The sequence below is a fragment of the Lynx rufus genome, unplaced genomic scaffold (genome assembly GCF_022079265.1).
Source record: "Lynx rufus isolate CCGP_SWC_20201006 ecotype Redwood Valley unplaced genomic scaffold, mLynRuf1.p SCAF_7, whole genome shotgun sequence".
Taxonomy (NCBI): Eukaryota; Metazoa; Chordata; class Mammalia; order Carnivora; family Felidae; genus Lynx; species Lynx rufus.
Genome location: NW_025814889.1, coordinates 138,197,086 through 138,336,508, shown reverse-complemented (window position 1 = coordinate 138,336,508; position 139,423 = coordinate 138,197,086). Strand labels below are relative to the sequence as shown.

General features: G+C 59.9%; 1 protein-coding gene and 1 long non-coding RNA gene across 2 annotated transcripts; one reads left to right on the top strand and one right to left on the bottom strand.

Annotated features, from left to right (window-relative positions):
* Window positions 1-27,131: 27,131 nt before the first annotated feature.
* On the bottom strand, window positions 27,132-33,145 carry LOC124502311 (uncharacterized). The gene is made up of 2 exons (XR_006959897.1): window positions 32,925-33,145; window positions 27,132-31,125 (listed from the first exon to the last, which is right to left on the bottom strand). It is a non-coding gene; the product is annotated as an uncharacterized LOC124502311 (long non-coding RNA).
* Window positions 33,146-91,071: 57,926 nt separating this feature from the next.
* Window positions 91,072-139,145, top strand: WNT7B (Wnt family member 7B). The gene is made up of 4 exons (XM_047064967.1): window positions 91,072-91,142; window positions 115,088-115,314; window positions 132,607-132,878; window positions 138,666-139,145. Exons 1-4 carry the CDS (start codon window positions 91,072-91,074, stop codon window positions 139,143-139,145), a joined length of 1,050 nt encoding a protein of 349 aa, XP_046920923.1.
* Window positions 139,146-139,423: the final 278 nt, after the last annotated feature.

Here is a 139,423-nt window from a genome sequence, read left to right as displayed (position 1 = left end):
CCGTCGGTCCCTCGGTCCCGGCCGGCGCGGCCTGGGCCTCGGCCACCCCGGCACCCGGAGGCAGGGCCGCCAGGAGCCAAGTGGTGCTGGGGGAGGCTCTGCCGCCAGCCCAGGAGGACGAGGAAAATGCTACTTTTGTCTCCTGCTCTCATCTGGCACCGGCTGCCCGGGGAGGGGGGGCCAGAGGCGGCCGCTGCGGCTCGGCCCCGCCCACCGGGAATTTTTGAAAGATGCTCCTGGGTGCCGGGAGGATGGCAGACGTGGCAGAGGCGGGTGGGCCGGACCCCCGAACCCACCACCAGGCGGGCGGGGGGGGGGGGCGGCCGAGAGGGAGAGGGAGGAGGCGGCAGGCGCGGCTGGCCACTCAGCGGCCGGCCGAGGAGGACGGGGGAGCCGGCCCGGCCCGGGCCCGGCCCCGGCGCCAGCCCTCCCCGTGGCCAGGCGGCGCGGCCCTGGGCGCCATGTTGCTCCGGAGGCCGGGCGGCCCGGGCCCGCCGCGGGCACAGAGGCCGCATTGTTCCCGCGCCGGGCCCGAGGGGGAGCAGGCGGCGGCCGGCACCCGGCGTGCTCCCCGGGGGGCCGGGCTCGGGGAGGGGGCCCCCCCCCACCCGGCCAGCTCCCCGGGCCCAGCCACCGAGTGAGCCCGTCCCAGTGACGCCCCGGGAGGCCGTGCCACCTCGGCCCGGAGCCCGGGCCCTGAATCGGCCTTGTGTCCGAGCGGCCACCTGACCCCGGGGCCGTGCCACCTCTCCCGGCCTCGGTTTCCCCAGCCACAGGAGGCACAGGGAGGACGGCTCCTACCACTCAGGGCTGCCGGGCGACGGAATGAAAAACGCACACGTAGGGCCGAGCACCGGGCCGGGCAGCCGGCCGCCTTGCCCAGAGGGGCCGCGAGGCCGCCATGAGGTCGGGTCCAGGCACGTCACCACACCCTCTGAGAACATCGCAGACCCCTCGGCCCCACGAAAGCCAATCCTGGCCACCACACGGGGCAAAGGTGAAGCGTGCCCGTGCTCCAGCCCTCAGACCCGGCCAGCGGGCCTGAGGGTTTTTAACGCGGTGCTCTTATTCGGAGATTTATCAGACTCCGCTGGCCTCCGCCGAAGGCGGCCGGGCCACGTCCGCGCGGCCACTCTGTCTGCCCAAGTCTCTCCCTCGGCCCTTTACGTGGCCAGGCACCTGCCGCCCCTGTGCCTGGGGAGCCCCAGGGCTGTCAGGGTGAGATGGGGGCTCCCCAGGCAGGGGGGTACAGCGTGGACTGACCGTGGCCGGGCCTGCCGCCTCGGCTCATGGGCCTGTCGGCAGCGCCTGGGAGTAAGGGGCTGCCTGGACACCTGAGCAACCGGGGACGGGAGCTCAAGCTCGGATCGGGTCGTGCCCAAGAAGGAGGTGGAGGGGCGAGGCGACTGAGCAGGAAGGAAGCAGCCCAGGAGGAGCCCTCTGGTCCTCGGGCTCTGGTCTCACGCACACCGCCACGTGACCAGCTCGACAGCTGATGCCAGAGACAAAGCAGGTAGGATTCTGATGCCACGCGCCTGACCAGGAACGCCGGGGATTCCATTCCAGGAACAGCTTGGCACAGTATCGCCACGGCCAGAAGTGGCCTCTGCTGCGCCAGCTGGATGCCCGGGAGAGAACGGCCTCCACCCCAAGGCCTGCAGCCAGCGTGGGTCTCAGGACACAACACACCAGTCAGGGTGGCCGGGCAGGTCTGGGTAACGTGACGAACAACCTGCCTGAGATTCGCCGCAGTCTCTTGCGGTTCCAAGATAAGGAACACTCGAGCCCCGCACCACGGTTTTATTATAATTTAAAATGTAATTATAACAGGCTGATTTGAATGTAAATATCGCCGTGAAACACATGAAAGGCGAATCAAGATTTAAGAGCCCCAAACCAGCAGGTAAATAGTTCAGCTAAACGCTCTTCCTGCCACTGGAGATCCCAGAATGAAGGAAGGGCGTTTCACCGAAAAACCCAGCCCTGGCCTTAGAAGCCAAAGGCATCAGGGACAACAATCCTGTTTCAATTCGGAAGGAAAATTCTATCCCTCCCTTAAAAAAAAAAAAAAAAAAAGAAGAAAAGAAAAGAAAAAAAGGCCGTTTCACTTCGTACATCCCGGGCACACGTTTCCAACCACAACCGCCAATCACTTGACAAATAATAATCCTTGCCTCTCCGGCTCACAGGTCTACTCAGAGAACCCACCTCTCAGCCATGGACGGGGCAGCAGGCCCGGCCGCGTGTTCAAGGGCCCCACTACGGCGGCCACACGGCTTTCTGACCCATCCGGAATCCGATGCAAACAAGCCTGCCATCTGGAATCTCACAGCAAGGACTGTCTCCCAGTCCAGCGTTGACTCCTGAAGCCGCCCCCACCGAGTGAAAGCTTGTATTGGGAGGGTTTTCTGCCTCATGCCATGCCATTCCAGTGTTTCCCACTTAGATTTTACCAATCCCACCCACACGGCCTCAGAAGTTGTTTTGGTCACCCCCCCCTCAAAGAGAGATCTCTTCAGAGCATTTTGGGGGGTCAGGGTAAACAGACCACAGCTGAGCGGTCCCAGGATTTAAAAAATTAAAAAAAAAAGGGGGGGATGCAAAAGCAGTTTTAAAAAACGAAACTTCATTTTTTGAAAGCCAAATATTATCATCTGCCAACAAAGACTCACGGGGGAAGGGGAAGCTTGGCAGGGAGCGGACTCTCATCCCTCACCCGGACTGGGGCCACTCCCTCCCCTGTCCTCACCCGCTTCGAAGGGGCGTCCAGGCCGAGGACCCCCTCAGCTGGCAGGGAGCCCAGGCCGATTATCCCCCGCGGCCTTTCCAATGTCCCCCCAACGCCAGGAAGACGTTCTCATTCCCGGCCCCAGGTGGATCCGTTCCTCCGAGCCCCTCGCTCGAGCCTGGGAGCCGGGCCTGGCTTCTCAGGGCGCCTTCCTGGCTGCGTTGGGGCTGGCGATTTAGCAGGAACGGGGCTGGACCCTATCCACAGAGCAGGAAGAGGGAGATGGCTACTGGATAAGCGTCAGAGGGAAGTTCTGTTCATTTTAGTAATTCAGAAAACGTCCGTCCAGTGCTGACTCCGGGCCGGTTTGTCAGGAGTGACAAACACACCCTCTCCGGCCAGCGAGGGTACGTGAGGGTTAGCGTGCGGCTTACCCGTGGCAGGCCGGACTCCCTGACAGCCTGCGGACTCCTCCCGAGTTCATCGGAGAATGGATTCTGGGAGGAGTAAAGGGCCCCAGAAAGTCACAAATATTACCCAAAATCGCCCTCGATGGCTTCCTCCTCCGGGAACGGACCCTTCCTCGAACAGTCCCGATTTTCCTCACTTGCCCTGGACTACCCATCACCTCCAGCAGACAAAGGCCCAACGGGATCTAGCCCAAGGGAGGGTCCCTCCAGCCCCCACCATCCAACACCCGGAAACCTGGCCACCTTTCCGGTGCTTGCGAATGTGCCCTCGCACCCTTGAGAAAGAGATCACAGAAGGGAAAAATTAAACTTGAGAAAGTTAGCCTCCACTCAACAAAGAAAGCCAGACGTTCCCGCTGAATTTTCCAAGAACCATGGGTCAGGGGGGCTTTCTCTTTTCCCTTTCTATAAATCTCGGTCCCTGACTGGGTTCTGAGGGCCTGTGATACCCAGATACTCGAGCTCTGCCGGCCCAAGCCAACGGGACACTGGTCAGCCCTGGAAATAAGCATTTCGTATGAAAGATCCATTGTCTCTGCCTGAGAACAGTTATTGCCTTTTCTCGGTCCTCAGCCACATAACATCAGGACGCCCAGGCTCCTTTCTTGTCCGGACAACATGTTTTCAGCAAGGCCAATCTCGCTGGGTCTTCCTGAACCATCAGCGAAGAGACAAGATTCTCCTCAGCGAAGTGTTCTGGTGAACGTATGCTTGTATTCGGCCAAAAAGCAATTAGCTCATCAGTGGTGAAACCCTCCCACCAAATCGCCAGCCGCATTGCCAGCAAGATGCTGGCAGCTGCTGTGGCCACTCTGGACCCCCGAGTCGCGACATCCTGCCCTCATTCTTCCCCCAGACCCTGAATAGGTGAGGGGCACACGTCAGACCCTGGGGTCGGCGCCCAAGTGACCTCCTCAAATGCCATTCCCGGGGCGGGGAGGAGGTTCCACTCCTTCCTCTGGGAGCACGTCCCGGGACCTCCAGAGGCCTTGCCCCCCCTCTAGTGCCCCCAGTGCATCCTATAGCCAGGTCCCCGTGGGAAGGAAAGCCCTATTTGCAAGCTCCTCGCAGTCTACCAGATAGGAAATATCAAAGTTCATTTGTACCACCACCTGCGGGGCGGGGGAGTGAACTTGTAGGTGCCCTTTCTAGTGAAACCAAAACCGGACTCCCTGTTCCTTAGAAACTCAAAAATATAATCGTCACTAGCAATAAAAATGGCGATTACCATTTACAACAATAACAATGACAACAGCAGCAGCCATTTATGGCTCCCTGCCACGTGCCAGGAACCGTGCTCCGTGGAATTCACGGTGCCTGGACGCTCCAAACGACCCTCCGAGGTGGGATTTATTACTCTTGCTCTAGGACTTGGGGTACAGGACTCGGGGTACAAGGATATGCCCTGTCCGGGGTCACACAGTGAGCCAGGGGCAAGGACGGGACTGGAGCTGCCCGATGTGAGCCGGGACACCCCCTTTTAATGGGGTGCCTGCAAGAGTATCCTCCCTTCTCCCCAGACGTGCAAGCACACCGTGTAAGCCCAACGAATACCAAGCATGATGGTTTTAAGCTGTTTTCCTGGCTGGCCCGCAAGGGCCTCCCTCCCTTCCCAAACACTGGTTTCCCTGGACAGCAGGGAGTGCTTGTTCAGAGAGAGTGCCCGGCAGGGTAGGCAAAGCCCTCCGGACCCTCTCTCAGCCCCAGGGACTGCCTTCCACTCAGGCCTCATCCACACCAGGGCAGAACAGGCCCTGGCCCGACACCCTTCCGAGGACGAGAGCAAGCAAGACTGGGTCACAGACGGCCCCATCAGGTGCAAACCACACAGAGCCAAAAGTCATCCTGCTGTAAACCTCCCGGCTGTTCCCACTGAGCAAAGCAAACTGCCGTCTGCACCTGTTCAGGTGGTGCGTGGAACCTGGTCACAGCAGAGACCTCCTCGCCACACACTGCCCGTGCCGAGCAGCTGGCCCCCACCAGCACCCCGGAGACCCATCGCCCAGGATCTGGGGCCTCCAGCGGCCAAAGGCTGGGCGTGACACAGCCCCAAGTACAGGCGACAAAACACTACAGGGCTGGCCCCGGCTTAAAACAAAAATGGAAATACCAGGGCCATCCTCCCACTCGCCCACCACAGTCCACGAGTCCCTATGCCCCTGCTTAGCACATTCTTCCTATTAAATCCAGAAGTGACAAAAACCAGACGGGTGCCAGTTCGTTTTTGGAACCTTGACTTTGGTGTGCATGTCCTCAAAAATAAAACGTGCCTGGATGGGCTATCCCAACATGGTAGGAAGCCCCTGGTGGGGGCCCAAGCCTCCACTGAAACTGGGCTGGCTCTGAGAATCAAGGACAAAGGCAAGACAGGACAGCGTTGGTGCTGAGATAGTGCCTCTTCCCGGGGGCGGGGGGGGGGGGGGGGAATGTTTACTAGAGACACTCTCAAGCCCATCACATTCCATGCGCCAGGGGCACACGTTGGCGGGGGAGATGGGCCTTGGCAGCTTTGACAAATAGCAAGCCCCCACGAAGTGGCCCTGGGGGTGCCTCCTTGGATGCTCAGGCTTTCCCTGCTCCCATAGGCCCACGGAGAGGGAGCAGCGGACACCCCTTCTTCGGGGGTCTGGTTTAATCCTGGGGTATTCCCTAGGAGCCTCAGCAGGAGGCCACACCTTCCTGCCCATCGTGAGACGCGTTACAGGTCCTCCGTGGACCTGGGGAAAACATCTCCTGCGTTCTGCAGGCGAGGATCCGATGGAACTCGAGCTCTTTCTAATTACTAACCCGGTCACCGCCGACGCCAAGCAGCAGCTCCATTTCTGCGCCCCCATCCCCGAGATCGCTCCCGAAGGGCCCACCCGGGTTTCACGGCTCCTAACTGCCTCTCGTAAAGTCATAAATAAAAATCCAAAACGGAGGAGGTGGGGAGGTGGCTCGGGAGAGGAAGATGAGGGCCTAGCAGAAAAGACGGCCGCCGGGTCCGTTCTACGGCACTGAAGCAAACTTCCAGCCTCTGTGCCGGGGTTGGCCAGATCTTACTGAGGTGGTCTCCTCTTTCCTCTGGGCTCTAGGGAACCAGGCAGCCCGGGGAGAGGTTGTCGTGAGGCAGGCCTGGGCTACTCAGGCCTCCATCCACGTTCCCGGAAACACGGCATTCAGGAGCCAGCTTGCAACTCTGGGGTGTTATGGAAACAGGCCCCCACTGCCCATTATTTTGTGGTCAAAGGACCCGGCGAGGTTCTCCAAACCACATCAATAAGATGGGGAGAGCAGAGGGGAAATCACACCTGTGATACGATGGTATTAAAAAGCTGAATCAATCCGCCCCCCCCCATGGGTTTCACTTTAACGGGATAGGTATATGAGAGCGCAAGTATGCATTTGAAAATCCCAAATGGCCAGAACCAACGAACGAAAATGCAACGAGGACAGTGCTGGCCTGTGGAGACCGCCTTGGCTTCTGAAAGCCAACTTTGAAGAAATTAATTTCAGCGTTACCTTAAAACCCTGTAATTACGGCAAACGCGCATTCCTTCACCCATGTCTCGCTCCCCACAAACTCCCCAGGGCCGCCGGCTGGGCCTGTGTGTGAGCCACCTATAAAGGGGGATTTATTACGAAAAGTTATGAGTTGTTTTTCGTTTTATGCCACCATAAACAAGAGCCTCCACACAAGGGCCTTTCACTTGCTGGGCCCAGCGGCTGCCAACGCTTGACTGAGGGCCCCCTAAATCGGCTCTCCATAAATGCTTGACCAGCAGAAAGAAAGAATAAATAAATGAATAAATAAATAAATAAGAAGCAACAATTTCCCTGATGTAGGAGGGAATGAAAGATGTCAGTTTTTCCAAACAAGAAAAAAGAAAAAAAAAAAGCGATCCCAGCGTCCAAATAACCCTTCCAATCGCATCAAACCTAAAAACAGATGCTTTCTCTTTTCCTTCTATTCTGTTTAAGACGCCTGCCAGCACTATTTACTTTATGCGTTCAACAAAATTCTCTCTGGCAAACGGTCCGCACACCTGAGATCAGGAGCTGTATTTCACGAATTCCAAGTTCCTGCATTTTAATGACGGCCCCGCGGAGTTCTTGCCAAGCTGGCCAGGCTTCAGGTTCAAGAGCAACCTCCTCCGTCTGTGGAAGGCCTGCCCTACAGGCTCTTCTTAGAAATCCCTTCATTAATATTTAAATACTCACTAAGTAGCGAAAGTGAGAAATGCACTTACCATCCTCAGGAGTCGCCCGGAACCCGATGGTGACCCCGGGACTCGCAGGTCGACCGCCCTTGCCGGAGGAACGCGCCCGGACGCAGCCAGCGCTGCGCTGTGGTGCCCACACCGCACAGGCCCCGGGCGAGCGACGGGTATGCGTCCTGGGTCCCAAACGCTTCCCTCCTTCACGCGTGCGAACCGCAGAGAGCAGCGCGGTGCCATCTCCCGCAACTCTTCGCAGGGCGGGACGGCTCCGGGACGGAGACGGCCGGGCGAAGCGCACGGCCAGGCCCCACTCTCCCGGTCCCGCACCGCGCCGCTCCTCCTCTGTGACTCCGGCTTGCCCGTACGGAACCACCGGACCTCTCGGGAGGAGCGGCCGGCAGAACCCGGTCTCCGCATCCGAGACTAGCGCCTCGAGGGACCTTTGTCCGGGACGAAAACGAAAGCGCGCCGCGCCGGGGGCGCCCACGCCCTGCCGCGGAGGTCCGGGCCGGCGCGCCCCGCGACTTTCTCCAAGTTCACGTGCTTCCCCGGCGGGCGGGCGGCGCGGGCCCGAACTTGCAGGGCCGGGTCGTCGGGCGCGCTGCGGGTCGCGGGCGGGCTCCGGGCGGCCCGGCGGCGCGGGCCGGGCACAATGGGCGCCGCCGGGCGGGCGGGCGGGCGCGGGGACAGCGTGGGCCCGGCTGCCGCGCGGCCGCTCGTCTGGCTCGGCCCGGGCGCCGAATGCGGCGGCGGCGGCTTGGCACAGACGCGCCGCGCGCCCGGTGCATGCTAATGGCCGGCGGCCGCGCCATGAATTATTCAGCAGCGGCGCGGAAAGGGCGAGCGCGGCGCGGAGGGCGGCCCGGCCCGCGCGTCCCCCGCCGCTGCGAAGCCGCCGCGGCGACTTCCCAAACTTTCCCCGGTCGGCACCGAGGATGCGGCCCCCGCGGCGCCTCCGTCCCCGCCCGAGCGCGCCGGCCGCGCTTCCCACGTTGCCGCCTATTTTATGTCTTTTGTCTCGGAGTTGGCACCTGTCCCAGAGAGCGCGTTTCCCTGCCCACCCCTTCGCCGCCGGATCGGGGCGGGGGAGGGGGTACAGGGGACCCGGAGAGGAGAAGACGGGGAGGTGGGGGGAAGCAAGGCGCCTACGGGCCCCGCAGCCAGGAAAGACCTCCCGGGGACAGCGGCCGTGCCCGCGCGCCCGGGCGCCTCTGTTCCGCGGGGAGGTCAAGTCTTCGGCTGTGCCCAGAATACCAACGAGGCCTCCGCCCCCCCCCCCCCCCGCCGCGGCCGTGCCCGCTGCGGGCGAGGACGGACCGCGGCCCCTCCCCGACTCCCCCCTCCGCCGCGCACCCTCCTCCCGGGGCCCGCGCGCGCGGGCGGGGCGGGAGGCGCGAGCAGCGGATTCGCCGCCCGAGCCCCGCGCCTCGCCCCGCAGCCCCGCGTGCGCGCCCCCGCGGGCACGCCGCCCCGGGCGCTCCCCGCCGCGCGCCCCCGGCCCGCGGCCCCGCCCGCCTGCCGGCGCGGCCAGGGGGGCACCGCCGCGAGGACCCATCCGTCTCCGGCTTCGCGCCCCGGGGCCGCGCGGCTGCTGGGGCGGGCAGGCGCGAGCCCTGGCCCCAGCTCGCCCCGCCGCCCTGGCACCGAGGCGGCTGCCGGAACGCGCTCGGCGGCCGCGTTCCGAGGCTCCGGCTGCCATGATTGCGGGCAGCGGGGCGCGCGCGCAGGCTCGGGCCCGACTCGGGGACCCCGGGCGGACCGACGGTCTCTGGCCTGCGCGCAGACCCGTGCGCGCCGCGGAGAGCGGCTAGGGTCGCCGGGCTCGGCACTGCAGGGGCCAGCGTGTGCCACGGAGCTCTAGACGAGGTCCCGGGACAGGGCTCGGGGTACACGGCGGCGGGCTTCCCCCGGTGCAGGGCGCGCGCCAGGGCGACCCCGCGGCGGCTTTCCGGACGGCGCGGGTCCGGCGGAGGGAGGGGCGCGGTGCCAGGTGGGGGGGGGGCGCTGCACGGGATCTGGTGAAATGGAGAGGGGTAACGCACTGAGCCCAGAGATGGAGGGGGTGTGCAAGGTGCCTGGCGGAAGGGGGTGCCCTCACGGTGCCGGGAAGGCGTGGGATGGCGGGGCACCGTGCCCAGAGCCGCTGCCCAGCTCCGAGCTCGCTGTCTTCCTTCCCCGCAGAAACAACTTCCTGCTCCCCTGGCCCGGAGCGTAGGAGCTGCGGAGAGAAGTTCTAGGCCGCAGCTTTGCTCTCTCCGAGACCGACGACTACACTGCAACACCCCGGGGCCGCGCGGTTCCCTCCCGCGCCCCCTTCCGGGGGTCGCGACAGGCAGGGCTCCAGGGCCCGGACACTGGTTATAATGCCAAGGAGGCCTCAGCAGCTTGAACCGCCGGCTCCGCGGGGGCGCCTGAGTGGTTTCCCCGCAGAGAGGCCGACCTGGGCCTCCGTCGCTCGGGGACGACACCGGGTCACTATGCTCGGACCCCCTCTCCCTGTCCAGGCATGCCCTCTCTCAGAGCCAGATGGACCTGGCTGTCCCAGGACGCCCGCGACGGGGGCCCGAGGGGAACAAGGTCTCCTGGGCCCCATCCCAATGTCTCTCTGTGCCTGTCTCCCCCCAGCGCCCCCCCCCCAGCCGGCCTTGGCATTCTAACCAGTGTCCCTTGACGTCACATCTCGCCATTTCTGTCAACCAATTGAAACTTGCTCGTTGTCATAAAAATATATATACTTTTTATGCCATTGGTACATTCAAAAGTTCCTCGTGTGCCCTTGCTTCCCAGGAAACTCCATTCCATATTGGATTGGACTGCCCAGAAAGAGGAAACTGGCCGCTCGAGGCAGGGCTGGGCTGGGGCCTGGGTTGCCCACCCACCCACCCACCTTGGAAGCTCTCTAGGCCCCTATGACCTTGGCCTTGAACTGTGGCTGGACACCCACCTGTGAGATACATGGTTTCACGGGGAGGGGAAAAGGTCAGGATATACTAAGGAATCTTCCCAAATTGCTTTCCTGGGTGTTAGACTCTTAACCGTGGCCTCTTTTTAGAGGCAGTTTTTCTTATTTCTCTGAGAAAATCGAGTTTTAGAAAATGGAGTAGAAATGTTTTCCGGTGAGTCTTTTCATTGAAATGCTGACCAACTTTCACTTTTCACAGCAGAGCAGAGACAGCCCAAGCCGGGTGACTTCACGATGGGGTGGGTTTCACTCTTTCCCCGAGGAAGGTCCGGGGTGGCCCTCCCAGCCTCAAGGACCGTGGCGTCCCAAGCTGGGTGCCCAGGAATTCTGTGCTCCTCCTTCCTCAGTAAAGGACACCCTCGTAGCAGCTCCAGGCTTAGGAATGCCGTGTCTGTATTCTAGCAATACGGCAGAACTACGCCTCTTGTCTAGCACCCGTCCTTTATAATCTTCTTCCCTGTTACAGCTCCCAGCCCTGACTAGGCCTGTGGGGTAAGAGAGCACGTCCTACAAACTGAGTATGTGCAAGGCAGTCCCAAAGAGCCACCCAGAACCCTCTATCACCTCCCCCCGCTGCTGCGGCCACACCGAGGAAGAACCCAAGCACCACTTGCCATTATACACGCCCCCCCAGCCCCCCATCTCTACTGCATGGTTCAACGGCTTTAAAAAAAAAAAAAAACCCATCAGACATTCTGTGGCTTAGCAACTTTGGGGACTCCAGAACAACAATACTTTTCGAGACTGGCTGAATGCAGAGATCTAAACACACTAAGTCTCGGGCCCTTTTCATACCAAACCTTGTTTTTCCAAAATAATGAGCAAGCTCGGTAACTACTGAACGGGGATTTTGAAAATAAATATATGGTTACTATTTTCACATAAAACCGTTCCCCAAGTGCTAACTCTAGAGATATGTATACCTCTGTGATAACGTTCTCTCACACACACACACACAAACACACACTGCACTCCAACAACTGCACTCTAATCTATTGATAATCACTTTCCTAAACACTATAAATATTATAACTAATGTGATACATGTTTTGTGATTCCGTTGGTGGATTAAAACATTGAATTTAAAAAGCCACAGAGAAAAAGAGATTATCTTACATTATGCTACTTACAACTTTTGTTCCTTTGGCACAAATACAAATTTGACAACGGTATCATTACGGAAGGCAGTGACTGAATGCCAGCATATTAACTTTGTAATTTTCACCTGAAATCATTGTATAATCACACCCGAGTTGCTAACCTTTTTATTAGCTGATTTTTTTTTCTTGCTCTCACACACATTAATAAGTTAATTTGATGCTGTTTTCCGCCCCCTCCTAATTTTTATTTGGTAAAACAAGAAATCGGGTGAGTCAGAACCATATTTGAGAACACGCACTTTTTTTTTTTAATCCTCTCTATACTTGGCAAGGATTTACATATAATTTGGTTACAAATTCAGAAATCAAATTCTGCTTTATTCAAGGAAAATAATAGCTTTCAGGTAATTCCACTGGCTACTATTCAGGTTGGTTTTTTAAAGTCTTTTCCCAACTTGCTATCATATTACGTTATTCAGAGCAAATAATATTAACAAGTGTGCTCAAATTCTCAAAACAGAAACCTGGAACATTTACTTTGTTGGTGAGTGTTATTATGATGGATAGGCTTCCTGGAGAAAGAACTTGGTCTGGGTCTGTGAGCCACACCGTGCCTAAGGTCAGATGTTGAAAAAAATAAGTCATAGGAAGGCTCTCGATACACCAGGATGTTTATAGTATCGGCCTTATACAGTTATTTTTTCCTGATTTCTCCCAAGATCTGCCTAATGGGAATGCAGCTGGCGACTTCCTGCTCTGCCTCCGAGCCCGTGTCCCCGGCCCAGCGTCCGGCCTCAGAACAGCCCAGAAGGCCGCGGGCACTCCAGTTTACTGTCCCTTTTCCCTACGCGGCGACTTCTAATAGTTCAAAAAAAAAAAATTCGGTGTACAAGACATTCCAAGGACTTAGTAAACAGATGCGTTTAATCTCATTAAAAGCAAGCAGGATGCGTGTGAGTGAAAACTTACATTTTCACTTGGGTTTTGAACAGTCAACTTCGCACACTCGAGAAGAACCATGCTTTCAAAGCTGCCCAATCAGCTTGAGATTGTGAGAGCGCGGCGGCTCCTGGGTTAGATACCCCTTCTTTAGTCATCCCAGACAATGTGCCCTTTTGAGGAGCTGCTAAGAAGCTTTGGGTGCTGTGTATAAAGGCAAAGCAGGCTTATGATTTTTTTCTTTTCTTTTTTCTTTTCTGTTCTGTTCTGTTCTCTTTTTTTTTTCTTTTTTTCTTTTTTTGGTTTTTTGTTTCGTTTCGTTTCGTTTCGTTCGTTTGCTTTTGTCTCAAAGTAGTTTGCCGGTTTGGGATTCCGTTGGGCTCTGCCTGTTTTGTGGTTGCGTGTACCCCTACTTGTGCACACTAACCCGCCGGCATCAATTTGCCTTGGGAAAGCCCTTGGTTTTTTTCCTACAGAGACAGCCGAGGAAGAGGAGAGGGGAGAAAGAAGCCTGCTCGTGTAGGTGCAGGTAAAACGAGTAAAAGATAATTGAGTTAGGCTCTCGGGCCGGGGAAGGAATGTGAGCAAGCATCCACACAGAAAGGATTCCTTCCTTCCAAGCATCATGAACCATTTTCAAAATCTTTTGCTTTAGTTCCCCCCATTTCATGTTAAACTTGGCATTCGTTCACTAGCAACCGAAATAAAACTCTGGCCACAGGACAAGCATGTTTGAGAAACAAAGCAGGGGGCAAAACTCCACATTAGCAGCCCTCTCCCCCACCAAACACCGAGCATGCTGGTAGACCATTCCAGAAGGCTGCAATAAATATGTGCTCGATTGCGCACACACACCTAGTGAATATACCGTATATAATACACACAGGCTGGTAACCACAATTCCCCCTTACAGAGAGGGCACCTGGGTGGCTCAGTCGGTTAAGCGTCTGTCTGACTCTTGATTTCGGCTCAGGTCATGATCTCCAACGGTTCGTAAGATCAAGACCTGTATCGGCCTTCAGCGCAGAGCCTGCTTGGGCTTCTCTCTCGTTCCCTCTCTCTCTCTGCCCCTCCACTGCTCTCTCTCTCTCCCTCAAAATACATAAATAAACATTAAAAAAAATTTCTCCTGGCAGATGAAAAATTACAATTCATCTTTTTCACTCTGAAGTAGTCAGAGTGACTACTTTGAATAAGTCAGGAAAAATGAATTCAGGATGACAGGCCAGTACTCCTGGTTACACACATATACACCAAATGGTAAAGCTAGGTTCTCAGCATTATATAAGGAATTAGAAAAAGCACAGAACAGACTAAAGTCTTTAAAAATCAAAATTAACTCTCAATGAGACGTGGGTTCTGAATTTAGTCGCTCAATTCTGCAATTCCTAAAATGGAATCATCATCAATTGGGAAATTAACATTTTCCTGAAGAATTTAGGATGCCACGTGTAGCAAATTTGTGTTAGCAATTAAAGATGGATTGGAATTTGTAATTTAACAGTTGCCAGTAGACAAAGTTACCTACTCGCACAAAAATGAAAAGACATCAGAAAATCTGAAAAGAACTTCTCTCCCCAAATAGCCAAAGAATGCCTTCGTTTCTCAGTTGAAAGCCTTGATTTATTTGAAATGTTTTTGCACCTTATCGACCCTTTATCCGGAGCCTGAAACAGTCACTGACTATTTCAATGACTATATATTCTTTTTGAACCACATCTAAGCAGACCTGAGCTATTAAAAATTTAAAGCAATGTTAAACTAAAAACTGTCAAATGTTTTTGTTTTTTTTTTTAATTTTCTAAAATAATGCTGAAAGTCAGTTGAATTTTTTTCTCCCCCACCCCAGCTGAAACGAAAACTTTAGGACCATTTCTTAGCCATACAGTTCCTCAGTGAGCTAGGTAAATTATAAGCCCTTAGAATAAAGAAAAAGGAAATAAAGGAAATAAATCCTGAGTTAGAACTCAAAAGGTTCATTGTTAAATTGCAAAGGACAGCAGGCATGTTTTTTAAAACGAAGATTTCACAGGTCCGTTCTTTAAAATATTGTTGCAACAGAACCCAAGCAAGCTACCTACAAAGTGATCACGTACAGAATGAGGGGTTTTTGAGGTGACAATTTCAAGTTGTTGGAAATTTGACCACAGTGGTCTTGTCAAAATACTCCCATTTTATTTTCTTAAAATCTGATTTCACACAACACGGGCGAGTAATTTGCTTTATATAGAAGGACAGCCTCTTTTTTTTTTTTTTCTTTTTCTGTGTCTAAATATCGTAGCTTTTAGATGTGGTTAACACAAAGACAAAGTTAAGGCTGGATTTTTCACAGATGCCCTTTCTACGAAAAGTAACGTTTTAGCTAAATTTATCACTGCAGGACAAGATCATATTTAATGGCTGCAAAGAAAAAATACTGAAGAAGGAAAAAAAAAAAAAAAAAGAAGGCCGACGCTTTTGTCCTGTTTTGTTTCTGGCTATTTCTAGAGCAACTTTTGGTGTCACTCCTAATATTAAAAGGACATGAACTTCATTTTTCTTAAAGAAAAGAAAGTAGTAACGTAGGCAATCAGGCAAGGGTGGCATTAATCTTGAAAATAAGAGTCCATGTAATTTTCACATGAGGAACATATATTGTAAGAATTTCTTTCAAAATAAGGAGAGGTGCACACAGGCTTGGTTCCCCACGATGCTCCCAGGCAGTGTTTTTTTTTTAACCACCATCAAAGGCTCGCACCTTTGCTAATTTCTTTCCATTGACCAGTTTTTCGACTCTGCCTTCTAAACATGCTGCGGGATCCTGCTTCCAAAGTGGCCCCTTCTGCGTCTTCTTGTCTAGGAGGAGTGACTGCCGCCTCCTGCCCGCACGCTGACAGCCCCGAAACTGGCATTCTACTCTCACACGTAGAATGCCGGAAACTTCTAGGAGGGCTCCAAAGCTCACCGGGAAACTTCTCTCGCCGGGGGAAAAAAAAAAAAAACTTCGCAACGCACACCTGGATCTACAGATTCGGAAAAACTAACCAGCTGTGGCCGAAAACCAAAACACTCAACCACCCGAACACGGTCTGCAAGAAACACAGAGCCCTTTGACACCATGCAAAGGCTTGTAAATAAAATCGCTCCAAGGCAGACAGGCTGAATGAGACTCTTAAGACAGTCAGTTGGTGCCTCGAAATTTAAAATTAGAACATTAAATGTTAACAACACGAGGATATCCTGGGATACATGTGTGTGCGCATGTGCACGCACTTGCCTCTGTGTGTGTGTGTGTGTGTGTGTGTGTGTGTGTGTGTACATGTGTGTGTATGTATATAGGAAGAAGAGTTTTGCCGCCCTACGGCTTGGAGCTGATCTGAGGTCCAGCAGGGGCGCCCCTAACCAGGCAAAGGGCAGGCCCTACCCGAATTCTCTTGGGGGTCACTTCCCTTTTTATGACACATGTGCAAACACCCAAAGCCAGTGAAAACACAACCTGCTGTAGACGACAAGGACCGATCTCACATACAGACAGTCTCTCCTTGGAATAAAAAAATCGTGATTTGTGGATAGCAAACCAAGCTGACCTCATTCTTTGTCACCAGGACAAACGCGGCAAGGCCAGTGTTGGGGGCCAGCGTCGACGTGTGCTCTCTGCACCTGCAGCTCCGGGAGCCACGTGAGCTGGGTTCTTCAGGGAGAAGCGGGCTGGGCCAGGGGTTTGGGCCCCGCAGACCCTTACCCTAACCAGGCCAGGAGTGGCCGCAGACAAGAGTCTGGGCTCGGACTCTGGGATAAACATTCAAGGTTCTCAGGCGTATGTGCCAGAAGGAAGAGGGTCTCTGGAACCGTCACATCCAATCCCCCAAATTGGGGGCCATCTTGGCGTCAGGTCCAGAGGCCTTGAGGGGACAAGGATGTTCTTTATCTTGCCCAATTTCTCCCCAGGCTTGGCCCGCATCCTTCTTACAGCTAAGGCAGCGGGTTTCGATACAGCTCAAGTCACCAAAAACACCCAGAGCATTCGGCCTGTGCCAGGTACCGCAGGGTCCCCGGGAGTTTCGATCATACAACAGCAGCCTATAGTACAGGGGTTTTCCTAAGGCAATAAGGACAGCATCTCAAGTACCTACAGCAAGTACTTCATAATTTACAGCGTTCTCACCCACCTGAGGCTCATGGGATCCTCACGACCCAAGAGGAAGACAGAATAACAATGATCACGCCTCCCTAAAGGCCAGGGAAACTGAGGCCCAAGTGGACGGAACAGTGACTTGGCCTAATACCGCACAGACCCGGGACCAACACACGCCACTTTGTTATTTTGGCTTTCTTTCTCTCTCTCTCTCTCTCTTTTTTTAAAAACATCACCACCCACCGCTTCCTACTCATACACACATAGGCTTATTTTATAGGTAAGAACCGTTCCCAGGAAAAACAGAGCCCCATTGAAATCTGGGTCCCAGACCTGCCTTAAGCGGGCCAGCTTTGGCGATCCCCCACCCCTGCGGCCAGATTCGGTCATCTAAGGCGTCCACCCTTCCCAGCCAGGTGCATCCTGATCTCGCCCTCAAATCTGGGCTGGGATGCGTCTACCTCCGGTGTAAAATCACAGCCACAAGCTCGCGGCTGGGCCGGCCAGAGTCCTCGTGACAAAGCAGCCTCGCCAGAGCCGGGGGGTTGCAATGCCCTCTGTCCACCACCCCTTCTGCCGGGGCGTGCGCAGCACCCCGAGAGCAGGGTCTCCCCAGTCAAGCAGCCAGGGTGGCTCTGAGCCCCACCTGAGCCTTCTCCCGCCTTCAGCCCTCTGTGAACCTGGCAGCCCACTGAAAGTCGTTTCAATATAAATGGCCAAGCAGGTGACCAGGACGGCCGGGGGGGGGGGGGGGGAAGCTCCAAGTCTCACACTGGCAAGGACCACTGACGACTGGCTGCCTGCAGAGAGCCTCTCTGGGGCAGTTCTCTCCTGGAGCGGTGGCCAGGGGCCTGGGCCCACACATCAGCATTCTGCAGGGGCACATGTAGGCTGACCTGATGGTGTTACGGCGCCTCGGAAAAGAGAAAGGACAGGTGGTTGCTGCGGCAATGGGGGACCGACAAAGAGGAAGGGATGTAGAAAGACAGACCTGGGCTCTTCAGGAAACAGTCCTGGGGAAGGTGAGGGCAGCACGGCATGCTTCCAAAGGGTTTCCCTTTGCAGCTGAGATCTGAGCCACACACAGAAATGTACTGAAGCACCCGCCTCCCCACCAGCTCGCTCACATGCGGGACCCCCCACCTGGGCTCCAGCCTCACGACAGCAAGCCACAACTCCGAATCTTCCCGAAGCCAAACTCCAAGCTCGAATATTCCACCCCCAAACCAGCTCAGAAACAAACCTAACATTTAAAAGGGCCTCCAGAACAAAGCCAGGTGAATGCAGCTATGAAATAAATGAGGAGGGCGGTGTGAGGGCCTGGCCTGACCTGACCGAGAACTAGAAGACACCCTGATGTTCCTCTCCAAACGCAAAGCCTTCTAAGACTCCTTTCTCCTGTTTCCTTTCTGCACCTTAATTACAAGAGAAAGTGCTTTAAAAAAAAAAAAAAAGATTAAGAAAAATCTTAAAAAAAAAAAAAAAAGTTGCAAGGAGCTAGGTCTCCAAAGCTTTGGGGGATAAAAATTATAACCTTGTCCTGAATGTGAGGGAAAAACAAAGCACACAGAGGCCATGGAATGATCGAGGCCTGACCTTAGCATCAACTGCCTTCCTGATACCTCTGTGACCCCAGTCTTACCTAGAACTACCACCAGACTCCGGCAAGGTGGTGAAGCCTGGTGGGCAAAGGGTCTAAAGGTTCCAGCTTTCCCTCAGTGGGACTCAGAATTCTGCTTCACGGATCTCCTTTGCTTTCCCATCTGCCTGATTCCCAGCAGAAATAAAGAGCAGAGAAAGAAAAGACAAGTCACAGTAAGCCTCTCCTCTCCGCACCTCCGCCGTACCTAAAGGGCGCTGCATAGAGGTGGCTTCTGTTGGGGTCCCGGGGCCCTTTTCCCAGGGGGACAGGCACCCACGTCGCTGCGGTGGCGGTCTAGGGTCCGCCCGCGGACCCGGCGCATCGGCCGCCCGCGGCTAGTCTCCTGCAGCGGGTCGGGGCTGGGTAGGGGGACACGACTGCGTCCGCACCTGCTCCGGCGGCGAGGAGGCCTGCGAGCGCCTCCTCCTGGCAGCCCCCGGGCTCGCGACACAGGGAGGCGGGCGGGGTCGGCGCGGGGCCGGGTCGGCAGCGGGTCTGGGGCCTGCGGTCTACACCCCTCGGAGAGCGGAGGCTGAGGTCCCAGCCTGCGGCCGGGTCGACCTGGGCCGGGGATCGGGCCCTCAGCGGGGCAGGGCGCGCGGGCCGGGGTCCGAACCGAGGTCTGGAGTCTGCGTGGGGCAGAGATCGGGATCCGAGCAGGGGTCCCGGGTCCGAGTCCGAGTCCGAGTCCTGCCGGGGTCCGGGGGCGGGGGTCTCAGTCCGCGTCCGGTGCGGGTCCGAGTTCCAAGGCGAGCCGGGGCCCCGGGTCCGGGTCCGCGCGGGGGGTGCGAGGTCTGGGGTCGGGGTCCGGGTCGGGGTCCGGGTCCAGGCCCTAGCAGGCGCCGGGGTCTGGGGTCCGCGGCGGCAGCCTTGGCGGCGGCACGCGCCCCAATTAGCCGCGGCGGGCGGTGGGTTGGCCCCATTGAGGGCGAACAAAGGGCGCGACCCCGGGGTCAGGGAGTCGCGGGCCGGGCGGCCGCCGCTTTGTTCGCCCGCCCTGTTTACTTTGCCGAAGGAAAAGCGCACAATATATTGACTAAAGCGGATTAGAGGGTCGCGCCCCGGAGGCCGGCGGGACCTCCCAGCCGGGCCTACCGCGTGCAGACCCCCTTCCCGCCGGCGCCCCGGGTCGCCGCCGGCCTGGCCTCCGCCCCAGCCCGCCGAGACAGCCGGGGAAACTGAGGCCGCGCCAGCCAGGCCCTGACGGGGGGGCCGGGGGGAGCAGGAGCGCGGGCGGAGGGCCGGCCGGGGGGCCTGGAGGGGGACTCTGCGGACGGCCCGCGGGTCCCCGGTGGGTCCCCGCGGGTCTCGGCTCACCTGCGCCCCGTGGCGGGCCGCGCAGGGTCACTCGGGCCTTTTGAGCCGGTGGGGGGTGGGGGGGTGGGAGGCACTGCGTTCCTTCCCCGACCCCTGCGTCTCAAAGATTCTCGCCTGCCCAACGCGGCTGCTCCTGGGAATTCATTTTACAGGGAAGAAAAATGACACTTGCTCGACGGCTAAGGTATTTTAGATGGAAACGTGGACGGACTTTTCCCCGCATCACAAAATCCTGCAGCATTACGGTTAAAAAAGAAAATTCCCGCCTCGTGTCTTGACGCAAGAGATGCTCCCGTGCATCTCCAGCTGTGAGTCAGCAGGTGACTTATAAGGCCACAGGAGAATATTTTGGGATATGGAAGTCCTGCAAAGTGCAGCTGGGGGGGTGGGGGGGGGGTAGGGGGGTGGAAGAACGTTGTTTTGTTTCTTTTTTCAAAGAAGGCGAGCAAACATAAATAAACCACTAAGATTTCCACCCAAAGTCCACAGTTTATGATCTGACGTTATGAATCCAAGATCTCTGTGTTCCTCCGGATAAGAACTTGAAGAATCTTTTAAATGGCCCTTAAACACCCAGCAGCAGAAGCAGAATGCAGAAGTCCCAGATGGAGCGCAGGGTCTAACTATGGGTGGCCGCTCATCCAAAAAAGTATCCAAGAAGAACAAGAATGCCTTTTTTCCCTTCTTAATGCTATGACTAAGGGCACAAAAATATTTCTCCTCAAGTTCACGCAAAATCTTAACTGAGATGTTTATGCCCTGGTTGTGCGAGTTTGGTTACCGGGCCCATGGAGTGTTTGATTAATAAGCTATCAAGGTGTAGGTCTTTTATAAGAAACGAATAATACTTACTTACATACATATTTGTTGGTCTAACGAATATTTCTGCTACGTGCCATCTATCCACAACCACTGGAGGAAAATTTGCCGTTTGTCTCTGTTTCGACTCACACGCCTTTAAAAATTATTTTTTTCTGCTCATAAAAATACCATGTGTTTCGAGAAGGGACAGCAAAGTCCGAAGTCTGAGTAATTTAAAGATACCAATTTAAGAGAGACATCATGTAAGTAGTAAGCATAAAATATCAATAATTCAAGTATAAAGCACATGGAGAAAGGAGGATTCACCTCTGTGCTACTATCCAGAAATAATAGTCTATTATATTCCCTTCCCAACAGTAAACATGTGCGTACAATTACATAATTTACATATATATTTACTGCTTGTGAAATGTTGTATCCATTGTCGTCCCCAAGTCCTCCCCATGCGGCTGCAAACTCTTTGTCAACAGCATTTTAACAGGGACACACTATTGCATTATTGTGTTACGTGATAATTCACCCCACGGGTCCCTGTTATTCCAAATTTTAGTTCTTGCTAATATTTCTCTGCTGTAACTCACACTACCCCCGATGGCCTTGCCTGTGCAGGCTGTCTGCAATGTGGGTTACTAATAAATCTCTAATGGTCTGATCTTAGGGGGCTGGAAAACTACATTATTCTAAGGGGGGGTTAGACTCCATCTATCCTATCAGAAATGAACTTGGAGGGGCGCCTGGGTGGCTCAGTCGGTTGAGTGTCCGACTTCGGCTCAGGTCATGATCTCACAGCTCGTGAGTTCGAGCCCCGCGTCGGGCTCTGTGCCGACAGCTCGGAGCCTGGAGCCTGCTTCGGATTCTGTGTCTCCCTCTCTCTCTGCCCCTAACCCCCTCGCATTCTGTGTCTGTCTCTCTCAAAAATAAAAATAAACATTAAAAAAAAATTTTTTTAAAAAGAAACGAAGTTGGAAATTCTAGAATGCCCTCCAGATCACAGTTGCTCCAGAAAGCAATTTGGTAGGGAATCAGTCTGTCCCCCTCCAGAGGCCTGACGGATCTGCGAGACCAGCCGAGGCACGCACCTGATTCCAACACGGTGTTTGCGAATTGTGCCCTCGCGCTGCAGGCTGGCCTATTTCTGCCCTACCAAGCCACTCGGCATGAACCCCCAGCCTCGAGGTGGGTTTAAGTCAGGACCGTAAAGCTGAACACCTTGGAAACATTATCTCAACAGTTCTGACGAAACTTTGCGTGTCTAAGAAGTAATTTGGCTCACGCAGCTCTCTTTGCCAAGAATCCGGACCTCAGGCCCGCTTTTCACCCCCTCCACCAAAGCTGCCAGGTGCCTGCTGCCCTGCCGCCCCCTTGCCCTGTCCTGCCCAGAGGAGAAGGCTCGGGCCTCGCAAGGGGCTGTGTTTCGTGCCACTCTACCCTTTCCTCCAACGCCCTGAGTCAGCCGGGGCTCTGCCATGGGGCCACAGTGGCGGTTTGTCTGGCCTGCCCTGACATGGTTCGCGGAGCACGGGGGAAAGAAGGCTGGGTGCCGTGGAGCCCGAGGTCCTCTCCAGAACACCAGGGCCTGGCGGGGCCTGCCTGAAGGAGGCGGCTTGTGGGCGAGGAAGGAGCTGGCCCTGAAGAACGAGAATACAGAGGGCAGGAGGGCCCAGCACCGAAGTCATGGGGTTAATCCAAGCCTGGAAGGAAATCCTGGAAGCATGCGCAGGGCTTTGGTGGAGTCCGGGATGAACAAGTTTTCCCTTACACGCGTTTTTCTGTACTATCCAAATTTTCTACGATGAGCGTCAATTGCTTTCATCCGCAGAAAAGGATCATGTTACTGATCAGATGACACTCATTGTAAGTCAGGTAGACAGACCTCATTGGAAGAATGGAGTGAATGACTGCTAAGTATTTACGAGTGTAACGTAAACAGTAAGAGTCGGATGTTGCCGGACAAGTTACTACGATGATAATGGCCATTCACGTGTTTCTAGCACTTCGCCCTTTGGAAAAACACTCGCAAATAGAAAATGAAACCGGGCAGCAGCTTGGCCGTGCAGATACTGGCTCTGCCGTGGGAGTATTTCTGCAACAGCCCTTGACACGGGGCGCGGGTGGACACTGCGCTTCCCGTTTTAAATCTGGGGAGCAGGCTCAGAGAAGTGAAGAGCCCCAGGACTGGAGCTGAGGCTTTGAGTCTCCCAAGGTGTCCATAGCGGCTTCCACACCTGGTCTGGGCACCTTCCCGCAGGCGAGCCGTTTTCCCCGGGGATCGACTGTATTTCCCGTTAGTCCTTTTTTTTTTTCCCCTCCATTTCTGGAGGTGGTCCAGGGCAGAACTGCAATTAGGGAAGATTTTGTCGGGTTGGTTTTAAAAGAATGGTATTTGCAGAGGGTCTGTTTATCACTTGAGAGATGCGGGGAGCGCCGAGAAGTGGCCGGCCCAGGTGTGCGGTGCTCATCCAGGCGAGGACTGTCTTTTGCGCAAGGACGAGTGGGAGCCCAGGGCCACACGCCCCCGGGGAAGGATCTCGGCTCCCAGACGCGTCTGTGACTCCTCTGGGGCTGGAGTCCACCCCACAAGCACTCATGAGGCTGGGTGGGAGCACGCCTTTTTCCTTATGTTATTTTGTAAAAGTGGGCCACTTTCAGCCCCTTGACAACAATGGGTGGGAACGAATGAACAAATCAAACGGATTTGATCTGAAGTATCTCTCTTTCGCGGTGAGTTAAAAGACGAACCAGCATGCCGTTTTCTACTCTAAAAGGCAAGTGCTAAATTTGGATTTTTGAGAAAATTAAAAAAAAAAAAAATCGTACTCCAGCTTGAAAATCCAATGGCTCTCCGAATGCAAGGAAGATATACCACTCTTTGTGCTAAAATCATCTGAAGGGGTTTAAAATAAATCAGAACAAAATGATGTGAGCCGAACATATGTCTTGCATCACTTCGAAAGGCAGTCGTGGGACGGGCTACGGCACATGGACCCTGTGCCGTCCGGACAGCGGACTGGGCCCGGGATTGGCACGCGGTGATTGTTAACACCGAGATGTCAACCTCTTGTGGGCCAGGCACACCTAGGCCGTTCACATTCCACAGACGCCTTCGGTTTCGGACAGGGATTAAATTCTTGTGAAAAGTAATTATGCCATGTAATCAACAGGTAAGATAAATGCATCGGAGACACTTCTTTCCTCCAAGGAAACCGTCTGGCGCTTGGAATTTTTAAGCGGGGAGTAGATGGGCACATTTTCAAAAGACCCTTTCTTTTCCTTCTCCTCACCCAGGGCACAGCAAACCATCCCTGCCTTCTAAAATGAAAACACATGCCACTTTACTTTAGCAAAGAAAACCCAGGGTGCAGAATTTCTGCACAGATAATTTTTAATTAAAAAGAGACAGAGAGAGAGAGAGAGACTGCTAACTGCATTTTATACCTTTTGCAGGGCAGTTACCTTCCCCACATGTTAATAATTTAACTGTCAAATCACAACAAACAGCTAATTCCATCCCAGGGTCGCCAGGATCGCAAGCTAGCAGGGAGATTTTAGTTGTCAGTGCTAAGGACCAAATGCTAGCCGAAGTCCCGCTTTCCAAGTGTCCCCAGACAGGGCTGGGACATGACTAATTTATTTTATCTTATCCATCATCTCTGCACAGGATTAAAATATTTATATCAGTCTGTTCGCCTTGAAATGTGCTGTGCGGGCACACGCTTCGGGGCCACTCCTTAATTCTTCACAGTTTTGGCTTTTCATTGTTTCCGGCAATGCACAGCCCCTCGCACAAGGCACCCTCTCAAACGCTGACGGGATCTTGAAGTAGGGAGCCAGCACGCACGGCTCTCTAACTCACGCAAAAACTGCTCTAACTCACGCAAAAACCACACAAACACGGCAGAACCACAGCGTCGGAGCTCTTCCGATGCCCCTCTCCCAAGAGATGCCAATGAAACCGTGCAGGGCCTGAGCTCTCCTTCCAGAAGGAGCCTGCCCCTGGCCAGGGTGGCTGATGGAAACCGGAGCTTAGTAAGGATGCCCCAGCCAAGCAGCCAGGTAGGCAACGGGGAGCAGGGGGTTAATCGGGGAGTAGGGAGGGGTGCAAACAAAAGGCAGAGAGGGGAAACCGGGCTGCAGGGCCCAGCCCGGCCAGGCACAGACACAGGGAGCTCTGTGTGCCTGCCCGCTGCCCGGCACTGTGACTAACCGCCCCACTATTGTACCCTGAAGCCAGCCCTTTGTACCGTCCCCCTGGCGTCTGGGAGCATGGCCGAAGAAACCCTTCCCAGCAGTCCTCCCCTCATCCTGGAAGCTTGCAGCTCTCGGGGATGCTGGGGACCTGACTAGACACCACGAGCGTCTTTGACCCTGGCCAAGAAGGGCCACCAGCAAAAAAAAAAAAAAAAAAAAAAAAAAAAAATAGAAGCAGAAAAACCAGTCTCCCCCACTCTGGGGTGCGGAGGTGGATGGTGGTGGGCCTGGGGACCTGCGACACCCGCACTGCCCGATACGGTAGTCCCTCACCACGTGCCACATGTGACCACTAAGCCCCTGAAAGTCAGGGAGTCCGTCTGAATGGAGATGTATGTGAATCATACACTCTGGATTTCAAAGACTTCATAGAAGAAAAAAAGCAAAAACTCATTAATAATTTCGTATTAATTACACACTGAAATATACTCCTTCGAATATATACTAGATAAAGTAAGTTGTATCATTAAAGGGAATGTCATCTGTTTGCTTTTACTTTTTAAAAAAGGTGGGTGTTCAGCCACGTGAAATTACGCATGTGGCCCGGTCTGCAGCTCGTGTTCTGTGTCTACTGCACAGAGCTGGGCTGGGCTGGGAGTGGGCTTCCAAATCCCCTCTCTCCCAGGGAGACAATGGCCGGGGGTGGGGGGGGGGGGATGCCACCATAGCTCCTGGCCGAGTCACAACCCCTCACCCCACGGCCAGGAACACCAGGCTCTCACGGCCACGTCTGACCTCAGCCTTGGGTTCACCTGTCTCCAGAACCGGGTCTTTCACACTGACGTGCGTGGGAATCCTTTGTAAAACACATACGTGTGCATAGGAACACACACACACACACACACACACACACACACACACACGAGGGCCCTGGCTCCTCTGCACAGCTGGCTGTGCCAACCTGTCCCGGCTGGCTTTCGGAGAAGCCAGATTCACAGGGCACCCAGATGGCCCCCAAAGGCCTCCCAGGAGCCAGACCCCTGACCCTTTGTCCTGGGACAGGCTGACCAGCCTAGGGCCCCATCGTGACTTTCAGGGACCCAAATGCTTCTGCCTCAAGGCCCCTTGCTCCATACATATTAAAATTATATGTCATGACTGCACTGGTATACAAAGATGACTGAATTCATCATTATATTACTCATTATGATCGCAGTCATTTTTTTCTCCGGATTTTAAGGGACATTAAAGTTAAAACATATTCATGGGCCCTAGGCCCTGTGCCTCCCTGGACCATCCCACCAAGCTCCCGGGACCGCTCCCCACACAGCCCCGCGAGGGGCACAGGCCTCTCCTTCCGCACCCGGGGCTTGCCCTGCTGTCCCTCCGGTGACCAGATCACCTTCCGCAATGTAGAATTCATTCCTTACGTCCGGCCCTGAATGTACGGTGTGTGGAGCCCCCGCCAGACGCCGGAAAACTTACCAAATTATTTTTTAAGCACAGAAATCGGTCACGAGAAAGGCCGGGGGATCCCAGAACGGCCGAAGGCCCCAAGTCAGGGAGAACCAAGACACGACCCCCCCCCCCAGCGCTGTGCCGAGGCATGCCATGCGACACCCAGAGAAAAGCCCACCAAGCCACCGAGGGCAGGGGACGGTGGCACCAGAGGCGGCTGTTCCCGCCGGGGGCCCACCACCTGCCCCATGACCTCCAGTCCTCACACCCCCTGCCCTGGGCCCAGCTCCTGGACGGGGATGCGGGCTGGAGAGGATGCGGGCTTTCCAGCGTCTGGCAGAGAAGGGCACCTGGCGCCCTCACCACCCGCCCTCGGTCCACGCCGCGGTGCCCGGCCTGGGCCTGGACACCCTGCTGAGGAAGGACCGGGTGCAGGAGATGGTTAAAATTCTGCATCCTTTTTCATCCGCCTCCAGAGGAAGCACTGCTTTTTTTTTTTTTTCCTCCCCTCCCAAGCAGGAGGAAAAAAAAAAAAAAAAAAAAAAAAAGCTGAGGGCAGCAAATTGCAGGCCTTGGGATGTTTTTCTCCTTGACAGCCCCGGGCCCCGCCTCGCCCCGCCGGCCTTCCTCCGGCCACCACCACGGCCCGCCTGGCCCCCCGTGCACGCGCGGCCTCCCCGCGGAGCCCCGGCCCGGAGGGAGGGCGGGCGGCCGCCTGGCACTGCCCGGCTCTGTGCCCTCCCCTCCCCCACCGCCCGCTCTCCAGCTCCGGGCCCGATCGGCGCCCCCCCCACCCCCACCGCCGCCCCGTGCCCACCCTGCGCCCGCCCGGTGGGGTGGGAGTGTGTGTGTCGGGGGCGGAGGGGGGGTGCCCTCACCTTCCGGGCCTCGGTCCGGCTCGCGCCCGGGGCGCCCGGCCACGTCCTCGGCGCCGCCTCCGCTCGCCCCACCCCGCTGCCCGCGCTCGGCGGCGAGCCTGGCACCGTGCCAGCCTCCTGGGAGCCCGGCCCGGGCAGGGGAACTTTCCGGCGAGGGTGTGTGCGGGGAGGGGTGCGGGCCGCGGCGGTGCCCGGGGAGGGAGAGGCCCAGATGCCCGGCGGCCGCCCCCCGCCCCCGGCCCCTCTCCGGAGCCCCATAAAGGCACAGACAACACGGGCGCTTTAGTCAAAACAGTCATGTGCAGGAGCCGGGAAACAAACAAAAGCCCTTATTTATTTAGTTAGTTCACACACTCAGATAAGGAGACGCCTTTTGTGCACATAATTTCACACACACCAGAAAGGAGGCGATGCCACGATGCTCCCCGCAGCCCAGGGCCGGACAGCCCGCCTGGCCTGGGGAATAATTGCATCGCCAGGCCTGGGCATTTCCATATTTAAATTGGGCAGCAGCGTATGATTAATTAAGAAGGAAAAAGGCAAAAAAAAAAGGGAAGAAAAGCAGTGGGGGTGGGGAGCCGGACATTCTGGGCAGCTCCGTGTGCCAAGGTGCCCGCGGCAGCCGCTTAACTCCTCCCGTGCCAGGCTCAGGCCCCCGGGGGTGGGGGGATCGGCTGCAGGGGGTGGCTTGGAGGGAAGGCGGGCCGTGCCCTCTGCACAGTCCCAGCCGTGGGGTGCACGCCCTTGCCTGCCTTTGTGTATGGAGGGCCAGCCCAGCTTCAGATGCTGAGCCAGGAACGTTCTCTTCCTCACTTCCTTATTCAGAGCAACTCTGCATTGGTCAGGTCAACGTGCTGTGCTGGTTCTGTGTTAAGAGACGTCCCAAAGGCCCTCAGCGGGGAGCAGGACCTGGCAGGGCGGCTGCCCTCCAGGCCGGGACAAGCGTGTCTTCTGCTATCCACACCTTCGCCTACCAACACGCAAGCCGCGGTGAGGCCCCGCCGCCTGGTGAGGCTCCCACATCCCTTCGCGCTCACACGAGCCCCCTGCCAAGGGCCGCCCTGTGGCCTTTCTGTCCCTGAGAACAGCCGGCCTGTTCTGGAAAAGGGCCTGTTCTGGAAGGCCTGCCGCCCTTCTGGAAAGAATCAAGGGCTGTGGTTAAGGGAGAGCCAGGGAAGGCTGTATTCCTAGGGGCAGGTGGCAGGCCCCGTGGGGCCCTGGGTTTAGGGTCCGCCATTACTGAGGGTCAGCTCTGTCCCCCGCCAGCTGTGTGGCCTTAAGCACATCATCCAGCCTCGCCGGGTCTCAGTTTGCCCACCTGTGAAATGGGGATAATAGCGCCCACGATGCCTGCCCTGTGGGGTTTAGGCGAGGCAAAGCAGCTCCTGGCTGAGCAGAGAACCTGCCTGAGCTCCCAGAACCTCTGTCCTGGAGGTAGGCCAAGGGGGGAGCCAATAACAGGGCCTCTGGCAGGAGCTTACTCAGCCCAGGAGCAAACCCAGAAGAGTCCAAATCCACTGGGCGGGTGGACGAGTTAAGGGCCTGGATCCTGGATTATCCGGTTGGGTCCGATGTCATGACACAAACGCTTGAACATGGAGCCCCTGGCCCGACGGTGATCAGAGAAGGAGGGGTGCAGTCTCTCCCTGGAGATGGAGGAAGGGCCAGAAGCCAAGGAGTGTGGGCACCTCTAGAGGCTAGAAAAGGCCGAGGCAAGGTTTCTCCCCGGGGGGGGAGGGGGGGGTGGTGCTCCAGAAGGAACCGAGCCTGCCAGCACCTTGGTTTTAGCCCCGTGAGTCATTGCGGACTCCCAGCCTCCACAGCTGCACAATAATGAGCTTGCCTTCGTGGAGGCCACTAAATCGGTGACCTTTGTTACGGCAGCAATAGGAAACTCATACACCACCTCCCTTCCTCCCCCACATGTCCAGACGCCTCTGAGCGAGGCTGGGGGTGCAGCCCGCCTCCGTATCCACTCCACACAACGTCCGCTGCGCATCGGTGGCGGGCCGTGCTGGGCTGCGGTTGGCAGACCTCATCTTGCCCTCTGGAGTCTTCGGCCAAGTGACCAGCTGCCCCGCACAGCCCTCCTCTCCTAAGGGGGCTCTCACCTCACCTCCCGGCTTCTGCTTTTCCTCCCCACGCCCCTCCTCCTCCCCTTCTTCCTGCTTTTCCACGCCACCATGTCCGAGTGTTGCCCAAGAGAGGGCACCCCGCTAAGCCTTATTTTATTGCATCCCCAGCCTGGCGGGCTTAGTGACCGAGGCAGCCCAGACCCCGAAACCCGGTCCACAGTTCGGTGGGATAAGGGGCCATCTTCCGCCTCATTATCATTAATCTGTCCTCACGATAGGCCAGGCAGGAAGTTCTGGGGCCGGGGCCTCTGCTCCCTGGGCCCAGGGTCCTCATCCGGAGACCGTGGCCAAGGAGGCACTTCAGAGACCCCCCCCCCCAAGAGACTTCTGGGACCTAAGAGCCTTTGCTCTCCTAGGAAATCGGCAGAAATGTGCACACAGGCATTCCTCAAAGTGCTGTGTATACCAGAGAGAACGGGAAATAGCCGGCATCCAATAACAAGGGTTGTCAAAAAAGATGTATCCAACGGAATATTAGTCATTAACAATCAACCGGTGCAAGAATGAGATCTTCTGACTTGGGAATGGGGCGGTGATAAAATATTTAGTGAAACAAGCAGGAGATAAAATGATACATATTACCAGAAGAAGCTAAAATGCTAATTTTGTTTCAAATTGTGGAAGTTGGAAGCTGCCGAAGGCGCTCCCACTGGCTATTTCCGAGAGCGGGGTTTTCCAGGTGATTGAAAATATTTTTCTTCTTTGGTGAGGATTCAAAATGCTCTAAAATTAGCATGTAACATCAGTGATGGAAGGAAGAGGCAATGCAGGAGAGGAGTCACGCTCCTTGGAGGGACCGCCTGGGGGTCCTCTCCGGCCTCCGCTCGCGGCGGGAGCGCGTTCAAGGAGCGCTGGCGGCCTCACGAGTTGGTGACCTGTCACAAAGGGAAGGCCCTGTGCTCAGAAGGGCCCGCCCTTCGTTTAATGCCCTGCTGTCACCATCTTGAAATTCTTGATCATTCTGAACAAGGGCCGCACGCGTTCCCTTCACACTGAGCTCTGCAGGTTGTACAGCCGGAGTCCCGGCGGGCGACCCGAGGCCTCCGGACACCTCCGCTTGGCTCCCCGGCTTCCTTAGTGCAGCGACCAGCTTTTTGTACTATGTTTGGTTAATGTCCCGCTCAGAGAGCCCTGTCGTCTTCTTCTCCTTGCTACGGAGGCTACCGGCAAAAGCGGGAAACGGGGCTCTGTTTTGTAACAACACGCATCCGTCCCTTCTAAGACGAGCACCTCACCCACTTTTTAGGACCCTCTTACCAGGTGTGTGTATCCCCCTCCCCCCCTGTAAAACCAGGCGCCTCAGACCCAGAGCCACTGCTGTAGTCCTGTCTACACCCGGTCCGAACAGTCAAGTTTCGGGGATACCAACGAGGCTGCCGCAGACACACCACCGGGGAAGTGGTGAGCTGCTCGTCTCTGGAGGCATTCAACAAAGACTGCAGGGCTGCCAGCAGGAGCACTGTGCAGGAAACACCCTGTCTGGATGGGAAATTAGCCCAGAGAACCTCACCCCGGTGTCATAGCTGCACAGAGCCTCCAGCAGCTTCTCAAGGTACTGTGTGTATCAGACTCACCTCTCGATCCCCAGTGCTCAGCACAGGGCTGTCGACACAGGGGAGAGGCTCAGCGATGCTTTCTTTGAGGATAAGAAAAGAAACAAAGGAAGCGGGGAGAGGCAAGCAATTGAGGGTTGACATGAAATGGCGAGACAGAGTCCTGAGCGGCCCCAGAAGCAGGTGGTTTGTGAGGGGAGCCAGCGGCAGGGTCTACCCGGACTGCGGTCCGATAGAGCAGTGAACGCATACTGAGTGCCTACTGTGGGCTGGTACCATGCTAAGTGTGCACGCGGGTATCGCCATCCTCCCCACGATCCCACTGAGTCACAGCCAGTACTGAGCCCATTTTATGAGTGAGGAAGTTGAGGATGCCGGGAGACGAGGTCAGTCTCCCAGGGCCCCCGGGCTGGAGGCACAGCCCCGCCTCTCTGCGGCCCGCCCGCTGTGCAGCAACAGGCCCAGGTTTTCGTACCTGGAGGTTGACTGTACTGCTTGGGACAGCAAGAAAGTTCAAGTTCAGATTTGCTTTCTGCGTCCTACACAGCGAGCTCTGTGGGCACAGGCTGAGAGGGCACGGAGGCTCCACCGAGGACGTGGGGGCGGGGCAGTCCTGTTACCTGATTCAAAGCGAGATTTTTAACTTCAAATCAGTTCAGTTAAGCAAACGTGGGCCCAAGGGGGCAACGTCAGCCTCAGTTGTCTGGAGCACTCAGTATGCGGAGGCCACGACTTCCCTGAGACGTGGGGCAAGTGGGGTGCAGATCACCTCCCCTCCCTGCTCCCCAGATCTATGGGGCTTCCTGGCCAGAGCTTGAGCTGGGACTAGGGTCACTAGGCAATCTGCCTCCTTTTACCACTAACCAGCTCATGTGTCCAAGGGGTTGCACAGTGGGGGTCCACAGGCTGGGTTCAACCCAAGGATATATTTCTTCTGTCCTGTGATATTTTCAAAGTTTGGGCATTCCATGCACAAGTATGGATTTTCTTCTCCTAACGAGTCTGCAGCTCTGGAACCCTAGGCCTTTACCCTCTTGGCAGCCACTGGCAGGCCTGGGATCTGTTCTCTGTTCCTTGGTCCCTGAAAAATCTCCACTGGGCCCCACCTGGCCTGCCTGAACCCTGCAGGCTGCCCTTTGGAGGCCCCCGCTGGAATGTCCGGGGCACTGAGGGTGGTGACCTGCCCAATCCCCAGCTGGCCCAGGCCTCGCTCCTGCAAGGGTGCTCTAGCCACTGCCCTGCGGGCCTCTCACTGAGGACTGTGGGCTCCGGGAGCCCTGGGAATGGAGATCTCCAGAAGGTCAGGAGCCTGGCCACTGTCTAGAGCAAGGCCACGCAGGCAGTCCCCGCTCCGGTCGGGGGGCATTCAGTGCATCTTAGAGATCCAGGCCCAGACCCAAGGCAGAACTCTGGAGCTTTCGAGGTTCTGCCAGCAACCCGGTGGGGGGGGGGGGCTTCCCTATCCCGTAGGTGCCCCCCCCTCCAGGGACCAGGACACTCACAGGCCTGTCTCAGGCAAAGGGGGAAAGGTGTGGAGAAATGGGCTGGAGTGGCTGCTGGGCCTGGGTCTGTGGGCAAAGGAAAGCGGGTGAAGGAGGCACCCGTGTCCCCGCCCTTGCTCCCCGCGGACAAGGTCCCACAGGCCCGGGGCTCCCTCTCCTCCACAGGCCCCGACCACGGCTGCCATGTTGTGTCATGGTGGCTTGGCATTCCGGATGCCCTGGCACAGTCACCCCAGGCAGAGCAGACAGGGACCTTGTGGCCGGGTGCGTCCTGCTCAGGAGGGCCCCCCCGGCATGGCCGCAGGGAAGCTGCCGGGGGAAGTGGGGTGGGTGGGGAGCAGTGTCCCCCCAGAGCCCCCAGGACCGCTCCTGCTGCGGCCCGGATGGGGCAGGTTTTCCCTGAACTGTTGGGGGGTCCCTCTTCTTGGCCCTAATCCGAGCGTGGAGCCCCCCGGGCAGGCCCCCGCCCGAGAGAGTGACCACCTTAGAGGTGCAGTGGCACCCCCCCGCCCCCCCCCTGCTTCCCTCAGCCAAAGTGGGGGGGGGTGTGCAAGAAACAGAGGAGAGAGCCCGAGTGGTCTTGTTTCCCCTTTAAGAGCCTGGATGGCCGCCGCCCAGACGCAGCAGCCCCCGGGAGGGAACGTGTCGGGAAGATTCCCTCCCGAACTTCCGAGGCTTTGTTCGGGAGGAGGCCGGGGAGGGCAGACTTCGCGGGGCGCTGGAGGGCCGGGGCTCGGCGGTGCGCTCTCATGGCGGCCGCGGCGCCCCCTCCCGGCCCGAGACCCGGCCCCTGCACCCCGGGCCGCCCACCCCGAAGCCCCGAAGCCCCGAAGCCCCGAAGCCCGGGCCGCGCGCTCGGACCCCGGCCGGCCGCGGCGCACGGGGTGGGGCGAGGGCGGGGGAGCGGGCGCGCTTACCGGGTCGTCCCGGGGAGCCCCGCGCGGTCAAGTTCACGTCCGGCCCCTGGACTGTCCGAGGTCCCGGCGCGGCCGGGCGGAGCGAGGCCGCGACGGGCGGCGCCCCGGGTCCCCGCCGCGCCCGGCCCTTGGGGCGCCGCTGTCACCCTGGCCTTGCGACCCCAACTTTCCGCCCGGTCGCGGAGCTGGAAGTTTCCGGGCTTCGCGGGCGCTGGGCTGGGTTTCAGCAGCGACGTCTGAGCTTGGCAACAAAGAGGGAAAGCAGGCCGGGAGAGGGGAGGAAAGAAAGAAATACGCTGGAGGGGGGCGGGGGGGTGCTGGCTACTTAGAAATCCGACAATTTGAAATTCCGCCCAGAGCTTTTTGGGGTTGTTTCTTTCTTAATTGGTAAACAACCACCCCTCCCCCTCTGGAGGGTCTCCTTCAGCCTTGCTGGGCACCCTCCTGGGGCACCTGTGTGTTTTATAACCCACTCCCAAGTGTCTTGGGCAAATTGGGGGGCGGAGGGGGTGGCGAAGAGAGCAGAACATATGCTTCCTGAAAGGTAGTGACACTAACACCGAGTCCCCGGGGCAGCAGCAGCCCCTGGGTCTCTGTCTGTCTTGTCCCCCCAGCCAAGGGCTCGAGTCAGCCACTGCGGCCAGCTACCCTATGTTTCTGTCCTCAGTGGAAGGACGGCTGGTGAGCCCCGGTGTCCGGGAGGGGACCGCGGAGAGGCCCAGCCGGCATCTGCAGTGAACGCAGGACCCCGTTCCTGCCCTTCGGGCACATGTTTCGTGTGCCAGGCCTTGAGCACACCTGGCAGCCCTGGGCTGCTATTTTCTGCCCTCTTGGCTCTGCCTGGCTTGGAACCTTCCTGGGGCAGCGTCCTGGGGACACATCCGGGCAGCTGAGCGGCCCCAGGTCTGGGAACCTGTGCACCACCCAAGCCCCGTGCCTTCAGGGGTCCTGTGAGCACTGGAACAGGAGCTGGGGGGCACAGAGTAGCCACCTACCAATCAGCCCTGGGATGCCCCTGCGCTGCCCTGTTTATCCGTGTGTCTGTCCATCTTTCCTTGTAAGACCGTTTATGGAGAGACTACTCTGTCCCAGGCCTGCTACTCCAGAGTGCCCGAAACACTGGGAGAAGCGGGGCGGGTTGTGTGTTTGTTTTTTAAAGAGAAAATGAGCAAGGGGGTTGCGCTTGGGGCTGGCTGGAGTGCCGTGCGGAGCCCGTCTTCTGAGCCGCGGAATCCTCCTCAACCTACACACATAGGCTTCCAGTGTGTTCCCAGGGCCCACGGGCCTCATCTGGGGGCGGGCGGTGGAGGGAAATCCACCTGCCAACGAAGCCTAAGACCCTTCGCCACGGCAGGTGGAATGGAGTTTCTTGCTGTGTTTTTAAGGTTTTTTTTTAAATGCGTATTTATTTTTGAGAGAGAGAGAAAGAGAGAGGGAGAGCACGAGCAGGGGAGGGGCGGAGAGAGAGGGAGACACAGGATCCGAAGCAGGCTGTCCGCCCGGGGCTCGAACCCACGAACCGCTAGATCATGACCTGAGCGGAAGTTGGAGGCTTAACCGCCTGAGCCCCCCCAGGCGCCCCTCTTACTGTGTTTTTACCAGAGCAAGTGTGAGCCTTGGCTTTCTCTCACTTCTCCCCTAGACCTCGGCTGGTCAGCCACACACACTCCGGCGACACGATTGAAGTTTTATCAAGGCTCCGTGTCAGGGTGTGACATTTCACAGGAACATGCTGTAGGGATCCCTTGCTTTCTGTGAAAGCTCCTTGTGCAGAGGCCCCACCCTTGCGCGGGGAAGGAGACCTACCTGCTCTGTCCCGTGGCGTCCTCCCCGGCGACTCCTCTCCTCAGCTGCAGCCACTTTGGCTTTTCAGGACTGGAAAATGTCTCGGGAACTGCGCCTCTTCCCGAAGCTTGAAACCATTTGTTCTCTGATGCGCGGTCACTGGTGCTCCGTTTGTCCCCAAAGCGGATGTCACCGTGGCTCCACCAAAATCCTATCAAGACCTTGTCGGGGGAGGCTCGATGGACACGTGGCCTGTGCAGGTGCTGCATGACCAGTGATCTGTGGACCTCCTCGTAAACCCCTCAATCCTTAGGGCGCCTGCGTGGCTCAGTCGGTTAAGCGTCTCACTTCGGCTCAGGTCATGATCTCACGGTTCGGGAGTTCGAGCCCCGCGTCGGGCTCTGTGCTGACAGCTCGGAGCCTGGAGCCTGTTTCGGATTCTGTGTCTCCCTCTCTCTCTGCTCCTCCTCTGCTCATACTCTGTCTCTCTCTGTCTCAAAAATAAATAAAACATTAAAAGATAATAATAATAATTAAAAAAAAAAAAGTCTTAATCCTTTGCGAACAAGAGGCCCTGGGCCCAGAAAGTTATGTAGCTTAGTTTGGACATTGGTCCTTAGTTTGGACATTGGTTAACGGTGTCATAAAGTAAACCAACAAACAGAAAATCCAAAAACAAAACCAAAAAACTATGACTTTTATATTTCTTTTACTAAATTCCGTTTACAGAAATAATCCCAGATTCTATGTAAACGAGATAAAAATGTTTTCATCCACGACCATTGTATTTAGGAAAAACGTGTCCCCTGAAGACGCAGGAAGCTGTTGTGGAAGGAGTATAGTTCCAAGAGAGTCAGAGGCATCCACGTTCAGCCCTCAGCTCTGCCTCACTTGCCGTCTCAGGGGCTCAGCTCCCTGGGCTGGGGGCGACCGGTCCCTCCTGCAGGGTGTCCTGAGGAGACAGGGTGATGGGAGACGTTCGCAGAGGACCCGGCACATAGCAGGTACTCAGTCCAAAGTACCCTTGATTGTCATGGTTACCGTTTGATGGGAAGGCTCACGCACAGTCTGACTGCTTTCAATATAATGCATTTTAATATAATGTATTTTATATATAATGTATTTTAATATGATGTTTTTTACCTACCTTTCATGTAAGTTTATCTCATCTTATTTTATTTTTTTTTTTAATTTTTTTTCAACGTTTTTTATTTATTTTTGGGACAGAGAGAGACAGGGCATGAACGCGGGAGGGGCAGAGAGAGAGGGAGACACAGAATCGGAAACAGGCTCCAGGCTCTGAGCCGTCAGCCCAGAGCCTGACGCGGGGCTCGAACTCACGGACCGCGAGATCGTGACCTGGCTGAAGTCGGACGCTTAACTGACTGCGCCACCCAGGCGCCCCTCTCATCTTATTTTAAAAGTCATACAACTGTAGGGGCGCCTACAGTTGGCTTGGTCGGTAGGGCATGAGACACCTGATCTCGGGGTTGCAAGTTCGAGCCCCACTTTGGGTGTAGAGAATACTTAAAAAAATACAAGTGTTATAGAAAGTTTAAAGAACATAAGTGGAGGCGGGGGTGGGGGGCTGGGTGGCTCGGTCGGTTAAGTGTCTGACTCTTGGTTTCCTCTCAGTTCGTGATCTCATGGGTTCATGAGTTGGAGCCCCGAGTTGGGCTCTGGGCTGGCAGCAAGGAGCCTGCTTGGGATTCCCTGTCTCTCCCTCTCTTTCTGCCCCTCCCCTGCTTGCGCTATCTCTATGTCTCTCAAAACAAATAAATAAACTTTAAAAAAAGGGTGGGGGGCACCTGGGTGGCTCAGTCAGTTAAGTGTCTGACTTCAGCTCCGGTCATGATCTCACAGTCTGTGAGTTCAAGCCCCACGTCGGGCTCTGTGCTGACCCCTCAGAGCCCAGAGCCTGCTTTGGATTCTGTGTCTCCCACTCTCTCTGCCCCTCCCCTGCTCACACTCTGTCTCTCTCTCCTTCAAAAATAAATAAACATTAAAAAAAAAAAAAAGGAACATACAAGGAAGGAAGGAAGATGGAAAGGGAGAAAATTTCCATCCTGGTCCCTCGACTCCAAAGACTTTGGCCACTCTCTTTACGTTTTATTTCTTTATAGTTCTATAAATAGACATATAAATACATGACATTTGTTAAACTTTTTTTCTTTTACCTCATCAACTGAATTTTATTTACTTATTTAAAAATCTAGGGGCGCCTGGGTGGCGCAGTCGGTTAGGCGTCCGACTTCAGCCAGGTCACGATCTCGCGGTCCGTGAGTTCGAGCCCCGCGTCGGGCTCTGGGCTGATGGCTCAGAGCCTGGAGCCTGTTTCCGATTCTGTGTCTCCCTCTCTCTCTGCCCCTCCCCCGTTCATGCTCTGTCTCTCTCTGTCCCAAAAATAAATAAACGTTGAAAAAAAAAATTTTTTTTTAAAAAATAAAAATCTATGTATCGTGAAAAAAATAAAAAATAAAAAATAAAAAATAAAAAATAAAAAAAATCTATGTATCTTGAGAGAGAGCGAGAGAGCACGTGCGTGTGCGCGTGCACAAGTGGGGAAAGGGCGGAGAGAGGGAGAGAGAGCATCCCAAGCAGGTTCCGTGCTGTCAGCACAGATCCCGACACGGGGCTTGAACCCATGAACCACGGGATCGTGACCTGAGCGGGAAACACTACGTCACCAAGTGTCCTTAACTTGCTGTTGTCTCTTCTTTCCCATTTGTGACTTGGTTTAAACACACACACACACACACACACACACACACTCACTTTTTGTTTTTGTTTTTAACAGGTTCAGGCTTTTATTTTTCCATTTCTACAGTCTGTTACAGAATCTGCTCAGTGAGGAAGGGAAGAGAAACCGAGTCGGTCGGGCCTCCTCCTCGGAACCTTTGTGAGGCCAGCTGGCCGGAGGGAAGCGGCCTTAGTTTCGGGGCGATGCCGGGGCCCCAGCCCCGTTCTGTTCTGAACAGCTCTGTTCTCAGAGAAGTTCACGTTCCGCTGCGAAGCTCAGCTGCCAGGTCCACCGAATGTGCGTACGTTAGAAGTCGCACAAGAGGGGCGCCTGGGCGGCGCAGTCGGTTAAGCGTCCGACTTCAGCCGGGTCACGATCTTGCGGTCCGGGGGTTCGAGCCCCGCGTCGGGCTCTGGGCTGATGGCTCAGAGCCTGGAGCTTGCTTCTGATTCTGTGTCTCCCTCTCTCTCTGACCCTCCCCCGTTCATGCTCTGTCTCTCTCTGTCCCAAAAATAAATAAACGTTGAAAAAAAAATTAAAAAAAAAAAAAGAAGTCGCACAAGAACCCGGAGCAGACAACGCGCGTGGGAGAAAACTCAGCCCCGGGCCCCCAAACCCACCCCGCATTGATGAGCCAGTTGGGGCCCAGAAGCTCCCGGGAAATGAAGCTTGAATCGTGTGAGGATCCAGGCGTGGGGTCAAGTCTGAGCTCCGCCGCCTGGGTGACTTCAGTGAATCACTTCTGCCTCAGTTTCCCCAAAGTTGGAGAGAGTGGTGGCGGTGAATAACGGCCCCGGCCTCCCAGGGCCATGGAGGGCAGGAGATCCGCTGCGGGGTCTGTCACCTCCACCCCCACCCTGGTCCCCGCAACTCTCACCGAGGACAACTTCCTCGGGGGGGGAAAGCAAGCGGCCTGGGCAGCAGAGAGACCAGAACCCCCACCCCCGCCCGTGCTCGGGGCAGCACAGGAGACCGGTGCATTCGGGAGAGGAGCCGCGGGTCCCCGCACTCCAAATGGGAGGGTCTGGCTTCCGGGCCAAGGATAACGTCCCTCCCTCCATCAGTGATGCCAGCACTGAAACCCCGGCCAAAGGACTGGGGACAGGGGAGGGCCCCACCCGGAGGGCCCCATCCCTCACACCCTCATCGTCCGCGATCGCCTCCCAGGGAGCTCCCCTTCACTGGACCCCTCCGGGGGTGTCCTCACCATCCGTCCTGGGACCCAGCCCCACGTCCCCGGCCTGCTCTCGCTGGAAAAAGGGAAAAGAGATATGTTTGTTCTTATTTGTTTATGAAAAGAAAAACGCGTGCTACAGAAAATTTGGAAATACGGGAAAGCCCCAAACAAGAAAACAAAAATTACCCACGAGATCATTACTAGGTACATTTCGACGGAAGTCCTTCTGGTGTTTTCCAAGCCAGCCATGTATACGTGCTGCATATATGTGTGTAGGATTATACTATAGATTATTTCACAACCGTTTCGTTCAATATGTCCTAAGCATTTCGTGTCACCAAATAGTAACCTCTATAGGATTTGGAAAATAAACACCAAGAATTTTAAAATTAACTTTATTGAGGTCTAATTCCCATTCCGTGAGATCTCTTCCACTTGTGCTCTTCGGTGAGCTCTGACAAGTGTATGTATGCCCATGTCACTACCATCACCGTCAAGAGAGAAAACTCCATTACCACAAAATGTCCCCTAGTCTCAACTTGTCGGCAGCCCTGCCCCCCCAAGCCCCGGGCAACCACAGATCTGATTCATATCATTGTAGATTCATTTTACCTTTATTTAATATAAATGGGATCACAGAGTAGGAACTCTTTTTTTTTTTTTTTTAAGATTTTAAGTAATCTCTACATCCAATGGGGGTCTTGAACTCACAACGCCGAGATCAAGGGTTGCATTCTCCTCCGGCTGAGCCAGCCAGGCGCCCGCCCCACAGAGAATGAACTCTTGCTCAGCATAATGGACCGGCATCCGTGTCTCCGAGGCCACCAATAGCTCAAGCTTTTGTTGTTTCATAGCTTTCCCATCCTGGGCCTATCACAGCTTCTTAACCTAGTCAGCTGTTGGCGGACCATTGCGTGGTTTCCGATGCTTTGGCTGCTGTGCATAGAGCTTTGCGGATGCAAATTTATTTTTTCAAGGTTTATTTTTGAGGGAGAGACAGAGCGTGAACAGGGGAGGGGCAGAGAGAGAGGGAGACACAGAATCCGGAGCGGGCTCCAGGCTCTGAGCTGTCAGCACAGAACCCAACTTGCGGCTCAAACCCACAAACTGTGACATCGTGACCTGAGCTGAAGCCGGACCCTTAACCAACTGAGCCACCCAGGTGCCTCTCTCTCTGTCTCTCTCTCCCTTTTTTAAAATTTTTGGTGAGCAACGCCAGTGGCACAGGTTGAGATACACCCACCATGTGGGCGGGGCCTGTGTATTTCCTGCCTGGACCACCCCTGAGAGCTGGGGCATAGTTCATCTGCTGGATGGGTTATGACTTTTGCCCCCGTTGTCAGACATACAATCTCCTTAAAGTTTTTTCTTTTATATAAATAATGCTCCTGGGAACATCTTTCCGTGGACTTTTGTATGTGTGGCTGTGCTGGTTTCCTGCGAATCCATTCCCAGAAGCGGTTTTCAAGGCCCTTGACACACGAGGTCAGGGCTTCTAGGCACGTTCATATCCATTTTTATCCCCATTTGCTTCTCATGTTGACAGGAATCATGAACCCCATTGTTCAGGTGGGACAACCAAGGACTACAGAGATGGGAGTGACCAGCCAGTAAGCCACATAGCTGGTTACGGACAGAACCGGGAGGGACGCCCAACCTCCTAAGTCCTGTATCCTTCCATTCGCCTATATCAGAAACACTTGGAATTTTCCCACCAAGATTTCCATGAAAATCGAATTGTGGGCTGAGATGAAAGGCAGCCTCCCGTTAATTAGTCTGGCTTTGATTTGGCTCATCCCCTGGGCTCGGGTGTGTGTGACTATCTCTGTGTTTTCTCACACGTGTGCTCGTTGGCACTGGGCACCCACCCGTGTCCGTGGTGGTTAGTAGTCCGGAAGGTCCAGATTCTCCTTCCAAACTGCTCTCGGAACCTGGAGTCACAGGGTCTCCTGACTTCGCGGTCAAGGCACATTCTGGCCCCTCAACAGGGGACCCTGGCTTGGCTTCCGTGCGTCTCCTCGGCAGACTTGGCCCAAAGGATGTCTGGTTATTTCCCCAAATCAAGTCTCCCCTTGAGGACAAAGATGAGGCTGCTTCTCGGATTCAAAGGAACGATCCATCCGGAGGCGGCTGCTTCCAAAGAGGTGTCACAGCCACTGTGGAGGTGGCCGAGCCCTGGCGCTCAGCCAGTGCCCAGCGGAGGACAAGGGAACGGGAAGACGCCCTTGGAGTACAGGCATCTTACATATTTGTGGAGGGTTCTGGGGCCACGCAAATAGCCCAGCATTGAAACTGACACCACATTTGATTCTGTTCACTTATGAATTGGCTCCTATGTGTCTGACAGGGCTATACCTGTTGTCTTATTTAATCCTCAACAACCAAATATTGTTATCCCCGTTTTACAGATGTGAAACCTAAAGCTCAGAGAGGTTAAGAAACTTGCCCAAGGTCACACAGCCGTGGGCACTCAGGCTCAGCATACTCTTCGCAGACGTAAAGGGCCTGGCCTCTCTTCAGAGTTAAGAGAGGTCTCTGCCCCTGTGTGTGGCTGGCAGGCCCCAAGAAAATACATGTTCATCCCAAGCTAGCTCGGGGAGAACCCATGAGGAGTCTCACGTGCTTGGAGAACACAAATGGTCCAGACTCTCTCTCTTCCTACCTAAACCCTGTTTGGGTCCCTGAGGGACTTCCTGCCTGGGACCGTTTCCCAGGCCCACCCCACCGCTGGGTGGACCCATTAACACTATTTAAGAATCACCTCCCCTCAGCCCCCCGGGGTCTGAGGCCTTTCTGCTCCCGAAGTCCAGAGGCCTAAAGAGGCCTTTGTCCCTGGGAGAAGAGATCAGGAAAGGACGGGCCCATTCTCTTAGAAAACATGTGTTTTCTGTTTACAGAGGGGCCTGTCCAGTTCCCAGGCTTTGTTCTTTCATATGGAGCCAAAAGAAAAAAAATTAAATGTGCAGCTTCCTTTCCGAGGTACATTTAGAGGCTGGAAAATCTGGATTGCTGCAGGCACACTGCGAGGGGCCTCGAGTTGGCCTGGGCTCGGGCCCTGTGTCCTGTCCGCTGCCCACGTCCAGCATCACGTGGCTTTCCTATACCTGGAAAGCCACGTGGAAAGCCAGAATGCCCCCTCAGAGTCCCCCAGGGAGAGCAGTGGGTGGAGAGGAGAGGCAGGCAGCCTAGACAGAACCGGGGCTTTGGTTTCTTCAACACCGAGTCTGTGGCTGTGTGTGTGTGTGTGAATATCCGGGGGTGCTCTCACCCACACTTCACAGCCTTGTGCCATGGTTGACCTGGACCAACAAACCAGTCATCCTGAAATCACCTATTTTTTTACACCCTCATCTGCCCAGAGAATGTCTCTTCCTATCGCCTGAGCAGAGGACGCCATGTAACAGGTGGGTGTTCACCTGGCACAAGGTCTCCAGGCTCCTGGGCTAGAGCTCATGGGCGCTGGGCACCTTCAGAGCGGGAAGTGGGGCTTCCCTCTGGGTAGGAGGCTCTTCCTGCTGGTAATGAGGCAGCAGTGAGCTAAGGTGAATAACAGAGCTGGCAGCCGGCTGTGCCCACTGAAAGGAGACTACTATCACGGGAGCCAGGTTTGCAGAGAGTAAAAGCCTGAGATGCACAATCAGAGATCTGGGCCCCGACGGAGTCTGTGCCCCTTCTCCTGCCAGGCCTGGGGGAAGCTGCCTCTCCGATCTCCGTCCCCTCCTCTGTCCAAGTGGGGCTGACCCTACCGGCGCTCACTGGCGCTGCGCAGAGTCACGAGATGACACAAAGGCATATACCCCTCGCTCGCCTACGACCTGATTTTCAATAAATGGCAGCTGTATTGGGATGCCTGGGCCTTCAAACTTCTTTGAAGCGGCGCCCGCAGCTGCGGCACCGCGCAGGGTTCCGGCTCAGGCCCCAGTCACGGCCTGCAGGGAGGCGGGGCTCCGCAGTCCCCGCCCCGGGACAGCGACCGGCTGGGCCTGGCGTGCGCACCGCAAAGGCAGGGTGAGGGCCCACACCGTGGCTTCTAGGGCGCTGCGGCGGCCCGCTCGGGAGGCCCGGCCCGGGCCGGCGCGCTCTGATCCGCCCGCTCTCCCTCGCGGCCGGGCCGGAGTGCGGTGCGCGTCCCCGGGGCCCCGCCGCCGCGCCCTCGTTTGATTTCGGCCTCGGGCCGTTGGGCCTCCGCGTCCCGTGCACCTGGGGGCAGGCGGGGCAGGAACCAGCAGGACGGGAGGAAGTGCGCGCGCGGGCCCTCCTCAGGGAGCCGCGCCCTTCCGCTGGGGGGCCCGGGCGGCCTTGGCCCCGCTGGCCTCAGCCTTGGCCTTGGCCTTGGCCTTGACTGCCGCCCGCCCTTCCGTCCCGCTCCGGAAGCCAGCCCCAGCGCGACGGGCGGCGCGGATGCAGCGTGGCGGCGAGGGGGCGGGGCCTCTACGCGGCCGGCTCCGGAAGCCGGGGCGAAGGCGCGGCGGACGAAGGCGCGAACGCGGCGGCGCGGCTCAGGGGGCGGGGCGGGGCGAAGGCGTCTCCTCGACGCGACTGGGGGCGGGGCCTCTGCGCGGCCGAGCCCGAACGCCCGACCTTTGGGCGTGCGGACGTAGCGTCGCAGTCTGGTGGGCGGGGGTTGGGGAGGAGCCTCACGCGGCCGTGGGCGGGGTGTGGGCGGGGCCGGGCGAGGCCGCGGCGGCGGGGGGTGATTCAGTTTCCGCGTCCCGCCCTTCCCGCCTTCCAGCCTCCCCAGGCCTTCGCTGGATTACCCGAGATGTTTGAGCTAAATTTCATCTGATTCTGATTTTCACTTACTTTAGATTTTCATTTTTTTAAAGTTTACCAGTTTCCTGTCATTTTTTCTTTCTCCCTAATCGGGTGACAAAACAAGGAGACAATAGAGAATTTGGAAAATCCAGGAGAGCACAGATCAAAATGAGAACGCTTTCAGAATCTCGCAGCCCCAACCGTGGCCGAGAGTTCCTTTTTGGGGGCGTAAATATAGAGATTTTTACGTAATCGGGATAACACTGTACACATACTTACGGATGCCTTAAAAACAACTACTTTTTTTTTTTCTGACCGTAAAGCCACTTGTTTATTTCAGAAAATTTGGAAAACTGAAAAATACAAAGAGGAAACTCAAAGTAACCCGAGAGTCCACCACACGAGATTAACAGTGTTAACATTTTGGCGTTTTTCCTTCCTTGTTTTACACAATTACGCATATGTTCGGAACATAATTGGGATGGTAGTGTAAACATTGTTTTGCAACTTTCTCCTTTCATGCACAGCTGTATTATCAACGTCCCTACATCACTGGGTGCATCTACAGTGCTGTTTGTAATCACACAGCCCTCTGTTGGGTGGTCCTTACTTTATGTCATTTATATGCTGTGATTGGACATTGATGTTTACAGTTTCCGTCTCTTTCTGGCTCCCTCCTTTTATGATGGACTACCTGGTAGCTGCATCTTTGTGCAGGCTCATTAAATTCCTCGCGACAAATTTCTGGATGTGCAATTGCTAAATCTGAGATTACAATCACTGTTGTTTCTTATATACTTTTTAAAAAATCTTTGCATGGTTTCTAAAATGAAGTAATAAATGAATGTTTTAACAAGGGATATGACCCAAGAATACTCAATATACAAAAAAATTATCTCTCGTTTCTAAAATATATAAAGAATTCCTACAATTCAACAATAACAAACCTGATAAGAAGTGGGGAGAGGATAGACATTCCTGCAAAGATGATATTCAAATGGCTAATAAACACCTGAAAAGCTGCTCCACATCACTCATCATTAGCAAATGCAAAGCGAAATCACAATGAGATGCCACCTCACACTTATTTCGGGGGCTTTTGTTTGAAAACAAACAGAAGATAACAAGCCTTGGTGAGGATGTGAAGAAATTGGGGTCCTCATGCATTGCTGATGGGAGTAGAAAGTCGTGCAGTTGAGTGAGGAACATATTCCTTGGTTCCTTGAAAAATTAGACACAGTATTACCACCTGACCCACCAATTCCACTCCTAGGGACACACCCTAAGGAACTGAAAGCAGAGACGTTAGCAGATAGTTCACATCCATGTTCATAGTAACATTATCCACGACAGGCAAAAAGTGGAAACAACCCAAATGTCCATCAACAGGTGAACGGATAAACAAACTGTTGTATGTAAATGCAATGGAATGTTATTCAGCCTTAACAAGGAAGGAAATTCGGACACCTGCTACAACATGGATGAATCTCGAAAGCGTATGTCCTCAGTGAAATAAGCCAGGCACAAAAGGACAAATACTGAATGATTCCACTTACGTGAGCTACCTAGAGTCATCGAACTCACAGGGACAGAAAGTAGAACAGTAGTGGCCAGGGTCTGGGGAGAGGGAAGAATGGGGAGTTACTATTTATTAGGTACCGAGTTTCCATTTGGGATGATGAAAAGTTCTGGAATGGACAGGGGTGATGGTTGCACAACAAATTGGGAATGTATATAACGCTCCTGAAATGGTGAATGGTAAATTTCATGTTAGGTACATTTTGCCACTCATACAAAAAAGATATTTCTGGGGGGGCGGTGGGGGGAGGAATCTCTCTTGGATTCTGGTTCCAAGAATGCCTGGGCAGGACAAGGCCTGCCCGAGCGGCAAGCTTCTTATGGGTGACTCTGCCGGGAGGTCGGGGACAACCCTTCTAGGGAGCTCTGCTCTGGGGAGACAGTGTAAGCCAGGCCTTACACATCCAGCATTTTCCATCATAATTTCCAAGCCCGGAGACAGAAACCCGATTTAGGGAAGCAGTGAATCACTATGGATCTTTATCCGAACTTGGCCTTTTCTTTCGGGGCCATTGAAACACACAATAAACACACACATACACACACCCCTTTTTCTCTTGATTGCAAACATAATACACAGTCACTGTTGACAATTTTACAAACACAGAAAAGCACCCATGAGAAAATAACAAATACGTGGAATCCCAACTCAGAGAAACCACAATTGACTTTCGAGCGTGTCTATTTGACCCGCCTTTCTTCTCTATTCATAATAAGTACCTAAAATCACTGTTGTCATACATCGTGTTTTATAACCTGCATTTTCACTGATACACAATGAACAATTCACCTTGTCTTTAAATATATTTCTGTAGCCCACTTTTTAAAATAGTGGGGTTTTTTTAAACATTTATTCATTTTTGAGAGAGACAGAGACAGAGTGTGAGCAGGGGAGGGGCAGAGAGAGAGGGAGACACAGAATCTGAAGCAGCCTCCAGGCTCTCAGCTGTCAGCACAGAGCCCGACGCGGGGCTCGAACCCATGGACCGCGAGATCATGACCTGAGCTGAAGATGGCCGCTTAACCGACTGAGCCACCCAGGTGCCCCAAGGATTTGCTTTTTAAACGTTCTCACGATGGCTCCTGGGTGGCTCAGTCAGTTAAGCATCCGACTCCTGATCTCGGCTCGGGTCATGACTTCACAGTTTGTGAGTTCCAGCCCTGTGTCCAGCTCTGTCAGGCTCCGTGCTGACAGCGAGGGGCCTGCTTGGGATTCTCTCTCTCCCTCTCTCTCTCTCTGCCCCTCTCCCCTGCTCCCGCACACATGCACGTGCTCTCTCTCAAAATAAATAAATAAACTTAAAAAATATAATAAAGGCTCCCGCACGCACTACCAATTAGCCCTTGAGGAAGGGTTAATGGATTCTTCCAGCATCAGCAGCATATGAGTACACGCAGGTGGGCTTTTTCCCTACGGAGGTCTACCCAGTAGGAGACCCGTCATGACAGGAATGCCACTGTCTCTTCACTGTCGCTGAACAGTTCCAAGGAGAGGTGGGCAGGGAGGCCCAGAGGTCTGAGCTCTGGCGGGGGCCATCTTGTCACCTACGGGAACAACTGTCTTTCTACTATAACTATGCTGTGTGACCCTGGCTGGGCACCCCCTCTGGTCAATGCCCAGCTGCCCTCTGTGGTCACGCAGGGCCTCCCAGCTCTGAGGCTGGACTCAGGACTCCAGTGCTAATTACCAGCGATGCCCAGTTTCCCATCAGCAAAACGTCCACATCACAGCCTGCCCTTGGAAGTGAGGATGTTCCAGGACATCTGGAACGTTCTGCAAGGTTCCGCGCAGACCCTTCTCTTGTGCTGGCGCTGCTCTCCTCTCCCCATCAAGTGACTGGAGCCTGCTGGCCTAGAGCGGGAGGCTCGAACGCCCGTGTGCGCGCCCGATACTCACATCTGCACATGCCTTACCTTGCACCACGGGGACAGACAGACAGAGGCGACTGTGCTTTGTCCCCTCTTCTCTGTCCTCGTAAAGGCACTTCCATCTTAGTGGTCTGAAAGGCCCGTGTCACAGCTGCAGGCCACTTCCTGGGACGCTGCTCGTGTTTTGACTATCATCTCTGACTGGCTGGGTACCCGGCTAGGCCTCTGAGAGCTGCCGGCTTAGAGGGCCCCAGGGGAGCCAGGGGACCTGTCAGGACAGCCCCCTGACCCAGCGAGGCCAGGAAAGCAGCGGTCCAGAGAGGAAGGGATACCACGAGGAGAAAACCCCACTGTGCGGGCCTGGCCGTGACCACGTTTGAGACGGCCAGGGCGAAGTGACAATGTCAGGACAACGTGGTGAGTTAAACACCACGTGTGCTCGGCAGGAAGAATTGGCCTTTATCTTGAGCTTGGGTTCCTACTTTTCTTGGTTTAAAAATAACGTTTAAAAAAGGGAAATGATAATGAATTATTTTTCCTAAGCTCTCAACATGGAAAAATAAGGGGTTGGCGACCTTCAGCAGTTCTTCAAGATTTCCTTTGAAACGTGACCAGTCTGTGAATTCCAGTCTTCCTGAGAACACCTTTCGGCACGTTCCCTGCTGAGGCCACCGGCGGGAGGTGGGGGTGGGGGGAGTCACCGGGTCGCTACTCCATGTTTCCCCCACTCCGCCCTGCCTCTCCGCCCCCCCCCCCCACCAGGGGCTCTCTATTGCCTTCAGGGTTTGAGTCAAATTTCTTAGCATGGCATGGAGGGTGTAGGTGGTTGGGAGGAGGGAGTGGGGAGGAGGAAAAGATCGGGGGCAACTCCCGGAGAAGGTGGTATCTGAACCAAGCCGTGCAGGTCCTGCTAGATGGCAAGGGGTGGACAGAGAAGAGAGAGGCACAGAGAGGTGGCAGGCTGGAGAGGATGTTCCCTGCAGGGTAGCATCATGTGCTGGGATGGTTGAAAAACATCTAGTAGTGGGATTTGCTGAGCAGAGACAGGGTCAGGGACACACTGGAAATGGAAGCCATGGCGACAGGAAACGAGGGAGTGTGACCCTAAGTAATTCTCAAAGCAGGGAGGAAAATATAATTGCGCCCACGTCACAGCTAAGGCTCAAAGGGACAGAGGGACCCACCAGGGGCGCAGGCTGAGTGAGTGCTGGGGAAGAGCCTTGAACTTGGTCTGCCGGACTCCAAAGGCCAGACTCTCTGCCACCTGAGGGTCTGTATGGTGTTGGGAGTCCCCTCTCTGGTGCCCTGTGCCACCAACACATACCCAGTCCCTCCTTCCTGGGCCTGGGATGACTCGGGCCGACTGGCAACGAGGCCCAGCTTAGCCCTGGCTGCTGCCGGAAGCCCCATGGAAATACATCCCCGTGCACAGTGCCCGCCGCCCCCAACTTTCAGTCCTCTAGCGCCTGATGGGATTGCTGACTGCACACAGATGCCATGAGCACAGGTGCTACAGAAAGTGGAGGGTCCCCGACAGCCTCAGCTCCTGATGGGATTGCTGACTGCACACAGATGCCATGAGCACAGGTGCTACAGAAAGTGGAGGGTCCCCGACAGCCTCAGCTCCAGACCTCCTGACAGGTGCCCTGGAGGGCCGACATATGCCAGCGTGCAGCCTTCTGCCCGGTAACTTCGGAGCTTCCCCATGGGGTCAGAGGTTGGGGACACTCCTGGGAGACAGCTCAGAGGCCCAAGAGAGGCCTGCCTCCACCTCTGTGGAAAGAAAGGCTCTGGGCGTGTTTCCAAATGCTGGGATTACCCACTGCCATTGCCCGTGTCCCCAGCCACCGCGGCTCAGTGTAATCCACGTTGGGTGGCCTTCATTCATCTCATTATACGGTAAGTGTATCCTAGGTGCCACCGTGCGGTGGGGATTGAGCAGCTCCTGCCCACAAGAAGCTCCCAGTCGAGTGGGGGACAATGAAACACCGTGTGAGGAGGGCCTTGATGGGGGGGTGAGGATGATGTCACGCTCCCACAACCATGCTCATGATGGCAGCGCCCACACCGACCGCCACGCTGGGGAGTTCAGAGTCCTCAACCGTCTCTGCAGCCGGCAACCCCAGACTCAGGGAAGGGGGAATGTCCCCAGGCCACCAGGCTGCAGAGGGGGCTGGCTGGTGGGAAGGCTGTCCCAACAACCGCATTCCCGGCAGCAGCGCGCTGGAAGACACGCCCCCGTTCCCGATGGGCCTCCGGAGACCACCAGCCGTCGGCAACCCGCCCCGCTGTTCTGGGGAAACTGAGGCGCAGAGAGGCTGCCCCTGGGCCCACCAAAGAGTCGTCACGGCAGCGACAGGGTCCTAGGCCTGGGCTCCCTGGCCGGTCGCTGCCCGCCCTGTGGCCCTGCCTTTCTCACATGGCTGGGGGACTCCAGCAGCTGGAGAGGAGGGGGCTCAAGGCAGGAGGCGTGGAAGGCACCTGGCAGGAGGGTGGGAGTGGGAGGGGCCCCTGGCAGGGGACTTGGGGACCTCCTGGCAGCAGGGGACGGCTGGGGGCCTCCTAGCAGGGAACATGGGGGGCTCCCGGCCGGGCCGCCCGCCCAGACGCGCTGCCAGGCTGATTAGCATGGGCGAGGGGCGCTGGCGCGGGGGGCGCCGCCGGCCGAGCTGGCACGTCCCTCGCGGGCCCAGCTGGCCCGGCCGAGACACAAAGCGCCTCAGACGGCGGCGGCGCTCGGGCATTCACGCGCAGGGGCGGCCCGGGCGCGGGCGGCGAGGAATTCCCGCCGCCGGGGCGAAGAATAGCGCCTGGGCCGGGCGGGGCTCGGCCGCCCGGCGCTCCTGACCTTGAACCTTTGTGACTGGAGCGCATGCAAATCGCGGCCGGGCCGCGCCAAGCCCCGAGGGCGCTGCGCCGCCCGGGGTGTCCGGGCGAACAATGCGCCACTGTCCCCGCGCGGCGCGGCGGGCTGGGAACGGCGCGGGCACGCACCCGGCGGCGCGGCGCGGAATGCCAATGCGGACTCGCCGGGCGCGGCCCACGGGGCTGGGGGCGGGGGCGACCCTGGGGGGTGGGGCTCCCGGAGGCCCCGCCCCGCGCCCCGCGCGCCCGGGCCTGCGGTGCGGAGGGCCTGGCCCTTCTCGGTGCCCGCCCGTCCTCCCTCCCTGCCTCCCACCTGCCCGTCCTGGTTTCTTCCACTCGTTTTATTTTTAAAATCCCTTAAATGATCGGAACCAGAGTAAAAGTCGCCCCAGATAACCGGAGAAGACCCTCGTGTTCCCCGGGGTGGGTTCCAGCGTTCTCTCTCTCCTTGGGCCATACTCCCTCCTGGGGAGGTGAGCTCCTACCATCCAGCCGTCTGGCCGGGGGGGGGGGCCCTGGACGTAGCGTTTCCTTTTGTCACTGACGCCTTTCCCCAGTGGCCCTTAAAAAAATTAAAAAAAAAATGTTTTATTTTCTTTTTGAGAGACACAGAGACACAGAGCACGAGTGCGGGAGGAGCAGAGAGAGGGGGAGACACAGAATCCGAAGCAGGCGCCAGGCTCCGAGCTGTCAGCACAGAGCCGGATGCGGGGCTCGAACCCACAAACTGTGAGATCATGACCTGAGCCCCAGTCGGCCACCCAACCGACTGAGCCCCCCACTGAGGTGCCCCTACCCAGTGGCCCTTTTAAAGGCTGCACCTTATGTTCCTTGGCCCAGTGGCCCCGGTGTCCCCATCACCGGGACAAGAGTTTGTCCATGAGGTCATATCAGTCCCGTAAGGGGCTGTACAAAGAGGAAAGAGGGAGGGCCCTCTCCGCCAGTCGCTAAATTGTAAGAAGGGTTGTTCCAGGCCAACACGTGGGCATTGGGGCATCTTTCCTCACCCGCCTGGGTATTGTCTTTACCCTGTGACTAGGTAGGTCAGAGGCCATACCTCAGGAAGCACATAAACAGCGTTTACTCTGGTTCTTACCTACATGCCCACAACTGGGCAATTCTAGCACTTTCTGTTAATTTGAATTGAACACACCCCAACCCAGAATCAGATGTCCCAGACCTGAAGATGGCTGGTGACTGGCCCCTTGTCCTCCTGGGACTCAGAGTCCTTATGTGATAAGGAGTCGGGCTAGCATGCCCATCTTACAGAAACAGCCTGAGACTGCCCAGGCGTGAGGTCGGCCCCTGTGTGTGTGTGTGTGTGTGCGCATACAAGTGCATTCCCACAGAGGTGCCCGGGAGCTCAGTTCTGCCACAGAGAGGGCCCAGGACAGGAGCGAGAGGTTCAGAGGAGGTGACCTTGGGCAAGACACTCCCTCTCTGGCCTCAGTTTCCCCAGGTTAAATGGGAGGATCTCGGAGAATTCTCTCTCTTAAATACACACTTGGGCCTTGAACAACACCGGTGTGAACTGCACGGGTCCACTTCTAAGTGAATTTTTTCCGAGATCTACAGGAAATGAATTTTACAGAATTTTACAGAATTACAGAATTACATTCTGCAAATGTGCTTTAACGTGTTTTCTGTTCCTCATGGTTTTCTTTTCAATTTTTTAATTTATTTTTTTTAAATTTTTTCCCCAGTGTTCCAATTTTCACTTTTTGAATTATGAGAGTAATATATGTATATTATAGAAAATGTCTTTGTGTTTCAGAAGCATATATAAAGAAATGGAAATCAGTAACTCTGTTAGCATTTGGATGTTTCCTTTGCATTTTTCCCCACAGATTTTTTGTCCTCGTGAGCTCACGCGACATGCACAATTTTACATCTCTGTTTTTTATGGCACCAAGATGGTCCATGCTCTCCTCGGCATCACTGATGGTCTGAGCTACTTTCTCTCCAGTTATTTATTTATTTTTTTCTATGTAATTTATTGTCAAGTTAGCTAATACACAGGGCACAGAGTGTACTCTTGGCTTTGGGAGTACATTAAAAATCTTTTTTCATGTTTATTTATTTTTGGGAGAGGGAGACACACACACACACAGAGTGCTAGCGGGAGAAGGGTAGAGAGCGAGGGAGACACAGAATCGGAAGCAGGCTCCAGGCTCTGAGCTGTCAGCACAGAGCCCGACGTGGGACTCGAACCCACGACCTTCAAGACCATGACCTGAGCCGAAGTCTGATGCTTAACCGACTGAGCCACCCAGGTGCCCCCTCATGATTTTCTTACTAACACTTTCTTCTCTCTAGCTCGCTTTATTGTAAGAACACAGTATGTATAAGACACACAGCGTACAAAACGTTGTTCAACAATCAACTGTAAGTAGGGTCACTTTTTATTTTTTTTTATTTTTATTTTTTTTCAACGTTTATTTATTTTTCTTGGGACAGAGAGAGACAGAGCATGAACGGGGGAGGGGCAGAGAGAGAGGGAGACACAGAATTGGAAACAGGCTCCAGGCTCTGAGCCGTCAGCCCAGAGCCCGACGCGGGGCTCGAACTCCCGGACCGCGAGATCGTGACCTGGCTGAAGTCGGACGCTTAACCGACTGCGCCACCCAGGCGCCCCAGTAGGGTCACTTTTTAAAGAGCGGGACGAGAACACAGGCTTCGCAGCCAGGACTCGGGAATGAGCTGGCATCATGGGCTTCCAGCAGCCGACTCTCTCACTGAGCCCTCCTTTGGGTTGGACACTGGAACAGACCCCCCAAAGGATATGAGACCCTGTCCCTGTCCTTTGGGAGCTCAGAGCCTGGTTGGAGAGAGGAGGGGCGGGGAGGGACGGGTGAGGAAGCAGGTGGTGAATGTGCTGAGGGACCAGGCATGGTGAGTGGTGGGCGTGGTGTTGAGGGGGAACAGAGGAGGCACTGGAGGGGTGCTGGGACCCCCCTTGGGAGGGAGCTGCCTGAGCTGAGTCCTAAGGAGGAGTAGCTTCTTGTCAGGAGGAGAGAGCGGAGAGCGCCTCAGGCAGAGGGGAAATTGTGGGCAGAGGTTTCTCCTAGGACATAGGGGGCATCCTGGCAGGGGGAGCGCTCCTGACACCGGGACGATTACTGACACAGCGAGCACCTCTTAGCAGAGGGAGTACTCCCGACACATGGGCACTCCTGGCAGAGTGGTACTAATAGCACAGGGAGCACTCCTGGCACAGGGATCCCTCCAGGCAGAAGGAGCACTCTTGACAGAGGGAGTCCTCCAGGCAGAGGGAGCACTCCTGACAGAGGGAGCACTCCTGACAGAGGGAGCACTCATGGTAAAGGGAACACTCCAGGCAGAGGGAGCACTCCTGACACAGGGAGCACCCCCAGCAAGGGGAACACTCTTGACACAGGGAGCACCTCTGGTAAAGGGAGCATTCCAGGCAGAGGGAGCATTCCTGACACAGGGAGCACCTCTGGTAAAGGGAGCACTCCAGGCAGAGGGAGTATTCTAAAAGTGCTCTCAGGGACACTGAGCATGCACTTTAGGGAAATCCCTTCCTGCAAATTTTCCCACTTCTTTGCATTTATACACGCTGCCTCATGGGTGGCCAGCATCACTAGAGATAGCGGAATTAAAAGAAAATACAGGAGCTGGTCTGGTTGACAGAAAAGTCAGGGTAGGAAAAGGAGATGAGGGAGGGGCGAGGTGAGTAAAAACAAGTGCCCGGGTGCCTGAGGGTTTGCGGGGGGGGGGGGGCACTCTTGCCCTCAGAGCAAAAGCACACTTCTCGGCCCCGAGATGCGGGGTGCTATCCAGGAGCAGCTACGCGCAGAGGAGAGGGCACTCTGACGTGGCCCCGAAAGCGGGCACCCGGTCCTTGCCTCTTCCCCGTGACAATCAGGACGGCCAGGATCGCAGGCACCGTGCTGGATGCCAGGGCTGCTGCTCTCAGTGTGGGCTGGCGGGACGGGAGAGGAAGTCTCTACAGCACGGGACGCACGCTGCATGGCGCAGCCCACGTGACTGGGGGGTGCCTGGCAGGGCGCCTGGGCAGGACCCGGGGAGTCAGGGAAGGCTTCCTGGAGGAAGCGACGGCAAAGGGCTGATCTGATTCTGGCAGGAAGTAGAACGGCTGCAAAATGGCAGTGACAATGCTACGGACCTCGGGGCAGGCGGGAAAGACGAGATCCGGCTGCATGGGGGGGGGGGGGGGACGAAGCTGAGACCTCCAGAGGGTGGCTGCAGAGGGGGACCCCGTTGTGAATGCCTGAGTCCTTTGTACTCCTAATAGTACGAGACGATTTCTGAAATAAAATTGGGAAGTCGTGGTGGACTGGTCTTTGCTCCCAAAAGACACGTTTTGGACGCAAACAAAACCCACAAAGGCTGCAAGCCCCAGATGTCCGCCGGCTGCTGTCCGTGAAAACCCCCTGGCCTCCCGGACACCTGCGCCTCTTGGAGTCAGGACTGGATGGGGCCCTGGGCGTCATGGCCCCTGGAGGCTGGCCAACCGGAGGGGAGACCGAGGCCCCGGGGGCTCTTGTCTAAAGCCAAGGCGGGCCAGGGAGAGAACCAGGTCTCCCGCCTTCTAGATCTTTCCACTACTTCACCGGATTCCTCGGAAATTAGCAATGGAAAAGCGATCCCACGCTGGGGGAAGAAACGAGTCATATTTTCCGTCCTGGCTCCTTACGAGCACCTGGGACGCGGTGGGTCCCTCACAGATACTGTGCGGAAGAGGCTGGGTTATGTCACGAGGGGGGAGCAGTTAACGAGGAGGTTTTGGAGGCGCTGACATCATGGGTGGGGCTCCTGTGTGAAATTAGCCACCGGGGCCTCAGCGGGCACAGTACCGCCTCTCCCGAGGCTGCCACCGCCCTGGGGCTGGGCCCCGAAGGGATCAGGGTGGGTGGCTGGCTGGGCCGGCCGGGGCTGGCGCGAGGGTGATGGCGAGGTCCCACGGCGCGTTGCTGCTTTTGTCCCCTGGGACATGGAGGCTGAGAGACCAGAGCTGGAGCCGGCCTGCCGGGGCCCGACCCTGGCTCGCTGCTCGCTGGTCCTGTGCCCTTGATCAGGCTGCCTGGCCTCCCCCAGCCTCGGTTTCCTCCTCTGTGAAATCACATAGCAGCCGTGACGTGGTACCTGGCACATAGTAAGTGCTCAGTAAATGCCAGCAGCTACTTGGTACTTATCCTGGGCTCTCTTTTTGTTCTGAACCCCACACCATCACGGAGTCCTGTCCGTTTTGTCCTTTCTCCCCTATTCCTCTGGTACCCAAACCGCTCCGTGTGGAATGAGCAAGGAGCTAGAGAAAAGGGGCCGGAGTGTCCCAGACCCATGCATGGAGTCCAAGGAGAGCTGGCTGGGCAGGGTTCTTCCGCCTGCCCCACAAGAGAGGGGGTTCATGCCCATGGGGATAAAAGACTCAGACACTGAAACCCGGAGCTTTGCTCAGTGCCATGAAGGTTAAAGGGAAGTGGCAAAGGGAGGTTTTGGTTTCCTTCCAGATGGCTGAAGTCACCTCTGTGCCCACGACTAAGCTATGTTCCTTCCTTCCTTCCTCCCTCCCTTCCTCCCTTCCTTCCTTCCTTCCTTCCTTCCTTCCTTCCTTCCTTCTTTCCTCCCTTCCTTCCTTCCTTCTCTTTTCCCCTCTCTCTCCCATGGGCTCTCTCTCTCTCTCAACTCTATTCGTGTATGTTTCCGTTAGTTGCTGAACACAGAGAGTAAAGCCAAGGGCATATTGCCTCTGTTTTTTTTTTTTTTTCATACTAATAATCTTGCACAAAGTAGCAGGTATTGAGAAATAATCCAGAGCAACTCTGTCCCATAGAACTTTCTGTGATGGTCGAAATATTCTGTATCTGAGCTGCCCATACAGTAGCCACTAGCCTCAGGTGACTACTGAGCACTTGAACTGTGGCTAGTCCTACTGATGAGCCGAATTTTAAAGTCTATTTCATTTTAATCAATTCAAATTTAAATTTAGATAGTCCCACACAACTAGTGGCTACCATTGGATGATAGCTGTAAGTCACAACCCCATCCCATCACTCGGAGTTAATACGTGTTCAGGGGCGCCTGGTGGCTCAGTCGGTTAAGCATCTGACTTCGGTTCAGGTCATGATCTCATGGTCTGTGAATTCAAGCCCTGCATCGGGCTCTGTGCTGACAGCTCAGAGCCTGGAGCCTGCTTCGGATTCTGCGTCTCCCACTCTCTCTCTCTGCCCCTCCCCTGCTCATGCTCTGCTTCTCTCTCTCTCTCTCTCTCTCAAAAGTAAATAAACGTTAAAAAAAAGTTTAAAAAAGAAGTGTTCAGAGCACTTATTCTATTTATTCAAAATTGTGAGCGTAGTTCTGGTCGTCTGTGTCTCCGCATCAGCACGGCCCTAATCTGGTTTCCTTGAAAGCAGAGCCTGAGACAAAAGTGGGCCCGCAGACAGCTTAGTTGGGAATGAGATCCCCATAGGGGATGTCCCATAGGAAACCCACAGAAAATGCTTTACCAGGTTGATCACTGTTACCAGGGCCTGGTACTTGATCCTCCGGGAAGGTCTGGGGTACTTGGGAAATACATCTTAGCACTGTCTACCCAGGGGATGAAAGCGGGAAGAGTTTATCACCAGCTCCTGCTCACGCTCGGTGAAGGATGGCTCCAAGGGTGTCGGGTCACGGCGCTCCTGGGCTGTGAGCATGAAGGCAGAGCGGGGTCCTCCAGGCGTCCACGCCACATTCTCAGAGGAGCACCAGGGCGGGAAGCGAGACGTGTCCAGCATGCGCCCAAGGCACGGTACTGTCTGTGAACCATGTACACCCCTGTGAAACCGGCTGCCGCGGCGATGGCTGGAATACCAGAGTGGGGCTGAGCGGGCTCTGCTTGTGTGAGATATGTGCCCAATACAGTCCACCCCTTACCTCCCTCGGACCTGCTTATGCCTTTGATGCAGTCTAATCTGCCAGAGTGTCCTTTAAGGTGGTGGCTAGCAGCAAGCTAAGTTCTTATTTACTTATATATTTATATATTTATTTATTATTTTTAAGTTTATTTATTTATTTTGAGAGAGAGAGAGAGAGAGAGAGAATCCCAGGCAGGCTCCTGGCTGTCAGCACAGTGCCCGATGCAGGGCTCGAACTCATGAACCGCGAGATCATGGACTGAGCCAAAACCAGGCATTGGGTGCTTCATCCACCGAGCCACCCCGGCGTCCCTGAACCAATGTGTTCTTAATATTGGGGACACAGTACTATATGTCCGAATTTATCTTCTACCCTCCAACATTGAATGCACTTGCCATGTACTGGCCTCCAGATTTTGAAGGGATGAGCAGTGGGTGTCTGAGCAGAATGTAAGTTGCATGACAGCAGAATTCTTGCCTGTGTTAGTCATCGCTGTGTCTCCAGCACCTAGAACAGTGTCAGACTCAAAATAAGAACTCGATGAATATTAGCAGAATAAATAAAGTGGCTTCCAGTGGGATTTACTATCAGTAAAATATATTATATGGCAAACATTTTCAAAATATTATAGGACCGTCACTGGGGTGGGTGGATCAAAAGACACAACAGAAAATCTAAGAAGAGAGAGAGGTGTGCACTACAAATTTCTCTGTTTACATCTATTTTTTTTTTTTAAATCAGAGATGGGGAACTTGGCAACCATTCTGAAAAATGATATGACATTATATCTGTGTCTCTCTTCTTGCACCAAAATAAACTTGAGGTAGATTAAGAATCTTAAATTGAAAAGATGAAACCATAAATAAACTGGGAGAAAATATGATCAGATTGCTTACATGATTTTGAGGTGGATCAGATCTTCCCAAACAATGGCACCCGTATCAGGGGTCATAAAAGAAATAATGAAGATTTTTGCTATATACAAAGAAACATTTCTACACGTGGAATGCAAATTGGCGCAGGCCCTGTGGAAAACAGTACGGACGTTCTACAAAAGATTAAAAATAGAATTACCAAAGGATCCAGTCATTCCACTACTGGGTATTTACCCAAAGAAAATGAAGAAAACACGGACTTGAAAAGACATATGCCTCCCCAAACCAAGAGCACACTTAACACACTGTATGTTAGCCAGTTTGACAATAAATTATATTCCAAAACATGAAAAGACCTATGCACCCCTATGTTCATCGCAGCACAGCATTGTTTACAATAGCCAAGATACAGACACAACCCAAGTGTCCACCGACAGGTGAATGGATAGAGAAGATGCGATATATATCTAGTAGAACCTTGGATTGCAAGTAACTTCTTCTGGGAGCGTGTTCTGCAAGACGAGCGAGCGTTACTAGTACATTTTAACTTGATAAACAAGGGACGTCTTGCAATACGAGTCGTACATGATGCCAGATGTCACATGATCACAACTCAGCCAATGGTTCTTGAAATTCACTGTGATATACGAGTGCTTTGGACTACAAGCATGTTTCTGGAATGAATTATGCTGGCAAACCAAGGTTTTACTTGGTTCCGATAGATAGATGATAGATAGATAGATAGATAGATAGATAGGAATATTACTCAGCTATAAAAAAGAAATCTTACTATTTGCAACACGGATGGACCTGAAGGGCATAATGCTAAGTGAAATGAGTCAGAGAAAGACAAATACCACATGATTTCACTCATATGTGGAATTTAAGAAACAGAACAAAGAGAGAAAAAAGAGACAAACACACAAACAAACCAACCCTGAGACCCTTAAATACAGAGAACACACTGGTGGTTGCCAGAGGGGATGTGGAGTGGGGGTGGGGGAAATAGATAAAGGGATTTAAGAATGCACTTATCATCATGAGCACTGAGTAATGTATAGAATTCTTGAAAGATTATATTGTACACCTGAAACTAATAATATGACTCTATATTTAATTATACTCAATAAAAACTATTTAAAAAACCCAGAATTTCCACATGGGGGAAAAACAATAGAAGCAGACTTGAAAGACAATCACTGGGAAAAAGTAGGTGCCATACAAAATAGTTCTAACTCAATATAAATAAAATCCCCTTGCAAACCAATGAGACAAAATATTTGCAAAGGATATGGGAAGGAAACTCACAGAAGAGAAAGTTCAAACGTCTAATATATCTATGGGAAAGGTTTAATTTCGAAGGCTGCAAACTAAGATAAGATTTTCAGTTATTAGATTGGAAAAGCTTATAAAGAGATTAAAGCACGTGCTTATAAAAGATGATAAGTACCAGTGAGAGTTCAGGGAACGAACACTCTTATGTGTTGCTGGGAGACAGCAAAATTGGGAAAATGTCCTGGAGGCAAAGTGGGCAACACTCATTCATTAAACAAACATTTACGGAGCATCTGTTTGTGCCAGGCGCGTGGTAACAGCTTACCGCTCATCATTGCTTTCATCTACCTTCCAGGGCGGTGGGGGAGATAGATAGAAAGGAAGAAACTACCCGAACCAAGTTCATAATTACCGCAGGGGTAGAAAGTACTCAGAACTGTGTTTAACAAAGGGTCCCATCCTCATCGGGGCGGGGAGACTTCCCTAAGGGGGTGGTTCTGAAGCCAAGTCTAGCACGATGATGATTTGGTGAGATGCGTGGTGAGGAAAACTGTCCTGGGCAGAGGAAAAGGCAGTGTGACCTCTGGGGATGTCCCCCACCCTCCCGCACCTGTGACTCCTGGTGCACTCGGGCCCCTGCTGATCTTACCTCACTCAGCTTCTGATTCCAGAGCTTCTACAATGTTTTCTCTCCTCTAGCCAGTGTTCAACCCCGCATGAGTAGAGCATCAAAGACACAGGAAAGTGTGCCTCACAAAGGAGGTCAAAGGAGGTCAACAGCGATGAACTGTGTGTGCAGGGGTCCTGAGTTCAGATTTAGCAGGCACATACATCGGAGCAGCTGCTGTGAATATATTCAGAGAATTAAAGAAAACTATGTTTAGAGGCAAATGGGTTCAACGAATTAAATGAAAGTATGACATCAATGACTAAACAGATAGGGACTCTCCATGGACAAATGGGAATGATTCATGGAAATTCCAGGGCTGAAAAAAAACAATAACTGGAGTTTTACAAAACTCACTAGGTGGGTGGGCTCCGTATCCTATCCAAAGAGAAAAGAGAAGTAAGATTGGCCAAATAATAATAATAATAATAATAATAATAATAATAATAAACTAGAACTTTGGAGGCCCGTGGGACCCTATCGGGTGGTCCAAATTCACGTAATTGGAGCCCCAGAAGGATAGGATTGAGATGTAGGGGTTAAAAGTTTTGAGGCTCTAATGGCTGAAAACGTCTCAATATTAACAGAAAACATTAACCTATAGATCCAAAAAGCTCAGCAAACCCCAAGCAAGAGAAACGCAAGAGAAACCACCTCTTAAAGCCAGAGGGAAGGGGGAAATCTTGAAAGATTTGGAAAAAAAACCGGACCCGTTCTGTGAAGGAAAATGATGATGTCATTGACATCTAGCTTCTCATTGAGAACCAAGAAACGACACATCCAGAGTTGTGTCGTATATATAATAAAAGTCCTGGGGCACCTGGGTAGCTCAGTCGGTCGAGTGTCTGACTTCAGCTCAGGCCGAGATTCTCACAGCTCGTGAGTTCGAGCTCCTCGTCGGGCTCTGTGCTGACAGCTCGGAGCCCGGAGCCTGCTTCGGGTTCTGTGCCTCCCTCTCTCTCTGCCCCTCTGCCACTCTCACTCTGTGTCTCTCTCTCAAAAATAAACATTAAAAAAAATAAAATCAAATAACAAACAAAAAAAGAAAACTGATTATAAGGCAGATAGATGATTACTGTCCATGGCTCTGAAGATGGGTTTCGTACGGGGGAGACAGGACCACCTGCCCCGGCAGCAGCATTTCTGGGCATTGGGGCCTCACGGTCCAGGTCCCACTGTGGCTCACTCCATCTCCTCCACAAGTGTCAGCCTCCTCTTCTCTGCCCTGCAGCTGGTGCCGCAGAGACATTGGAGAGGCCTCGGGTTTGGGCTGGGGCAGGGCCGAGGATGTGAAATGGGGGAGCCCGGCCAGCCGCGGCACAAGGAAGGAGCTCCCCAGGAGCTCCGGGAGGGGCGGGCCCAAGGAAGGAGCTTCCAGAAGGAGGTGTGTGGGCTGTGTCACATGCCGTGAGATGGAATCGGAGGCGACCTTGGCTTTGGCAAGAGAAGGCTCATCACTGACTGATGAGAGCCTTTCAGGGGAGGGTGGCCGAGGGGTGTCCTGGTGGATGCGTGGGGGTGGGCGGGAAGAGGGAGGGAAGGGGCAGCTTCTGGAGGTGCGTGCGGCATTGAGGGTGTTCTTCCCTGTGGAGGGAGGGGCCTGAGTGTGCCCGGCGCCGGAGGGAAGGGAGCGGTGGGTGATGAGGCAGAGATAGGACCAGGCTGCCAACGAGGCGGAGGGAACGGGCCGGGGCCTGGATGAGCAGGTGGGGACGTGGAGTGGAGGGTGTGGACTCCTGCCCGCCGAGCTTGGTGGCTGGAAGGCGGGGGGATGCCCTGGGGGCCCTGCCTCGCCCCGGGTCTAGGGACCTCCTTTTGCAGCCGCCACCCCCAGCACCTGGGATGAGGACTTATCCGTGTGACAATCTGACAGGCTGTGGCAGCACCGTGGGAGGGTGGCTGGAAGGACGTCTGAGCTCAGAAACATGCAAGTTCCAACACACAGAGCTGCTGAGCAGTGGCTCGGGCTGCGGGCGCCCGGGGCCGCGGGGCTTGGCCAGCACCGGGACGCCGGGCACGCAGACCTGGCCGGTGCCCTGCGGGAGGCAGGTGGGAGGCAGGAGCTGACTCAGGCCCTGACTCAGCAGGGCGGCCGCCGGGGACGCGAGGGGGTCCTGCGGGCACCACGAAGACTCTCAGCTCTGCCCCTGAGAGCCTTTTCCGGGGAATGTTCCAGAGTGCCTCTCGGTCCTGAGTGAAGGTGGCTTCTTTCCTCCTTCCAGAGCTCAAAGACATTTTCTGAGATGATCCCAGGGCCTCCAGGGTCGCGGGGCCCCAGAGGGCATCCTTCGCGCTCTTCAAGGGGATACAACCTGTCCACAGTCGCTCTGATGTCATTCACGCGCTCACTGCTGTCTCCGTCCTTCCCTCTGTCCTTTGTCTCCTCCCTCCCTTCTCTGTGTTCACCGGTGGCCTGCTGTGCCCCAGGACACGTGCTGGGCACACGGACGAGACAGTCATGAAGCTGGCCCCGTCACCTGGACCAGGACAGGAGGCAGGAGGAGCCCGGGGAAGGCGATAAGCTCAGCCCCTCAGGCGTGAGGGCTGGGGGGGTGTCCCGGGCGGCTGGACAGGACGGAGCCCCCGAGTCAGCGCCTGCCTGCGGGTGCTCTGAGCCCCCCTTTCCCCCACCTCGGGGCTCCCTCCAGCACACACAGCCCTGGCCTCGAGCCCCCGCAGGGTAGGCCTCAAGCTGCAGAGACCTGCCTGGGTCAAGGTCATGGACCCTCTGGCCGGCCACACCCAGTGATGGATGCAGTCAAGAGTATAAGCCCGGCCGAGTCCATCCAAGCCGGGCCAGCTCTGGGGGCCCTTCTTGTTCCAGAGCGCTCCTGCAGGGTCAGGCCCCTGTCCGCGCCTGCGTCCTTGCCCTCCCGGCCACAGGGGTGACCCCAGGCTGTTCCTCCCTGACATCCTGCTCCCCGAAGCCCGCCCGTGCGTGACTTCCTGCCAGCCCGAACTGCCACACGGGGCTGGGTAGAGCCCACCCCCCTTCTCAGCTGTGGGGCTGAGACCCGAGCAGGCAAGGGCTGCGTGGGGGGGGGGGGGGTCCCACCGACCCAGATGGGGGCTGTCGGGGCTTCTGTAGGTCTGTAGGTCGGGCAGACCCCTTGCTCTGAGCAGCTTCCCCACCTCCTCAAGCTCAAAACCCCTCCCCTGTAGGTGCGTCCCAGCATCCCTTGGCTCATGGCTTCCAGATCCTTCGGGCCTCAGTGCCCTTCCTTGCTGACGCTTCCCACACTCCCCAGGGTCATAGCTACCGGGACAACATGGCACAGCCTCCTGGGGCTCTGAGCTCCGGGACAGCAGAAGCCCGTGAGACCGAAATGCACGCAGAGACCCTCTGTGGGGCCCTGGCTCGCTCCGGGTCTCTCCAGAAGCCAGCCCGGCCCTGACGCACTGATTCTTGGGAGCATGGCTTCCTTGGGAGGGGATCCCAGGAGACACGAGGGGGAGTGGAGGAGGTGGCAGGGAGGGGACACAGCCAGTACGCCGTTGGGTGGGGCTTTGGGTCTGCCTGGCTTGCGGCCAGAGACAGCGTCTGCCCACAGAGGCAGCGAAAACACTTCTCGCGTAGGCCCGTGTGTGGTCACTCTTTGGGGGCGCCCTTAGGAAGGGTGGGGGGAGGCCCACAGGCATGTGGCCGCTGACACCAGGTCTCTTGGCATCTCGCTCAGAGACAGAGGGAGAAATGCTGTCGAGTATTGTCTGCTGTCTTGTCTCCTGAGAGGCTCAGCAGGGAGGGGGCTGTGTGACCGCCCCCGGGGGCCCCCTAGCCTCCCCCCTGCAGGCCCCCAGCCACAGCCTGCGCCCCAGGGGCCCAGAGGACCGGCTGGGAGCCTGGCAGCTTAGCCCCGCCGGCCTAGTCTAAACCCGTGTACCGCCAGGCAGGCCCAGTTGGCCGCCGCGAGTGCCTAAACAGCCCAGCCTTTGTCCCTGGCGGTCACAGGCGCCGCTCGCTCAGTGCCCAGCTTGTTTTTCCCAGGCTAGGCTGGGCAGGCAGAGGCACTGAAGCCATGGAAACGGACACAGACCACCTGTCCCGCCCCAGCTCTGCTCTCTCTGCCCACTTGCTTGCCTCGTCTCCGCAGACCTCCTGGGGTGCTGGCCCTGCCCCAGCTGCCCTTGTCCTGCCCGCCCAGGACCGCAGCTGGGCCGCAGAGAGCCCCGAGGTTTCCAGCTGTCCAGCACTTGTCACGAGCGGCAGGCTCTGAGGACTGGGGTGCCGAGGGCTCCTTCCTCGAGTCATGTGCTCTCTCCCTCCTTCTCTGGCCGCTACCCCCGGGGCCCAGGAAGGAGGCTGGCTCAGGGAAATGCTCTCTGATCAGAGCTGCCCCAATAGGACGTGGGCTACCTTGAAAGGTAGTGAGCTCGCCGTCACGTGAGATGTTTAAGAGCAGACTCCTGGAGCTGCTATAAGGGAATCTTTGTCGTGCGTGTGGGAAATTGATTGAATGAACGAGCACAGGAAGAATTCTTTCATTCATTCACTCACTGATTCACTCATTCATTCATTCATTCATTCATTCAGTAGACACCAGAGGCATCCTTCTTTTGGGCTAAGGCCCAGGGCTGGGTGCTGAGCATGTCACAGGGAGATTCCAGTCACAGCCCTTGCCTCCTTGGGAAGCAGAGTCCGTGGATAAGAGGATGCGAAGGGGACGCTCACAAGTGCACGATGCCCCCAGTCAGGCAGATTCAGTCTGGAGAGACTACAGAGATGATGAGTTCAATGCCCTAGTCCTTGGGTGGGGAAACTGGGGCACGGGGGGGACAGACGTGCCACGCAGAGCCTGGATAACTCCCCAGAACTTCTGGACCCACAACCATCCAAGCCGCAAGGGCCCGTGGGAGTTCTGAGGAACGGACATCCTCTTCCAGGTTTGCGAAGTGACTCAGAAAAAGCTCTATGGTGCGGCTGGCGTGAGGCTGGACATTATCCACTCGTTTGATGAACCTTCCCCAGGATGGGTTACGTATGGGGCTGGGCTGTGAATGCCGAGAGCACCTGGGGAGGTTGTTCCTTACTGATGGAATTTCTGGGGTCGGACAGGCTTGGCTTGTGCATAACAAACCACTCCAAAGCAGCAACATAAAACTATAGCCATTTTATTCTACTTGTGAATTCTGTGGGTCAGGTATTTGGCAGGGGCCCCGCGGGTTCAACTGTCCTCTGCGCTGTGGTGTGTGGTGCCACACCCGGGACACCCTGAGCGGCTGGGGCTGTAGCAGCTGCGGCTGACAGAATATGTCTTCACCCTGGCGCCTGGGCTGGGGTGATTTGCACCAGCACACCACGTGGGCTTCCCATGCAGGCCGGGCCTCCTCGGGCACGGAGGCCTCGGGGGACCCGAACTTGCTTCTCACGCAGCAACTGGGGCCCCAGGGTGCGAGCTCTGCGGCCCTTTAGGACTCGGCCTTGCCCTGCCGCCACGCTTTGCTGGCTGAAGTCGTCACAAGCCTCCCAGATTCAAGAGGAGAGGACGCGGACCCCACCTCTCAACGGGAGGAGCACCCAGGCATTCGCAGCCGTGTTTAAAACAGCCGCACTTCCTCCTACCCCTGGTCTCCAATCTTCTCCTCTCCTCTTTGCAAATTGTACCATCTGCCAAGGCTGGGCTTAACCGCCAAGCCAGAAAACCTTCCTGCTGACTCCTACCCCAGTAGCACTTTCTGGATCGATCTCTTTCTAACTAATAACGCGGACAGCTGTGAATGTGACAGTCAACACCTTGGAAACGTGCCTGTGTGTTCGCACGTGTACGATTTTTGGCTCTCAGAACAACTTCGTGAGACGTTCCAGAGGAGGGGGCACCTCACCTGGAGTTTTGCAGGACGAGTAGGAGTTCTCCAGGCACAGTTTGAAAAAAGATACGGTGAGCGTGGGCACGCAGGCGGTCAGTTGTGGCTGGAGGACAGAGTTGCACGTACTATAGGACATGGAGGCGGGGCGGGGGGGGGGGTTGGGGGTGGTTGTGGTGGGAAACTGCACCAAACAGACTCGTATCTTGGGAAGACCCCTCCGGCCCTGACTGTCTGAAGACTGGAAGTTGGCCTAGGGGGAGCTGGTGCTTGCCCACAGGCCTCCCACAAAAGCCCGTCTGCCTGTGCCTCCGATTGTCTCTTTTGCATGGCTTCAGGGGTCCTGTCAACCATTCTCCGGGGTGGGTGGGTGGGCCTCGCTTAGCCCCATTTTACAGATGGGAAAACAGGCTCAGGGATTTCTCTGGAATCTAAGCTGGGAGGGAGGGCGGAACCAGGGTCCAGGGCTCCCTTTGTCTGCCCCGTGCCCTCGTCCCTCGGGACCTACCCCGGGCCGTACGGGAAGCTCCTCCTCTCTCCCCAGCACCCCAGCTGCACCCCGCCCCCCAGCTCCCTGCCCCTCTCAGCCCTGACCACATGGCCCAGAAAAGCCCATTGAGAGCCAGCTGGAGGCAGCCGGGCCTCTGGTTTGCATCAACAGGCAGCAGGGAGCACGGTCACGTGCTCACTTATGTCCAGTGCTCCCTGTGGCCACCAGAGTGGGGGGGGGGGCCGCGGAAACAAGAACCAAGTGGGGAAGGGATGCTGGACGGAGGGGAAACTGAGGCCCAGAAGGGGCTAGGGCCGGGCTTCCGCCGTCGGCTTGGACCTGACATCCCCCTCTGTCCAAGCATTCGGTTCCGGCTCTCGAAATAAACCCTCCGCCCGCCCGGTAGCCAGCCGGCCAAGGGTACCGCCGTGCTGCCAGCCCGGCCTGGTCACCCCGAAAAGCTGACGGAAGCCAGCTGCCCTCCCAGCGGTCGCTCGGCAGGCAGACACCCGGAGGCGTGACGCCTGCCCCCGTCCGGCACCCGAGGCCGCCAGGAGGGGCCTTGGAAAGCTCGGCTCCCCTCTTACTCCCCGGGGCTTTGCAGCTCCTTTCCGGAATGGCTTCCTGATGAGGTAATGCAGCTCCGAGCGCGGGAGGAGGCCGCTGGGAAACGCTGCTGGCCGGGCCCCAGCTTGGCTGGATGACGGCGGCCCGTGGCCTCCTTGCCCTGCCTGTCCTGAGGCTGCTAAAATGGGGGCGGAGGGAGCCAGGTCGGGGAGTGGGGCTCCGGGCCTTGGCGCTTCGCAGCCCCGCTCGGAGGGCAGCTGGGGGACCCCAGACATTTCCTCATCTCCTGGCCTCGGCCCCCTGGCCCCGGCCTCGGCCTGCAGCCTCTCAGTGACCCTGAGGGTCCCCACCCTGCGACTGCGTCACCACCCCGTGGGGAAACCGAGGCCCAGAGAGGCCGTGCTAGGCCCAGCATCATAGCAGGGATGAAGGCACCCCGGCGGGGGAGGAGGGGGCAAGGGAGGACCCCTGCGGTGCGGATCGGGGTCTGGGAACCACACGACGACGGGCTTGCTCTGACCTGCCAAGCTGCATATTCCTGGAACACGAGTCTTTTCCGGCCACAGAGCAGAGAGCTCGAGGCCGCCCGCCCCCCCTTGTGTCGGAGCCTGGAGGAGACGCCGCGCTGGCCCCTCGGAGGGCTGTCCACCCGGCGTCCCCTCAGGGCCTCTCTGGGCCCCGCGTCAGGCGGCCCCCACCTCCCCTTCCGGGTAGCTGGTCGGATATGGAAACTGAGCAGGGGAGCGTCCCCCGGCGCGACTCCCCTGCCTCCCCTGTGGCTCCCCCACTCCCTGCCAGCCCCCCCCCCCCCCCCGTGCTGGGCTCCCAGCAAGGCCTGGTGACCCCCACCCTCCCAGGTGGATGAAGGGACGCTAAGAATTGAAACCGCCCTGGAACAGCAGCTCCACAGAGGCCTCCCGGGGTGCTCACCGGGCACTGGAAGCCAGGGGAAGGTGCCCCCTCGGGCTGGGCCCAGCAGACCCCCTGCTCTTGGGGGAATTTAGGATGCTGGTGGTGTGCAGCCCGCAGCCCCAGCCCGTCCTGTGTCTGCCTCTGATTTGCTGAGTGACGTGGGCCAAGCCCCTGCTCCTGGCTGGGCCTCAATCTCCCCATCTGGAGACTGGAGGCGCCCCGGGGCTGGGGTCAGAGAGGGGGCCTCAACTGGATGCCAGGAGCCCTCCCCCCCCGCCCCCCCCCCCAGGTCTGCAGCTGTGTGGGGTAAGCCTCTCTCTGGGCCTCGCCTCGAATTTCCGCATTGGAAGAGACCCAGGGACCACAGCACAGCACCGGGTGCACAGAGGAGGGCCAGGCAGGCCCGAGTCGTGCGGGAATTAGTGGCTGGGCCAGGATCTGAGCCCAGACTCCTCTGCTGGCCCAGAGTGACCCCGCTGGGCCTCCTCCGACTCCCTGCTGCTTTCCCTGCACAAAGCCCGGCCTGCCCCGGGGAGGGCCAGACTCCAGCTCGCCCGTGGAACTGCTCCCCTCTGCTGCCCCCTGGTGGCCATGGGGACTCATGGCGACCCAACCCTAAACCCCGGCACCCACAGGCTCTAGGTACCCACAAATAGGGGCCCCTTTAGTGCCGGGACACCTGCGGGGCTGGGGCACCCACAGACCCAGAGGCACCTACAAGGCACCCGCTAGGCTCCCTGGCTGAGAGCATCACCTGCGTTATTTCAGTGGATCTTCTCATGCCCCCCCCCCCGGTGGGGTATGGCCACGATTGCCCCTTTACAGACAGGGAGTCAGAGGGGTCACTGGGCCAGCCGGGAAGACCCCCAGGGAGATGCTTCATCAGGCGGCTGGTGATGTTTGCACTCAGACACCTCAAGTGGAAAAGTGCCCACCCCAACCAGCAGCAGCCTCTTGGGGCTTGGGGGGCGGGGTAGTCACCCACCTGGAGGAGAGAAGGGCCCAGCCCACGGGAACAGGAAGGTGTGTGTTTGGGCCCTGGGTGCAGGGGTGAGAATGAGGTGGCATCACTACCCTGAGACCCCCAGCCCTGGGTCAGAGGGGCGCCAAGGGCCCACACCCACGCCGGGAGTGCCCAGAGCTACCACGGGCTTCCCCAGCTTTTAGCTTCCAGGCCCAGGATCTGCACTCGATGAGCACCCCCCCCCCCCAGGTCTGCGCTGATCGCCAAAGGTTTTCACGGGGCACGCAGATGGGCTCAGAAGGCTCTAGCAACATGCCCATGGCTATGTGGTGGCTACACTGTGGAAGGCACTTCTGGGGACACGCATTTCCAGCAGCATCATCGGGGGGGGGGGAGGGCTGATGGGTCGGCAGCTAAGAATGTGCCCGTGGGTCCCGTCTGCAGGCGCTGCCTCACAGGAATGCTCTCTGGTCTCTAATGTCTGACGACCTTCACCTCCCTGGTCTCCACGAAGCTCCCTCGGGCTCTTCAACCAGACCCCACCAGCCTCCTGCTCGCCGGTTGCCAGCGCCCGGCCTGGGTACCCATCACAGTGGGCATGATGCTGGCACCGGGCTGGGCATGCGGCCGGGACCCAGCAGAGAAAGTGGTTTTAGAGGTGGAAGGGCCATCATCCAACTGAACCCGGGCGTCAGCTTTTGCTGGTGGGGGACCTGACACCCAGATAGAGGGAGGTTCTGACCGGGCCTAGGATGGGCCCGACACAAAGCTGGGGTGGCACCAGGGCCAGAATGCCGGGGGTCTGATCGCCAGCCCCACGTGTGGCACTGAGTCCCAAGGGGACAGAGCAGGTGGAGGGCAGGTGAGCCCCTCCCAAGCCCCTCCACATCTCCCTGAATTTCCCACCAGGAAGGAGACGGTCAGATTGGTGTGACTGATGAGCACCAAGACTGGCAGGAGGGAGACTTGGCCTGGTCCTGGCAGGAGGGAGGGGCAGGAGGGAGGGGGCAGGGGGCAGGAGGCAGGGGCAAGAGGGAGGGGGCAGGAGGGAGGGGGCAGGGGACTGGGGCAGAAGGCAGGGGGCAGGAGGGAGAGGGCAGGGGGTAGGGGGCAGGGGCAGGGGGCGGGGGGGGAGGGGGCAGGAGGGAGGGGGCAGGAGGCAAGAGAAGGGACTCAGTCTCCTGTTGCTGCCCAGGCTATCCCTCTCAGCCTCAGAGGCCAGTGGCCGAGGCCCAGCCAGACAGCCAGTCTTGCCGTGACCTCTAATGTCATTCTAGGCGACCTCTTCTCAGCCTCCGCTGTTCTGAGACGCTGGCCTCTGAATGAACGGATGCTCAGGAGGTGAGCGTCATGCGGTGGGTCCACTGGGGTCCGGGGTCCTGACCGGGCACTCTGACGTGGAGGGAGGGGGCGCATACAGGCAATCCAGGTGTTAGCTATCTTGCTGTCCTGTGACCTTGGCCTCCACATCAAGCAGAGGTAAGTGGGCCCGAGACGGTAACTGGGCCGTAAACATCCCCGGGGCTGGGCCTGGCCCCCTGGTCCTTCAGCGCTCGTCCGGCCTCCTTGGGCAGCCCCCCACCTGTCTGGCTGTGTGTCGCTGGGCGTTCGCTCAACCTCTCTGTGCCATAGGAGGTGACGAGGGTGCTCACATCACAGAGCACGGTGAGCTGACACTCAGAAGATGCTGTAGCACCTGGTGCACAGAAAACGCTACGTCTGTCCAGTCACAGACGTCGTGGATCAAGACGAGGGATTTGGGGAACAGCCAGGTGCGGCCCTGCTCTCACGGTCCTCCCGGGTCTGGGGCGGCAGACACACGGCTCACGTCAACCCTCGCGGGCAGCCTGGGGCAGGAGAGGGGGACTTACTCCTGGGGACGTGGGGCTTGGAGGGAGGCCGGGGAGGGAGGCCGTGCGGCTGGAGGTACGAAACCTCTTTCCATACTCAGCGCACATGGGGCGGGGGGGGGCTTGGGTGGGGGTGTAGGAGGCTGGGGGCACAGGGAGGGGTCACGGCCGGACGGGCAGGCTCTAGAAGGTCTGACCTTGCGCCGGTGAGTGGCTCTGGGGTCAGTGGCCGGAAAGGCCATCCGTTTGTCCCCTCCCCAGAAGGCCACGAGGCCCCCACGGGCCCGGCCGAGGTGAGCTCTGCCCCCGTGGGGCCTGGTACGGACAGGAGGCATCTGGCTCTCATTATCCCTGTGTCCCAGGGTCTCCCTTCTCGGGTCCAGGCCGGGGTACGAGGCGGGAGGGAAGCCGCCATGCGGCCGGCGGGGGGTGGGGGGCGACCCCGCGCAGCTGGATGCAATTAGGAAAGCTGAGAAGTTATTATTTGGGGGTTAAATCAGAACTAATCTCCCCAAGGTGGTGGTCAGGCCCCCTCAAGAATGCGTTCTCGTGATGCAGCCCTCTGGGCCCCGGGGAGTGGGCTCCCTGAGCTCTAGGGATGTGAGGAAAGGGCACAGGGAGGGTGACGCCACCCCCCAGGCCCGGCCTGGCCGAAGCGGGGGCCTTGGTGACTCCTGCCGGCCCTCCGGTCCCAGCTCCGCCCACCTCCCGCCACGTCCCCGGGCCCCCGGCAGCCTCTGTCCCTCCGTCCGTCCGTCCGTCCGTCCGTCCCTCGCTCCCTCCTGCCAGCTATGGCATCGCCTGCTGTGGGGCCCGGAGCTGGGACCGGGCGAGTGGCTCCCCCCACCTCCACCGGGGAAAGCCGCCCTGCTCTTGGCCTTGAGCGGCCTGCAGCCTACGGAGCGGCCAGCCTGCAGGGGCCTGCAAACATGACCGGGGCTGTTTATTCAGCTGTCTGAGTCGGCGCAGGCTCCCCCGCCGGGGCCTGGTCTTTCTGGAGTCGAAACGCTCAGCCCTGTCCCCACCCCTGGGCGGTGGCCTCCTCAAGGCAGGACTGCTCTGTGGGAGGCTTTCGTGGACAAGCCACAGCCCCCTGGCCGGAGCCCTGCAGACAGTGAGACCCCGGGGTCGGGGGGGGGAGACCCTCTCAGGGTACTCGGCTCCCCCACCCCCGCACCGTGGTTTTTGTGTCTGGACAGGGTCCCAGCATTTGACAAAGGGACACAGGTGTGGGCGGAGCTGAGGAGTTTGCGGGGGTGGCGGCCCGAGGTGGGGGAGGGGAGGGTCTGTCCCGCTCAGCCTCCAGGGTCCGCAGGAGCAGGGGTGGGGTGGGGGGGGGTGGGTCGGGCGACGTAAAGGGCGAGTGGCCAGCACAGGCCCGGGAGAAGCAAGGCGGCCCCCTGGCCGGTGCAGGGGTGGAGGGAACCCGTCTGTAGCGGCCAAACCCCTTCCTGCTGGGGAAGCCTAGACAGTCGTGCTTACAGCCAATGAATGGTGGGAGCGCTATAGCTAGTTTCTTCTAGAAACTTCCAGGCCCTGTCAAGGGGAGGCATCTATTTCCCTGCCCCTCCACAAGTAGAAGGGATGGAAGGGTGCCGTGCGAGTGCGGGGGTAGGGCTGTGGCACAGCTCCCTGGGGCACTCGGTCTTGGAACCCGCTGGTGAGGAACGGTCACGTGGACGGGTCTCAGCCCACAGCGGTCGGCGGTCGGCCGGCCGGCCTGCAGGTGGTTCCGGTTCCTAGACCCTGAGCCGCCTCCAGCGAGGCCCCCGGCGGGGTGGGGCAGAGAGGAGGCGTTCCTGCTGTGTCCCGTCCGAATTCTGGACCCAGGGAGGCCGTGAGCGCGGTAAAATGGCCACGGTCAGCATCCACCCGTTAGTGGTGAACCCAGCGGCCACCACAAACATCGGACACGGTTGGCGGCCGGCATCTGTGAGCAGCCTCTCTGGGCTGTGAGGAAGCCCGGCCTTTTCTCGTCACTTTGAACGAGACCTTCGGGCCTTCGTGGGCTCTGCACCTGCTACCCTGCAAGAGCCCCGCGCCGGGCAGTGGCTCGGAGCACGACAGGGAGGTGGGGGTGCCCAGGGAGTTAGGCGGAGGGCCGAGGCCTGCAGCGCAGGCCCGGTGTCCAGAGGCCGGGAAGATGAGGTCACGAGGACGCGGCCCAGGGTTCAGTGCGCCTGTGACGGCGTCCTGGGGACAAAGGGGAGAGAGCACACCACGGCCGTAGAATGAAGTCACAAAGCTGAGAGACTGAGCGCCAAGCACAGACGGACCGGCTACATCCTGAGGGACAGACTGCCTCTTTCTTCCATCTCCTTAAGTTGTACAGTTGGAGGAGCGACAGACACGGGACCAGGCCACCGGGAGGACGAACTGAGGTGCAGGGCGGGCATGTGCAGAGCGGCCATAATGCCTCAGCAGCCTGCTTGGGTTTTCACCCAAAGCTGAGCCCGGGTCTGGCCCCAGCTGCTGCTCAGAACATACACAGGACGGAAGGAAATCCCACACTAACCCCCAGTCCCCATGACGCCTTCCCCCGGAGGGAAGCTTCAGGATTAAAATCTGATGCCTTCGAACTCTACCCATGGAATAGTCACTTGGGTAAACTGCTGCTTTCCCTTTTTGCCTTGGCCGCCAGGGAGCTTTGAACCAAAGTTGTGAGCACCTCTCTGGCTCCACTTAGACTCAGCTCCTTGCCCTCGCCTTCCCTTCATGTTTGGCCTCCGCTTTTAATGACATGCCCCATGGCGTGCTCGTTGTACCCCTAAACCTTTTCTGGGCAAGGCCTGCCTGACTCCTTTCTTCGGGGTCCTCAGTCCCCACACCCTTTGGATGCCCCTACCCCCGAGTGATGTGGAATTCTGCCCTTGGGAAAGCCTGGGATGCTCATGTCCTGGGCTTGGGCTCAAAGCCCTGGTCCCCTAGTCAGTGTGGTGCCGGGACCCCCTCCGCCCACACTTGCCCCGTCAGTGGGCGCTTGTAAGACGCTGAGTATGGAAGGAACACACAGGTAGAGGTTAAGCGGCAGCTGTCCACCTTGCTTCTATATCTTCTCCTGTTCCGATTCTTGGTTCATCTTTAGCCTGGCCCCTGGCCTCGCGAGTACAGCAGGCCCAAAGTGCCCCTCGCCCCCCAGGCTGAGCTGTCTCCTCTCATCGGATGGGCCCCTCAGATGGCACCCTAGCCCTCTGTCCCTAGGAGCCCACGGTCTGGCCAGGAGACGGGGCAATGGACAAAGTCGTGGGGGCCGAGAGCCCCGGGGGGCAGGCGGGGACCATCCGAGAGGCTGCCTGTAGGAGGGCGCCCGGGAGGGGAGACCGTCAGCCAGCAGGAGGCGGTGTCGGGGACAGCAGGGGGGAAGGAGGCTGAGGACAGATCAGACCAGGTGGATCGACAGCTCTTCTGAAGCCGAGGAGATGAGAAGGTCCTTTTCGAACGTGTGCTACCGGGGCAGAGAGGCCTGTGTCAGCCAAGACCGGGAGGTGGGACTCCCATGGGCCTGGGGAGGTGGGGGCAGGTGGGAGGCTCAGGTGGGCTGTGCCTTCAGGGAGGCAACGGGGAGCCACAGAAGGTTATGGGGGGAGTGTGTGTGTGTGTGTGTGTGTGTGTGTGTGTGGCAGGCCCTCAGATGCTCACGCTGAACACAGTTCTGATCTGCTCATTTATTTGGGCACAAGGACCCCTCCGACAAGGGGGGATAACCATCCTTGCCTGGTGTGGGGGATGAGCCGTTCTCTGCACGACTGGCACCCCACAGCCGGCCAGGCAGCCGCAGAGCGAAGGGAGGTATCTCAGGGAGGGATCACAGACATTCTTGCCAGCTTTTGACATTAAAATAGACTTTGGAAAGCATGGCCGAGACATTTTGAAAGAAAAACAACAAAAGAAACTTCTAGAAGCCAGAACCCCGGCCAACATGAGTTCTTGTCCCAAACAGCCGCTCTGGAGAGACGAGGAGCCGGTGACTCCGACCTGGCACCGCTCTGGGGTCGATGGGGACCAGGGGCTGGACCTGAGAAGGGTCGCAGCCTATGCAGGCTGCCTCAGGGCCCTGGAGCGGGGGTAAGAGCAGGTGCTCGTTTCCAGACTCCCCAAGAAGAAAGTGCAGTGACCGAGGCCTGGCTGGAAGGGGGACCCCCAGGGGGGTGCCTGCCTGGACAGATGGCGTCTGAGGCTGGGCACCCCTGGCCGTGACGCCGTCGTCATCAGATGCTGCTGGAACAGGACTCTGAGTTGGCTCAGTTTACCCCGTTGACCAGAATCGTCAGGCTGCTAGATGCAGAGGTCTAGATACAAATTCAACCGCGAAGGAGAGAAATCCATTTCCCTCTTTCCTCAAGGATGCTCGGGGGTACAGCCCGGCTGGGAGGTCTCAGCCCCTGCAGCCCCCAGCCCAGAGCTGGTGGCATGGGGACCCGTGGACACCTACCGGTTCCCGGGTTTGACCTCTGCCCCCACCCCCCCCCCCGCAACGACCCCCGGACGTGGAGTCTCGGGTCCGAATTCCCACGGGGCCAGGAGCTGAGACTATGCGGCTACACTGGCTTAGTGAGAACCTAAAGGCTGGATTATTTTTCTTTGGGGAGGAGGAGGTGGCCGGTCCCGGAGACATTTCACTTGTAAATTAGGTCTTGGCTTTTCTCTCCCCTCTGTCTTCCCTCCCCCCACCCCAATGTCCAGCCCAGGGAGCGGTGGGCTGGTCACAGAGAGTGGTGCCGGCAGAGGCTTCTGGGCGGGCAAGTTGCTGGACACTGGTTCAAGGTCCCCACACCCCGCCTGCCTCGGGCAGGAGCTGCTTCCGGCCACAGCGCAGACAATGCGCCAGCGGGGGAGGGGTGGCCTGGGGCCAGAACCCCTCCCCCCCCTCCCAGCCACACAGGAAGACAGCATGTCCTGGAGTGAACCCGCAGCCAGGCGCTGTGATTTAGGGTGCCAGATTCCCAGAGGAAGCATCTCCATGTGAATCAGACCGATTCCTTTCAACTTTAAAATGACGAGGGGCCCTAAGACCCTGCCTGGAGGGGAGGTGGGGGCTTTAGAAAATATCGCCCTCCTCATCTGCACCTCTCTGGCAGCCCTGGCCCGGGGTTAGGGCGACCTTTCCACCACAGGGCCTTTGCACCGGCTGCGCCCGCCGCCTGACACGCTGTCCTCCAGGTTTCGGCTGCGATGCTTCCCTATGGCCTGTGTCCCTCTCTGCCCTTGCAGGAGGGTCCCTCCAGTCAGGTCGCTCGTGTTAAACGTGCTCATGTGTTGTCTGCTACCCCTGCCCTGCCCCCCTCCCCCCAACACTGGCTCTAAGCTGTGCTGGGACCTGCCTGTCTCGGTCCCAGCTGTATCCAGTGGGACTGTATGAGTTCTCCCCAGTCACTGCCACCCGGCCTTCCCTGCCCAACCCCCACCTGGCAGTCCCCCCCCTGCACCCTGCAGGGCTCAGCGGTCATGACCACACCCCAGTGTGTCTCTCTGCTCCCTGGTTTCCCCACCCTGGAAACGCCCCCTCAGCCTGGGCCAAGGGAGCCGACGGGCCCTCTGCAGGCCGGTCTGTGACCTGGGCCTCTGGGCCTCACCACAGACCGTCCTCCCTCTGGGTGCGGCCCAACAATTGGGGTGAGGATTCTGGCACCGGGGGCTGGGTGCTCCAGTGACCGCTCAGGGTCAAAGCCGCTGACAGCCCCCTTCTTCTGTGACACCAGGGCTGGCCCCTGGAGACAGGAAGATCCCCCTGCCACCGGCTCTGTGGACCAGGGGGCCGGCTTGCAGAACCTGCTGGGAGGACCTGGGCCCCCGGATCAGTGCGGAGAGCAGACGTCTGGAGTGGAGCTGCCCTCCCCGAGCCTGGAGGTCCGAGCGCCAGCCCCAGCCCTGCTCCAGCGGGCAGGCCTTCCCACCCTCGCCGCAACCTGGCCGAGGACCCGGCTGCTGGCCGCTGTCCCCAGCCTGTGGCACTCGCCCAGGTCCCCCAGCCCAGCCGTACCCGGGGCCTTGCGTGTCCCGTACCCAATGCCAGCAGCACTCCGGGCTCTGCTCCCATCCCATAGACTCAGCCAAGCAGCGATGCCTCAGGGAAGCCCTCCGGGATCGGCCTGCTCTGCTCTCTCTGCCACCTGCGATTTTCCCAGCACTGAGAAGGGCAGTTTGAGCAGCTCTGACTGGGTTTCTCTCTTGCTCGCCTTGGCTTTTTTTTTCCCCCTGAGGGGAAGGAAGGTGTTCGATTTTTTGCTCATTTTGGTATTTCCAAAACCTCTTAGCATGAAACCTGGCATACAGCGGGCCGCAAGAAAGTACTTGTTGGTTGACGTCTTGCTGGGTGAGTGGGCTGGACCGGTGGCCCGATCCCTGGTCCTCAGAGAGTGAGAGATTGTGTGTGCGTGTGTGTGTGTGTGTGTGTGTGTGTGCACGCCCCTTCCTCCCCACCCTCTCCGCTGCGATCGGGGAGGACCATTCCACGGGTCCTCCCCTACCCGGGTGTCCCCAGCCTGGAGCTCAGGAGACTCAGACCTGCTCTGCGGGCCAACTCACCACGCCCCTCGTGCCTTCTGGAAACTTCCCTGGAGTCCCGGTTTCTCCCCCACCCCGCCGCCTCTACCGCTGCCCTGGCCACTTGGGGGTTAGGTATTGGCTCCAGGGTCCCTCTCCCTCCCCCCGGTGACAGAGAGCACGGGGTACTACGCGGCCATGAAAAGGCATGAAGCACGATGAAATTCTTCACACCCACGAGGAGGCTAGATAATCATAATCGTGACCATAAAAACACAAGGGAAATAGCAGGATGGGTAGAAGCTGGGACCCTGGTTCAGTCCCTGGGGGCAAGTTTGGCGGCAGCCCCGCTCGTGGCTGTGCCCCAGGAAAGCGGGGAGCAGTGGCTCCAGCAGGCCCCGCACGCCCACGTGCACCGCGGCACGACACAAAACGCGGGGGGGGGGGCTCCGCTGCGTCCCACTCGCCGCCCCCTGGGGTGCAGGGGTGCAGCTGAGAGCAACCCGGGTCCTCATCATGCCCCCCTAAGGCCCCCCAGGCAGACACCCCTCCCGAGAGGTGAAGGAACCCGCCCGGGGCACACTCCTCCCGCGCCCTTCCCGACTCGCTGCCCGAGGCCACGTCCTTTCCTGGCTGCAGGGCGCCCTCTGCTGGGCTCACTGGGAGTTGCCGGGGACCCACAGGAGAAACCTGGGGTGGAGCGGACCCCAAGGTCAAGCCAGAGGCCAGGGGCGGCCTGGGGACAAAGACCTGCCCACACGAGTCCTGGGGACGGGCTGGTGGGGAGGCAGAGACCTCTGATTTCTCAGGCGTGGGTGGTGTTCCTGCCCCAAGGCGCAGAGGGGACGGGGAGCCCCGGAAGGGCTCCGGTCTGCATCTCCCAGGGACGCACTTCCTCCCAGCCTGTCGGGGGCACTGTGGACCTCCAGCCACGCCGATGCTGCGATGCTGCGTCCACCCGCAGAGGAGAGGATGCCCCCTGCCCTCGGCCACGCAGAGCGAGGAGACCCCGGGGCCCGGGACTGAGGGCGGGGCTGGGAGGGGTGACACTGCGACCTGTGACAAGAAACGTGTGCTGGTCTGCAGAGCAGTACTGGCACCGGGAGCTCCCCGGGAATTTCCTGAGAGCTGAGAAGGCAAAGGTGTCTTTTGTCATGTGAATGAGGTGGCTTGGGGGTGGGGTGGGGGAGCCCACACCTGAGGATGGGGGCTGGTCACCAGAAGAACCCACCTGGGGGTCAGAGGGCTGGAATTTTCTGTCTCTGCCCTCCCGCCCCTTCCCAGGACCTGAGAGGAGAGGGGCCGGAGGGGAGGATCAGTCCCCAAGGGCCAGCGATGTCCTTAGCCTATGGGGCTGGACACTGTCTCCTGGCAGATGGTGTCGCACCGAGTGCAATCGTAGGACACCCCTGGCTGCTGTCCAACAGTGGCTTGGTGACGGAAGGAACCCCCACGTCAGAATTAGGTGCGGAACTTTTTAGAGGGTGACCGAACCACCTGTCACGTCTCCTCCCGTTACTTCCATGGAAAACTGAAGCCGAACTGGGCAGCTCTTGTCCAGAGATGGTAACGGGGGGGGGGGGGGGAATCCAGGTTCAAAACTGGACCCACCGGGTGGGGAAGAGATTTTCCTTCTTGTCATAACCTCAAATACCACCGTCACCGTCTCCATCACGACCATCATCACTTGCCAAAGAAACTCTCAGCGGTCATCACTGGGCAGCCCACGCCAGCCCCGGCCATGTGGTCATGGTCCCTTCCACACATACCCCAGCTGCGACTCTGGACTCAGGTTGGTGGGGGTGAGGCAGGGTATAGGCGGTCATCGGCCCCAGATCTGCCCAGATCTCTCTCTCTCGGAGGGACGGGGACAGATTCAGCACCCTGGGACCCCGGCTGAGATGGAGGGCAAAGGGGCTGTACGGGACAAGGGAAGGGAGTGTCTCAGACTAGCTGGGACAACCAGGAGGGCTCCCTGGAGGAGGTGCCAGCCACTTCAGTGGGCTGGAGTGTGGGGGGCCGGGCCCCGGTGCCAGGCTGAGACCGGGTCGAGCAATGTTCCCCGTTGACTCAAGCCAACCCGGTGGTTCCCCCTCCCATTCCCCCATTTTCAAGGGCATACGAAAGCCTTGTCAAGGCTGAGAAAGTTAATTCCTGAAGACTGTGGCCTGCAGGTGTTGGCAGTAATGCTACCTCCCTTTTTCTACCCCGAGTCAGATAGAAACAAACATGGGAGTTGTGTTTTGCTAGCAATCTTATCAACAAGGTCTTGTGACCCGTCTAGAAAATGCACAAGAAACACAGAACTAAATGTTTTGGTGGGCAGCAATTATGTGAAACCTGTTTCTTCTTAGAATGACCTAACCCATAAGAGTCTGGTTATAAAAGATTGTGTACAGCAACAATAAAGCCGTCACTTGGGCCATCAGCCCAGGGGACCCTCCTGTTCCCAAACTTTCTCTTCTCTCTTTTTTTCTTGCGTTCCCCTACCCTCAGGACCCTGACCTCGGTGTTTGTCGCGCCGGCCGCGACACTGGAGAAGCGTTTCAGGAGTCTCCTGGTGAAGAAGGGCTGGGAAGGGATGCTGTAGGCAATGTGCCCAAAATAGACCATGGGGGGGGGTCCCTGTGGTCAGAGGGGGTGAGTGGGGGCTGGAGCCTCAGTGCAAGTGGGCTTGATGAGGCTGGGGTGCAGGGACTGTGCTCCTGGGAACCACAGGGAGGTCCCCTATGGGGACAGGCAGTCCCCATTTCTAGATCAAAGCTCCGAAACTTCTAAAGGAAGCCACTCACCTAACACTGGAGCGCAGCCCAAGCCTGCGTGGCCTCCAGGCTCAGCTGACAGGCCTCACTCGTGCTCACCTCCGTGTCTTTCCTCTTGCTGGTCCCTCGGCCCCACAGATTGTCCCTTGGAACGTCCAGCAGCCCGGCAACGGCTCTCTCCCCCAGGAAGCTTTCCCCGACCGCTGCTGTCTGGGCAGCCCTCCCTGGGGTTCTCACAGTCCTAGGCTCTTGCCAGTTTTTGTGGAACCTCCGTGGGACCCCTGGGCTCTGGCCTACCGTCAGACTCCGCGGTGGTCTCCCCTCCTTCTCTGGCTGTCACCAGTGCCAGGGAATGAGCCTCTGTCCCCAGTGACCGAGAGTGCCATGCCCAGAGAGGCTGGAACCTTGCCCAGGGTCTCCTGGCTGGGACGGGACAGCAGGCCCCCTCAGCTTGTCCCTTATCTGGCGGGGGGGTGGGGAGGGGTTCCTCCACACTTGCCCGTCCTGGGCCACAGGCCCCGGAGGGGACCAAAGCCCCAGGGCCTCAGAAAGTCTGCACCTACATTTCTGGCTTCATAAGAGTTCGACCAGAATAGGCACCTCCCTGGCCAGAGAAGGACGCACCTGTCAGGTGGACCCGGCCAAGCAAACCATCCCAGCAATGTATTCACTTGATATATTTATATATTTGCTGCCGCTGCTGTTACTGTCCTGTGAAGGGCTAAAGAGCCAGTGTGATTCGATTCCAGGCCTTCCTGACACCCCTGCGGGCTGTCACTCCATTCACACTTGCTTGCAGGACCCAGTTGTGACGGCCCCGGGGAGCCCCCAGCACCGGTCCAGACACGGCAGACCGTGTCTTCTCCTCCCATGAGGCGCCTTGGGGAGGAATGCAGCCCCCGATTCCCACAGGGAATGTGCCCAGAGGAGCTGGGTTCAAACCCACTCTGAAGACTAGGAACCCCCCAGTGGGTGGCTCAGTTGGTTTGGCGTCCGACTTCGGCTCAGGTCATGATCTCGCGTTTCGTGGGTTCGAGCCCCACGTCGGGCTCCGTGCTGACAGCTCGGAGCCTGGAGCCTGCTTCGGATGCTGTGTCTCCCTCTCCCTCTGCCCTTCCCCCACTTTGCTCTCTCTCTCTCTCTCTCAAATATAAATAAATAAGCATTAAAAAAAAAAGACGGGGAACCCCCCAGATCCCTCAAGCAGCAGCTCCGAATGGGGGTTAAACCTGGGTGCAGGTGAGTGAGGGGCAGAGGGGGAAGCAAATTTGGATGGGCCAACACAGTTTCATCACCCCCTCCATTCATTCATTCGTTCATTCATTCACCACTGTGGGGTGCTGCCCAGGTGACAGGCCACAGGGCATCAGGGCTGGCCCAGGACTCAGCATTGGTGACAACCTCCCATTTCACAGCTGGCCAAACCGAGGGCCAGAACTCGAGATCCAAAGGCATCTTCCGGACCAGGACCGGATCCTGCCCCGACACCCCGGACGCTCCTTCTGGTGGCACGTGTGCGTCTCAGGCCAAGATGAGGAACCCCCACGAGGGCGCATGCCGAGGGGCGGGGTCCGCGCTCCCACCTCCCCAGGGCCCTCGACGAGGCAGGCAAGGAAGTCCACGTGGCCAGGCCGGGGACCCCAGCCCACGGGTAGGATGCTGGATCTGCTACAGGAGGGCTGGTGGTGCATCCAGGGGACCCCCTCGGATGCCGGGGCCGGCGCACTTGGGCGTGAGTCCTCCCTTGGCCACCGGGAGACCCTGGCGGTTCTCCCCGCCCGCGCTTTCTTCCCACCCTTAAAGCAGGGGCTCCGACCTGATGCTTGGACTCTGGGTCACATGGGGTGTGGACGCCGATTCCCGGCTGCTGCCGCAGCCAGCGGTCAAGCCCTGGTGCCGCCGCTCCAGTGCCTGAGACAAAGAACTCAGGTCCCATCGATTTGGGGAGGTCAACCTGGCAAATAGGATTATGGCCACGGTTGCCATGACATTTCAGACAGCTAATCCGGCTTCCTGAGGATGAGTCCTCGGCTCAGAAAGGAGCTTCCCACTCCCCCAAATGATTGGCCGGTCACTCCCTGAGTGGGTCCTGCTCGACACTCTTCTTGCGAACAGGAACGGCTGGGCGTGTGTGTGTGTGTGTGTGTGTGTGTGTGCACCTGTTCCTTTATTCCTTCAGCACAGAATTCCTGGACCTGGCTGTCGGCGAGGAGGGCTGAGCTGAACCCCCGGGGAGGAGGTCTGAATGATCATTTGGGTGGATCCAGGCCGGGGACATCTGAGTACATCACGGGGTGGGGAGAGGTTGGTGACTGTGTGACCCAATGTCCATCTCCCCATCTGCCTTCATAACAGACAGAGCTCCAATTTTAGCTGGGGGTAGGGCTGCTCAGTGAAAAGACTACATTTCCCAGCCTTCCTTGCAGCTAGCCATGGCCATGTGACCAAGTTCTGGCCAATGAGAAGTAAGCGGGAGTGTCCTGGAATGGGTCCGACGAATGCCCTTATTTGGTCCTTCTTCTTCCATCTTGCATCCTGGAAAGTAGATGTGATGGCAGCGCCCTAGCAGCCACCTTGCAGTCAGAGGTGAAGGGACACATGCTCAGGAAGGCAGAGTGATGAGTTGTCAGGGGCCTGGGTCCCTGATGCCAGATATGGCCTTTATCCCAGTCCTAGTTTACCTACATCTAGACTTCTTTTATGGGAAAGAAAAATACACATTTATCTTGCTTAAGCACTGCCGTTTGGAATTTGATCATAATATGTGGTTGAACCCAGTCAGACCTGGGTGTATGGGGGAACAGCATTTGGAGAGGAGAACAACACGTGCGAAAGCCCGAGGTGTGATCAACTTGGGGGGACTGCGTAGGGTGGACCGGACCACGCGGTGCCAGCAGGTTGGGACCTGACCCTGGGTATACGGCCTCCTGCACGGCGCTGAGGAGCTGGGGCCACACCCTCCAGACCAGAAACTGTGAAGTCAAAGGCCTGGAGGGGCCCATGGAAACATACCGAGTGGCATGGGGGGCGTCAGGCAGTGGTCGTGGAGAGGGCCGTGGTGCGACAGGAATCTCAAGGGTGTGACAGGCTGCTGGGTGTCCTCCAGAAGCCGTCGTCCCCTTCTCCCTTCTCCCCTGGTTGGGCTCCCTCCTGTCCTGTGGAGTGCAGCCCCCTGGCAGCTGGCCGTGGCCACCGACCCGAACGGTGGACCAGAGACTACTGCCCCAGACCCCGGGCTGAATGGCATTAGGGGCGTGTGTCAGGAGCCCAGAATGCCCAGGGCTTGAAAGGCTGCCCTTGTGGGGGGAGGGGGGGTGAGGGAGAGCTAGTGAAGTCCAGGCCTTTCCTGTCATGGGAATGAGGTAGACTCCGGGCCACGTTTTCGAAGTTTCTATCTGTCACGGGCTTTTTCAAAGCGGGAAAGGGTCTTGAAGTTTTCTCAGGGCCTTTTTGGCGTCTTTGGAGATGATCCTGTGGCCCTTCTCCCTTGACCTACTGACGGAGCGTGCTTGGGCAGGTTTCCAGGGCCCTGCCATCCTCAAGGCCCTGAGCGCGCCCGTCCCCCTGCCTCAGTTCCCTCGACTGTCGGTGGGGGCTCGCTCACAGGGCTGCGCCGAGGAGTAGGTCAAGGAACAGAGTCTGTGCCACACGCGTGTGTTAAACACAACACGGTTTCTCTTCCTGCCCTGCTCACTGAGGGGCCTGTGACCCAAGCCAGACCAATCGCAGGCGGTGAGAGTCAATCTTGCAACTTTTGGTTGGAACCGTGGGAGAGGAAGCTCTTTCCTCCTGCGTCCTGGGGCTGCAGGGTAGGGGCCTGGGCTGGGAGGGGCTGCTGCCTGGGGTGGAAAGGGGCTGCCTGAGAACGAGGCCAACTCCTAGGTAAGCAGAACCAACAGAAGGAGAAACAGAGATCACTGGTAATCTTACCTGAGCCCTGGATTCAGCTCTGCCTGAAGCCGCACTGGCCTTGGGCGCCTCAGTCACCTGGCTCGAAGGTTCCCCTCTTTCATTCCTTACAGCCTGGCCTCTGTCATTTGCAACAGGAAAAGTCCTGACTAATACAGGGGTCGGCAAGCTACGGCCAGGGGCCAAATGCCCAAGCGAAGAATGGATTTTACACGGTTACAGAGTTGTAAAGAAAACGAACAAATCGAAGAAGATTATATGATAGAGACCGCGTGTGGCCCCTGCAAAATCAGAAATATTTACCATCTGGCCCTTTACAGAAAAAGTTTGCCAAATCCTGGATTAATACATTTCTTACTAAATTCTTTTTTCTTCTCTTTTCTTTTCTTTTCTCTTTTCTTTTCCTTTCTTCTTTTCTCTTTTTTTCCTTTCCTTTCCTCTTTTCTTTTTTTCTTTTCTCTTTCCTTTTCTCTTTTCTTTTTCCTTTCTTATCCTCTTTCCTCTTTTTCCTTTCCTTTCCTCTTTTCTTTTCTTTCCTCTTTCCTTTCCTCTTTTCTCTTTTCTTTTCTCTTTCCTTTCCTCTTTCCCCCTTTCTTTCCTCTTTCCTTTTCTCTTTTCTTTTCTTTTTTCTTTCCTTCTTCTTCTTTCTTCTCTTTTCTCTTTCCTTTCCTCTTTTCTTTTCTCTTTTCTTTTTCCTTTCCTTTCCTCTTTCCTTTTCCTTTTCCTTTTCCTCTTTTCTTTTTCCTTTCCTTTCCTCTTTTCTTTTCTCTTCCTCTTTTCTCTTTCCTTTTCTTTTCTCTTTCTTTTCCTCTTTCCCCCTTTCTTTTCTCTTTCCTCTTTTCTCTTTCCTTTCCTCTTTTCTTTTCTCTTTTCTTTTCCTTTCTTTTTTTCCCTTTTCTTTCCTTTCCTTTCCTCTTTTCTTTTTTTCTTTTCTCTTTCCTTTTCTCTTTCCTTTTCTTTTTCCTTTCCTATCCTCTTTCCTCTTTTCTTTTCTCTTTCCTTTCCTTTCCTCTTTCCTTTCCTCTTTTCTCTTTTCTTTTCTCTTTCCTTTCCTCTTTCCCCCTTTCTTTCCTCTTTCCTTTCCTTTCCTCTTTTCTTTTCTCTTTCTCTTTTCTTTTCTTTTTCCTTTCCTTTCCTCTTTCTTCTTTCCTCTTTTCTCTTCTCTTTCCTTTCCTTTCCTCTTTTCTTTTTTTCTTTTCTCTTTCCTTTTCTTTTCTCTTTTCTTTTTCCTTTCCTTTCCTTTCCTCTTTTCTCTTTCTCTTTTCTTTTCTTTTTCCTTTCCTTTCCTCTTTCCTTTTTCTTTTCTTTTCTCTTTCCTTTTTCCTTTCCTTTCCTCTTTTCTCTTCTCTTTCCTCTTTTCTCTTTCCTCTTCTTTTCTCTTTCCTTTCCTCTTTCCTTTTTCTTTTCTTTGCTTTTCTCTTTTCTTTTTCCTTTCCTTTCCTTTCCTCTTTCCTCTTTCCTCTTTCCTCCTTTCTTTTCTTTTCTCTTTCCTCTTTTCTCTTTCCTTTCCTCTTTTCTTTTCTTTTCTTTTCTTTTCCTTTCTTTTCGTTTCTTGAGGTGGGGGAGGGGCAGAGAGGGAGAGAGAGAATCCTAAGCCGGCTCCGTGCCAAGCACGGAGCCTGACATGGGGCTCGATCTCACGACCATGAGATCATGACCATGAGATCACGGCCTGAGCCGAAATCAAGATTAATCAAGTTAACCACGCTTAACTGACTGAGCCACCCAGGCGCCCCTCTTACGAACACGCTTAATCTCAGTACTTGGCTTTACTGATTTTCATCTTCCCTTTTAGCGGTGGAAGCAATGCATTTGCCCGAGCGCGGCTTTGACCGCCTTCTGCACATGTGGCGTGCGGTTCTCTGGAGGGCACTTTCACAACTGGCTGCCCCACCCGAGTGCCGACACGGGGTCTCGTCTTCCATGCTCACTGCCCATCACTGCTCCCACCCTCTGTCCCGAGGGGCTTCTGAGTGTCCTGGGTCTTTGAAAAGAGGGAGGGGAAGGGGTTTGCACAGGGACATCTGGATAGGGAGGGAAAGTCCTGGGTCCCAGGCAGACAGACGTCTTTCCGATGGAAAACTCATGGGTTCTGTGCCGGCAGGTGCAAGACCCTGATGGAAGGTTCTCGCTCCACAGCAGTGAGAAGAGCGGCTGTATAGAGGGTGGCCGACGTGGCCTGGTCCTCCCGGACTGTCTGGTTCCAGGACGGGAAGTCTCTCATGCTGGGGAACCTCCCCCGCTCCCGTCCTGGGAGAGTCGGTCATCCCGGCTGGAGCACCTCCACCTGGGCAGGTATGTGACACTCTCCTGACGGTGGCCATCCTCGGGCACCGGCTGAGCTGCCATATGATGGATCATGTCCGAGCAACTCTTCAAAGCCTGGCCCCTTGTGTCCCCAAATGTCCTCCCAATGCCGGTCCCCCCGTCCCCTTCTTCCTCTCTGGCCCCAAATCCTGGGGGCCCCGTCTCCTTTCCACTCCGGCTCATGCAGCCCAAGTGACCATTTTCCAGTAGCTGGTGCCTGTTTTCTCTCTATTCTGCTGTTAAGATACCCAGTCGCTCTCCGCTTTTCTTAGACCCTCCCTCTGGATTGCAAAAACCTGGCTGGAAAGTCTCTAAACTAGGGAGGGCCGTGTCCCCCCTTCTCCCTCTGGCCGTAACAATCCTACTTCCCATTTGGGCAGGTGCAGACCTCTGACTCAGCAGAGGAACCCCGATAAGCCAAGGGGGAAGCAACCCACTGATGCAAATTTCACAATGGTGCTTCGCTCTAAGACTTTTCTTTTCTTTATCCCGGTGGTTGTGTTCGCGGGCAGTGGGAGAGGCGCATCACAAGCCACCGTCAGCTGGAAGTCTGAACAAGGGCCGCTGAGCTGTTGGCCTCTCTGGGTTCAAGTGCCACATCTGGGGGGGGATCAGCCCCCCCTGTCCAGGCAGGTGGGGTCTGCATCAACCAGGGTAAGTCACACAAGACGCAATAAACAAACCACCCCCCCATCACGGTGCACTGATACCATAAGGGTGGATTCCTCTCTCGAATCCCAGTTCAGCCGGGTTGGTGGGGTTCTCTTGGGTCCTCTGTCTGCCCAGCAGGTGTCAGTGGAGGGATGACACCCACCTGAGAGTGGAGATGAGTGGAGGAAACCCGGTCACCAAGGTAACAATTTGTGATGCTTCCCTCCACAGGAGCCGACCTGACCCCCCGCACCTTTGAGCCAAATGGCAAGTTTGTGGCCCTGAGCCCCCCAACAAATGCCTCGCCTGCTGGGTGCAAAACCTACGCAGAGGTCAGAAGTCATGGCCCCGTCACATAGGATAGCCTGCACGTTTTATTTGTGGGGAATGGTGGCCGGCCACAGGAGCTGACTCCGTCCAGTTCTCTGGGCTTCTGGGCACCCCATGCAATCTTGTCCAGCTCTGGGGTCTGCCCTCGGGGAAGGGAGAAGCTCAGTCTGTCCTTCTCCAGGGGAGCCCTTGGCAGCACGTGGAGCGTGGCTCTCTCGAGCTTCTGCTGGAACTCATCTGTCTCCTACAGCCTCTTCTCCCAGGCAGGCGCCGGTCCCCACTCACCAGAGGGTGCACTGCCCCTCCCACGAAGTGGGGGGACTCCTTCCCCTGGCCCCCTCCCTGCCAGGGGCTCTGGAAAACCTTGTGCACAGAGAGGCATTCATTTGTCCAGTGGGAGCATTTCCCAAATGTGCTGATCTCCAGAGCCATTGGAGTCTTTCTTAAACATGCAGATTCCCAGGCCCCTTCCCCAGGACATTCTGGAGAAGTAGGTCTAGGGTAATGCAGGGGTCGGCCGCTCAGGCAAGCCTGGGACGCTCCATTCAGGTCCTGACACTGTAGGACCGAGGTGGCGGGTCCCCGGCGGCTGTCAGCCAGGGGCTGCTCTGGGCTCCCAGAAGCCATCTGGATTCCTTGCCGCGAGGCCTCCTCATCTTCAAAGCCGGTGATGGTGCCCCACATCACATCCTTCCCGTGCTTCAAATCCCTCGGACTGCCTCAAGCCAGAGAATATTCTCTGCTGGTAAAGCGCTGGCGTGATTAGGTCCGTTGCACTTGGGATCCCCTTTGGAGGAACTCAAAGTCAACTGATTAGTGATCTTATCACACCTTTGCCGCGAAACGTAACGGGCATGCTATCTCGTCATAGTCACTCACAGTCTCTGGGATTAGGGCAGGACATCTTGCGGGGGGGCTGTTAGGAATTCTGCCACCACAAATCTGCTCCTTTCCAGGCCCTTCTCACGTACCTCCCTACCCCTGGGGTTTGTCCCGTGCCATTGGCACCCTCCTCATGGCCTCCTGCCACACTGTGCCCCCCCTTGAACCGGGGACTTCCAGCATCGGGACGTGGACGTGCGCATGAGGCACAGGCCCTGTCTCCCTAGAGGCCGAGACGCGCAGCGGAAGGAACCCGAGCTCTGCGCCTGATGGGCCTGGGTTCAAGTCCCAGCTTCGCCAACTCGCGACCTCGGCCAAGCACTTCCTTCTCTACCTCAGTTTCCTCATTTTGCGCAGTGAGTCTGCTAGCACCATTTCACGAGGCCGCGTGAGGTCCAGCAGCCGGGTACTTTCTGGACGAGGCCGCACCCAACACTCAGTGTAACCTGGGGCGGAGCCGACGGGGTTCGGGAAACACTTGCCGGTGAAGCCCGTAGCAAGACACGAGAGCAAAGCAGGAGAAAGGCGGCGAGAACGGGGTGCGGTCGGCGCTGGAGATGGTGGCTGAGCTCAATCTCAAGGTTGAAAAGAGTCCCTGTCAGGCCCCCGCTCCCCACAGCTTGTAACATCTTGGGTCTTGGCTGCCGGCTCCCTCCTGGAAAGTCGTGTGTTCATTCATCGATTGTTTATTGAGCACCTGCTGAGCGAGAACCAAAGCAGACGTGGACATGGTCCCCATGGAGCTTACAGGCTGGCGGTAGACAGGAAACAAGGAATGGCACATTGTCCTCAGTGTCACAAAGGGAACAATGGAATGTTATGATAGGGAATACCAGTGAGTATGTTCAGGAGGAGGAATGTGTGGGCCCCTCCGATGCGGGACATTTATGCTGGAGCCACACAGAACCAGGGGAAGAACGCTGCACTGGAAGAAGAGACAGTGTGTGCAAAGGCCCTGGGGCAGGAGCCAGTTTCGTGTTTTGGTATGGACGCGAGTGTGTGTGTGTGTGTGTGCGCGCGCGCGCGCACACACACACACACACACACACACACACGGGAAAGGGATTCATAGAGCTCTTCCCACCCCAGATGTCTCCCAACCTTGAGGCCATTCAGAGCTCCAGCCATCCCCCTGGAGACGCCGAGGAGAAACCACACTGTCCAGGGAGGGACTTACACGTCTCCAACCCCGGAGATACCTTCCTCCGCCGCGCCGCCTCCTCCCGTGGCCGGCAGGGGGCAGCACCACGCCGCGCCGCTGTCCCTCTGCGTCTGGAGGGGCGCTGCTCTGCGTCCTGCCCTCCCGGGGAAACCGAGGCACAGGGAGGCAGGTGGAGACCAAGAAGGGACCCAGACGTCCCGCCCACCCTCAGGAACCCTCCCCCCTCCCCTGCCCCGCCCTGCCCGGCTGTTTCAGGAGCCGACCCGCCCTCGGGACGTCAGGCTCGGGATCCGACGGGGGTGGGCGGCTGGGGGGGATCCGCGCGGCCGGGGGTCTCGAGCGGTCGCCCAGACTGGAGCTGGGGAGGGGCCACCATCGCGGCCGTCGTTATTCAAGCCCCGCCTCTACCCAACAGCTCCTGACCATTCGCCCCATTCTCGGTCGCTGAGACTGAGGCTGGCGGCGGCGGGGGGCGCGGAGTGGTCCCCGGACTCGGTGACAGGGTCGGGGACCCCGCTCACCGCGCCGACCCGGACCCGGAGTGGCCCCGCGGCCCGCGACGCCCCGGCCCCAGTGCGCCCGCGGGCCCGCGTCTGAGCGTCCGTGGTGTCGCCGCCGGGGGGCAGCATCGGCCCGCGCGCCCGGCTCCTCCCGCCGCTCCCCGCTCCCAGCCGGCCCCGCTCCCGCCTCCGGCTGCTGCGCAGGGCTGGGCCCTGGCCTTCGGGGTCCGGCGCTCAGTTTCCCGTCCCACCGAAAGGGGCGCAGGGGACACCTGGGAGCGACGCTGTTACTCCACTTCTCTTTGAGACTCAGTTTCCCTGCCTGTGTTCAATCTCCAACGTCCTTTTCCTCGGGGGGCCCTCCCCACGCGACCGGCCCGGGACAGCGGCACCTGCGCGGCCTCTGATCGACGGGGCACGCCGACGAAGGGCCCGCGCCCCGGTCGTGGCGAAGGTTTAGGGAACCTGCGAGGATTACCAGGGGATGGGGCAGCGATCTGAGCAGGACTGCAGGGGCACGGGTAGGTCAGGTAGCTAGAGTTCCCGCCTGGGGCTTGGCTAGGTGGGACCCAGGGTGTCTGGAAGCGACCGCCGCCGCCCTCCTCCCAGCCCCGCGAGTCTCGGGTCCCAGCGGGTCGTCGGGAATTAAGCGCTTCCCAGCTCCCTCCGCGCGCCCAAGGGTGGCACGCTCGAGGGCGTCCCGGGGCTGTGAGCGCGCGCAACAAGGGCTTGGCCAGGACAGCGGTTAGGCGGCTGGTCACGTTCCGCCCCTCAGGACAGACCGGGCTTCGGCGCAGCAGGGTCTGCGGGGCTGGCCACCCACTCGGCCCCCCCTTCCCCCCCCCCCCCCCGGCCTGTGCCAAACCGGACAGTTCTGAATGTGCGAGGGTTAGACCTCGCGCTCTGGGCTCTGAACGTGAACACTGAGCCGGGCACTGCGGAGGGGACTGAGCAGACTTCGGGGACCTCGGGCAGTGGAAGATGGGACGCAGGGGCCCCCTCCACATCCTCCTCTCCCTCCCCATCACGGTGCTTAGCGCAATGGCTTCCGCAGGAGGTCATCCAAGCCATCCGCCTGCACCTGGCCGGGCCTGTCCGTCCCTTCCCGGTCCCCTCTGAGTCTCTCTGGCACCAGCGCTGACAGGCGGGGGTGACCCTGGGTGCCAGGGGAGGGCTGATCGAGGTCTGCCAGAGAAGCAGTGATGCTTGGGCTAAGGGTGTGGCCCAGGAGGCCCCCAAGTGTGTAATTGCTGGGGGGGGAGGGGAAGCGTGCAAAAGAGGCTATGGGTTGGGTGGTCTCCCCCCCCCCCCCCCCACCAGAGACTGGAAGCGAGCAGCCATCAAGACCTGTACGGGACGTTCCTCCGCGCCCCACCCCCACCCTTTCGGCCAGCCCCACCGCAGGTGTCTCTTCCCAGACGCACCCTCCCCTGCGGGCCGCCCCCCCCCCACTCCGCGCACCCAATCCCCCTCCCCCTGCCCAGTCCCAGGAGGGCGATCGGAAGGGAGCCAGCCTGGGCCGGGGGGTGGTGGGGGGGTGGTGGATGTGTTTGTGTGTCACGGGGGAGGGAGGAGAAAAGGGAGGGGAGAGCCCGGGAGCGAGGGAGAGAGAGCGCGCGGCGAGCGAGGAGGGCGGGCGGGAGGCGGATCCTCCTACCTGGGGCGCGCTCGCTCGCTCGCAGCTCGCTTGCCGGGGCCGCGAGTCACCTGGGGAGGCGGACAAGTGCGGACACATTGGCCGCCGCGGCGCTCGGCGAGGCGCGCACGGCCCCAGGCGGCTGCGCCCAGTGGAGGCAGCTCCCTCCCGCCTGCCGTGCTCGGGCCCCGGCCCCCGCCGGCGCTCGCAGGCCCCAGCGATCGCGCAGCCCAGCACCGAGGTCGCGGTCCCCGGCCCAGGTCACTACCCAGGCGCACGCGGCGGCGGCGGCGGCGCCCCGAGCTCACCATGGTGGCAGCGCGCGCCGAGTCCTCGCGCGTCGCCGGCCGCCCGAGCCGCAGCGCCGGCTGAGAGCGGTCCACCGAAGCCCCCTGCCCTTGCCAGCTCCTCGCCCGGCCCGCGCGTCCCCTCCGGTCGCCGCTGTCTATGGCGCAGCCCCCCTCCCTGGATCATGCACAGAAACTTTCGCAAGTGGATTTTCTACGTGTTTCTCTGCTTTGGCGTCCTCTACGTGAAGCTCGGGTGAGTAGCCCCGTGGGCAGGGGCCGTAGCCCCGGGCAGGGGCAGCCGGGAGGAACCGGTTCCAGAGGGTCCCCGCGGAGACGTGGGGCCTGAGGGGGGCACAGCCGGCTCCTGGGGATCCAAGGCTGGCCTGTGTATCGGACCCTCCCCTCCCCCGGCCCAGCAGGGACGCCCCCGAGCCCCGTGAGCGGCGGGTACTCCCGAAGCGCGCCGGCTCCGGGGCTGCTGGAAGGAAAGCAGGGCGCGCGGGCGGCGGCTAGGCTCGCGGGTAGCGGCGAGCGTGCCCGGCGCGTACTTTCACCTGTTTGGGCTCCAGGCCCTGGGGGTGGGACGCGCCTTCCCTCCCCCGGGCTGCGCTGGGCGCCGAGCCCGGGCCGAGCGCTCGCCGTCTGGAGGGCGCGCCGGGGCCGGGAGCCGGGCGCGTCGGGCGGCCGGAAAGGCCTGGGCGGGCGGGGGGCGAGCACCCCGGCCGCGAGCCTGCAGGCCGGGGCACCTGCCCGGGCCCTTCGACCCTATCCATCACCCGGACGTGTTGAAATTGCCTTGACAACTCGTCCGGCTGGCTCGGGATGGGCCGCGCGGCGGGCCGGCCGCCTCGGGCTCGGTCCGGGGCCCGCGCCCCCGCCCGCCCTGGGCCCTCGGCCCGGCCCCCTCTCGCCGCGCTCGCTGCTCTCGCTGCAGTAGCTGCCCCGAGTCGTATTTCCACATTCCTGAACCCAGCCGAGTCCTTACCTGTTGAGCTGCGATCTCCTTTAGACAGAATCTGTCTCGGCCTCGCTCGAAGTGGGGGGTGGAGGGGCGAGGTGACCGTGAGGGGGTGCGGTGCGCCGCGCTCCGGGGCCCCGCCGCGCCTTTCGCCCCTACTGTGCGCAGCCAGCCGCGGGGAGGCAGGCGGGTCCCGGCCGGAGCACAGGCGGCGGGCTGCCCGGCGGGAGGCGGCGACGCGGCTTCCCAGGCGGAGAGGTGAAGGCACCACCGGAGAATCGTCTCGTCTACCGCCCATCGCCCGTCCTTCTGTCGCCCCCTCCGCCGTTTTATAGATGGAGAAACTGAGGCCGGTGGCTGCAGGGGCAGGGCTGGAAGGCCCCGACCTTGCCTCAGCTCTGCAGGCCTGGGCCGGCGTGCCTGCGGCCGCTGGTGGCTCTGTTTGTGGCGGGTCTGGGTGTCCCCTGTGTCCCTGGGTGTTTGTTTATGGGCGGTGAGGGTGCCGGCACCGAGTCCGCTAGGGGGTGGGGGTTGGGAGGGAGGCCCGGTTTGGGGATCCCCAGCAGCCCCCGCAGTTCCTCTCTCTGTGCTGCCCGGTTCTCAGCTCTAAGGCCTCGTCTGCTCCTGGCGATCCTAGATTAAGCTCCCCTTTTAAGGATCAGGAAACTGAGCAAGGGAGGCCGAGTCGCTTGTCCCCAAGGGTCAGTGGCAGAGCTCAGACTGGCTCTGGCCTCCACCACTGACCACTCCTCCTAGCACCCTGACACCAGTTCCTAAACGGGAGCCACCCCAAAGAACATCCACCCCCAGCTTGTGGGCTCTAGGACCCTCGCTCCCCACCCCAGGCAGCGGAAGGAGATCCCGATGCCACCGACTTCGGCTCCCAGGGCTGGCTGCAGGGCCCTGAGACCTCCGGGTCCAGCTACCGACTGAAGGTGGCTTCCCTCTCCCCGCTTTCCTGGGCCTCCCTTTGCCCTCTATGAACGAGACTTCAGCTCTGGCCATCCTGAACACGATGGTGGCCGGTGTCTGAGTAGAGAGAGACCGGCCTGTGTGCCCAGGCACTGTGCCCGCCTCTCTGGGAGTGGGCAGGAGAGCCAGACTCTGCCTTCTGCACCACCCACCTCCGGAGCCCTGGAGTGGGAAGCTTCTCCCTCTGCCGTGCCCCCTGAAACACGCGCTCTCCCACTCCTGGGGGGAGAGGAGAAAATCTCGTGTCCCCACACCCCTGCGGAACCCCATCCAGGAAAGCCAGGGAGCCGCCCTGGGATCTGCTAAGGGGAGGGGCTCTGCCTCTGCCAGTAGGGCAGCCCCTGCCCACCCGAACTGGAGCTGGGGGCTTGCTTTCTTTGCAAGCCACCTCGGCTGCACAAAGCCGGGAGGAGGCGGGAGCTGGGCCCAGATGTGACCTGAGGGGCTAATGACTTGGGAGCCCAGTGCATTCAGGGTGAGGTTTTGGCTCCCCCCTCCCCCTCACTCATCGGTGGCCTTGGGTAAGCACTCTAATCTCCCCGGGTCCGCCTCCCTCATCTGCAAAATGGGGTCACAGTAGCACCTCCTTCACCGTACGGTGAAGATTAGTCTTGGGTGCCTGTGCCCTGGGGGTAGGGGTGGGGCCCAATAAACACCTGTGCGCACCAGTCAAGCTCTTCTTACTGTTAATGACCTCGGGATCATAGCCGATGCCCGCGCCCTGGGGACTCCTCCAGGGAGTGTCTTTCAGGGCCTCAGAATCCCAGGAGCTGGGCTATTAGGGCCCCAAAAGTTCTAACCAAATGTCAGAGATTGTCTGCACTGGGTGTGGGGGGCTATCCTGTGATCACAGCCCCCCCCCCGCCCACTCCTGTGTGTGTGTGTTTTCGATGTATACTGGGAACCTCCCCCACTCGGGCACACGCATTGACGTGCAGCCCCCGGGGGGCAGGGGGGGTTCAGGCCAGCAGAAATGGAGAACTCAGGCCTCACAATCCCTTTGGGGATCCGGGCCCCAAGAGGAGTTCTGTCTTGGATTTTCAGCCATTTCGAAACGAACGGCTTTGGGGAGTCACGGTTCCTCACTCTGGGACCGAGCCCGCTCCAAGCGGCAGCCCTTGGAGGAGGCCAAGCCTGGGCAGGGACAAGCCGTTGGAATCTGGGCACCCCTCTGCCCACTGAAAGTGGGGTCACAGGAAGTCCCAGGATCAGCCCAGCTCCGTTCCTGCCTCCTCCCCCTGGGGGAGGGGCCCAGTGGAAAGAGGTGAAGGAGACAGCCCCCTCCTTCTGGATGCCTGCCGGGGGTGAATCTCCATGCCAGGTCTAGAAGCCCGGGGTCCTGGGCCATATCACACAGACCTCTCTTTTCTTGTCCCCTCCCCTGCCTGGTGCTTTCGCCCCAGCTGATGGGGGTCTACACTGCATCCAGAAGATCACTCATATGTAGCCAGGCTTGGCAGACAATAGGAGGTGGGACTCAAAACCTCCAAACAGGAGGTGAGTTTCTGGCCTTTAAAACAAAACTCACTGGAAGAAGGAGGATTGTTCAGAAAGTGTACCCTTGCGGATCTGCTTCTCCCGATACCTATTCCAACCAACCCTTCCAAAGAAAGCAAAAGAAGCGAGATGGGGAAGCCAGAGCTGGGGGCCTCTGTGCACCAACGAGGGGTGCCTTCTTCGCTCTCAGCCCCTCCCAAGAGGCGCCGAGGCAGGACCCTACAGAAACACCAGTGCGCATGTGCGCAGGTGAGCCCTGCCTGGCTGGGCCTGGTGGGTTAGCCTGAGAGCGTGCGACTCACGACCAGCCTAACCAAACCCAGGGGCGCGCGCGGGCAGAGGCACAGCGCACACAGTGCATCTGTGAGCACACACCTGCGCCCTCAGACGCGCCCACGCTCCCGCGGGCACACACAGGCACATGCAGGGACATGTATGCGAACACGAGAACAGATTGCCGAGCACAGCCCCCCAAGAGGAGCGCACGCCCTCGCGCGGTTATCCCGCTGGTGCCTCCCCCCCCCCCCCAGGTGCACCTTCCAGAACCGGCCAGAGCTGTGTGGTTCGCCGAAGTTGGGCGGGGAGGGGGGGGGGTACGGGCCTAGGCAGTTTGGGCAAGCCTTGGGGGCGGCTCCTGTCGCACGCTCCGGTCAGCCTCCCCTTTAAAAAACCCGCCCGCAGAGGAGGCGGATGTAGGGGCGGCCCGTCCAATGGCAGCTGCGCGCCTCGAGAGACTTGGAGACTCGAGCCAGAGCGAGCGACAGAGCCGGTTCCGACCGATCGACGGACGGAGGGCTAGACGGCCGCCGAGGCGCACCCGCTACCCACTTGCCGGTCCCCGGGTCCCGCGCTCCAGCCCCAGCGCCCGCCGCCGTCCCAGCCCCAGCTGCAACGCGATGCTCGGCCCTGGCGGCGGGGCACGGACGAATCCTGCGCCGGGGCCCGCGCGCCCGGGTGCCTAGCGCCTGGTGTCGCCGCCCCACCTCGGGGAGGGCCGCGGAGACCCCGGCCTCAGCTGGCCCAGGCGCGCCGCCCGCGGGGCCCGCCAAGCCCTTCCAGGAGCGCCGGCCCACCATGCTCCTGCTGTCTCCGCGCGGCGCGCTCCTCTCCGTGTATTGCCCGCAGGTCTTTCTGATCCTGACCAGCGGCAGCTACCTGTGAGTGCCGCGGGCCGCACGCGGGGTGGGCGGGGTGGGGAGAGCCCCGTCTTCGGCCGCCAGCGCTGGAGCCGGACGGGCAGGAAGCTCGGCAGCGGAGTCTCTGGGCGGGGCACCGGGTGCCCGACGCGCTCGGCAGCCCGGGGACTTTGGGTCGTCTCCTCGGCCTGAGCCGCCGAGGTGGAGGGCTTGGGGGGCGGCTGCAGCAGTGAGAAATGACGGCTGTGGGGTCAGAGGGAGCGGGGCCCGCGAGAGGCCCTAGCGCCGGGGTGGACCAGACTGCGCGCACGGAGCGCGAGGGCCGGAGCGCGCGCGGCGGCGCGGGGATTCCCTGCGCGTCCCACCCGAGTCCTGGACCAGCGGGACAGCCCCTCTCCTTTGTAAGTCCGCGAGGCCCGCACGGCTGCGCCGCTCTCGAGAGAGCCGCACGCACGCACCCGCTCCCCCGCGTACCCGCAGGCGCACACGTGCACGCTGCGCCCCGCCAGACAGCGCCCAAGCTGTCCTCGGTGGTGACTGCGGCTTCCCGCGCCTTCCTGCCGCGCTGAGCGGCCAGACCCAGCGACGGGTGACTCCTCACCTGGGGCGAGGGGGACACGCAGCGCGCGTGCGGCCGGCCGAGGTGCGCCCTGGGGTCCGGGCCAAGGCAGCGCGCGGAGCGTGGGCGCGCGTGTGCGTCGGGACGGGCAGCGCCCACCGGGCTCCGGGAAGCTCCAGGCAGGGCCCGGCCGGGCCCGGGAGCCGAGGGGGCGCGTCGGCGCAGCAGTGGCTTCGCCCGATTCCTAATGGGACGCATATGCTCTGGCCTCCGATTTAAAAAGAAGTTTGATTTATGGAACCGCCGTTTGGGGGAATTTAAGCTGGATGCTACTGATTAAACCTCAGAGCTAGCTCTCCCTCCCCTCCCCTGCTCCCCTCCTCCTCCCCCTCCTTTACACGCGGGCCACGTCCGGGGTCGCCTAACGCGGCCAGAGGGGGCAGGCGCTGTCTTCCCGCTCCCTGCGCCACCCCCGCCTCCTCGCGGCCGCAGTCCTAATAAATCGCCGCGCCCCCACCCCCCTTTTAATAGAGGCGCAGCCAATTTCTCCTCCAGCTCCTAGGAAATTACTATCCTACCAGTTTTCCTTCTATAAATAGTCGCGCATCTTGAAACAAAAGTTCGCAACCGCAGCCAGATGCTGCGAGGCCCGCGGTTTCCCGGGCTGTGGGACATAATTACAAGGTCCAGGCGCAGAGAGCGCTCCAGGCCCGGCGGGCAGCCCCGGCTGCAGAAGCATCGCCTGGGGAGAGGAGTGGGGGGGGGGTGGCAGGCCGCCCCAGGCAGGGCAAGGGGCCTGATGGGGACCGCCTGATCGTTGAGGAATCAGGATAACAAAGTGGCGGGCCAGAGACTCCTGCTTTGTGGCATCCCTCCTGGGGAAATGGATCAACCAAGGGGGGCCCTTGGAATCCCCGCCTCCAGTTCTCAGAGGTCAGAGGTCGGGAAGCCTCCGCCTCCCCTGAAAACCCCGCATCTCAATCTTAACACTAGAGAAGCATCAGCTATTATGCTTTAAGAAATCATTTTTGGAAGCAGCTGGCTGAGGTTTGGCATTATGGGGAGGTGGCCAGGGGTAGGAATCCCGGGGTGGGGGCGGGGGTGGGGGCTGGAGTAGGAATCTGAGAGGAGGAGGTGGGCAGGGGGCTCAGGAGCTGTAGAGGACGAGACCAAGGCAGCAGTGAGGGGTGCCACAGGCGGTGGCCCGTCTGTATCCGTAGACCCCAAGTTTTCCTCCGGGGTTGGCTCCCCAATCCAGGCCTGCAGTGACTGCTATCTGTCCCCACACAGGCTCATTCCCTGCGTGTTCACTGCCAGCTTTGTTGGGGAAAATTCTCCGAAGGCGACAGTTTTCCAGACGTTCCCGGGGCAGTGCTGGGGTCCAGAGTAGGTGATGGGAGACAGCAAAGCGGACTCTGCCCCCCCCCCCAGCCGGCCCTACCTTCAGCACCCCTGCCCCAACCCCAGCCCGCCTGCCCTTCAGTCCCCTGGGTGGGGAGAAGGGAGGGAGGAAGTGCTGAGGCCAGGCTGTCCCTGAGCAGAGACCAAGTAAGGTGTCCCCAGGAGCAAGAGAAGGGGACCATGACACCTCTGGGATTTCCACCTTGCCTCCCTCCCTGCCCTGTTTGGGTGGGCACAGGGCTGGCTGGGTGTGGAGGATGCCAAGGGCGGGAGAGAGCCCCTGCGGTGCAAACGGCACCGGTGAGAAGGACCTCGTGGGTGGCTACGAGCCGGGGCCTGGGTGCAGGTGAGGTGGCCGTCGCGGGTGTGCTTCAGAGAACGGCTCGGGGTCAGCGGGAAGCCCACCTCAGTACCGCAGGGATACTTGGCACGGTCAGCCCCGTGGGATCTGAGGATGCCAGGGGCAGGAGGGGCCCCGGGCGGAGGCTTCTTTCTGCTCCAGAGAACTTTCCAGAAGGCATCCCACTGCCGGGATCACAGACACTGGTGGACAATTGATCCTGCCCCTTTCATCTGGGCTGCTCTCCCAGCTCCCTGTCTCGGGCTGTGGTCCGTGCATAGCGAATCCCAGATGCATGCCTGGGCCCCTGCCACTGATTGGGTCGGACGGGTGTGCTGGCCTGGAAGGGCCCTGAGCCCTCCCGCCTGATGCTGAGCTTGGCTGGCGGTGGGAGGCAGCTCTGGCCGGCCTCACCCTTCTCTGTGCCACTGCTGTCGGAGCAGAAGCTTCCGGGGCCGGGGGTGGGGGTGGGGGTGGGTCAGTGAGGGCCCAAGGGAGGGCAGGTGGGGGGCCGCAGGCCAAGAAGAGGGCCTGCGGTGCCAGTCAGCTGGTGTGGGGGCCTCGTGCCAGGACCGGGCTGGCCTGCTGTCCTGGGCAGGTCCCTTCCGGTCTTGGCCTCCACTCCCAGATGTGGAGGCTGGCTGCAGTGATGCCCCCAGGTCTTCCGGTGCGAGCCTCTCATGGTGACCGCCCGCTCTGGGGAGCTGAGTGAGTCATGGGTGACGGGGCGGTTACTCACCGACCACCTGGCCGTGGGGGGGGGGCGGGGGGCGCTCACCACTGCCCTGCCGAGGCTGGACCTCTTCCCGGCTCTGCCGCTGTGGCTTTATTGGTGGTGCCAGCCGCAGCCCCAGAAACCCCGTGGGCAGGGCCCTGGGGGGCGGGCATTGCTGAATCAGGCCCCCTCCCCTGGCATCGGGGCCTGTGTGGCAGCAGATCGGGGGCCGCCCGGCTTAGCGTGGACGGGTGTCGCCTTGGGAGGGGCCGCTCCCCGCCTGCAGGCTGCGTCTGTCCAGGTTGGAGGAGAGCTCTGCTGTGTGGCCTCGAGCAGGTCCACGGGCTTCTCTGGGCCACAGTCTCCTCATCCGTCACTTGGCTGGGCCCTCAAGCCGCTGGGATCGAAAGGCATGGGCACGTGGTGGGGGGGGGGCGGTGGTTAGCGCCGGGAACCTCCAGGGCGTGGGCTGGAGAGATGGGAGTTTGTCCGATCACAAGCGCCCCAGGAGCCTTGCCGTGTGGGCACAGCTCGGCGACCACTAATCAGAGGGGGGAGGGTAGCCTCTGGAGATGACCCCATTCGACCCTCTGTGTGTGTGTTGGGGGAGGAAGGGCCAGGAGGGGAAGGCGGGTCCCCGTGCCCTTCTTCCAGGTCCCGGTGTGGCCTGGCATCACGTGGAGGCCTGCAGGAGGGTGGCTCATTTTCTCACCGAGTTTCCCTGGAATCTTCCCTGATCCGAGGTCCCATCCCTGTTCCTCCTCCTACTGTCGGGGTGCCTTCCGTAGCCTCCCTGTGTCCCTCCCTGTGTCCCACTACTGGAACCCAGGCGTCTTAGAGTGGCTGTGAGGGTCCAGAAAGCCGATGCAGAGACGTGCTCAGCCGGGTGCTGGGTACACAGTAAGTGCTCAAGAGATGACACTGCTCAGCCACGAGGAGCAGGGAGGCTGGCCACCCATGAAGCAGCGGAAGGCGTGGTGGCTGTGTGCAGGGGAGAGTCTTGAGTTCTCTGGGGGGGGGGGGTCTAAGAGGGCTTCCTGGAGGAGGCGGCGCCTAGATAAGGGGAGGAGTTGCCTAGAGAGTAAGCTGGAACACGAGAGAGACTCTGGAAGAAGGAAGAACGCATTCGCCCAGGGTTCCTCCTGAGAGAGCCTCACGGAACCTTGCCGAGACAGGCAGATGGGTTGTGGGGGCCCCGCGGGGAGGCCCCATCGAGGTCACACAGGTCCCAGGGGAACAGCCCCCCCCACCCCCGATCCCAGAATCGCTCTGCCACCGCCTCTGAAGAGAAATTCTCCGACAGAGAAAGGCGTCCCCCGATCCCTGGGTCTCATCCTCCAGGGAGAGATGCTCTTCGGGGAGCAGACCATCACGAAGGGGGGTCATTTTTGAGGCCCTCACTGCACATCATTGGCACATTTGGCTTTTCCAGGGCCACTGACCACAGCCTAGCAAATCACACTCCCTGCCCCTGCCTTTCCACCCCTGCCATGTCCCCCCAAGCCTCGCGCCAGCCTTCGGGGGGGGGACAGGGGGCGGGGCTCTGCAGCCTATGGGGAGCCCGGAACCCCTACTGGGGGCCTGGCCCAAGGCTCTGTCATCAGACTAGGCTGAGCAGAGTCTGAGGGTGGTGGCAGGGGAGGGCTTGATTGTGGAGACCCAGACCCTCTGTCGGCTCAGGCTTGGGGGGGTGCCTGAACGGCGCCCCTCTCGGGGCCTGTCTCGCCCCGGGGCAGATGGAGGGGCTTCAGCAAGCTGCCTCGGAGCCTCCACTTTTCCTGGCCCTGGGTCCGGCTCAGATAGGGCTCGGCACCCCCGCCCCCTGCTCCCCCAGCAAGGGACAAGAGGCCGGGAGCCCTCTCTTGTCAGATGAAACCTCGGCCCGGGGCTCCCTCAGCCTGATGAAAGGGTCATTGTGTGGTGCGGGCCGCCCGCTGGCCAAGGACAAAACGGCCGTTTGTCCTCCTTCCCTGGCGCGGGGCTGGGGCCTCCCCTTGGGCTGGCTAGCAGGGTGGGGGTGGGCACAGGTGCGCTCCCTCCTCCCTTTCTCCATCTTCCCGGCCTCCGTCCCCGGAGCCGCTCAGCCTGCCTGGGGCCCCTGCCAGTCCTGCCCTCAATGCGGGGTGTCCTCGCCCTCCGAGCGGGGGGCCCCAGGCCTGGGCCAGTCTGCGGTTGGCAGGGGAGCGGTGAGCTCCCCGGCGCTGGAAGCATACAAGCAGATGCTGGGCCAGGGCCCCGCCTGGAAGGGAGCCAGCACTCACGGGGCCTCTGTGCCAGGCGGCCGTGGGGTCGGCCCCCACGGTGACCGAGGATGCGGAGGCCCCGGAGAGGTCACGCCGGAGCCGGTGGCTTCTGAGCACCGACGATGCCACGAAACGCTCCGTCCGAGGGTGTGGCATACGCACTAAAGCCGGGCAGCCCGAGTGGCCGTCCTCCCGCTGACCCTGAGCGGGACGGGAGCAGCGCCACGGTCCCCGGCCGCAGCTCCCCGGGCATCGGCACCTCCTGGCGGCCCCATCCCGAAAACACCCGTGGCAGAACCCCACCCCCAAGGCCACCCCGGTTTCCGACCCTCCTCCAGAGAGGTTCCCTGTGCTGGAGTCTGTGCCCAGCGGGAGCTGCGAACAGGCAGGGCCCCTGAGGGAAGGAGCCTTGGGACAAGGCGGGTGGTATCCGGATCCCCCCACCCCCCCAGCCTCCCCCCTTCCCGATGAAGCGGGTGTTGGTGCTGCTGCAGGGTGCGGGGGCCACCACGCCGAGGGGTCCAGAGCTGAGACTTAGGCGCCCAGAGGAAACGCTCCTCCAGAAGGATTGTCCGCCCGGCAGACTCCTGACGGGGGGCCCAGGGCTCTGCATCCTACTTCTGGAAGACTCGGGTCCTCGCGGAGGGGCCCTTCTGTCACCGGACTGATGGGTGCGTGCCAGCTGGGGTGGCCACCCACTTGGGAGGTGGTGAAGTGGGGAGTACGAGGGTCAGAGCGCCGAGTAACTCCCTAGGTCGCACGCAAGGGGGCTGAGCTTGGATTCGAACCCAGGTCTGTCCGGCTCTCAGGGTCGTGCTGCCGATTCCTTCTCGCTCACTGTCCGTGACCTCGAGTGGGAAGAGAGACCAACTAATCCAGCTGGTTAGAATTATCTAATGGCCAGGCGTCATGAGGCGCTGAGCGAGGGCCCTCTCTCTGTCTCTGTTCCCCCCCCCCTTTCTTCCCCTGTCCCTACCTCCACACGTTCAGATTTGGAGCCAGAGGGACAGCTTTCCTTGGGGGGGGGGTGCGGGAACCAAGAGCACCTCAGATTTCTGCCCCGGGCTGCTGACCCAAGGGGCTCTGAGGCCGGCTTGAGCGGAGAGAGAGGGTGGTCCCAGCTGGCCAGCTCATGGCCTGCTCTGGGTCAGCACGTGAATCGTTGCCACATGCCATGGACTTCAGGCAGCCTTGGGGACACCACCGCCCTGTTCTGCCTTGGCTTGTCCGTGCGGGTGATGGGGCTGGACGCTTCAGGGCCCCTGCTCTCCCCGCCTCCCCTTCTCTCCAGCCCTTGCCTCCACCTTCAACTTGCCCTTCACAGCAGCGGTTCCGGCAGCCCCCGGGCCCGGTGAACAAGGCTGGCCGTGTAAGCAGGTGTAATCGGGAGGCTCCCTTCCTTCCCCGTCATTTACCCAAAGCCCTGCGGTGCCCGACACGGCAGGGGCCGCTGACCCGCTATCCCAGCTGCAGTGAGGGTGGGTCAGGGGAGACCTGGGCCCCAAAGAACGTGCTGGGGAGAGTGGCATTCTCGGCCGAGGGATGGATGGCTGTGGGGTGGGCAGGGGGAATGGGGAGTGGGGTCACAGCGCTGGGGTGGGGGGCGGCCCCGGGCGTGGGGAGCCATGGGAGGGAAGGTTTTAAGCAGGGCAGGGATGAGCAGTTTCATCCTAAGCTCAGGAAGGACCGCGGGCGTGGGTGGACCAAGCCAGGGAAGTTGGGAGGGGGCCGGTCCTGCCCCTGTCCCCCCCCCCCCCATCTGATGCAGGTGGGGCAGAGGAGAGGGACAAGATTCCCCAAGGCAGGGCCTAGGGGGTGAATTGGGGGCAGAGTGCGGGTGAGGGGCCCTCCGCCCACAAATGGTTGCGGTTTCGGGTTGGCCCCCGCCCCACCCCCACCCCAGCACCCAGGACCCCGCACAGCACCCGGCGCTAAGTCGGTGCCCAATAAACACTGTGAATGGTCAGATGGCTGCTCCCGTGTCTGCGTCCCGGCAAGACCCGTTGACCCGGTCAGGATCCCCTTGCCCGGTGGATGGCAGAGGCCTCCGGGCCCCAGGCGTGCTGGCCCCCAGTGCTTGTGGGCAGGCACGGTGGGGGGGGGGCTGGGGGGGCTGGGCCGGTGGGGGGGGGCACTTCCTGGCTCCCTGACTCACGTCTTCCCAGGGTGACTGCATCACTGGCGGGGAACACGGGGAACTTCCAGGTGCTGCCGACACGCCGCCCCCTTTGGAAGCAGCCGCTTCTATCACCTGCCATCCCCGTGTTCCCTGGGGGCCCGTCCTGCGTGCCCATCCACCCATGTGAGGCCCTGTGGTGGGCTGAGGTGCCAGCTGGCCGCACGTGGGGGCCAAGCCCCCCTCACAGCCCCGGCAGAGTCACCTGCGGGCACGGCCCGGGCTCGTGGGATAGGCTAGGGTGCCAGCGGCCGGCCTGCGGAGGGTGCCCAGGGAGGATGTGTGCGGGGTGGCAGGGTGGGCTAGTGTCACGGGAGCACGGGACAGGGAGGTGGCAGCCTGGCTCTGGAGGCTCACCCTGTCCCCAGCAGCTCAGGGCACTCAGGCTTGGCCCGTCACGCAGGGCGTGGGGGACCCCGAGGGCACGGGCCCTGGAGACGCCAGGTGGAGACTGCTGTTGGTCAGCGTCTGGGAAGGGGGGCTGGGCCGAGGGCTGAGAGCTGCCCCAAGGCCCCAGCGTATCATCTGTGTCAGACCCTGCCTGGGCCACCCCTGCGTGATCGGGCTCTGCTCACGGCTGCGGCTCCTGGAGGGGTGAAGCTGCACGCGCCTCGTTCCTTTATTTCCCTTCGGGCAGGTCCAAGAACCACGAGGCAGGGAGTAAGGTGTGACGATCCCATTGGACAGAGGCGGAGGCTGTGGAAAGGAGGGGTGGGGCAGGACTCCAGGCCACTCACTTAAGGCAGGGCGTGGGTGGGGGGCTGCTGAGCCCCGGGGAGGTGTACTGGGGGTGCGAGGCTGGTGAGGGGTGCAGTGGGCTGCTCCGGGGCAGGGGTGAGCAGCCTGTCCCGGGAGGCATCCAAGCCGAGGCGGTTGGCTGGGGTGGCCCCGGTGGCCCAGAATTCTCAGAGGGAGCAGTGGGATGCTCAGAAGGGGAGGTGGGTGGTGAGCGAGCCACGTCTGGGGTGTCCTGGCCCAGAGGGGTCCCCGGTTTTGGCGAGAGCAGATGGCAGGGCGGTGGAACTGGGGACAGCCTGGGTGGGGCCGGGCTCGTTCTCTGCTCTGCGGTGCTGTGTGGCCCAGGCAGGCCCCCGCCGCCATCCCGTCCCGGAAGGGGGCCCCTCCGGGGCGCTGGCCGGAGGCACAGCCCCAGGACCGGGAGCTCAGCCCTGCCCTGGCGTCTGCACAGAGGAGACTTCTCAGTGTCCTCTACCTGTGGGGACTCAGCCCCTGACCCACTGCTCAGACCATGTCTGTAGCAGCCAGGAAGGCTGAGGTGCTGGCCGACCCATCAGGCGCCCAGACTGCCAGCCGGGCCATGGGCCAGACGCCCTGCCAGCTCCCTCCCACCTGTTCCCCTTGCCTGGCTGTCCTTCCACCTGTCCTGAGGCTTCAGGTTGACATCCCGGTCACCCAGGCCTGCAGGGTGCCCCAGGGTCTGACAGATCTGGGGTATTAGGGCCTAGGCCAAGGCCAGGGCTAGGGGTCTCGTCCCTGCTCGGGCCTCAGCTCACGACGTGGCTTCCATTGCCACGGGTCGGTGTCCCCATCTGCACCGTGGAAAATGAGGACACAGGTCAGGGTCAAGGCCTGGGAAGGTCCAGAGTATAGCAGAAAGAGCTGGAAGTGTGTCCATGGCCTAGACAGGTGTCGCTGAAGGTCAGCCCCCGGCAGCCCCCTCGGGAGGCTGGTGTAGATGTGAGCACGCGGGGAGGGAGGACAGAGGAGACACCGGGGCAGGCTTCTCGGAGGAAGAGGCACCAAGCTGGACCTGGCTGCTGGGAGGGTCTGGGTGCCTCTAGCCTTGCCGGTCAGTGTGACCTGAGCCCAGGAGGGTCACGACGGGTCCCGCCTGCCCAACAGAGATCTGGAAGGGTCTGAGGCCGGAGGTCAATGACCTGGGGTTTTGGGGTCACGGTGAGTGAATGGGGTTCTGATTTCACTGACTTAGCAGGTATGGGGGCTGGATGGACCCTCCGGACCCTATGCCCTTTCATCCGTAAGCTCCCCGAACCGGGCACAGGACAGACAGAACCCCCGGGCTGTGCTGGCCCATCTCCGGCAGCCTCGGCCCCGCCCGAGACCCCCGTCCACCGCCTGCTTTCTCCCAGGATGCCTGGTTTCTCTCCAGGGTGGGGTCCCAGGATGCCAGGCCAGGAATGCCAGCTATGCGGGGAGGGCGGGCGGGCAGCCGCCCGCCGGGGGCGCGAGGGAGCAGACGGACGCTCCGCTCTCTTCCCCGGGAACACTGCGGGCAGTGAGCTGAGCCGGGCAGTGGGCTGGAAAGATTGCAGCAGGCAGGACCCACGGAGGGAGCCGGCCTGCACGCGCCCCACCTACGAGCAGGGGCTGTTCTGCCCATCGGACAGATGGGCAGACTGAGGCCAGTGAGAGTCGGCGGCCGAGCAGACCTCCAACCCAGGACCCCAAGCCCAGAGAACCCTCTTTAGGATGCAGCCACAGGTACCTAGATTGTCGCTTCACTCCCTCACCACACGCGCAGATGGGAAACTGAGGCCTGGGCAGGGCAGGAAGGGGCAGAGGGATGGCTTTCTTTCCCAGCTGAGCCCCCTCCTGCCTCCGGCCCTCTCTCTGGGACACCCCCCCTGCCCACCACCCATGCAGCTCCCTTCGGGGCGCTCTCTCAGAGCCCCAGTGTCCTCACCTGTAAAGGGTGCAGTGGGGGTGAGGTGGGACAGTGTGGGGGACGCCACTCAGGAAGGGTGGTCATGTTGGCTTGTCCCTCCCCTGCAGGGCCCCCCCACCCCCTTCGAAGTTCTTCCCACCCAGGCCAGCAGGGGGAGAAGCCATTTGCCAAAACAGGGCTGTTAGGCCCTATCTTCAGATTGGAACACTGAGCCTCAGAGCAGTGAGGTCCGGGAAGGTCCCCAAGCCCCATGCCTCCCACTGAACTGAGCCTAGAGCCCCAGCAGGGGAAGACGAGCAGACGAGCAGGTGTAAGGAACGCCAGGACAGGTGGGCTGAACACCACCGGGCCTTTGCATCAGCTGTGTCCAGCTCGGCCCCAGCCGTTGCAATCCGTCCCGCTCCTCCCCCCAGGGGAAGGCTGCGGGGACCAAGCTCTGGCACTGTGATGGTGGCTTGGAGGGGGGCGTGGTCTGCAGAGTGACCCCAGACCTGGCAGAATTCTTATCCCCGTTTGACGTGTGGGAGCACTGAGGCCACACCGGCCGCTGCCCCGCGGGACTGCTGGGCTCCGGAGCCGGAGAAGAGCCTCTTCCGGGAAGGGCTGGGCCGACCCCTGCCCACCTGAGGGAGACGCTGGTGGGGACCCACTTTAGGTGGGCGTGGGGGCCGGCTGCCATCTTCCCAGGTATTTGCCAAGTTACTTCCTGGACAAGTGGACCCGGGCCCGCCTCCCTGGCTGATTGCAGATAATTAGAACATTCTTCAAATATTTTGCCGGAGGATGCCCGAGAAGGAAGAGTTATAAAGCGCCCCGGGCCAGGAGCGTGGGCTGCAGGAGCTGTGGGCAGCCAGGCCAGGGCCAGGGATGGGGCCCCAGAGGGAGACCGGGGATCCGGCCCAGGCCCGGCCAGCCTGTCCCCACCTCCCGGGGAGCTGGGGTGGGGTGGGGGCTCACGGTCAAGGCCGGCTCACGGCTGGGGAGGGGGCCGTGCGTGGGGATCCCTGCGCTGGGGAGCTCACAGCCGGTGGGGGCGGACAAACCCTACCCCAGATAGCTTTCGGAAAAGCCTGAGGGGGTCAAGCACCCCCTGGCCCCCTGGGGGGGGCAGGCGGGCGAAAAGGTCTGTGGAGGAGGGGCTCTACGGCGCATCTGGAAGGAGAAGGAAGGTGCAGGGGCGGCGGGGTACGGAGTGATGTGGGTGGAGAGTGAGCGATAAGGGGGTGCCTGGGGCTACCCTCGTGGCTGACACCCGCAGCCGGGGCAGCTCAGCACCCAGAAGCCCCGCTCAGGCTGTGTTGGGCAGGGAGGTGGGCGGCCCCGGAGGGCAGAGGGTGGGGAAACCCTTTCTTACCGCTGCTGACCTTCCTAAAAGTGGTGCCTACCACCTGAGGACGCGGGGAGACCGGGAGGACCCAGGGAGGGGGAGGCGTCCCCCCCTCCGGCTCCTGCGGCTTGTGGGGGGTGGTGAGTCTGGGATGTTGAGGTCCAGCTCCGTCATGAGGTCTGAGTTCTGGGAAGTACTTGGATGCTGCGTCTGTGTCATGGCGTGCTGTCCTGGTCCCAGCCTAGGGAACATTCCCAGGATTCTGTGGTTGGTTCGGGGCAGGGGCTCCTCCGACCCAGGAGCCTGGGGTGGGGGGTGGGCTGCAATGCGGCTGCTGCTCAGGCCAGAGAGAGGGTACAGAGGATGGTGACTGGCCTGGCACGGGGTCCCCGCCGTGGTGGGGCCGGGTCCCCTCTACTGGGGCATCCCGAGCTTGGGCTGTGGTTTGTGGGGTCGGTTGCTGGGGAATTTGTAGGAGAAACGGGATACTGAGGTCGAGGTGCCTGGGTCCTGCGGCCTCCTCAGGACACTCGGCCACATCAGTGGCCATAGTTTTAGGGCCCTGTGCACGGATCAGAGGGCTCGAGGCTTCCTTGGGATCTGAGAGGCCCGTCTGCCACGCGGTCCTGGGCTCGCAATGACACGATTTCTCTCTGGCTTTTTTTTTTTTTTTTTTTTTTTTTGAGAGAGAAAGAGAGAGAGAGTGCAAGCAGGGGAGGGGCAGAGAGAGAGAGAGAGATTGAGAATCCCAAGCAGGCTCCCCACCGTCAGTGTGGAGCCCGCCCTGGGGCCCGAACTCATGAACCGTGAGATATGACCTGAGCCGAGACCGAGAGTCGGGCGCTTGACCGACCGAGCCCCCCAAGTGCCCCTCTCTCTGGCTCTTGAACAAAAGAGGCAGAGCTTGTCCCGCCACTGGCAATGCACAAGGGATCAAAGCCCTTTGGAGGATGGGGGAGGAAGGCTCTCCAGGTAGACAAGTGACCACCCCCCAACTGTCTTGGGGGTCAGGGACAGGGATGATGAGGCATTGACCAGTCGGGGGGCGGGAAGGGTGGGTTCCAACCCCTGTTCCCTCCCACCCTCCCTGAGCTACTCAGCAGGTGGCTGGACAGCAGGGCTCTGATCCCGGGCTCCCCACTGACGCCCCCATCGGACTCCTCTCTGGGCCTCAGGCTCCCTGGTGGTGAGGTGCCCCAGACGTTGTTACCTGAGGAAGCCGGAGGAGGGAGGCTGCCCCCAGGAGGCCCCCAGGCTGGGCTTTGGCAGGAGTGGGGCCAGACCAAGAAGGGGTCTTAGCTAGAGTGGCCGCGGCCCGGAGCTCTGTCCTCTCCCAGCCTGGGACAGCACTGGGAGGCTACCTGGCCGGACCTGGCCCCACTGGTGGGCCCAGCCCCTCTGGGCACAGGGCTGGCCAGCAGGGATGGCCGAGAGCACTGGGCCAGGTGCAGGCTGAGAGCGGGAGGGCACCGTCTGGCTGAGCGGGCAGTGGCCTCCACAAGCTGCTTCGGGAGGGGCTGGCACCCCTCAGGGGACACACAGACAGGGTATAAGGGGTTGATATGTAATGCTCATGTTGTATTTCTTTTAAAAAAAAATGTGTATTTATTTTGAGAAAGTGAGCGAGCACACGCGTGCGTGTGTGTGCAAATGGGGAGGGGAGGAGAGAGAGGGTCCCAAGCAGGCTCCGTGCTGTCGGCACGGAGTCCCACGCGGGGCTCGATCTCCCAAACCGTGAGATCACGACCTGAGCCGAAACCAAGAGTCGGATGCTTAACCGACTGAGCACCCCCCCCCAGAAGCCCCCGTATTGTATTTCTTAAGTGTATTTTCTTTACTTTAATTTCTGTGAGAAAACTTGGAGTTTTCACTCTGAGTTTGTACTGCATTTTCACTATGAAGTTTGTATTGCAATATTTTGCTTTTTGGTTGCGATATAACGTGCATAACGTACAGACGTCTCGAGTGGACAGCTTGGTGCGTTTTTACATATGCGGGCGCTCATGTAATCCATTTCTCAGCTTGGGAGAGGGAACAGTCTGGAACCCAGAAGACTCCCGTGGGCCCCTCCCGGCCCGTGCCCCCCACCCCCGCCCCCAGCTAAGGGTAACTCCTGGCCTCTATGTTGAAGGTGCGTTTTGCGCGGTCTGGGCCATTTCTCCCGTCTGGCTCACGCGTAAGCTGTTTGCCCTTTGTCGCTGCTAAAGCCTCCCGCCGTGTGCACATGCCAAACTGTGTCATTCTGCTGGTGACAGACGGACGGACACGGGGGGTTGTGGTTCCCGGTTTGCGCTGGGGACACCTGTGCTCGTCTCGTGGTAACTGTGAAGGTTTGCTTCACTTGGGTGCGTAGCCCCAGACTGAATCTGCTGCGTCCGAGGGACCCAGTCGCGGTGGGTGTGGCGGTGGGTGTGGACACCCGCCGGCTCCAGAATTGCCAGTTTGAGCGCTGGGCCTCCCGATCGACACAGCTGGTCCCTGATCCCCACGAGGGACTGGATCCCGGTGGCTCGGTGCATGGAGATCAGGAACGGGTCCCCAGGGAGGGTCGACAGTGGCCAGCCTTGAGGACCACTCACCACAGGCCAGAATCGTGTCCTCCTCCGAGCCGCTCTGACACACCCCACTTCAGAGGTGTGGAAACCGAGGCACGGAAAAGTTAAGAAACTTACCCAAGGTCTCACAGCTACGAGGAGTCAGAGCCAGGGTTCCAACCAAGCTGGCTCGCACCGGTGCTCGTGTCCTAACCCCTGCCCCACCGGCTGCCAGCTGGGTGACCTGCCCAAGGCCATAGCCAGCGTCCCACCCCCTTGGCCAGTTCTGCACCACCTGCTACCTGGCAGTGGCCACCTCGCCCCTCGCCCTCTGGCGTCCCCTAGTCCCAGAGGCAGCCCTGGCCCCTTGGGACCTCTGGCAAGGTAGGAAGATCTCCTATTGTCCCTTGGCACCCTGGATGGAGCCCAGAGCCGGGAACCCGCAGGGAGGCCGTCCCTGCAGGACTCGTCGTGGCTTCCTGCCTTCGTCCGAGGCCCCTGAACAGCGCCAGGGGATGACTGAAACGCGAGCGGCCAGCCCGGCTTCTCTGTGCTCGGGGCCACTCAGAACGTCCCTGCCAGCCCTCCCGGGGCACCTGGGTGGGCGGCTGTGGGCTGAGAAGGCGCCCAGGGTGGGGATCTTGCTGCTTGGGGGTGACAGGCAGGCCCATCCTGTGGGCGGGACCAGGGTGCTCACAGCCTGCCCTCACTCCCAAACTGCCGATTATTCCAGATTATTCCAGGATGCGGCCTGCGCTCACCCTCCTCCCTCTTCCCTTCCCCCTTCCTCCCTCTCTTCCCCCCCTGCCCCTTCCCCCCTCCTTCCTCCTCCTCCCCACTGCCCCTCCTCCCCTTTCCCTCCCCCCTTCCCTCCCTCCTCCCCCCTTTCTTCCCCTCTCCTCCCCTCCTCCCCCTTCCCATCCCCCCTCTTCCCCTCTCCTCCAGGTCACCAGTTTTCAGTTATCACGTAATTTTACCTCTTTCCTTTTCAGGCGGTTTCCTGATGAGGGCCGGTGGCCCAGGGCTGCAGCCCCTGTCCCTCCAGGTGGCAGGAGCATGGCTGAGGGTCGGAGTGTGACAGGGCCAGGCCTTCTCGGGGAGGGCAGTGCTCAGACTCGCGGTGAACGTGTGGGCCGTAGTTGGTGGGGAAGGGACAGCGCGGCTGACACGGCCAACACCAGCAACGGAAGCCGTCCGTAAATGTGGAATGATTAATGAGTGACCTTGGAGGATTTCAAGCAAGGGAAGGATGTGAAGCTGTGTTTGGGGACTCAGGAGTGGGCACAGCTTTCCGCTCGAGGCCGTCCACCGGCACTTGTCGGGCACCTGCTGTGCGCGGGGCTCTGGACCCCAGCGCCGCCTTCACCTGAGTTCTGGAAGCAGAGACCGGGCTCTGAGCCTGGCTGTGCAGCCTCAGGCACGGCCCCCAGCCTCTCTGAGCTGCGGTCTGCACATCTGTGACACGGGGATGCAGGGAGGGCACTGAGACCCAGCAGAGGCCCGTGTTGCCCAAGATGGGCGCTCGGAGTAAGTGTATCTACTACTGTTAGTGGAGAAACGATTTCTGAATTAGCAACCGCATCTGATTATTTATGCTCCTGGCACATAATAGATTCCCTGATGCCTTTGCTTCGCCTTTGACCCATGCGCTGGCTGCTGGGGGGTGGCCGGGGGCTCTCGCGTCCCCTACTCCGTCAGCCCCACACGTCCTGGGAAGCGTACAGGCGGGGGTCAGCCAGGCAAGGCCCCTCTTGTCCCCTTCTACCCATCCCACCTGTCCAAGGGTGCAGAAGTCCTGCATATACGTAGGGTTTTTAAAACTTGTGTCCAAAGTCCACATAACATAGGGGCAGCCTGGGTGGCTCAGTCAGCCGAGCATCCGACTCTTAATCTCGGCTCGGGTCCCGATGTCACTGTTCACGGGTTCGAGCCCCGAGTCGGGCTCCGCGCTGGCAGTGCGGAGCCTGCTTGGGGTTCTCTCTCGCTCCTTCTCTCTCTGCAACCTCCCCTGCTCACACTCTCTTTCTCTCTCTCCCTCTCAAAATAAATAAACCTAAAAACATTTTTTAAATAAATGAAAAAAAAAAAAGAATGTGACTCGGAGGCGTTCTAGTACATTCACGATGCTGTGTGACCGTCACCTCTCTCCGGTTGCCACACTTTGTCAACACGCCTCTCAAGCAGGCAGGCGCTCCCCGGGCCCCCTCCCTGCAGCCCCGGGCGACCACGGGTCTATTTTCTGTCTCTGGGGATTTACACCTGTCTTCAGGTCTTGGGGGCAAATACCAAGCAGTGGAATTGTTGGGTCCCAGGGGATTTTCGAGGCTCTTCCTGACGGCTGCCCACGTGGCCGCCACCTTTGACGTTCCCGTCGGTGCCACACAGTTTCCCCACATCCTGCCAACACCTGTCATTTTCTGTTGTTGTGACTGAAGCCGTCTCAGCGGCCGTGTGGTGGCACGTCACTGGCTTCGGTTTGCGTTTCTCTCGCGAGCGAGCGGGAGTTAGAACCTCCTCGTGTGCTGGTTGGCCATTTATGGCTCTTTGGAGAAATAGCTATTCGAGTCCCTTGAGCATTTTGGACTTGGACTGCCTTTCTGTTACTAAGGTGGAGGAGCTCTTTTGGATGTAATCTTTGAGTATTCACTCATTTGTTCATCCATTTTGCCATTCTGCAAACACTCAGGGACGGCTACAGGGGGAGCCCCCTGCCCCCTCCCCCCGGCCCACCAAGCCCCAGATTTAGCTCTGACCTGGCCCTGCTTGTGGTCTGCTGGGAAGGCTGGATGTGGAAACAGCCACTGTGAGCCCGTGGGGGGCGGGTGGGGGGTTGTTACTCGAGAGACAATGCCCACCACCTGCTTTCTCAGTGCCTGGGGGCCAAGGGGTGTGAGCTCAGGGGGCTTTTCCACTTGGGCACAAGGCTAGCAGAGTTTGCCAGAAAGAGAAAGGCAGAGAGACCGGCACAGGCAGGCATGGCAGGGCGGTCGGAGGTCGGATCCCGGGGGGCCTCTGATTCTACACCAAGGAGCCTAGGGAGCTATGGATGGTCCCTGAGCAGGGGAGTGACATGGCCAGACCTGGGTGCTGGCAGGGGGGCTTTGGGGGCTCCTGGAGACGGGAGACCAGGGCTGCAACATCTGCGTCGGCCCCTGGGATCCCCCCCTCGGTCCACTGGGGATCCCCCTCCCCCCCGCTCCAATTTGGAACCCATTTGTCCAAGCTCCTACCCCCAGCAGGGTTCTTACCCCAGGCAGTGAGCTTTGCAGCCTGGAGTCTGCTGGAAGACTTCGGGATCGGGGAGCTGGCTTTTAGCGTCTGGGATCCAGAGCGGGCTCCTGCCCGAGGCCTGGAGGCTGGTTCCCATCCATCTCATTTCCCCGGGTCGGTTTTCTGAGCATCTACAATTACTTTGGGCTGAATTCCCCGGATTCCAGCCCGCTCCCAGCCCAACCCGCCCAGATGATCTTCCTCCGTGCCAGCCTCGGGCATTTCTGCCCATTGTGCCCGTGGGAGACCCAGGGGGGTCTTGGCCAGATTAGTGAGGGGGGCGGGCGGGCCGTGGGGATTGAGTGTCGCCGGGGCACTCTGGCTACAGCACGTGCTGCGGACTCATGCCACACGGGGACTTTCCCAGCTGGCTGTGGGTGCCTGGAAAAACACTGACTCGTTTCTCCCGAGAAAGGGGCCGGCAGCCAGCGGGAAGGAGGAGGGAGCTCAGTGGCGCTGGGAGGCCAAGGCCAGGGACATCAGCTTTGGGGAGCCCCTGGTGGTCTCCCTCATTCCCACACTTTGCCCCTCGCTAAGCAGGCCTGGTCTGCCGTCTGGAAGCCGGATGCCACTTTGAAACTCAGCCGTGGCCCCAGGGTCTGCCAAGATCACCCCCACCTCCTTCCAGCTTGCCCGCCCTCCTCCTCCGGGCGCTCGAAACCAAATGATGAGTTTTCCAGCCTCTGCGGAAGAACAGTTCGGGGGCCGCTCCGAAAGCGATACAGACTGCCACGTGACCCAGCAATTCCACTCCTAAGACTGTGCCCCAGAGAAGCGGGACAGGGGCTCAGACCAAAGCTTACACGCCCACGTTCGCGGCGGTGCTGTTCGCGGTGGCCGAGAGGTGGGGAGGAACCCCGCGTCCGCTCCCTGGTGCCTGGATCCGTGCAGGGTGGTCCCTGCTTACGATGGAGAAGGATTCAGCTATAAAAGGGCACTGGCACCTGCTGCAAGGGGGCTGAAGCCGGGAAACAGGATGCCAAGTGAAAGGAGCCAGCCACAAAAGGTCACACGGCGTGTGATGCCATCGATACGAAAAGTCCAGAACACGCCAATCCACAGGCACCGAAAACAGATTGGTGGTTTCAGAGCCTGGGAGAATAGAATAAGGAGTGACTGCCCAGGGGACTTGGGGTTTCTCTTCGGGGGCGGTGAAAACGTCTGGGAACACGGTAGGGGTGGTGCCTGCATGGCTCACCGCTGCTGAACTGACTGCACACTTTAAAATGGGTAACGTTGGCGCCTGGGGGGGGCTCAGTCGGTCGGGCGTCCGACTTCGGCTCGGGTCACGATCTCGCGGCTTGTGGGTTCGAGCCCCGCGTCGAGCTCTGTGCGGACGGCTCGGAGCCTGGCGCCTGCTTCGGATTCTGTGTCTCCCTCTCTCTCTGCCCACCACCCCCCCCACCACACCCTGTCTCTCCCTCCTTCAAAAATAAATAAACATTAAGACAATTTTTTTTTAATGGGCAACGTTATGTGGTGTGGGTGCCACCTCCTACAACAAACACACGGATAAACGCCTCAAGTTAGGAGGGAGTGAGCCCGGCAAGTGCCCTCCTGCCCCGGGCCTCAGTTCCTGGCGGGTGCCAGGTTAATTCCACGGCAGCCTCAGGGGGCCACCGGGGGGGATACGATGTTGCAGTAAAGCAGCCCCACCCAGCCCAGCACACCATAGGGGCTCAATTCACATCAGCTCCTGGTCCCTCTCGTGAATCTACCCAGTGATCCAGAAGTGAGGGGACAGTCTTTCTCCATGAGGCCGTCTGGTCTGAGCCCCTGTGGTGGTGGTGGGGTGGGAGGAGTAGATGCTTTATACTCCCATTTCATGGACGTGGATACTGAGGCTCAGAGAGGCAGCGTGCCTTCCCAGGACTATAGATGGGCTGTAAACGGAGTCAGGAGCCTACGGGTTTGGCTCCCAGCAGGGCCAGCCGGCTCAGCAGCCCGCCTGGCCCAGGAACCCCAGGGGGACCCCGGGGCGTGCGAGTGGTGGGGAAGTCTGATGGTCGGCAGCTGGGGACGCTGCGGACAGTTCGGAGCTGATGGCTGTCAAATCCCAGGCGTGAAGTTCTCGGACCCGAAGGGTCCGCGTGTCTGGTTCAGAGGCGTGGGGAGCTGTGGTTCTTACGTTCTGGGTGACCGTTGGTTCCTGGATTTGTGACCCTGGTTCTCGTGGTCCTGAGGCTGAGAAGGCATGGGCGCGAGTGCCTTTTCAGGCCGGGATCACGCCTTGTGGTCAGCGGGAAACGGCTCGTCCGGGGCAGGGATCTGTGTTTGGCTGCCTGGTGGGCACAGCTTGGCCCACGGTGGGCGCCCGGAACCCACCGGCTGGTGGCGGAGACTGAGGGAGGCAGGGCGGCAGGCGGAGGGCTCGGGGCCCCGCGCAGCCACTCACCTGCCCGCGTCCTCTCCCGTCTCCGCAGAGCGCTGTCGTCCGTCGTGGCCCTGGGAGCCAACATCATCTGTAACAAGATTCCCGGCTTGGCCCCACGGCAGCGTGCCATCTGCCAGAGCCGGCCCGATGCCATCATCGTGATCGGGGAGGGGGCGCAGATGGGCATCAACGAGTGCCAGTACCAATTCCGCTTCGGACGCTGGAACTGCTCCGCCCTGGGCGAGAAGACTGTCTTCGGGCAAGAGCTCCGAGTAGGTAAGGGCGCCTCCGGGCTTGCGGGGACCCCCCCCCCGCCACTGTCAGGGCTTCAGGGCCACCCAAGGCCAGGCGAGGCCGGCCGGTGTCTTTGCGACGGGAGCTCCCTCTGCCCCCTGCTCTGCGCCTGGCCGGGGGGGGGGGGCAGGGGCTCAGGACCCCAGGGTCCCGTGTGCGCGGGCGAGGGACCCCTCGCTGGGCTGTGAGCCGGCCGGCCGTGGCAGGCAGTGCAAGCGGTTAGAGCCGCATCCCGCTTGTGCGGACGCTGTGTGGACCTAGGCACACCCCCTGCCTCGGTTCTGTCCCATCTGGAATGGGACAGCAGGAGTTCCCGCGTGGCGTCTGGGGGCATGGGGCTGAGGCGAATGGTACCATTTGTGCGGGAGGAATTTCGGGCAGAGGACGCTGTACAGGCACGTGTGGGAGCACCGAGGGAGTCTGCCAGGCTGCGGGGGAGGCTGGGCGGGCAGGGCGGGTGGCGTCGGGCCGGGGAAGGGGTCGCGCCTCCCAAGTCTGTGGGCAGTCCCACGGGTGCCATCTCACGTCCTCACAGCTCCGAGGGAGGCTCTGTGGTGCCCATTTTACAGGGAAGGAGACTGAGGCCCAGGGAAGGGCTTAAAGGGAGATGTGGGACCTCCAGGGCCCGACCTAGATCGGAAACCGGCTGTGTGACCCTGGGCGTGGCGCTCGGGACCTCAGAGCCCGTATTTGCGACACGAGCTCCGAGCGGGCGGGCCCTCCCCTGGGTCCCTGGCACCCCTCCGGGGCCTGCGTCCCGTGGGTTCGATACACAGCTGTCGAACAGGCGAGGGTGCGGAGGTGATGCAACCTGCCTTCCAGGAGGGGCAGATGGGGGAGCGATAACTTGGGGGGCACAGCGCCAGACGTGCAGGGGGGCCCTGTTATTTCAGACCCCAGCCTGCAGGCTCAGCACGTCCTTCCGATCCCAGCGGGCCGAGGAGCCACAGCTGCCGGGACCCGGGCCAGAGCCAAGCCGTGCGGGGCTTGGAGCGCCCGGCGTAGGGCTGGGGGTGGTGCAGGGGAAAGCCCCCGGGGCCCCTTTGTGGTAAGCAGCCTGTGGGTGGCACCTGGCACAGGCAGGAGGGTGGCACCACCCCTTCCCTGGGGCCCCACCACCCAAGTGCAGCTCCCGGCCCGTTGGGGAGGGAGGAGTGCCCGGCCCATCCCCCGCAGTGGGGAGGGCGTCGGCCCCGGGACCTGCTTTCTGCTGGGTGCCGCTTGCCTATCTGGCTCCCCGCCCCCCCCACAGGTGCCTCCTTGCCCATCTGGCCCCCCATCCCCCCCCCAGGTGCCCCTTGCCTATCTGGCCCCCTGTGCCCCCCCCCAGGTGCCTCCTTGCCCATCTGGCCCCCCATCCCCCCGCCAGGCGCCTCTTGCCTATCTGGCCCCCTGTGCTCCCCCCAGGTGCACTCTTGCCTATCTGGCCCCCTGCCCCCCCCCAGGCGCCTCCTTGCCTATCTGGCCCCCCATCCCCCCGCCAGGTGCCTGCTTGCCCATCTGGCCCCCCGTGCCCCCCCCAAGTGCCTCCTTGCCTATCTGGCCCCCCGTGCCCCCCCCAAGTGCCTCCTTGCCTATCTGGCCCCCTGTGCCCCCCCCAGGTGCCTCCTTGCCTATCTGGCCCCCTCTGCCCCCCCAGGTGCCTCCTTGCCCATCTGGCCCCCTCTGCCCCCCCAGGTGCCCACTTGCCCATCTGGCCCCCTCTGCCCCCCCAGGTGCCCGCTTGCCTATCTGGCCCCCTGCCCCCCCCAGGTGCCCACTTGCCCATCTGGCCCCCCATCCCCCCGCCAGGTGCCTGCTTGCCTATCTGGCCCCCCGTGCCCCCCCCAGGCGCCTCCTTGCCCATCTGGCCCCCTGTGCCCCCCCCAGGTGCCTCCTTGCCTATCTGGCCCCCATCCCCCCGCCAGGTGCCCCTTGCCTATCTGGCCCCCTGTGCCCCCCCCAGGTGCACTCTTGCCTATCTGGCCCCCTGTGTCCCCCGCCAGGTGCCCGCTTGCCTATCTGACCCCCTCTGCCCCCCCAGGTGCCTCCTTGCCTATCTGGCCCCCCATCCCCCCGCCAGGTGCCCGCTTGCCCATCTGGCCCCCTCTGCCCCCCCAGGTGCCTCCTTGCCTATCTGGCCCCCTCTGCCCCCCCAGGTGCCTCCTTGCCTATCTGGCCCCCTCTGCCCCCCCAGGTGCCCACTTGCCCATCTGGCCCCCTCTGCCCCCCCAGGTGCCCACTTGCCCATCTGGCCCCCTCTGCCCCCCCCAGGTGCACTCTTGCCCATCTGGCCCCCTGTGTCCCCCCCAGGTGCCTCCTTGCCTATCTGGCCCCCCGTGCCCCCCCCAAGTGCCTCCTTGCCTATCTGGCCCCCTGTGCCCCCCCCAGGTGCCTCCTTGCCTATCTGGCCCCCTGTGCCCCCCCCAGGTGCCTCCTTGCCTATCTGGCCCCCTGTGCCCCCCCCCAGGTGCCTCCTTGCCTATCTGGCCCCTTGTGCCCCCCCCAGGTGCCCACTTGCCCATCTGGCCCCCCATCCCCCCGCCAGGTGCCCGCTTGCCCATCTGGCCCCCTCTGCCCCCCCAGGCGCCTCCTTGCCTATCTGGCCCCCTCTGCCCCCCCAGGTGCCTCCTTGCCCATCTGGCCCCCTCTGCCCCCCCAGGTGCCCGCTTGCCTATCTGACCCCCTCTGCCCCCCCAGGTGCCCCTTGCCTATCTGGCCCCCTGTGCCCCCCCCAGGCGCCTCCTTGCCTATCTGGCCCCCCACCCCCCCATAGGTGCCTCCTTGCCTATCTGGCCCCCCATCCCCCCGCCAGGTGCCCACTTGCCCATCTGGCCCCCTCTGCCCCCCCAGGCGCCCACTTGCCCATCTGGCCCCCTCTGCCCCCCCAAGTGCCTCCTTGCCTATCTGGCCCCCTGTGCCCCCCCCAGGTGCCTCCTTGCCTATCTGGCCCCCTGTGCCCCCCCCAGGTGCCTCCTTGCCTATCTGGCCCCCCACCCCCCCATAGGTGCCTCCTTGCCTATCTGGCCCCCTGTGCCCCCCCCAGGTGCCTCCTTGCCCATCTGGCCCCCTGTGTCCCCCCCAGGTGCCTCCTTGCCTATCTGGCCCCCCATCCCCCCGCCAGGTGCCCCTTGCCTATCTGGCCCCCTGTGCCCCCCCCAGGTGCACTCTTGCCTATCTGGCCCCCTGTGTCCCCCGCCAGGTGCCCGCTTGCCTATCTGACCCCCTCTGCCCCCCCAGGTGCCTCCTTGCCTATCTGGCCCCCCATCCCCCCGCCAGGTGCCCGCTTGCCCATCTGGCCCCCTCTGCCCCCCCAGGTGCCTCCTTGCCTATCTGGCCCCCTCTGCCCCCCCAGGTGCCTCCTTGCCCATCTGGCCCCCTGTGCTCCCCCCAGGTGCCCACTTGCCCATCTGGCCCCCCATCCCCCCCGCCAGGTGCCTGCTTGCCTATCTGGCCCCCTGTGCCCCCCCAGGTGCCTCCTTGCCTATCTGGCCCCCTGTGCCCCCCCCAGGTGCACTCTTGCCTATCTGGCCCCCCATCCCCCTGCCAGGTGCCCGCTTGCCTATCTGGCCCCCTCTGCCCCCCCAGGTGCCCACTTGCCCATCTGGCCCCCTCTGCCCCCCCAGGTGCCCACTTGCCCATCTGGCCCCCTCTGCCCCCCCAGGCGCCCGCTTGCCCATCTGGCCCCCTCTGCCCCCCCAGGTGCCTCCTTGCCTATCTGGCCCCCTGTGCCCCCCCCAGGTGCACTCTTGCCTATCTGGCCCCCCATCCCCCTGCCAGGTGCCCGCTTGCCTATCTGGCCCCCTCTGCCCCCCCAGGTGCCCACTTGCCCATCTGGCCCCCTCTGCCCCCCCAGGTGCCCACTTGCCCATCTGGCCCCCCATCCCCCCGCCAGGCGCCTCCTTGCCCATCTGGCCCCCCACCCCCCTCCCCGAGACTCCAGGCTCCAAGGTGGCTGTCCCCGCACAGCCGAGCTGGGTGGTTGCCTGCGGCAAGGGTTCAGATCCAGGCTCTCACCCACCGCCCTGTTAGTCCTCACTTCTTCACTGTGCAGAGATGGGCACAGGAGATGTTCCCGGGGCTTGGACTTCCTTTGGGGCCACCAGACACGGGCAGTGACGGGCACGTGGCTTCTTCTCAGGTCAGGTGCCGGGCGGGGGAGCTCACTGGCGATGCGCTACAAACGCCCACAAAAAGGCCACGGGGAGCGACGTTGGCCCCAGCAGTGACCCGGGCCCCCCCCGTAGCGCACACTGTCAGTGCCCACCCGGGTGACCTTTACTGGCCGTCACGTGTCCCCTGGATCACGGCTAACAGCTCACAGCTGTTCCTTCTCGGAGGCCAGCCCTTGGTCCAACAGGAGCCCGCGAGCGTTTGCAGTCACTTCGCCCCTGGGGCTGCTCACGGGGGGCCATCCAGCAAGGGGGACCCATGGGAACCTCTGGCCCGACGTGCTCAGCATCTTGCTGCCTAAGTCTGCCGTCCCCAGCCTTCCCCCTGACCTGCGCACCTGTCGTCTCTGCAGAAACCGGGCGTTGTGTCCCCGTCCATCCCTCCACCCTGCCCCACGGCCACTGTGGCGCCTGCCTCGCTGGCCCTCCCCTGGCAACCGTCAGTTCCTCCTCCTGCCTCCCCTCCAGCCCTGGTCATGCCATGTCACTCCCTTCCTCCAAAACCTGCAGTGGCTCCCTATTGCCCAGGATAAAATTAACTCCTTAGCTTGGAGTCTGAGTGGCCCCTGGCTTACATCGCCCTCACCTCCCCGCATCCCTTCTAGAAACCAGAGCTTCAGCCTGGCTCACTTCCAACCCTTTCCTCCTCTGGGACTTTGCCCCCACTGCCCGTAGCCCTGGAAGGCCCTTCCCCTCTGCTCTGCTTGCATCTGGTTTCCCTGGAGAACGCCCTCTCACCCCTCCCTGGCTTTTCCTGTCCACAGCCCGGCCACGCTCACGTCCTGGGGCTTTGTCCTCAGAGCCTGTCAGCCCTGGGCCCGCTCAGCGCCTGCCTCAGGCTCTCCCTTCGCTCTGCCCCAGGGGTGGGAGGGGTGGGCTTCCTACCAGCGGGGCTGAGGCCTCTCGCCCTCGGCCCTCCCCGGCTCCAGGCTGCGCCTTGCGAAGGCCCAGCTCCCTTTTCAGCCAGGAGGGCTCGGCTGCTGGGAGTCACGAGCAGGAAGCGGGGCCGGGTGGCAAAGCCAGCCCGTGTCAGAGGCATGCGGCTGCCCCGGGCACGAGATGGGAGACGGGCCATGAGCTGGCAGGCAGCCGGGGGCACTCGTGGGAGCAGCCACTCAAGCGGTGCCAATTAATGATTGGCCCCAAGAGGGGGAATGGCCTGGGTGGGTGGGACGGCCCCCTTCAGGCCTTGCCTGTGACCTTGGGCCGTGCCTAAATCTTGAGAGCTGAAGGGAAACCCCTTAATAGGCAAATGAACCCCTGTGCCAAGGTCCCGTCCCTTCTCCAGCACCTGGTGCCGTTGCTTGCATACCTCCAGGGACGAGGAGCTCACTACTCGCTACTAGATAGGTCTTTCTTACGATGCCACTGCCCTGGTTTCAGCCTGGGACCCTCCAGGTGCCTCTGTTGCTCTGCTCCCTTCAGGGAGTCAGGACCCACACGTGGCGTCACCTCATGTGTGGGGGCCTCCACCCTCTGGCAGCCCAAGCCCACCCCAGGCCTATTTCCTCAGTGATCAAGCGATGCTTGTGGCCTGGCCTCTTCTGTCAACTGGCAATGAGCTTGGGGGGTGGTGCGGATGGGGTAGGGGACACCACGCGACAGTTGTGGGGGGAGCCTTGTATTCCGGGGATGCCTGTTAGAAACTTGGGCTCCTGGTGACCCCGGGCAAGGCAGGGCCTCTCTCACAGGCAAGCACCATAGTCGAGTCGGGACTGTTGACAAGGGCTCGCCTGACAGGGTGACGGTAAGCTGAGACCCAGGAGAGTGATAATCAGAGTGACCCAGACTGGCCTGGGGTGAGCACGGGGAAGGCGGTTCCGGGCGGAGGGAACAGCAGGTGCCAAGGCACAGAGGCCACAAAGGGGATGGTATTTCCCAGGGACGCCGGGAGGGTGAACCAGAGGGTGGGGAGACCTGAGGCTAAAGGAGGGGACAGGCTGGGTGGGGCGCAGTGAACCCGAGGGCCCCACAGAAGGCACGGAAGTCTCTGAGCAGCAGAGGGACTTCCCTCGAACCCTGGCTCCCTCCAGCCACTGCCCCACCCCCAGCCTGAGCCCGGAGCCCCTCGGGACCCGCGGGCACAGGGCATGGTGGCCGCGGCTGTGTGCACTCCAGCGCCCGCACCCCACCCCCCCAGCTGCCATGGAACACTGAATCGCGCCCATCATGTGCAGCCTCAGACATGACCAGGCATAGGGGCCGCCCCTAATCCTGGCTCACGTGCTGCCTGGGGCTGGCAGCTTGCTTTGCGGTAGGGACTCAGCAAAGGCCGTCGGCTCCTGGACAGTCCGAGGGGGCAAAGTGACTTACCTCTGACAGACGAGGGTCTCTAGGCTTCCAAATCAGCCACCGGCAGGATCCTTGGAGAAGAGGCTGACCTCCAGGCCCCCCCTTGCCCGGGGTGCTGCTGACCAGGCCCAGGGGGAGATGTGACATTGGTTCCCAGGAGGGACGAGGGCTCCCGGGCCGCCGCTGGCCGGGAGCCCTGGAAATAGGGTGCGTGCCAACCGCGATGTGCCATATGTGTGAGATACGCGACAGATTTTGGAGACTTCAAAAGAAAAAGCAAGTAAACTGCCTCTTTAACACTCTCTGCAATGATCACATGATACAGTGGTGATCCTTGGATATACGGGCTAAATAAACTCAGTCACTAAAACGAAGTCCACCCCGTTATTCTCACTCTTCTTAAGTGACCTGTGGGGCTTCCGGGAGATTTCTGCTGGGCGGCCCTGCTCTCGACCGCACGCCTGTCAGCGGCACGACAGTCCCCGGGGTCAGCGGGGCAGGCCCGGACAGGTGAACCCAGATCTGACCGTCTCCTCCCAGGAGAGTGTCCTTCATCTCGGGGCGGGGAAGGGGGGGAGCCCGGGGGGTGGTGGCAGTCCGAGGGCAGAAGGTCACTCGTCACCTGCTTCCTAGGGTGGTGCAGGAGTGTGAGGTTGGCAGCCCCTGGTGTTGAGCCTGCATGCATTGAGTGCCTGCTGTATGCCACTTCTGGGGCGGGGCGCCGGGAGGCACAGTGAAGGCCACCAGCCCTGCTCCTGGAAACTCGTGCCCAGGCTGCTTCTCGGGTCCTGTGGTGCAACCTGGGGCACAGACTCGCGCTCTCTAGGTCTGTTTACCCGCCCGTTCCAGGGGCTGAGGCTGGGGTCAGGCCTCTGCCAAGACTTGGGGGTCTCTCTTCAGAACGGGGGGCAGGAAAGCCCTCTACTTCCTCAGTGCTCACGCTGGGGTTCTGCCCAAGGGTCTTGTGGACAGGGAATCCAGGGCTCTGGCCCACTGAGGCAGGACACAGATAACAGGGTGGGGGGGCCTTCACCCTTGGCCTCCGAGGGGCATGGCCTGGCCGGACCTCAGCAGGTCTCCAAGCTTCCTGCTGCCGAGGAGGATCACTTCTGTTCTACTGTCCATGCACCGTAGATGGGGACACTGGGGCTCCCAGGAGGCTAATGTCTCACCCAAGGTCACACACCGCTAAGGCCTAGAGATTTATTAATTAAAAAAAATTTTTTTGATGTTTATTTAATTTTGAAAGAGGCAGGGTGCGAGCAGAGGAGGGACAGAGCGAGAGGGAGACACGGAATCCGAAGCAGGCTCCAGGCTCTGAGCTGTCAGCACAGAGCCCGACGCGGGGCTCGAACTCACAGACCCAGAGATCGTGACCTGAGCTGAAGTCAGGCGGGATGCTTAACTGACTGAGCCACCCGGGCGCCCCAGGCCTAGAGATGTGATTCAACAGTCCAGCACTGTGCACCAGCAGGAGTCCAGTTGCCAGGGGGCCGTAGCATAGCCCAGAGGGGCAGGGGGGTCTCATTCCACCGTGTCCCCACGCATGAGCCATTGTTGATTTGCCGCAAGCCAGGACGAAGGAACTTTCGAGGGCAGTCTGTCTGAGGCTGACCTCCCTAACAAGAGCGGCTACCAGAAGCCAGGGCTGTAGGAGAGGCCATCCCAGCGTCCCCCGAGCTCTGAGTGGGGGGTAGAAGCTCCTGGAAGGGCATCCCAGCTTGGGACACGGATCCCGGGGCTCGGGCTCATGCTGGCCCTAACTAAGCCAGGCTCTGCCCACTCTGGGCCTGGCGACCCCCTGCCCAGCTGGAGCATGACCCACCGCAGGGCTGCTGCGTGGCGTGCGAGGGCCTCACTGGGTCAGAACAAAGGCCCGGCGTGTTCGGACCTGGCAGGACGTTTTCCAGTGCTCTGTTTATGACAACGGCAGAGAAGAGCTTAGTGTGGAGACACTGACTCAGCCACAGGTGAGCTGGGGTGGGGGCCGGGGCGGGGCCAGAAGGAGACAGAGGGACAGATGGGGACAGAGGAGGAGAGAGAGAGAGAGAGAGGAACGGAGAGAGAGAGACAGACATACGGAAAGAGGGACAGAGAGAGGGCAACACAGAGGACGCGTGCCCGCCCACGGCTTCAACACAGGCTGCACCCACCCACGCAGCCGTGCCAGGCCCGGGGTCTAGGCCCATCCTGACATGAATCATAAAAGCAGCCCACGTGCGTTGGGCCCTTCCTGCGTCCCAGCTGCTCTGAGCCCTCCCTCCATGGCACTCACTCACTCCCGCTGCCTGGACCCTGCAAGGCGGAGGCCTCCTCACCTCCCCTTAACAGGTGCAGAAACAGGCACCTGCCTGGCCGTCACGGGGCAGAGCCCGGATCCCGCCCGGGGGGGCCGGGCCGGGCCCCTACGGAAACCCCAGGCCGGGCCGGGGGAGGGGAGGCTGGTGCGCCAGGGTTCTGGGCTTCCCGTTCTTCAAGTGCACAAATAGGGTTCGGGACCTCGCTGGGCTTGGAGGCATCTCTGGGCTCGCCTGACACCCGCTGTCCCTGCTTCTTGTAGGAACCACCTCCCCGCCCCCCAGCCGGGTCGGGATACACCTCAGGCAGGGAGTTAGAGGCTCAGGGCCGGTGGCTGAGCACGGTCTGGGGCCGAGGGGCCAGGGAGGCTCACCAGCCCCACCCCGGTCCCTGGGCTTCCCCCTTGCCCCCCAGTTCCTATGCTCCCTAAAACCTGGACATGGGCAGTGCACCTGCTTGCCTGAGTGACGCCGGGAGCTCCCAGTTTGGCTTAGGGTGTCTTCTCGCCTCCCGGGCCTCAATCTCTCCACCCATAAATCGGGTGTGTGGGGGGGGGGCAATACTTTCATCCCACTTCTAGGCTTATGAGGGGCTGCGGGCGGGTTGGGGTGGGAGTGGGAACTCAGATGCACTCACCAGTTGGCAGCGTCCCACTGGCCAGGCCTCAGGTCTGGAGGACTTGGGGACCACTCCATCCCACGTCCTTTCCCCACCTCAGCCCCAGCAGCCCTGTTCTGAGGTTTAGAACCCACGGCACTGGCCTCACTTTCGCGTTACATGGGGAAACTGAGGCTAGGAGAACGGAGGACTGGGGAGGGTTACCCGGGACCCCGGTCCCGTCTGGGTTGGCCCCCGTGATGGTGATCAGCAGGGCGGGGGGACTCGCAGGCAGGGCCTGAGTGCCCAGCGTCCCCTGCCTCCCTTCTGCTGTGCCCCGGGGAACCCCAAACTGCCCGTGGCCGTGCCTTAATTTCCCCCAAACCTGATCCTTTCCACCACTCTCTTGGTAACAGCCCCGCCAGATGCCCGGGCCCCACCTCGGGAGACTTCGGGGCTCATCTTTCCCTAAACAGTCCACCTGCTAGACCTGTTGGTTCTACCCTTGGACCGTGTCCCAAGCCCGGCCGTCGTCACCTCCTCCGCCTGGCAGGCCACCAGTGTTTCTTACCCAGCCCCTTGTGCCCTGCTCCCACCGTGCTGCCCACAGTCAGCCGGAGGGGCCTTTTAAAAAGTCGTTCGTAGGGTCACCCTCCAGGGGCTCCTCCTCTTCTTAAACTCCAGCCCCCTCCTCGCGGGCTCCCCAAGTCGACGCAGCGAAACCTCATGTTTCACACTCTCTGTGGGGTTGGACCACTCATGCTCTCCTCGTTCCCTTCTCGGGGACTTAGCATTGCAGTGTCCTCTACCTGCACACTGTTCCCTGTTGTGTGTGTGTGGCTCATGTCTCTTGCCACGCCCTCCCCGGTCACCCCCCAGTCACCTGTCCTGCTGACCCTCCATGGTTCTGACCCTGGGCTCCTGCCCATACTCTCAGGGAACCCCCTCCCAGATTGTCGGCCCCCTGGCTGTGCACTTGGCCTTGGGCCGGGGGATGGGTGGGGGCTGAAGGCCTCGCCTCCAGGGCTCTGGGGGTTGGGCCAGGAGGGCAGGCTGTGGTCAGTGTTGAGGGTGCCGATGGTAACAGAGAAAGCAAGGGCTGACGTTGGCCGGCCCGGGTCCCAGGCACCGTCGGCAGGACGCGAGGCAGGACAGAGCACGTCGCTGCCTGGCAGATGGGGAGTAGTCTGAGCGTGACTGTGGGGTCCCGAGTGAGATCCCGGCTCTGTAGCTGGCCTGCTGTGTGACCTCGGGCCAGTCACCTGCCTCCTCTGAGCCCAGCATCCTGAGAGTGTTAAAGCAGAGGACAGGTTGTGTGCAGTCCGCTAAAACCCATCAAGTGCTGTATGTTTTTACGACAGCCTGTTGAGGTAGAATTCACGGAGCCCACAGTTCATCCACGTAAGGGTCCCATTCCGTGGTTTCTAGTCTGAACGTGGAGTCGTGCACAAATCACCACCACCAATCGCAGAACATTTTTAGCGCCCCAAAAGGAAGCCCTGCACCCCTCAGCGATCACCCTCCAAGCCCCCGGCCTTTGACCAACACTCATCTGCTTCCTGTCCCCATGGACTGACCTATGCTGGCCATTTCATATCCCCGGGATCATGCAATAAACACGTGGCCTTTTGTGGCTGGCGTCTTTCACTCAGTACGTGTTTTCAAGGCTCCTCCGTGTCGTCGGGGTTTGAGTCTTTTCGTGGCTGAGGACTATTCCGTCACGTGGCTGGACCACCTCTCGTTCATCCATTCGCCGCCGCTGGACGTTGGGGTCACTCCCGCTCCGGGGCTGTCATAAATCACCCTGCCGTGTTTACGTGAAAGCTTCTGCGTGGACGCACGTGTTCGTTTCTCTTGGTACCCTGCAGGGGAATTTCTGGTTCTGTAGTAATTCTATGATTAACTTTCATCTTTTTTAAAGTTTATCTATTTGTTTTGAGAGAGGGAGGGGGGCGGGGGGGAGAAGGCGCGCAGGGGAGCGGCAGAGAGAGGGGGAGAGAATCCCACGCAAGCTCCGTGCTGCCAGAGCAGAGCCCGATGCGAGGTTGGAGCCCACGAACCGCGAGACCGAGAGTGGGGCGCTCAACCGACAGCCGCCCAGCTCCCCCCCCCCGCCCCCGCTTTTGAGGAGCCGGCAGACGGCTCTCCACCGGGGCTGCCGTGTCCTTCGCTCCCCGCGGCAGTGCGTGAGGGTCGATGTGTCCGCATCCTCGCTGACATCTGTTTGTCTTTATTTTCGCCATCCTGGCGGAGGGGGGGGGGGGGCTGGTACCTCGCTGTGGTTTTGACCTGCATTTCCGCGACGGCAGACGACGTGGAGCGTCTTTTCGCGTGTTGTTGGCTGGTTTTAGATCGTCTTTGGAGAAGTGTCTCTTGGGATCCTTCGCCCGTTGTGACTTGGGCTATTTGCCTGTTTTACTCTTGTGTCGTAGAAAACGCCGTATTGTTTTATGAAGGCCAAGTACAGGTGGGCCGACAGGCAAGGTGGTCTGAACCGTGTTGGCCACGAGCACGGGACGTGCACAGGTGCACACGCTCGCCCACACCCACGGGAACCGCATTCGCGTGTAAGCCTGGGTGTATGCCCGCGGCCACACGCGTGTGCGCACACGCACACGGAGATTCCACGTGGGGCACGCCTCTGGCTCAGCCACTTGGCCGTTTTGGGGCAACAGTCTTCATTTTGCAGGCGAGGAAATGGAGACAGGGACTGGTCTCCTTGACTGGTCCAAGGCCCCCCAACTGGCCAACCTTAGGGTCCAGACTTGGACTCCAGGCACCAGACTCTGAGCCTCCCCTCTGGGGCTGTGTGTGGCCCCAGACTTTTGGCCTCACCTCAGTCACTTCAGAACCTCCAGTATGGGCTCCACTCCCTGAGCTGCTGGGTGGCACGGGGCAGCACACTGTCCCTGTCTGGGCCTCAGGTTCCTTGCTGGGGACAGAAGGATAGCGCTGGAGGGGCCTCAGCTCTGAGGTCCCAGAGTCTCGGCTTCCCTTCTCAGAAGGAGCCAAGTGCATTTCCTACCTGCTTCCCCCGGCCTGCAGTCAATCGGGTCATTATGAGCTCAATTGTGGTCTTCAAAAAATAGTATGCCAGGGCCCTGGGGACGCCGGGAGGTGGCAAGTAGCTTTGAGGGGACAGCGAGGGAAACGCACGGGGCATATGGAGGGTGGGTTTAGCCCTGCTCTCCCCTGGAGGGCGGGGGTAGCTCTGTTCGGCCCGCCTTCCCGATTTGCTCAGAGGGGACATCCGTCCCCTCCAGGAGCTGCTCGCAAAGATCTGCCTGGTGTCCAGTGTCCTCCTCTGGGTCAGGGCGAGGATTGACGGGATGGACTAAGCCTGCCAGGCCCTGGGCCATGGGGCAGGCAGGAGGCTGCTTCTGCTCTCTCTGAGCCTGGCACCCAGCAGGGTCAGGGAGGGCTTGACCTTGAACAACCTATAGGAAAGGCATAGAGGTGCGGAGTCCCCGAGGGGCCCGGTGCCTCAGTTTGCCCACGTGGCAGCGGTTTCTGAAGGCTGTGCTGCTCCGGAGATTGTGGATTCATCCAGAATATGCGTGGAGGGAGCAGCTGGGCAGGCCCGGCTGGGTCGGCCCCAGGGAGGAAGCCCAGAGTGATGCCTGGGCCCATCCTGGGAGGCCTGGGCTTTCCCTGCTCAACCCCCGCCGCCTGAGTCCTGCTCACCATTTGGTGACGTGAGGGCAATGGCCGTTTGTCCTATTTGCTCTCAGAGCCGGGGCGTGGAGAGGGTGAGAACTGTAAGCCCCACTTGGTAAATGGGGACACAGGCTCAGGGAGGGTTTGTGACTGGCCTGGAGCCACACAGCAGATATGACTTCAGGTCCAGTGCCCTCCTGCCTGTTCCACCCTCCGTGTCCTGCTTTGCTGAAACCTTGGGCCCTACGGGGCTAACGGTTCTTGCCTTGACCTTCCAGGCCCCAGGAACGGACTGGCCAGGAAACAGCGAGCCCTGTGTCAGGGGCTGTGTGCTAGGCGGGGATGGGTGGGGTCAGGCCCCGGGGTCTTGAGGTCATCTCACAGATCTGGGGAGCCACCAGTGGTAGCTGATCTGGGCCCACAGGTTTGAGGGGCTTGTCACCCACCCGTTCTCACCCTGAAGGAGGATTGCAGGCAGTGCCCCTGGGGCTCGCGGGATGGCCCCGGGAGTGACCTCGGGAGGGGGCTGCCCCCCATCCGGGTCTGCAGAATAGCGCGGTGATGCCCCCACCCCCGTGGGGCCGCGTGGGAATGACACGAGGTGTGTGCGTGCAGAACACGGGTGCCACAAAGCCCCCCCGATCCAAGACCCAATGTCACCCTCCGCGATTCTCCCCAAACTACCCCTCGCCTGCCCCCCCGCCCCGCCCCCGATCGCCTCCCCTTGCCTTCATGGCGAGACAGGGTTTGGCCCATTAGAACCAAATAAAAAAGGAATTAGCGGGAGTGGCCGCCCCGTGAGTAACCGATGAGTAACCGAGAGTCTGCGCGGGGCCTAAAGCAGGTGACGCCAGGAGCTGGCACAAAGGACGGAAGGGAGGCTTTCGAGAAATGTCCTCCAGGTGCACGGGCCCGGCCTCCATGCCTGCTTGGGGACTTCAGGACAGCAGGACGTGTCGCATTCTGGGGAGGGGAGGGCCGGGTGGCAGGTTCCGGGGCCTCGGCGGGGAGCGCCCACGCCATCCCAGCTCGGGCAGGGCCTGGCTGTGGGACTTGGGACCCCATCCGCAGGCCTCTTGGTGCGACTGAACAGTCCTTTCATCCCACCTCCCGGGCGCCTCGCTCTCGACGTGCCCTGTGCGAGGCCAGCTCCCGCCCCGCGTTCACCTGCCGGCCACTCGCTGAGTCCCAAGGGCCACAGAGGGTCCAAACGCCTCGCCCCGGGGGCTGCGTGTGCCTCTTCCGCCCGAAGTCCGTCAGCGGCAAAGAGACCAGGCTGAGCCCCAGGCCCCGCGTCCCTCCCTCTGCCCCTCGGGGCTTTGATGCTACTGCCTGTGTTCAGACCCTGCTCCGGCCACCAAGCCCTAGTTCAACAGCCTCTCTGTGCCTCGGTCTGCTCACCCGTGGGATGGGCCCGTGACGGGCCTGCCTCGCACGACTGTCTGGGAGCTCAGGGAGGACATACGTGGGGGTGAGGGTGTTTGGCACGCGGCGGGAGCTGGCGGGTGACGGCGGGGATGGAGGCCTGGCTCCGCTGACCCGCTTTGCTGAACGGTTCCTGTAGCCAGAGCAGATTCTGAGGCCCAAATCCACAGCAGCGGCCCGGAACCAGGGCAGAGAGCACCATCCACTTCGTGGGGTGTCTCTGGCCGCCCTCACCTGGCTCCCCCGGGCCTCGACGGCCTCTTTTCTCCTTACTCTTGAGCTCACACTTCTAGCGTCAGATCAGCAAACGATTTCTTCTTCTTTTTTTAAGTTTTTATTTGTTTCTTTGGAGAGAGAGATTGAGCAGGAGAGGGGCAGAGAGAGAGGGAGAGAGAGAATCCCAAACAGGTTCCATCCCAGCGGCACTCGGGGCTCCAACTCACAAACCATGAGATCACGACCTGAGCCGAAGCTAGATGCTTAACCGACTGAGCCGCCCAGGTTTCCTCCCCCGCCCTTTTTTTTTTTAATGTTTATTTATCTATTTTTGGTGGGGGAGGGGCAGAAGGAGAGAGAGAGAATTCTAGGCAGGCTGCATGCTCAGATTGGAGCCTGACAGGAGGCTTGGTCTCACGATTGTGAGATCATGGCCTGAGCCGAAATCAAGAGTCAGACCTCAACTGACCGAGTCACCCAGGCGCCCTCAGCAAACTGTTTTGCACCTTGGACCTTTGCTCCTGCTGTGCCCACCGCCAGGAGCGCACACACCCACGTGCACACATCCACTCATATCCACACACAACACACACCTTACTTAAGGTGTCCCCTCCTCCAGGAAGCCTTCCTTGACTCCACCCCTCACAGAGGCAGGTGGGGACGTCCCCTGAGGTTCCGTGACCCCCCCCCATGCCCTTTCTTACAAAGCTCTATGGTCACCTCCCCTCCCGGAGCCCCCGAAATGCTTTCGCGCACCCTCTCCCCCGCGGCGTGCGCCTCTGTGCCCGTGCGCGTGACCTCGTCGGCAGGCCTGCTGGGCTTGGGCAACACCAGCACCAATAGCAGGGAGTCTGGTAACCACTTCGCACCCGACACCCTTCCCTTCGGGTAGCCTCGGCCTGATTTAGAGCTGGGGAGGGAGAGCCCCATATTCTCCCTTGACCCTGCGTCTGCCTGGGAGCCCCCAGCCGGCCCGCCTCGACGCTGCAGGGCTGGGGGCTCCTCGGTGCCCCTCAAAGGGCAACTGCGCTGACAGATGCTTCCCAAAGGAGTGGTGCTGGGGACAGTGCCCTATGCCGCTGGTTGGCAGGTCCCAGGTGGTGGCAGGCGTGGTGGGGGGAGCGGTGTGGGCAGGAAGGGCCCAGAGAGGAGCAGGGGCTGGACGGGAAGGCAGAGGCGGCCCTGTGTCCTTTGCAGACCTCGGTCTTGCCCAACGCCACCCTCCCTTAGCTCTTCTCAGAGGACGGACGTTTTCAGGAAGCTGTGCCTCCTCCTTGGTGGCAGAGGTCGACCAAAGCTTCCTCGGCACTGGGTCTCTAAGACCAACAGGTCCTCGGCCCAGATGGGAGGACCCCCAGGGAACAGGAAGCCCACCGAGGCGAGCTCCCCCCAGCAGGTTGGTAGGTGAGGAGGGGACCCCAGAGCACACATTCAAGGCCGATCACACAGCCGGCATGCAGGGTGGTGCTTAGTGGATATTCACGGAAAGGACTTGACCTTCGACCCTCTGCGGCCATCACTCTAGCCCCCACTCGCAGGGACAGCGGTCAGGCGCTCTGAGGGGCCTTTCCGATCACAGGCACAGGCTCTGTGCAACTACAGGGGCGTCACCGAGCTCCAGGCCCTCAGTGCCAGCTGCCTCGGGGCTCAGGGGCAGGAGAGGCCGGGCCAGGATGGCGGGAGGCCCAGGGCCCAGCCGGAGCCTGTGGAAAAGAAAGATGAACTGGCTCTGGACCCTTCCATCCAGGGGGCTGTGGGCCCCCGTGGAGCCAGGACGGCTCAGCTTCAGGGCTAACTGGGTAGGCAGCATCAGGTGCAGTGAGGGTCAGATCCGTGACTGGGGGCGGTAGGTAGCCCAGGCCCCCTTCTGGCTGGCAGTCTGGAACCGGTCTGCATTGGAACCGGTCTTGGCAAATCATGAGGCTTTGGACAAGGAGGGCAAGGACATTCCCCTGGAAAGACCAGGAAACCCCAGGAGCACAGGAGCAGCTCTTTCCGGAAGGAAAGAGACGTTGTTTTGGGCAGGGGACGAAAAAAGGGGGATGGGGAAGCCAGCTGGGCTCGGACTGAGGGCCTTTCCTGCTCCGGCAGAGGAGACCCAGTGAGGGTGCAGGGTAGAGGTGCACTGTGGGCCCCCTGGCTGGTGGCTGGGGGTGGGGGAGGCAAGGAGGACGGGCACCCAAAGTCTGGGCAGTTCAGGGGGGCATCTGAGCCAGGCAGGGGTGTTGAGAGAGAGGAGAGCCCCAGGAAGCCGGGGCCTGGTGATGGGGGGACAGGGGGTGGTCAGAGACACGGAGGCGGCAGCAAAGAGCCTGGGATAGGGCGGTGGGTGGGTGCTGGGAGGCTGGCCGAGTGGAGGGGGCGGGGCACAGACCCCACGTGCCCCCTCGCAGAGCCCGCCCCTGCTCTCGCCCAGGGTTGGGGCCCTTGGGACCGGGAAAGGAGGTGACAGTGGTCTCGAGTGCCGGTGGCGGGGCCGCGGCCACAGCCCTGCTAGAGGGGTTCCACCCGCCCCACTTTGCTGAGCCCGGAACTCAGAGAGGGCGAGCGCAGAGGCCAGGGTGGCCCGGCGCAGGGCGGCCGGAGACGCGCGCGCGCGGGTCCTCACCGCACGCACCCCATCCCCCCACCCCCGCAGGGAGCCGGGAGGCCGCCTTCACCTACGCCATCACCGCGGCCGGGGTGGCCCACGCGGTCACGGCGGCCTGCAGCCAGGGGAACCTGAGCAACTGCGGGTGCGACCGAGAGAAGCAGGGCTACTACAACCAGGCGGAGGGCTGGAAGTGGGGCGGCTGCTCCGCCGACGTGCGCTACGGCATCGACTTCTCCCGGCGCTTCGTGGACGCCCGTGAGATCAAGAAAAACGCGCGGCGCCTCATGAACCTGCACAACAACGAGGCCGGCAGGAAGGTAGGGCGGGCGCGTCCGGGGAGGGGGCGGGCGGGGTGGCTGCCGCCTCACCAGGGCTCCCCGCCCCCACCCCCGGCCCTGAGCCTCTCCTGGGGTGGGGTGGAGGGGCTCCTTGGGGATCTGAACCCCAAAGGTGTGTGGTGGGTGGCGCTGGGCCTGGTCGGCCCCTCTGACCCTCCCAGAGGCCTTACTGTTCCCATTTCGGAGGTAGGAAGACTGAGGCCGGGAGTCAGGAAGTGATGTGCGCGTGGCCAGCCGCTGGGGGATGGCAGGGCCGGGACCAGGGCCCAGCGTGGGGGCCACGGTCCCATGTCCCCGCCCCGGTCCCAGAGGGGTCGTACCAGCACACCAGGAACGCTTCCCGGAGGAGGTGGCCTTTGGCTCAGATTGCCCTGAGAGAGCAGCCTGAGGAACGGTGGAGACTGCAAGTGGGGAGGTCTTGAGGAGCAGCCACCTTCACACAGGGGGCGGGTGCAGCGGTGTGGGGCAATCACGGAGGACGTTCCGGCAGGGCCACACTGGGGCAGAAGTCAGGGTGAGCCCGGCCCCGCCTCAGGGAGATGAGGGCCCCAGATACTGGGCCGGGAGGAGCGGCCACCATGGCGGCAAGATGGCCCGAGATAGAGCGCCAGCCGAGCGGAACGCCTCTCCAGGTCTGGTTCCCCGGCCCCAGGGGCTGCACCCGGGGCACCAGGGCCTGCGGGTCTCTGCAGGCACGGGGACAGACCTGCCCGCCCTCTGCCGCGGGGACCACAGCTAAGGCCACCAGCTGCTCGCTCACTCACTCGACGAACATTCCCTGCCCCTTCTTTGTGCCTGGCGTTAGCTAGGCTGGGCACGGGAGACAAGGAGTAAGAGTGGCCGTGGTCATGGGAGCCCCCGTGGTGCCAAGTGGGTCCACTCAGGGGTGCAGAGGACAGATCCCGGAGCAGTGAGAGCTTGGAGACGGGGCGGGGGCAAGGGGGGAGCAGAAGCTCTCCGGAGGAGGTGCTGTCCCAGCAGGCCAGAAAAGAGCACAGGCAGAGGGAGCTGGCACTGGGAGCGGGGGCCGGCTGCCCGGAGCAGGCCTTGAATGCCAGGCCCAGGGACTGACTTGATCTTGTAGACGTGGTTATTAGCTTGGCGTCCAATGAGTGCACGGGTGGACGAATGAAGGAAGGAGGGACACGGTCTTTGCCTCCAAGGAGCTCACACACGGCGCGGAGGCTCCATTCTTCAGGCACGGACACATCCCCACCTGTGCCATGGCAGGCAGAGGCGGGCAAGGTTCGTTTACCTGGACGCACGGGGAGGGCTCCCTGGAGGAGGAGGTTCCTCTTAGGTCCCGAGGAAGGGCTTTCCAACAGCCCCGGGAGGAAGGTCTCACCATCCCCCTTTTCTGCACGAGGACAGTGAGGCCCCAGGTGGGCAACAGAGATACTGGCATCCCCGGAGGCCTGGGCCCTGGTCAGTGCTTGGTGGAGAAGCGTCCGAATAAGCAGCAGAGATGCAGGGAAGGGCACTCCAGGCACAGGGGCTGGCACAACCAAGGCCGGGACGTGGGGGTGGGATTCCGGTCACAGCTGCGGGGCAGTGAGGCCTCTGGGCCAGCTTAGGGTGGCGGCGTGGGGGACGGGCGCCTTGTGCAGGGCCGCGAGGGCCAGGCCGGATTCTGGCCTCTGGGCGACAGGTGCCGTGGGACAGGTCCCTGAGACAGTGATCCCAGCAGCCTGAGGGCCAGGGGGCCTGGGTGGAGGCAGGTCACCGCGTGGGGTCTTGAACCGTGAAGCCGTAAACTGAGATGAGGAGTAGGAGGGGAGGGCCCATCAGGGCAGGGCGGTCACAGGAAAGGGCTCCCCAGGGCTCAGCTGCCAGGATTCGGGTGCCGGCCGGTGCTGCCCCTGACTGCGTGTGAGCCTTCCTCGGAGCCTCGGTCTGCTCGTCTGCGCAGCGGACACAGCGAACCTTGTGCCCCTCCCCCACTGCCCTTCCAACAGCCCCCGACCCTGAGCCGGGGAGCACACGTGTGGTCTGAGCCTCTGGCAAAGGCCGTGACCCTGGGGGGCGGGGATCCTCCTGCTCCCGCTAGCACGGAGCTTGGGGGTGGCAGTGAGGGGGAGCTGTAGCTTTTGAGGTTTCCACAACAACTGGGTCTGGATCTTCACAGGTCCCCCCCCCCCAGTGCTGGGGTGCCCTGGTCCCCACCCTAGTTTGTCCAGGCCACCCCGCCCCCTCCCACTTGCTCAGGGCCCCGGAGGTCAGCAAGGCGGGTGGGAAACAAGCTGACTGGTACCACACGAAGTCCCACGGCCTGAGTGGCTCAGAGCGACAGAGATTTATTCTCCTGGTTCTAGAGCCGGAAGTCCTAAATCCAGGTGCCAGCAGGGCCCCCGTTCCCCGTGATGGCTCTGGAGTAGGACCCTGCCTGCCTCTCCCTGCGGCCCCAGGCGCTCCTCGGCTGGTGGCCTCATTATCCTGGCTGCCCCCCTCTGCACATGGTCCCCAACCTCTGGGTCTGTTTTTTCCCTTCTGTCCCTGACAAGGACATGTGTCCTCGGAGTTAGGGCCCACCCTGGTCCAGGATGGCCTCATCTCGAGCCTTAATTACACCTGGAAAGACCTGTTTTCCAAATAAGGAAATAGGTCACATATTGAGGTTCTGAGTGGACGTAAATTTCGGGGAGACACTATTCAGTTCACCACATCCTCAGTGGGCCAGTCCTGGGCACTGTTATCAGGATGGCTTTGGACTCCCCTCGTGGGTGACGGATGTCTGAAGTCAGTGATGGCACCGGGAGCTGGGGCAGGACCCCCGTCAGCTGGGCGCAGCCCCTACCCGACCTCATCTAGGTCGTGCCCCAGGGGGCACGTCCTTCCCATCGTCTGGGTGAAAACCCAGGTCCAGGGAGGGGTGACTTCTGCGAAGTCCCCAGCTGGGAAGCTGCCGGCCACGCCAGGCCCCCAGGCTGGCCGGACCGTGTGGCCGCCCCTCTCCTTCACGGCCCGGGCACTGAGCAGACAGCTTCACCTGATGCCTACGCCCAGGTCAGAGGGCGAAGCAGATGTGGGCCTCGTCCCCCGGGGCCTCGCAGGCCCACGGAGGGTCAGGCCACCAGTGAGGGCCCAGAAACAAATGTGTCACGTCCCTCTGTGGCCCCAGGCTCAGAGCCGCCTGCCTGCGGCTGTTGCCGGAGTGGAGTGTGAATCGCCTCCGCTAGGATGCCGGGACCCCCCCCCCCAACCTGGCCACAGCTGTTCCCGGAGCACAGGCCACACCCTTACTGCAGAAAGAACACGAGCTTGGCCTTTTCCCGGAGGCTCCCCCCCGCCCCCCCCCCGCCACACGGCCTAGGTCCGGGGAAACCGAGGCCCCGCTCGTCTGGGCGAGGCCAGGTCACCCCGCACCCTCCCAGGTGGTCTCCTGGGGCAGCAGGGCTGGCGCCACCATCGCTGTCACTCTTATCTTGAGGCCACTGGAGACGGAAACGGCACATTCTTGAATCCTGTGATCACTTCCCAGGAGAGGCTCAGGCCCCGGGGACCCAGCCAAGCGAGGATGCGTCTCCTTGCTTTGCAAACAGCTGCCCAATCGGCTCCATCTGCCCACCGTCACCGGCCTGGCCGTGCAGGGTCCGAACGTGCCTGGGCGGGTGGGCAGGAGGGCAGGCGGTGGAGGCTGGGCTGCCTGGCCTTGAAGAGGACGGGGAGATGGGCGGGGGGCAGGGGGAGGGAGGGGGCAGCCGTCCCGCAGGCTGCAGCAATGAGGCTGGACCGCTGGCCTGGATACCCCTGCCAGGTCTCAGGCCCTCACGGCCTCAGGAGGCATCTCCTGGGCCAGCAGCCCGGGGTAGGGGGCACCGCCCTCCAGGCTGGGGACTCTGAGAGAGGCATCCATCTGGCCACTCTTAGGCCGAGGGGCATACGTGGCAGGGCGGTGTGGCCAGGGCAAGAGAGGCTTCCTGGGTAGGTTAGTGGGGGAGGATTGATGCAAAAACGAGCATGGGGTAAGGGTGAGGGAGGGGAGAGAGAGGTCTGGCCAGGATGAACAGAAGTGTGGAGAGAAGGGTAGGAGGCAGGCAGGAGGTCCAGACATGCGTTCCCTTGGTGGGGGGCAACCCGCCCTTCACCTAGACCCCCAGAGCGGACTTCTGGTTCGTGCCCTCGACCCAGACACCCCTTGTCCCGCAATTCCAGTTCTGAATATTCCTTCCCCCGGGTGCTGGGGCCCTCCCCCACTCAGTCCTCCCCCTCCCCCTCGCCCCCTCCTCCTCCCAGCCTCCCAGGCCTCCAGCCCCCGGACATCATCCACAGGAGGGAATCCCACCCACCCCCAGGTCCTAGACACCAGCCTCAGGGCCCACCCAGCACCCACGTGATGCTCACGTGGGCTGAGCTTTTCCTCTGCGGACCTTGCGCTGCCCGTTCCGGGAAGACCTTCCCCTCTGCCTAAAGAGCTTCTCCTGCATCCACACCCCATGCAGGCACCCCTCCTCCGGGAAGCCTTCTTACCACGGCAGGGGTAGGCTCTCAGAGCGCCCGTTTGTGCCGGCTTCCTCTTCCCTCCCACACCGGGCTGGGAGCCCCCAGGTCCTTGCCGAGGACCAGAGCCCCAGGTAGCCAGGGTGGGGAAAATGGGATGGTAGCTGGCCCTGTGGGATGTTTCATTCATTCATTCATTCGTTCATTCGCTATGGGTCTCCTGGTCTGGGCCAGGGCTGGGGTTCCGGCCCAGGAAGCAGAGAGTGGCCAAGTTCCTTCAGGGCTGGGCTGCTGAAGTGAGGCCACCAGAGCCCGGACAGCTGACAAATGGCCCTTCTGCAACGGTGGGGCGGCAGCTAATGATTCCCCATCTTTAATCAGGCCGGCTGGCAGGGTCCTTTCGATCCAGGTAAATGAGTACCTGGGGTCAGGGCTGGCTCTGGGAACCGGCCTTCCGGGACCACGGAGGGAGGCCCAAGGAAAACACACCCTGCACCCATTGTGGGCCCTCGGGGAGCTGGGGAGAAAGAACAACACCGGCCGGGGGCCGGCTTCCCAGCAGATGGCACGCCTGGGCCTCGCTGACCCGTGCACTCACCTCCTGCTCGTCTACCCCCTCCGCCCTTCAGCAAACACGCGCAGAGCTGGGTGCGAGCACCAGGCTTTCGTTGAACAGCCAGCCATTCATTAAGCACCAACTACGTGCCAGGCCCTACCCCAGGCATGAGGGCAGGGAGTGGAGAGATGGAAGGGTGGGGATCTGCAATTAATAAGCACCTACTGTTGCTGGGCCTGGATCACCGCCGGGCTGGGTGCGATACCAGCTTCGCCACATTGCTGCCCTGTGACCTGCACGCGGCAAGCCGCGCGGCTGAGCCTCGGCTTCCTCCTCCGCGCGTTGACCTGAAGGGTTGCGAGGATTTAGTGAACCACGTTTGATAAACATCCGCCGTGTTCTGCCACGTTCTGGACACTCTCACTGGACCCTCATGAGGTCCTCTGCAGTAGGGACCTACGGTCAGCAGCCCCATTAAACGGACGAGGAGACGGAGGCTCAGGAAGGGGAGGCACTTAGGTGTGGTCGGACAGCGGGAAGTGGGGGAGCCCTGGAGGACGGGGGCAAGTGGGAGCGGGGACGCCCAGGCCCTGCGGGTGAGCACACTGGGCCCCAGCCCGCCCGGTCGCCCGCCGGTCCGGGAGGGCTGGGGGCGGGGCTCCCGGCCACGCCCGCACCAAGCCCCGCCCGGTCGCCCGCAGGTGCCGCAGGGCTGGGGGCGGGGCGCCCGGGCCCGGCCACGCCCACGCTGAGCCCCGCCCTGTCGCCCGCAGGTCCTGGAGGAGCGCATGAAGCTGGAGTGCAAGTGCCACGGCGTGTCGGGCTCGTGCACCACCAAGACGTGCTGGACCACGCTGCCCAAGTTCCGCGAGGTGGGCCACCTGCTCAAGGAGAAGTACAACGCCGCGGTGCAGGTGGAGGTGGTGCGGGCCAGCCGCCTGCGGCAGCCCACCTTCCTGCGGATCAAGCAGCTGCGCAGCTACCAGAAGCCCATGGAGACGGACCTGGTGTACATCGAGAAGTCGCCCAACTACTGCGAGGAGGACGCGGCCACGGGCAGCGTGGGCACTCAGGGCCGCCTGTGCAACCGCACGTCGCCGGGCGCGGACGGCTGCGACACCATGTGCTGCGGCCGTGGCTACAACACCCACCAGTACACCAAGGTGTGGCAGTGCAACTGCAAGTTCCACTGGTGCTGCTTTGTCAAGTGCAACACCTGCAGCGAGCGCACCGAGGTCTTCACCTGCAAGTGAGCGCGCGCGCGCCCCCGCCGCCGGCACGCGCGCGCCCCCGCCCCCCCTGCCCTGCTGGCTGCCGGGTGGGGGTCGGCGGGGAGCTCAGGGCGCGGGAGGGCTGCTCCCACCGGCGCCCCCTCGCTGCCCTCAGGGGCTCCTTCCCGCCTTTCTCGTCACTTCCGGTGGTCGAGCGATGCCCAGAGGGCAAGGCCGATGGCACCGGTGTCCCCGGTGGGGCGCCCAGCGAATTCTCGTTCTTTTCTCTGGGGAATTGAACCCCAAGGACACACGTCCTG

What these genes read in the sequence shown, in the direction of transcription:
- WNT7B (XM_047064967.1), top strand. Translation starts at nt 91,072, where the DNA reads ATGCACAGAAACTTTCGCAAGTGGATTTTCTACGTGTTTCTCTGCTTT. An exon ending in CGGGCAAGAGCTCCGAGTAG is followed by an intron (nt 115,315 to 132,606) that starts GTAAGGGCGCCT and finishes CCACCCCCGCAG; the next exon opens with GGAGCCGGGAGGCCGCCTTC. An exon ending in ACAACGAGGCCGGCAGGAAG is followed by an intron (nt 132,879 to 138,665) that starts GTAGGGCGGGCG and finishes TGTCGCCCGCAG; the next exon opens with GTCCTGGAGGAGCGCATGAA.